Source organism: Eublepharis macularius, chromosome 2 (assembly GCF_028583425.1).
Source record: "Eublepharis macularius isolate TG4126 chromosome 2, MPM_Emac_v1.0, whole genome shotgun sequence".
Lineage (NCBI taxonomy): Eukaryota > Metazoa > Chordata > Lepidosauria > Squamata > Eublepharidae > Eublepharis > Eublepharis macularius.
This window is the reverse complement of record NC_072791.1, coordinates 124,047,058-124,191,236: the sequence shown is the minus strand read 5'-3', so window position 1 is coordinate 124,191,236 and position 144,179 is coordinate 124,047,058.

The window sequence follows — 144,179 nt, the reverse complement described above, 5'->3', positions numbered from 1 at the left end:
CCTGAGAACAGGGGTCCACGGGCGATCTAGCACCCCTCACAAACAGCGGCTCGGACAGCTCCGCTCTCAGAGGTGCGTCAGACCACCATGATCCCAAACCGGAAGTCCCTAAGATTTCTAGTTCTTCATTGAAAGATTCAGTGTACAGTTTCCAGCTTTCCTTTATTTTGTCCTGATCAGATATTGTATTTCCATTTTGATCTTTCAGCAACCCAAGTCATGGCTTGAATTTCCCTTTGATTTCCTGGATACTGTGGAACAGATCTCTTGTTCTTCGTTTTTTGTTGTTCTATTTTTTTGCACTGGCTATTATAATAAATTTCTTTCTCTGTGTGCAAGTTGCTGAAAAGCTGCATTTAGAATTCTGAGTCTATTTCTGTCACCTTTTGCTTTTACTTTTCTTCTATCTTCAATTTTAATTCAATTTTAAGAGTTTCCTCAGTTATCCATTTAGGCTTCTCCTTTCTTTTAGCTACAGAAATAGTCTTTGCACATTCTTCCTTGATAATATCTTTGGTCTCAGCTCACAGTTCTTCTGGTTAACAGTTAATTAAAATTAATATTGCAAATCTATTCTTTACATGGTCTTTAAATTCTTCAGGAATATTATTTAGATTGTATTTTGGCACGATGATTCTTTTAGTGTTTCTCTTTAGCTTTATTCTAATTTTTGATATTAGCAACTCCTGATCAGTATCACAATCAGCTCCTGGTCTTGTTTTAGCAGAGAGAATAGACTTCTCCATCTTCTGCTTCCAGTTATGTAATCTATTTTGTTCCTGTATTGGTCACTCAGTGATTTCTACATATACAATCGTCTTTTTGGTTGCCGATTGTATAAGGTAAGAGATTAGCAGAAGTTATTTACCACTGCCTTCTTCTGCACAGTATTAGCCAGCATTAGCTGAAGTGACACTCCCATTGTCTATGAAAGATCCTTCGCCAGTGTCACCTTCCACTACTGCTGCTGCCCACTAGCTAGCCTTCAGGAATTCCTCCATCCCCATACCATTGGAACAGTCAGTTCTGCTGATGTGACTGTTGATTTATGAAGTGGATGAATGCATCTTAGTCTAGTGTCTCAGCTTTGACCATTCTTCCTTGAGTAACTTTTCCAGGAGTTTAGACTCTGACCAAGCCTGTGCTCCTGATGGTGTTGCTCTCAGTTTCACTGACACACTCAGACCCCCTCACCATGTTAAGGTGTGTATCCAAGAGGAGGACTTATTGACACAAATGTACTTATATGAGGTGAGCTTTCTAAGGATAAGTCAGTGCCTCTCAAAGATAATTAGCAGCTGAAAAATGTCTTACTTTCTGTGTAGAATTGCTGTCAAGAAATGGAAGATTTATCTATGAAAATGAAACTATATTCTCTATTTGAAAGCATCACTGTAGGCACTCTTTGTCATGATGCCTTCTGACCAACTCAATGACTCCAACTTAGTCCTCTGGGGAGAGGCCAAGGAGCCAAAGTCAGTGGCTGAAGAGGTTACCATTTGCCTGGTTATGGCAGGCAAACTCCTGGAGGTTCTTCCCTTTTGCCTGCCACTACTTGAAGAAAAATAAAGAAAAGAGGCTCTGACATAGTTGCCAACACATCACTTCCAAGTATAAACTGGAAGTGACATTGTGATCTCTATGAATCACCTGAAACCACAGAGTTGTGGCGATTCTTAGAGCTACTGATGTCTCTTCTGGCTTTTACCTGGAAGTGACATAGCCAACATCATGTTCCTTCCCCCCACATCCCTGCCCCTACCCTCCCACTAATTGCAAGGCTTGGCCTAGCAACCCTACAACTGCCAATGCACTATCAGCACCAGAGACCACTCTGCCAGAGACAGCAAGGGATCCTTGCCACTGGCCCCTGAGTTAGCAACCAGGCCTCTGCCAGGCAAGACTCAAACCTGGGCTTGTAGCTCCCCAGGACCCTCCTTCACTCTGCTTGTAGCTCCCCAGGACCCTCCTTTACTCTGGTGATGGCAGAAGGCCTGAGCCAAAGTGTTATAGAGGATGTGAAGTGCCAGACTGGAGCAGGGTGCTGGCACAGGGTCCTAGAGCAGGATGCTGAAGGTAATTCTTCATTGCAGGATCCTGGCAAGCGCACAGCCTTGGGAACTCCAGCACCTGCGAGCAGTGCAGCTGGAGTGATTACCTCCCAGCCTACTTAAGTTGAGCACTGATGGATGAACTGATTCATTAAATGCAAGCCTAAAAGCTCCAGAGTCAAGGTCCTGATACCACTTTGAGGAAACCTGACTGGTCCTGACTGCACAGCTGAGGACACTCATAAACACCATGTAGAAGCAAAATTCATAATTTGAACTGGCCCACAATCCAACCAACAACAATCTTAAACATACTATTTCTAAATATATAATATTGAGACAAACAGTCCACTAACAAACTGCATAGTACAGGACAACCCACCATGAGCACTGTTCTTGATACAGTATAGTCATTGAGTGTAGCAGTGGCAGTATCTTTCTGCAAGGGAGACCAAATAGGTTACAATCACATATCAAAGGCACATACCATATAGGTTAGTTTCATGGTCAACTAACTAGCATAAGCAGAATGGCTATAATTGTAGACATTTCTGATAAAAAAACAGAATTTTGATAAAAAGTCAAAAAAAAAATGTGAACAGGCTGTTCCTGAGGCCCGATTCCAACTGAACAGGTGGTCATTGGAAGCCTCGTTCATTGCTGTTCGTTGCTGTTCGGGTAGCTCTTCATCAAGCCAGACAGTCTGGCACCTGCTGCAATCAATTCCCATGGCAACTGACGCAGAAATTGTCTGAACTCCTGCTGTTGCCCTGGAAATTGGGAATCAAAGAGGAATTTAAATGCCGCTTTCCGTACCACTGCTCAGCGGCACGGAAAGGGGCATTTAAACCCCTGAATCAGCTGCTCGTCGGGGGCTTCCCCGGACCAGTGACTGGCTGCCCCTCTCCTGGTGCGAGAGAGATGGGGAGAATCTCCCCACCCCTCTTAGCACCAGGAGAGCCGGCACCGCATGGCTTCTTCTGCCCAGTGCAAGAGGGCCAGGGAGAATCTCCCTCAACCGCTCGCAGGGGGCAGAAGCGGCCCCAGGGCGCCAGCCATGCTGGGTGTGAGTGGGCCAGGGAGAATCTCCCTGCCCAGCTCACACTGGGCAGAAGAAGCCCGACAGTGCTGGGGTGGGGCAGGGGTGTGTGGTTGTTTAAAGGGCCCTGCTGCTTGCAAGCGGCAGGACAGGGCCCTTTAAACTGTCAGCTGGCAGGCAGCCAGAGGGAATTCCCCCCTGCTGCCTGACAGCTGATAGTTTAAAGGGATCTTTAAAGGGCCAAGTAAGTGGATTAGAGGGGAGGGGGGCTAAGTGGGGGTGTGGGGGGTTGGGAGGGCTGCAGGCCCCCACAAACAATGGACATATTCGGCTCAGCATCATGTTCGGCATTATTCATTGTTCATGGGCAGCAATGAACGACGAACAGTGTGTTCAGGGTTTTTTGTTGTTCGTGCCCATGTCTAATTGTCACCAGCCAGGAGCTCAACACAGATCTCTTGTTTCTGCTGCCCCATATAGAGAGCAAAACCAGAAAGCATACATGGTGTTCATGAGTATCCTGTGTTGTGCAGTCAGGACAAGTCAGGTTTCCTTAGTCCTTCATCTTTCATAGCTACCATAGATGACAAGAAGGCTTAATTTGTCTTAGAAAGCTGCAAGTTGTATAGGCTGATGTTAAGGCAGGACATGGTGAAATAGTTATTTTAGATATTAACTTCTGAACTTCAGCTATTTCAAGAAATGACTACTTTCATAAAATGACTATGACAGATTCATGTAAGGAAGATTGTTCTTGCTTGTAATCTACAGCGGCAGAAAACTGATGTTTGCTATAAAACAAAAAAAATGAATCAGGTCAACTGCAGTAAAGTAGTAACAGCCAGAAATGTTAAGATGTGAGGGCTTAAAGGTAAACTAGGCCTAAAGGTACACTTGGACCTAGATTCTATGATAACCACTGACTGATTGTCCATTCAAAGCAGTATCTAATTAACAGTTTTTTAAATTTCACAACCTCATTGGTATCAATGGTTCATCCAGTGCAATCTTAAGCAGAGTTACACCCTTCAAAGTCCATGAAATCAAAGCAATTAGAAGGGTATAAATATATTTAGCACTGCACTGTAAGAGGCCTCTAAATAAAGGAATAACAATGAAGGAACTGATCCATTCTGATTTCCTGCTGAGCACTTGAGAAGAATTTAAGCTTTCAGTTAATGGGTGGGTATTTGGATTGCAGGGCCCAAGATGGACGTGGTACTAGACTGCAACATCCAACTATATGTTATTCACAATGTAAAATGCTATCGGCCCTCTCTAGGAACTTTATCTCATATTTTGTTAGGAATTTCTTCTAAATAGAGAAGTACTATACACAAACACCACACATTTAAGGCACCTAAAATGTAAAATGTAAAGTACTTAAAACTTATATTATGTACATGAACTGGAGTTGCCAGGTCCCCCTATTGTCCCAGCGGGAGGTGGGGGACCCAGCACCTACCTGCCCAGTCATCTTTCATGCACGTGCAAACTGTGCATGCTCCTGGGCCCATGTGATGATGTCATTTTCACTTCACAGCGGCCCAATCTGGACTGATTTGGGCCTGAATCGGCTGGATTGGGCTGCTGCCGAGTGCGGGAATGCTCCTGTGCCAAATCCAGGCTGATACAGCCAGATCTGGGCCAAGTTGGGCCCAAATTGACCTGTATTGGGCTGCTGCAGAATGTGGGAGTGCTCCCCCGCACCTCAGCAGCCCAATCTGGCCTGATTCAGGCCAGGATTGGGCCTGCGGGAGCATGCTGTGCCACCCAGAAGCATGCCCCCAGGAGGCCCATGCCTCCCCCACCAGCTAGGTAAGCAAGGGCAGGGGGGACTGGCAACCTTAACATGGACACTATAAAATTAGTAGATGCATTTTAAAATCTGCCTTTAAAAATAATATTTATTTGAAACACAACGATGCATAAAGTTGGTAATTTATAAAACTTTAAATTACAAAACAACTGCTCAAAACTTTAAAGAACAGAATGCCTCAAAATATACAGCCGAGAAACAAGTTCATTCTGGCTGATAACTAATTAAATGTCAGATGTAGCAGTTTCTTTAAGAACCAGATTTCATTGTATGACTATCTGTTCAATATCCCAAGCTTTCTGCAAAGCAGTTAACTTGAATAACGGAAAAACCTCCTTTGATCTACTTAACCAATCATATTTTTTAGAGACAAGTTGGATTTTCAACATTTAGCAAAGGTTAATCTTGCTGTAGTAATTAGATTCAGAGCAGTTTTCTGAAATTTTTTGGAATGCTTGCACTTTCCTGGCTACTTAAATCTGCTGGGGGGTGGGGTTGCTGGTGGACTGGGTGCAGGAGACAGTAAATACCTCCCGGAGAGAGGGGGTGGTTATTCCTGCCATGAAACAGGCAGTAGTGCTCCCAATCCTAAAAAAACCTGCTCTGGACACAGGAGATTTGAATAACTACTTCCAGGTCTCAAATGTACCATTCCTAATCAAGGTGATTGAATAAGTGTTTGCTGGGCAACTTCAAGGGTTCCTAAATGAAGTGGATTGTTTAGATCTATTCCAATCTGTTTTCTGGCCTGGTGATGGGACTGAAACAGCTTTGGCTGCCCTGCTGGATGACGTGTACCAGGAGATCAACAGGAGGAGTTGCAACCATGTGAATTCTTTCGGATTTCTCAGTGGCTTTTGACACCATCAATCAAGGTATACTTCTGGATTTCTTTTTATAGTTGGTACAGGGAGCCATTGTTTTGTGAAGGTTTCAGTCCTACCTTGAAGGTAAGTTTCAGAGTATAGTACTGGGGGACTGTTGCTCCATCCCTGGCCTCTTACCTATGGGGTTCCACAACATTCTTTCTTGTCCCTCCATACTTTTCAACATCTATTTAAAGCCACTGAGAGAGGTCATCTGGAGATTTGGGATGAATTGTCACCAATATGCAGACAATATTCAGCTCTATCTCGCACTTCCAGCAGATACCAGGGAGGCTATGGAAACAGGTACCTGGAGGCCATTTTGAAATGGATGAGGACTAACAAGCTGAAACTTAAACTAAATGGAAGTGCTACTGGGGGGGCCTTGACCCAAGACTGGGGATATCTTCTGCTCTGTAGGGAGTTGCACTCCCCCAAAGGAGCAGGTTCATTGCTTGTGGGTGCTGTTGAACCCAGACTTCCTGTTAGATAAACAGGTGCAGCGGTGGCCAAGGGTGCCTTTCACTAGCTTCTTCCAGCTGCAGCTCATCCTGGGAACAAAAGATCTTGCAACTCCATGATTACTTCTATCAATCTTCTATAAAAGTGGAGCTAGCTTATCAGAGGAAACTCCTCTCAATCTGGGTAATTGCCCTGAATGGCCTCCAGTATAGGCTAAGGAGGTAGCATTCCTGATCAAGCACCTGAAGCCAGGGAAGGACCCCGGGCCTGATGCAATTTTCTGTAGTGTAGGTTGCTAACTGTCCTGGAGGCAAATTTCCTCTCCCTAATAGAGATTTAGTGTGTTTAATTGGCAGGTAAAGCTCTTCATGGAATGGTGTGTTTGTGTAAATAACATCTCATTAAGGCTCAGTTAAAGGCACAGGATATGTTTCTCTGGGCAATCATAGTAGTGACAAATGGTAGGGCTTAAAGATTATGTGAACATTAACTGTCTTCACTTTTGTATCCCTAATCTCAGTTTAAGGGATAGGTTAGGACAGGAGTTTGACAGAGATTATTCATTGGTAAGTAGTAAGCATTTTACAGATCTTCAGAGGCATACATTTTTTCACAAAGGCAAGTTGCAGCAAGTTGGCTTGCTAGAAATAATTACAGAAACACTATGTTGCCTCCTTTCCCTAAATCAAAGCTTCTCCTTTTGAAGAAAATTCCCCACTGCAAATAGAAGGACAATCCTCAAATAGCATAGATCTCACTCAAATTTTCTGACCAATTGTGCCAGTTGGATAGAAAGGATAGGAAACAAACAAGAAAGAAGGGGCAAGTGGTCTGGGGAGCTGAGAATGTGTTTGGTCACAAAGGTGTTAATTGGCTTAGGTCAAGAGCCAGCTATTGTCTTGGGGAATCCCCTCATCCAGTGCTTAAAATTTGCTAAGCTCTTGGGTGCTTGAAATAAACTGCCTGCAGATTTCCCCTTGAATATCTACAAGGAGAAGGGCTGGAGATGTTTTTTAAAATGAATTCTTGAAATACAGAAAGGGAGCTTAGCAAATTTTGAAAGCGTCTATCTCCAGATTTATTTATTTAAAGAATTTATATGCTGCCTCTCCAGAGACCTCTTTGAGGTAACTGACAAAAGAAAAAACAATACAATAAAACCACAAAAACAGCAAGGTAATTATTAATATTAAAGCAAACTATTAAAACACGAACCCCTGAAGTTTCTGGATAACGATTAAAAAGCCATGACCCAAATAATCTCAGGGTTCATTTCTCTTATGCTATCATAATGAAATTTCCAATCACAGATTTTCCATAACAGTATTTACTAGATTGTTGAATGTTTTTAGTTAATTGTCTGACACTAGTAGCTACTAAATAGCTGTGCACTAGTAATTTGCATAGTTTCTCAGATCAGTTTGGCAGCTATTTTGTCAAAATCAAGGGCAGCAGCACCTGTAGCAGAGCTCATCTGTAGACCATGAATTCCAGAATGATCACTCCACACCTGACATGAAAAACGTTTTGTTTAATGTCTTTTCCTATCACTGAACAACTCATTGTCTTTTAATGCTAATGTACCCTTTCCTGTGAGAACCAGCTAATCATTAACACAAAATACATCATACTTTACTCATGCTTTAGTTTTGCAATAACTTAAATATTTTGTGCTTTTGCAAAGTAACACATGAATCTCATATTTATAGTATCAGGTTAATTTCCATGGTTTCAAAAGCTTTAAAGATATACTGGAATATAATTCATTTATTGTGAAAGGTAAATGCATTTCCACACAGAAAAGTATATCTATTTCAACTGTGCCATAGAGAGAGGATCCAAATTGTTGATATCTAGAAGACAACCTTTGGAAATATTGTAATTTTTGTGCAACTCAAATCAACCTTTTCCTTTTTTAGTATTTATGATTGTGATAATAATAATAGTCCATGGTCATCCCACTGCTGCAGTAGAAGGAAATGCTGCATCTGTTGTACTTCTTCCTACCCCACTATTAAAACCATGGGAGTCCCTTCTGGTCAGGAGCTGACCAGAAGTTGCTATCTTACTATAATAATAGGTTAGCCTCCTTGCTTTTTATTTCATATGGCACTGCTTCATAGTTACACAAAAGAACACATTGCATTTTTGCAGTAAATGCAGTAAATAACCCATGTCATCTATATATCTAAGCCCTTGCCAGGAGAAAAGTACGAGCCAATCTAAAAACAAATCTTAGAGTGCTATAATAATACTAGAATGACATGTCTCTTAAGCTGTTTACAGCTGACAGACTAAGTGAAGCGCCTTGACAATGAAGACTACAGTATATGTTGACAGCCATGCTCAGTTCATATCTAAAAGGCCAAATAAAAGTCATAATTTTTCAAGGTGCAGAATTCTGCCCTCCTGAAGGACATCCCGTTAAGAAAAGTACAGCATTTGAACTATTTGGCCAGCCTTCCGCTTTTTTGTCTCCAGGCCACTAAGTAATATACCTCAAAAAACAGTCCTCTGACTCTGTAGTTCCATAATTGCCTGTGAACACATATTATTTAGGAGGGACGCAAGGAAAGAGCACCAGTCAGTGTAAGTGTTCACTGTAAGTGTTCACTCTCCATAATTTAAGGACATATGGGCAGTGTGTGGTGGAGAGTTCTCTGTGGAAAGTACAAAGAGCAAACAATCAATACATCTATATTCTTGAAAGAGGATAATAATGCTTTTCAAAATATTGAGAATAAAAAGTAAATGCATTTTGTCAAGGAAAACAGATGATAAAAATAGAAATACAAATAAGGAACTAGTCTGTAGAAAAGGCCAAGTAATTGTAGAAGCACTCCACACATATCCTGTTACCAGCTTAAGAGAAAAGTGTGGTGAACTCACAGATAAAGGAATATGAGAAGACTCCTTCATCCTAAGACTCTTTCACGCTAAGACTTTGTGCTTTTTTTTTTTAAGGCACCCATTACATGGTTGTAAACATTCATAAGGTATAGGATGCTTGCAAGTCTCATCCATGATATACGTGCATTTGTTTGAATGTATGGAAATGGTTTATTTGCTTGGAGGTGTATACAGGTAAGCTCTGGCAGTGCAATCAAGAAGCCTGCTTTTTCAGGGTTCATCCTAACTGCACAGAGAGGGTGTTCTTGTAGAGTTCCTAACTGCTGTGTAGACATTCATGTGTACTTGCATAGGCTCAATACATACATGCAAATGAATGAATCCTGGAACTCACTGACATGAACTTATTTGTCCAACACATATTCATTCTAGCCCTTTTGAAGTCTACAAAAGGCAGCAGTTAAGTCCAAATGTGATGACTGTAGCCTGATATTGTACGATTTGGCATAGAGGTAGTTTATGTGCCAAAAATCATTTCACACAATGCATAACATCAAAAGGAAGCATTATCAGATGCAATGCAGAATTAATTTATGGAATTACCCTACAAGATGTGATGACGATCACTACCATGTATGTAGGTGGCTTTAAAAAACTGTTATCATTATAGCTCAATGAAAGCTCAAAGCTCTAGATGAACTTCATGCCATGCTTATCTGCTTTCCAGAGTTACCTGAAAATCCAGGGGTGAAAACACATGAGTAGGAGAGAGGAAATAAGCACAAATAAATATGAAGTCAAATCAATATATAATAGTTATAACAGAGCAATACACTCCCACAATTCAAATTGTCACAATGCAATGAACAATGCAATAAAGAATCCTTAATAGGAGGGCATCCAACAGGTGTTACAAGTTATAGAGGTGCAGTAATATATTTTTCAGGAAAACATCCCTCAGGTAAGCTTCCAATCCAATACATAAAGGTAAGTACAGTACAAGTAAAGGGTCAAATTTCTTTGTTTTCTAATTATAAGTGGAGCCAGGACACCTAGCAGCAAACCGACATCGCCCTGCTAGGCTATTCAATAGCAACCAACTCATGAAATCCAGTAAGGTTAGGTTTCCCATGCCATCCATTATTGTTGTTGTTATTTATTAAATTTATAGTCCACCCTCCCTGCAAAGGGGCTCAGGGCAAATTATAACATACAGATAAAAACACATTAATAAAACAGTACATTGAATAATAGTAAAAGCCAGATTTAGCAGCATAAAAACAAACTCTGCACCATGTTTCTAATATCCCAAGACGGGATTCACTCCACCCTTCCCTGCCAACTATAAGGGGAAGAGATGGGTGAAGATGTGAGTTGGGGCAGCTGACTCATATAGCCCCCACTAATAGGAGACAAGCAGGGAGGCCAATCGGTGGATCTGAATACTGGCTTCAACCAAATGTCTGGCAGAACATCTCTGTCTTACAGGCCCGCCGAAAGGACACAAGGTCCTGGAGAGCCCGAGTATCCTCCGACAGAGAGTTCCACCAGGTTGGGACCAAGACAGAAAACGTCCTGGCCCTAGTCGAGGCCAATTAAGCCTCCCTAGGGCCAGGGACCACCAGTAGATGTTTTTCTGCTGATCTAAGCACTCTCCGGGGTACATACGGGGAGAGGCAGTCCCTCAGGTATGCCAGTTCCAGTCCGTTTAGGGCCTTATAGGTTAAGACCAAAACCTTGGACCTGATCTGGAACTCCATGGGGAGCCAGTGCAGCGGCTGCAAGGTTGGAGTCACTTGTGCCCCATATGGTGAACCCGCCAGGACACGTGCAGCAGCATTCTGGACCCGCTGCAACTTCCGGGTCAGACCAAAGGGAAGACCTGTGTAGAACGAGTTACAGTAGTCAGGGGCAGTGCAAGGGTTTGCGGTGGTCGCGGCCGGCCGGGTGACCCCCCCCCGCGCACGCGCAAGCATGCACACACCAGCCTGTGTGATGATGTCACGCGTGATGTCATCATGGGAGCGTGCGTGCCACCACCAGCCCGATCGCTGCGGCGGACGGCCTCCGAGCTCTTCTGCTCGGTTGCCTGTGCCGCTGCAAATGCCTGCCCGCAGTGGCTGCGCCCAGCCAGGGGCTTGTGCTGGTGGCGGTGGCGGTGCGGGGCGGGAGGGATAGGAGGCTGCTGCTTTGTGGCACGCGCTCCTGCTCCCCGTGCCTGAGGCCACCACCTACCTGGCCTCAATGAGCACGCCAGCCCTGACAGTAGTCTCATCTGGAGGTGCATGGATCACCGTAGTTTGGTCATAGGTTGAAAGATAGGGGACAAGTTGCCTGGCCTGCCAAAGATGAAAAAAGGCAGACTGGGCAACTGCTGTGACATGGGCCTCCATTGATAAGGAGGAGTCGAGTGTCACACCAGGACTCCTGACCACTGGTATGGGCACAAGTGGCACCCCATTGAATGCTGGGAGCTGGATCCCCCTATCCACTGCAACATGGCCCAAGTACAGGACCTCCATCTTTGTAGGGTTTAACTTCAGTCTGCTCTGCCTCACCCACCCAGACACAGCCTCCAGGGCTCTATTTAGGGCACTAGAGGCAGAGCCAGGCCGGCCATCCATCAGCAGATACAACTGGGTGTCATCCGCATATTGGTGGCAACCCAGTTCAAAACTCCATACCAGCTGGGCAAGGGGGCGCATATAAAGATTGAATAACAGGGGAGAGTATCACCCCCTGCGAGACACCACAAACCAAGGGTTGGTGTACTGATAGCCTCCCCCCAAGCACCACCCTCTATCCCCGACCATGGAGGAAAGAGACAAACCACTGCAAGGCAGTCCCTCGAATCCCCACATCGGTGAGGTGGTGGGTCAACAGTTCATGGTTGACCATGTCGAATGCTGCTGAGAGATCAAACAACACCAGCAGCGCTGACCCGCCCCAATCCAGCTGCCTACGAAGATTATCTGTGAGGGCGACCAGCACTGTCTCAGTCCCATGACCCTGACGGAAGCTGGACTGGAATGGGTTCAGGACCGATGTGTCTTCCAGGAAGACCTGCAGCTGCTCCACCACTGCCCGTTCTATCACCTTACCCAGAAACGGGAGGTTCGAGACTGAACGATAACTGGATGGATCAGTGGTGTCTAAAGCCTGTTTTTTCAGAAGAGGCCTCATTATGGCAGGAGGCCTTCTGCCAGCAAGCTCCATTGCCTGCTGCCCCTTGGATCAGTGGTGAGAGAAAAATGACACACAAAAACAATGACTAGGTCACTTCCAAGTACAACCATGGAGTGACAAACGGTAGCTCTAGGAATCTCAGGAAACTCTGATTTTACCATAGAGTTTCTGGTGATTCATAGAATGACCCTTTGTCACTTCTGAGTTGTACCTAAAAATGACATTGCAATGCCAGCGACATCAACGGTATCACACACATGTCTCCTTGTCTTCATTCCCAACCCTCCCACAAGTTGGCAGCTTGGCAACCCTAAGCATGATTAATGATTAGCATTTCAGATTAGTATCTGGGAGACAAAGGTTCAAATCCCCACTCTGCCATGGGAGCTCACTGAATGACTTTGGGCCAATTGTGAGGATCAAATGGAGGAGAGGAGAATTCTTTAATCTGCTTTAGGGCCTCATTGTGGAGAAAGGCAGGATGAAAATGAAATAAATACTAAATATAGCTGAAAATCAGGGGCAGATAAATGTTAGGATGTTTTGTGGAAGCACTGAACGAGGCTGCCAGGAGGTGTGCTATCAGAATATGGGAGTTGCCAGGAGGAGTGCAAGAAAAGCCCATACAGGGAAAGTGAGGTGCACCTGCAAGTACAATAAAGCTGGGCTCAGCTTGGTTGGCAACATACAACTTGGCCAGAGATTTTCCATGGCATGGCTTCCAGGTAGAGAGAGGGAGGGAAAACTGAAGAAAAAGGAATAGATAAAGAAAGATAGGTTGACTGCTGAGTGGGAAGGAGAAAGGAAGCAAGAAAAGGTAAGAGGATATAGGGGCTTTCAGGAAACTGAAAGAAGCAAGGAAGGGGAAAATGAGATGCTCCCACATGTCTTTGCAGGTTCCCCATTTGTTTTATTACAATTTTAGTTACCTATGGAAATGAAATATGAAATGTTGACTGGGCATCTGCTCACATCTGTGGTTTATCATTCTTTTCAATTATCACAGCACTGATGTCCATAAATACCTTGACTCTTGTCATGCTAAGAATTTTAAAGCGATCTAAGTATTGCCAGTCCCCTGGCTTCTCATTGCCTGCTGCTTCCCAGAGCAGCAGCAGAAGAAAAGAAATGGCTATTCAGCTGATGGCATGATGTCACTTCCCAGGGAAAATCACAAGTGATATCACTCCTCTCTAGGAATTGCCAGAATGTATATGATTTTACCATAGAGTTTTCAGTGATTCCTAGAGAGAGATGTGACTTCAGTTCTGGGTTTTTCCTGTAAGTGAAATGCTGTCACCCACCCTCATGTCCCTCCTCCCCAGTCTCCCATTGCTTGCCAGGAGATTATCACCTAGTGATAGGTCTGCCAGGTATCCACTTTTCACCAGGACTGTCCGGTATTTTGGGAGACTGTCCAGGAGAAATATTCCCTAAGTACTGGACACCTGACCCAGCCCCCCCTTCCCTCTCCCTCCCCCATCGCCCAGTCCGGCTGCTCAGCCTCCTGCATCTGTGCAGTGGTGCCACCAGCTTGGGGAAGTGGCCAGCAACCCGGGCACCCAGGTGGCCTCCTACAGCTGTGCAGCCCTGTCCAGGATTGGCCAACAGCTTAGGTGCCTAGAAGTGGATCATCACAATGGCATCACATCTGTTAATGATGTCATCATGCTGGCTGAGAGTATGCACGCACTGTGTGCATGCACATTTGTCAAAAGAAAGGTTAGTTTACCCCCTTACTCTCCCCAGGGTCTGATATTATTCCTGATGTTATCTGGCAATCATACTTGGTGACCATAGGTGAACACAGTCTCCAGGCAGATATACTGTGGTCAGCTACCAGTTTACCCTGTTCTTTCTGTTGATCACTAGGCAATTTAGGTAGATATATTTCATTTTGCCATGTTTGTGCCTGTCCACTGAAAAAAACAACCTCTCTCCTCCAGTTATGATTGGATTAGGTCATTAAAGTTCAGAGACTACTCGGTTGACAGTATATAGTTTTAATATTGTAAAAAGATGTGTTTTTTTAATGCAGGGAGAAATAAATTATGATTTCCACTTCCATGAGGCTGTGCAAGGACACATATGTATGAACTGCTCTGGACTGGGATATTTCAGTAGCTATTAGTACACAAGGTGTCAGGTTCACACATAGTCAAACCCTAAACCAATAAGCATGTTGACTTTTTAATATGATTTTTTAAAATATGGTATAGTAACCATGTAGATTTTTTGTGCTTTTGATGGTGATAGTGGCAGTGATGGTGCAATGTAATCAGAATGCATTTCTGCTGGGGCACAGAGGTGTAATTTCTGTGACAGATATGTTTGATCTGTTTGCAAGTGGGATAAACAGCCTGTTGAATATTCATCTCCTATGATCACACAAGACACAATCATGTCACAAGCTGAACTGGTGAGTGCTCAGCCTCACCTATTTAATTCTTACTATTATTCCTGCTTGCCATATTTTTTCATTTCTTTAAATGTTGTGAATGTTTATCTTTATAGTGCCCTGACTCACAGGAGATATTTGGGTATTGTCAGGGGCGGCGGGCCTATTGAGGCCAGGTAGGCGGTGGCCGCAGGAGCGGGGTGCCGGAGGGAGCGCCGGAGGAGGCTCGGCGGGCGGGAGCGCGCGCCACAAAGCACCAGCCTCCTATCCCTCCCACCCCGCGCTGCTGCCACCGCCAGCACAAGCCCCTGGCCAGGCGCAGCCACCGTGGGCAGGTATCTGCGGCGGCGCAGGCAACCGAGCGGGAGAGCTCGGAGGCCGCCCGCCGCAGCAATCGGGCCGGCGGCGGTGCGTGCGCTCCCGTGATAACATCACGCATGACGTCATCACGCAGGCTGGTGCGTGCGCGCGTGGGGGTGCCCGGCCGGCCGGCCGGCCGCGAGCGAGGTAAACCCTTGCTCCGCCCCTGGGTATTGTCCATAGCCATCTCCTAAACACTTGATTGTCCTCGGTGACAAACAAACAAAAACAGTCTTTTGGCAAGGAGTCTAGATATTCTTCCACCATCTTTTATCATATGCACCCCTTCCAGGTACTCAGTCATAGGACCACAATGAAAAGTCCTCACCTGCTGTAGCCTTTTAAAGTCCCCTCACATGGCTCTGAACACACACACATTCACTGGGCTTATGATGCCAACTCAGTGAATAAATTGTACATAATATCCCAGTCATGTACAGAATACTGTTATCGTGTCCTTGGGGTTTTTAAAGCTTCACTTTGCATGATCTGGCACAATATTTTCTGATGCCATGCAAATCTTTCCATATGTTTGACAGCTCCTTCAGGAGTATTTCTTTGCACATCATTGGCAAATTTTACTCTGATCTAAGTTGCTTGTGCATTTTGGCTCCTGTTACATTTCTTCACGTTTCTTTTCTGCATAACATGTAAAATTGACAAATCATGTAGATCTTTATCTTCAGTACTGATCTTCTGCTATGCAGTGGAGTAATTTTAGCCTCTGGAATTAATCGTCTCTTTCCAGAGCCAGATCCTGTAAAGAATTGACTAAAGAATTATAGTCTACAAGCCTATGCACATTTACTTGGGGGTGATTCCAACTGAACTTATGAAAACTTGCTTACAAGTTAACATGCATAGAATTGCATGGACTAAGCCTGGAAATGGAGAAGGTTAGAAGATTCTAGCAAAATTTGAGTGGTAGAATGAGAAAAATAGATATTTGCTGTTCATAAAGTTAAACAACAGATGCCTTTTACATTTCCAAATATTTCTCTACCACTGTTGAGCTACCAGGGTGCAGCTCTGGACTGGAAATTCCACTCTTTATGGTGCCTTTGCTGATGTCTTGCAGTACATGAACTAGGGCCCTTTTTCTTCTGCTTCAAGCTACATGACAATTTTTATGTAGCTGTCTCTATAATTGTCATGTAGATAAGACAAATGTAAACTGCTTTAGGTCACCACTGCAGAGAAAAGTGGGATATAAATATCTAAATAAATAATAACAATTACATGCACAAAGATCCTTTTTTTAAAAAATATTAATGCCAAGTAATTGTATCTTTCCTTGCAATTCCCTTTATTGTTGACAATATATTTTACTAGGTGTAATTTTTATGCCTACAATTTCCAGTTTATTCAAGTTTGTTTTATAACTTGCTAAATCACCCTAAAGTCTAAACATTGATAACAGTTCAAAGATTGATTCTTTAATATGGGTAGCTATTATTGCAATATCATCTGTGTACCACATTGTTTTATATACTTATAATTCTTATATTCAGTTCTCTTAATCTTGGTGCAGTCCCTTATTACAATTGCAAGTGGATGTCTAAATATAGCTGAAGTGATAATAAGTAGTCCTATGGCATGCAATTTTATTTAAGGTGAATTTCCCTCAGAGAGGGCGGCACTTTACTTTTTGCTCACTACTTTCAGAAAAGCTACTATGACAAAGGGAATTGGTTGGGATCACTACTGAAGAAACCAATGAAAAGGGTGCGTGTCTATTTTCACACACTGGGTATAAAAGTATTATTCGTCTTTTTGTCAGATGGTTCTATGATGAAGTATTTCCTGTGTGACACAGAATTAATCCCTGAGTTCAGTGTAGCAAGTAACAGTTTCTTTTCCTCTCTGTCACCTGTACTGTTTAGATATTTATTTGTATAAGAAAAGCATCTGCAATCACATCAGCAGTATGACAAGAGGCTAATGGCAACCAATCAGTGTGCCTCAGGTCATAAGCATAGAAGATGAGTGACTGAAAAATTCCCTTCATAAAGAGGTAGAGTTCAAACTGCTGTAGCTCCTATGAATCACTCAGAAATGGCCACAGACAGAGATGAGATAATAAACTGCTGTAGATGGCTCTTTAATCTGTTCCAGCAAGTTAGTTCCCACATCCAGCCTCTTTGCATTAGGTCCACCTATCTGCCAGCTTCCAGATTTTCTATTTTGAAAGCTACAGAAGGATTCGGCAAGAGAGCACTAGAACAACTCTACTCACTGTGAGGCTTGTCAGGATAATTGAAACCCATGAATATATTGTTGCAAATGGCAAGAATCAGGAGGATTGCATGGAAATGTTTGATTTCCCCGCTTTTCAAGTTTCAAGTGGCTCCTGCCAACAAAGGCACAATTGATATATGTGTAAGAGAATGACAGTCACTGAAATGAAACCTATTTTTAGTAAAATTGCCAAAGTGGCTAGATAGATGGACAGTGATACAGACAAAACTTGGATATTTGGTGTATTCACAAAGCTATCAATGATAACTAGTATTTAAGAAAGAACAAGTGCCAGTTTCTGCAATGTGAGATTCATCCTACCACAGCATCAAGATTATATCAGTAATGAGAGTATGATGTAGTCTAAAAGGTGGTATGTATTTTTCTGATATTGTGCTTACACTTATTTTCCCTTTATAAGGCATGAGTTTGGCAGCTTACATGATGTAACATGGAAGAATCTTTTGGAATTTACAGGAGTTAGAACTAGCCATTTTGGTTAATTTCACTTCCCATTACAAAGCAAGTTCAACAACTCACAGCCACTCACAAGCAAGACCTGGCAATATACCTCAAGACACAAATAGGTTCAGCACTCGTCCTGTTTACATAATACAGTCAACACAGGCTCATCCTATGAGAGTACTTCTATTTGTAAGAAATAGCTAAGATACATTCACATTATAAATGGACACATCAACCAGTGCCTGAATAAATGTGAGACTGTACATGCTGAATTAACATGAGAATTACTCAACACACATATAAAGAAAAAGAAAGTGTACATTGTAACTTGTGAAGGGGACTAGAATGGCGTGCTGTGGTAGACACCTGCTGGTGAGATGGAACTCCAGTGCCTGTTATTTCCTCAGCAAATGTATCGCTTTGAATAGTCCTTCCCAACAACACTGGTTTGAGGTTGATTTATGAACCCATTTAAACTTGAACAGCTTATACTCTAGCAAAGAGAAATGTAACACCAGGGTGACCTGCCATCTTTTGAGGCAGGCAAGCATACAGATATTTAAAGGCTGAGTGTGCTTATTCCCTTCATAAACTATCTTCGATATAAACATCTGACGATGGCCCATCACTAAACTCTGTGGAAGAACTCCCTATGCCACTTGCACAGGAGAGCCTTGTAACTTCTCATTCCATCTTCCCACAGAGTGCAATACTAGGGTTTGGGAAAGAAAGTATTTTTATTTATTTTTTTTAATTTTTTAATTACTAGAACTACAAAACTACAAAAAGGAAAAAGTGGGAACAGGGAGAAGGGGAAGAAACAACACATAACAACACAAACACTACATCTACAAGTAATGCATTCCCTTCTTACTGGAATTATTTAACATTAGAACTTTGTAAAATGCTGTTAGATTGGTAGATCTTATAAAATACAAACTACAATCAGGGTTAGGTCTTCTTCCCCCCTCTGGGTCTCGGTCGCAATTCTCTCTGAACAGCTATAGTCACTGTGCTCGTTCCCTCCTCCCCTCCCCCTTCAGGCTTGAAATCCTCTTCTTCTTGCTGAAAATCTTGGTGTTTACACACAAAGTCCCTTAGCTGATCTTCTGATGTTATCTTGTGAGCTTGATCTTTATAGCTAAACCAAATACCTTCCGGAAATAACCATTTGTACTTTATTTCACGTTTCCTCAGAAGAGCTGCAAACCTTTTATATTTAAATCTTCTTTTCCGAGCTAAAAATGGAACATCCTTCAATATCTTGACCTTATTGCCCAGAAAGTCCAAGTCCGCATTGTATGAATTATATAGGATGGTTTCCCGGATCATCTTAGATGAAAAGTCAATAATAATCTCGCGAGGCAGCTGACGCTTCGTTGCATATTTTGAAGAAGCCCGACGGACTTCCAAAATGGCGCTTTTTAACTCTTCTTTAGTTGCCTTCGTGGGTATCGCCAAAAGTTCCGACACCAGATCCTTTAAATTCCCATTTTCCTCCTCCTTCACATTCTGGAGACGCAAAATTGTCTGAGCACGATCCACTTGCAACCCAATCAGTTGGTTCTCCAACAGCTTTAGGTCTTTGTTTGTTGCCCTCATGAGTGCTGCGTTTTCCCGAGCAGACTTTTCCGCCCCCCCCCCCCGCTGCTTCCTTAATGGTTTTCACTTTCAATTAAGCCAACCCTTTGATCGGTTTCGTTTAACTTGTCAACAAAGGGCTTTATGGCTTCGACGACTGACCGCTTTACTAGCTCCTCCAGAGACTCTCCTTTCCCCTGCAAAGCAGCCGAGATAGATTTGCCCATAGCGGGGCTCTGCTTTTTCGTTGCCATCTTAGGGGGGGGGGAATCCGCCAGCCAAGTGTCGATACTCAGTGAGGGGGAAAAAATCCGAGCCTTCTTAGCTTCAAATCCCACCAATCCTTCGCATACGCTTGTAGTAACAGAAGGGATTCGCTACTTACAGGTTTTCACCTTAGATCTGCTTTTTGCCATTCTCCATGGCCTGGCAGCACGCGAAGTGCTGCGCAAGTCTGCCGGCCTCCATAGGAGCAAATGGGCAATTTACCCCCCGCATCGATTTCGGGGAGTTCTTCCCGTCGCACTCCGGACCCTGACACCCTCACTTGGAGTCTTGGGGGCTAACCTTTGCAGGTCAGCCGCCCGGTCAGGCTGCTCGGGCGCTTCCTCCCGGACCTGCAGAGAGGAGCGTCCGACATGGCCGAGAAAACAAAACCGAATCCGGGAAAGAAAGTATTTAAGTAATTTCATGAAACCTCCTTCTAATATTATGTGAATGTCCCTGTTCTCTGAGGCAGCCATCCCACAGATGAAGAATGCTACAATGAGACAGAGTCATGAAGTCAATTGTCAGAGAATTATTGGAATTCAGAAAGAGAGCCTGTAGCCAAATAGGGATTTTTAAAAACTATATCCCACAGTAGCAAAAGGACCAGCTTTGTTACTGGAAAATTTTGTGTCTGCACTCATGATGACTTCAACTGGTTGTAACAACAGCTGATGAACAAAATTACAGGCAAATATCTTTTAAGATTGACATGAATTTCCAAGAGAAGCACCCAATAATTCAACTCCCACAGTGGCAGGCCTAAATAAATTAGGTAGTTCTCCACTGGGACAATCTTTCAGCTAAACTTTCTGTGCACATTCATCTGCTACTATAATGGCCCAGATCCAGCATGTAGCTACTGAGCTATGTGCATAGAGTTATCTTAGAAAAGCAGCAATTTAAAAGTTAAATTAGATTTTAATGATTAACTGTTTGCTGTGAGGAGGAAGCTGAATCCACTGCCTCTCCTCTCTAGATCAAGATTGGTGTTATCATTGACCTTCTCTCCCTTTTATTTAAGCAAGTTAAAACCCCACAGTCGGAGCAAGGGGAGATCAGGCCCATATGCCCTTATATTCCCAATACATGTAGGGATGTAGAAACATCATTTTTGTGGAAGGGATCTTCTTACTATAAAGCAGGAAGTGCTTTTAGAATTCATGACTATTGTAACATATACAAGCAGCCCTCTAGAGGACAGCTTTCTGCTTTGCATGGCCTTCAGTCTTGGTCCTTCAGGGCTCCTGTAGCTGCTGCTGAGAACTGAGCGAGAGGCTGACTAGAAATGCAGTCTAAGAGAGAGCTAGATAAAAACATGTTTATTGCATATAAAGCTGGCGTGTCATGGTGTTCAAGATACCACATATGGCAACAAGGATAAACTGAAGCCCCATATTCACAAACAACCAGCCTCAGAAAGAACTGTTTCACAATTTTTTTGGTTGACTTGTAAGTAATTCCACAAGATAGGAGAAAATGGCTGCCACTGTGGGGACTCTCACAATTTGATCCACGGCAACAAACTTGGGAAGAATACTGTGAAATTATTATGCACTTTTTCACTGCAAATTATGTAACAGATGAAGATAAAAAGAAAGCAATTCTGCTCGGTAGTGTGGGGCATTCCACTTACAGTTTAATGAGAAATCTGTCACTGCCTGAAAAACCCAGTGGTAAACTTTTGGAGAATTAGTAAATTTGTTGAAGAACCACTTTAATCCGGCTCCTAGGGAGATAGTGGAGTGTTTTGATTTAATTCATGATCCAGGAAGCCTGGGGAGTCCATAGGGGAGTCTGTGGCTAAACTGAGGAAGATCTTTCAAAACTGCAATTATGGTGCCACACTGACATATATGTTAAGTGATCGGTTAGTCTGTGGAGTAAAGGATGAGAAAATCCAGAGCTGACTACTCTCTGAATCCACCTTGACCTTTGATTCGGCATTGTCATTGGCCTTGGCTATGGAATCTATGACTGAAAATATGTAGGATTTGCAGACACATCCCTACACCAGGAGGAGAAGGATCCAATGCCAAGAATGAAGTCTTTTCCGTACTGAGCTTTCCCATCAGTTCTGGCCCCATATTGCATCGATTTCTCTCCATCCAGACTTCTGTGCACACAGTCAAAATATCCCAATTCAGTCTACAAACTTTCTCCCTGCATACATACTCCATTTTTTTTCTCACTAAAGTCAAACCAAGGCTTTTTTGAAGTGCAGACTGCTTTCTCGGGTGTGAGGCCTGGCCTGGCCCTGCCTTTCATCCTCCCATTTATCCTGATTGGTTAAACAGAAACCAATCAAGTTTTTTTCCTGAATTTTTAAAATAATTAAATGACAACTATGACAGATCACCCCCTCACTTTCCTCCTGTGGGGCAAATTTCCCTGCCAAAATTCAGTTTGCCTGCTTTGACTGAGCAGCCCCAAGTAGAGTGGTTTTGTGCTTTTGAAAGACTGTCCCACCTTGACAAGCAGATATATTTTTGGCTTTTTAGCCCAGTGCAGGAGTTTGATTGGGAAAAGCAGGTACCCTTTGGGCTGGAAACAGCACTGGAGACTGTATAACATTCAAAGAGAAATAACTTTATTTAATAGGCAGGGATTGAGTAGTTGTAATCAGGGGATGGAAGTGCTGAGGTCAAATTTGGTTGGTATTACAGAATACACTTTTTGTAACTGGCAAGATAGTATCTATGAAGCTTAGTTTCATATGTTCTTGCTTCTTAACAGTAAGAGGTACTTTAATTAGTACATTAGTTACACAATAATTTATCTATCAACGTTAAAGGGCAGCACACAATGCATCCTACATCTCAGAAACAGTGTTTCTTCAGAAAGTTCCATATGGCAGTTTTGGTTTCCTGGAGTTAGTTTAAAACTGTTTCCCCTTCACAACAGACCTGGGGTCCTCCTCAAAGCCAAACCTTCTTTAGAAATTGGGTAGGAATTAATCTTTTCCTCAGAAGATATAACCATTCTTCTTTTAGCTTGAAAGGGAGTCACAACCCACTACCCAATCACTCTTACCAAAACACATTCCCAGTTCTCTCATGTCAGTGTAAAGCGGGTTTCGGCTTATGCTGACACTTTTGCTTTGAATTATTAAACAGAATTCTTCCTTAGGACAGTAATGATAGAGTAAAGGCAACAGAGTCCTAATCCCTCACACCAAAGAGAACCTGTCTGACTATCCCTTCAGACTCACTCACACACCATGACCAATCCTGTCAGAAATCAACTGACTCACTTCAAACTGGTTCTTAACTGACCAGTCAGAGAGGAGGGAGCATTCTGTTACTCAAGCTCTCCATTCCAGGCAAGCATTAACTCTTTCCCTCCCAACAATCTGATTGTGCTGCACTTAGGAAACCTGCTTTAAGTGCAGTCCATCACAGCAATGTTGCAATGTTGCAACATTGGTGCCATTAAAAAAAAGCGAAAAAAATTGTAAGTTTCCTCAGCAATCAACATGTCCTCAGCTGAGCTATTGAGGAAACTGACAAGCCCTCAAAGCCCACAGCAGAATCAGGACATTTTTCTAGTACAGCAATAAACCGATACCACTTTGGTTCAACTTTCTCCAAGTATAGAATTAAAACTGAAGCTGTATAAGGCCAGAACCAATTAATAAGATCCATTCCTCATGGGTTGAATACACAGAAAGCCCAATGTAAAGTTTACCATGCAAAAGAGGCCTGAATGTATTTTGAAAGTTGTCAAAGAACCAGAAAAGAGAAATTTCAGCACAGCTGTTATCATTGTGCTGTATTCCATGCCTCCACAACCTGTAGATTTAAAAATGCAAAATGCTACATTTGTGGTCTCATTGGCCACATTAGAAGAATATTATAATAACAATAACAACAGCAGCAGCAGCAACAACATTAGATTTATATACCACCCTTCAGGACAACTTAATGCCAACTCAGAGTGGTTTACAAAGTATGTTATTATTATCCCCACAACAAACACCTGTGAGGTGGGTGGGGCTGAGAGATCTCCGGAGAGCTGTCACTAGCCCAAGGTCACCCAGCTGGCTTCAAGTGGAGGAGTGGGGAATCAAACCCAGCTCTCCAGATTAGAGTCCGGCTCTCTTAACCACTACACCAAACTGGCTCTCAGAGCTATGACACAAAGTGATATAAAACATCAATCCTTAACTCATAGGATGAATGCAATAGGGGCACAGAATTTTATCTGTTTTTGTAATTGATTTTAAGTTGTATTTTAATTAATGTTGTACCTCACCCTGAGCCCGCTTGCAGGGAGGGCGGGTTAAAAATAAAACAAACAAACAAATAAATAAGATTAAAGTCCTGAAAGTGTGGCTGAGGAATGTAGCCTATACCATTTACAGTCTGACTGAAACAAAAATGCTTAAGGTGAATCCTATTCACATTACATTGGATGTAAACAACAAAAAGGTATCCTGTGGACACAGGTTGCAGTGTGATTCTTATGAGTCAAACCTCATTTGAGGCATTACGGCAAGATAAGGAGGCACCTTTATTGCAACCTAGTACAATTAAATTAAGAATATATACAGGAGAAACACTTAAATTACTAGATGATGTTGAGGTCACTGTGTCCTATAAAGGTAAAGTAAAACTGTTATTACTGGTAGTAGTTTCAGGCAGTGGCCTCAACTTACTGGGAAGGGGATAGTTAGCTGATTTGGGTTTCAGCAATGATGAACAGTTTCAAGTTTTCAACCTGGAGAAGGAATTTTTCTTGGAAAATGTTTTATCTATGCACCAAGAAGTTTTCTAGGAAGAATTAGGTGCTATGAAAGTTAAGGTGGCAAGAATATACATAAAACCAAACAGTACGCCTCATTATTTTAAACCTAGATTGGTTCATTACTTTGTTTTTTAAACCTAGATTGTAGCTTACTTTTTGGAGTCTCTTCTGTCCCAGCAATCTTTCAAAAGACCATGGAAGGGTTACTTCAAGGGATTCCTCATGTTGTCATTTACTTGGATGACGTATTAATCATGGGGACCACAACACATGTACATTTACAAAATTTGGCATAAGTGGCAGGATCTACTATCTTTCTGCTGGGCCTGTAAGACAGAGTTGTTCCGCCAGGCTTATGGCTGAGGCTGGGCCTCCACTGGGTGGAGGATATAACATCTACTCCCCTCCCTATGAGAGCTGCCCACCACTGTTCTGAAGCTGCTGCCATGTTCAATTGCACTGTTGCACTTTCTGTACTCAACGATATTGCCGCCACCAAGAAAAGAGTACTGCTATTTTTAATCGTTATACAATGTTTTTAATGTTTAATGTTGTTATCCGCCCTGAGCCTGCTTGCGGGGAGGGCGGAATATAAATACAATAAAATAAATAAATAAATAAAACAGACTGAAGGGGGCAGGATTGCACCTTAAAAGAAGCAAATGTTCCTTTTTGAAGCTGGAGTTGATCTATTTAGGATGTAAAGTGGATGCTCAATGGCTACATCCTGTGATGGAGAAAACCCAAGCAATATTCCTGAGCTAAAAGCTTACTTAGGATCACTTAATTATTATAGCAAGTTTGTCCAGGGACAACAACTCGTCAACCTCCAGACTTACTTGGCTGGTCAGGAAGATCTCAGGAGGCCACAGGGGCAGCAGAGAAGCCCAGAGCAATGGTGCAGGCCTCAGTGGCAGTATAGGAGCCCTGAACAGCATCTGCAGTCCCGAGAAGGCTGCAGCAGCAGTGAGGAGGCCCGGAGCGCCAGCGCAGTCCTCCAAAAGCTCTGAGGAGGCTGTGGCAGCAGCACAGAGGCACAGCATGGCGGTGCAGCCCTTCACAGGCCCTGAGGAAACTGTGGCAGCTGTACAGAGACCCGGCATGATGGCGCAGCTTCCACAATCCCTGAAGAGGCCGTGGCAGCAGCAGAGAGGTCTAGCATGGTGGTGTGGCCCTCTGCAGGCCCCATGAAGACCGCAGAAGTGGCAGCAAGGCTAGGCCAGGAGGCACTGCCCTGGAGAGGGCAAGGAGATGCAGCAAGTTCCATGGGGGTGGGGCCACCCGAAGGGATGCTAGTGCCATGAGAGGATGGGTCTGAGAAACACATAAGAGTTGTGTCACAAACTTTGTCCCCTGCTGTGTACAATTATTCTCAGATGGATTGGGAAGGATTAGCTGTTATGTTTGGAGTTCAAAAGTTCCATAATATATTTAGGGGAGAAATTTTACAATTTGCACAGACCACAAACCTCTGATTTCCTTATTTAATGAGATGAAAGCAGTATCACAGATCGTTTTGCCAAAGATCCAGTGATAGGCTGTTACTTGGCAAGCCTATATAATATTGTGTATAGAGATGTAAAAGAATTGGGCCATGCAGATGCTTTGAGTTGTCTACCAAGTGCCTACAGTAAGTGATGATGATTGTGTCTCACTGATAGACTGCCTTGCCTCTCCTCCAGTGACAGCCAGACAGAAAAAGGCAAAGACTGATACAGATCCCATATTAGCTGAAGTCAGGGAATTTATTTTAAGGGGATAGTCACATATTTTGAAAGACAAAGAACTTGTATTATTCTATCAGCATTGGTGATTTGAGTGTCTATGATAGATGTGTAATTCCAAAACAGGGACGGGACACCATATTACAAGATCTATACCAGGCTCACCCTGGAATCACGAATATGAAAGTAGAAAAGAGCAAGACTCCAGTAGCACCTATAAGACTAATAAAATTTGTGATAGGATATGAGCTTTCATGAGCCACAGCTCACTTCTTCAGATACAGATGAAAGGTTTAGCTAGAAGTTATCTGTGGTGGCCAGGAATAGACCAAGAAATTGAGCATATGGTACAAGTGTGTGAATTATGCCTAGAAAGGTGTAAAATACCTACTGTAGCTCTCCTCCATCCTTGGGAATGGCCAGATCAGCATACAGACTATGCCCATTCATGGTAAGATGTTCATTGTATTTGTGTATGCACATTCTAAATGGGTGGAGATTTATCCAGCATCTACATCACTTAGCAAAGCTACCATTGAGCTACTATTGTGTTTCAGTTTACATGGCCTGCCTGAAATGCTTGTGACAGATAATGCAAGTTACTTTACTAGTCAACAATTCAAAAGATTTATGGAATAAAATGGCATTCAGCATGTTACATCTGCACCATATCACCCAGCATCAAATGGACTAGCAGAACGTGCAGTGCAGTCCTTTAAGAAAGGCATTTTCAGAATACTGGGTGAAAGTCTCAATATGAAGCTTGTTTTTTATTTGTTCAGTTACAGAATTACTCCACATTCTACTACAAATCTGTCTCCAGATGAAAAACTGATGGGACAGAAATTGAGGTCCAGGTTTGATTTATTACACCCATACCTAACAGGATGCATGCATCACAAACAACAACAGAAACAACAACATGACAGGCAAGTGAAGGGACTTCTTTCCTGACAGAAGATGCAGATTATGTTAAAAACTTTGGCTCGGGTCCATTGTGGATATCTGGTACGGAACAAAGAGTAACAGGCCTGGTGTCCTATTCTGTCACCTTAAGGGTATGACAGATTGTGCAGAGACATGTGAATCAATTGAGAAGGTGAGTTGTTTTGCCCTCAGCTGTCCCTAACATTGAATCCAAGGAGAAAGCCATGGGCCCAAATATCCAGTGTCCCTTTCAGACTTAGGAGGTCCAACTACATATCTCTCTGGGAGCCCGGTAAGTAATTCTGAGAATTTGGACAAAGCTGTGTCTCCTGTTGTGCAGAACGAGGAAGACTCTGATCATTCTGTTTCCACCTATTGCAGACCCATTGGAACACCATCACCTTTTCAGTGGGCAATGTGATGTTCTACATATCAGAGAGTTACTCCTACTTATTTAAAGGATTATGTAAAAAGTTCTTCATGTTCTTCTTAGTATTGTTGTTCGGCTATTCTGGTTTGGGAGTTCAGTAAAAACTTATGGGGGTAGAAATGTTGTAATGTATACAAGCACTCTCTAGAGGACACCTTTTTGCTTTGTGTGTCCTTCGGCCTTGGCCCTGCACGGCTCCTGTAGCCAATTGGTGGCTGCTGAGGGGTGACTGGGTCAGCCACCCAGTCACCCAGGCTGAGCCAGAGTGAGAGCTAAATATAAATCTGCTTATTTTATAAAAAGCTGGCATGTGCTGATGTTCAAGAAGATACTACAATGACAGACTCAAATTGCACTGAAATTAGGAATGGATATTAAATTTAGGACACTTCTGGAGACATTTGAAGATACCCTGAATACTACCTATTTATCATTCCATAAAGGTGAAATATTAGTATGTTATCAAATGCTAATTCTGAAAATTCACGCTTGGGCAAAAGTCACCAGGGAAAACACCCATCTCTGTGGTTGACTATTGAAAACCAAAATACTACAGACATAAGCTATTGACGTGACCACAAAAGGCTCATATATTCAATGCCTTTCAATGAATGAAGCCACAAGAATGGATGAGGCCAACCATCAAATCTTGATTAAAGTTTATTCTAACGTTTTTCCTACTGGAGCTGTCTGTGGATCTTCCAGAGCTGCCACCCAGGAGGTGTCCTCCAGGATCAGGGTTAATAGAACACCAAGGCCCACCCCTCTCTCTGTTCCACACAGGGTTCCTTCAGCACAACGTGCCCTGACTAATTAAGAGGAGAGCTCCCCCAAGGACAAGCAAAATGGGGGAGCTCTGTTTTCAAAGCAATCATCCTTCATTTCAGTGAAGATTTCTCTCACTCTCTTTCTAAAAAAAGTTTTAATATACACACTAAATTAAGCTTGGGAAAAAGAGGGGACATTTCATCTTTAATCTATTTACTTCTGAATATTTAACATACAATTCTGGCACCAATCACCAGATTTAACTGGAAAATTACTCACTAATCTGTTTGCTTATTTGGAATAATTGGGTAGGCTGCCAGGGAAGAGGATTTCCTACCCTGTTTAATATCTCAGTTAGTAGTCCAATTTCAGCTTGGCGGCATAATTACTCTGACAGAGCTGTAGCCACAGGGCCTGTGAGTGGGGCTGCTTTTTAAACCGTAAATTATGGAGGATTAGCATTTATGAATTTTAAATCAGGGCTGTGGTAGAAGACAGTAAAGCTGCTTAGAGATTGCAAACCACAGCATTCAGGCACAAGCTATTAACGCTTTCTTGCCCATACCTCTTCCCCCAATACAAATGATCAAGAAAAAAGTATTTCTAATTCAATTCTTGTTTGCGAGATATTTTCATATTGTACAATGCCATGTGTACTAGCATTGTACATTGTAGAAGAGGATAGGGCGTTACCCTATTCTCTCCCAATCATATGCAGCCCAGTCATATGCATATTTACTCAGAAGTAAAAGCCACTGTTTAATGATATTTATTCACAGGATTGCAGCATGACTGTGCCACGAGGCTGAGCTCTTTCAGACTTTCATGTGTTAGTTTTGGATCAACTCTCAGGTCAATATGCTGTAATCACAGGGTTCTCCAGCTTGTAGGTTCCACTGTGTGTGAGAGAGAGAGAGTGTGTGCATGCGTGTGCACATGCACACACACGCAAATGCCCCTGCAAGATGAGATGGATGTACCAGTTATTTGACATTGTGTTCTCTCTGGCATCTGATAATACTGTCTGCAAGGGGTATTTCCTCTGAACTTTCTCTGGCTTATCCTACTTAAAAAGAAAAACTGGCATTTGGTCACAGAACATCCTGTATTTAAATTCTGACTTATATGTACATGCACAGTGCTAAAAAAAAGTCCACTGTTGGTTTGAACTCTGCCCCACTCCTAGCTCAGGAGCCGTACTAGTGAGCATTCTGCCATTGTCTTTGCCTATCAGGGATCATAATGGGGTAAATCCTTCCTTTGATGTATGCATTAAACTTCTTTTAAGGCCAATGAGAGCAGTGTACATGCACAGAATGTGCTATGTCATGAAAAAAGAGACTTTAAAACTCTGCCAAATATCCCAACCCTTTGATGGCAGTGTTCTTCATGGGAAATACCACAGGTTTTGAATGTTACAGAATGTGCATCTCAGTAAGAACGGTGTACATTTTCTCTCTAGGCAATGATTCAACTTGATACTTATGCTTTGAGGAATTATATGGGTATATATATGTAAATCAATTGATAGATATATCAATTGATTGATATAGATATATATCAATCCATTATAGACAGACAGACAGACAGACAGACAGACAGACAGACAGACAGACAGACAGACAGACAGACAGACAGACAGACAGACAGACAGACAGACAGATAGATAGATAGATAGATAGATAGATAGATAGATAGATAGATAGATAGATAGATAGATAGATATTAATAGTAGGGATCACAGTTTGTGTTGCTAGATTCCATGAAGGCAACATAATTATCCTATAACTAGTGATACATGAACACAGCTCAGGCCTGCCAGGACCCTGTTGAGGATGGGGGATCTCCCACCCCAGCTTCCATTTTCAGAATGGTAATATGAAATAGAAATTTAATGGCCAACAGGCTGATACTGTGATGTCACTTCCAGGGAAAACCTAGGAGTAATGTTAGTCCTTTCTAGAAATGGCAGGAAATTCTATGGTGTGATGACCCTTCTAGGTTTTCCTGAAAGTGATGGCATACCTTTGCTAATGACCATTCCAATATCCTTATACCCCTGGTCTCCTGCTGGCATAGCCTGGCAATCAGAACACAGTCCCATGCTTGACCTAAAAGCATTCACATTTTACAAGCATCTCTACAAACATTTGAAATTTGTATTTGTAAGTATTTAAAGAGAGATGTTCACAAAATGTGTACAAGCACTGGTGCTCGCTCCCATGTCCTCTTTCATCCTGCCCTCTACCCGCCAGTTCACAAACCTTAACTTTCTGAAGAGGCGAGAGAAGTAACTGGCCACAGGGAGGGTGTTTGGTTTTATAAACAGAAGATAACTTTTGAGCATGGCCTATCACCCATCCTTCCTTCACTTAGAAAGTTTTCTCTTTAAGCCTCCTCTACTGGTCGAAGAGAAGCAGGACATTTTCATTCAGCTCCTTTCTACAGTATCCCATGTTATGTGGCATTTTGTCCATGAAGATTCACCAACTCCTACTATCACAATTTAGGGAGGCACTCAGAGGAGGCTGTTGGACAAAGAAGACAGGGAAGACTCACCTAGTGGCCACAGTTCATAGAATCCAATCTCATGTGTTTTAAAAATGTTTAAAATGGCAAATTCAGCTTCTCCTATCTCAGTGCTGCAGTGAAGACAGACATTTACCTTGAGTTTTTCTTCATCACATTAAATACTATGAAATGTATTCAGGGTCAGAAATTGGCAACCATACCATGCAACACAAAATCTTATAGGAAATGAAAGACGAGCTATTTATACACAACTCTGTTTAGCTTGCATGTTTTGAAATATTCATTCAATAATTATCACTGACACTTTGCTATGGTATAGTTCAGATGGGAAGTCAAAATCACCAGACTATTTTGTGGCAAATGCCAAAATATACCTTATTTGGGTTGTTATTTATTTATTTTTATTTATTTTTAAAAAATTATACCCAGCCTTTCTGATCCAGTCAGTGTGGCCAAGACAGCTAATAGATTAAAAATATATATAATAAAAACACATCTCAAAAACTACTAAACCAAAACCAAAACATCATTAAAACAAAACAAAGTTAAAATACATATACATAAAAACAATAATTAAAACATAAGGCAGGAAGGAGGGATCACTGAGGAAATACCAGATGAAACAAAAAAAAAGCCTTCACCCGCTGACAGAAGATGATAACAGAAGAGGACAAGTAAGTCTGTCTGAATAGAGAGATCCAGAGTTGTGGTGCCATGACTGAAAATGTCCTCTCCTAGGTTGCTACTCAGAAAACAAGGGCATCCAATGAAGGGCATTGGAAGATGATCATAGTGGTCATGTAGGTTCGTACGGGAGTAGGTGGTCCTTAAATTCCTTCATGCGATTGTTAAAAAAGCCATATTTGCAAACAAGAACTGAATCAAAGTGCCATCTTTTTCTGCAACACTGGTCAGCTGCTTCTGAATCCTGAACTAATGATTCCCCATTCAAATCCCTGGAGTAATTAGAATATATCCCTTTATTGTTATGACATCTCAAAACAGATGTTCCCAGGGACACAGTCTTGGAGGGAGGAGACAGCCATCAAAGAATTGTCTGGTGATAATGTGCAGACCCTCACTGCAGACTTAAGGCATTCCCTCATTAATTATATAAGGCTTAATTAGTAATGGATCCTTCTGTAGGTTGGTTAGATTACATTCTTTCAGACAAAAATGTGTTAGTGTTCACCTCCCCAAATAGTAGAAAATTCATTTTTAAGTGTTTTCCTGTCTTAGCAATTAGGCAGAATGAACACTTGTGTGTGTGTGCGTGCGTGCATGCACGCGTGTGCATGCACATGAACACAGGTGTGCATGTGTTGGTATATATGCATGTATGTATATGTGGGAGGTGAAGGGTAAGTGCAGAAACAGAAAAAAATGGAAAGTAATGGAACAGAAAAGGCTGAGCTACAGTAAATTGTCTAGCATAATAAATAGGGAGGCTTGGGGAAGTATGATAATCAAACAATCATTTTAAGGATTTCAGCTCAGAGATGTAATAGTGCCTGGATATGAACAAGAAAACAAAAACACTTTACATTGTTTCTATGGCCCTATATTCCACACAGTGTGTAAAATTCACATGCAGCAGTGCATGGGAGCATGCTTGGGGTCTACGTGTAGAATCTTTATCTGAATTAGGGCATACACACATTCTCCCAATAAAAAGGTGCATGGATCATGTCAGCAAAATGTTCTTACATGGACATTTATGTGCATAGTAGCAGAAACATGTTTGCTGGATATGGTATAGCCAAAGGAGTATGGCCAAAGGAGTTAAAAAGTGCACCAGAGGAACATAAAATACAAGAATTAACAGAGATTACAATTAAAACAGATTAAAACGAGATTTACTTTATTTTATTTTATTTTAATTATTTATAGATGCCCTTTCTCACTGAGATCCAAGGCAGATTACACAGTGCAAGAAAATAAGAACAACTGCCAGGACATTCAATGAAAAAATACAATATGATCAATAGCTAGAATGTCAGTAGAATCCAATAGGGTATGGGTTGCAGAAATTTGAAACGGGCATAAATCAGAAATACAAAGATGTAACATTACTGAAACAAAGCATAAGTAATTAAATATGACATCTTTAACAACACAAGAACTACCCAGTAGGACCATATCTACCTATCTACAGACACTACCCAGTAGCCTATAAACATTATAGGCATCTCCTTATCCTAGGCATCACTCTGAGCCAATTCTTACAGCACAGCCCTATTACCTGAATAAAAAAGCCCTCCTGGATAATTCAGTTTTGCATAGTTAGAGGAAAGCCAGGAGAGCGAGCTTTTCTGACCTACTCTGGCAGGCCATTCAATAAGGTAGGGTCTACCACAGAGAAAGCACTTATTGATGTTGCCTATGTGAAGAGTAGCATCCACAGAAGGCCTTGTTCGGATGAGTGAAGCTGCTGTGATGGCACATTGGGGGAGAGATTAAACTAAAAATTTTTTAAAACCCAAAGACCCAAACACATACGCCATATTACAGTGGGTTAATCCTCAAAAGTGGCTCTAACCCAAATTTTCATGCCAGCCAGAGTGTATGATTATACCTGGTAAATGATTAGAGATCTATGCACAGGACCTAGCAGGGCCGGATCAACGGGGGGGGGGGGGGTAGTCTGCCCCCGGCGCCACCAAAGAGGGGGTGCTGGGCACAGCTGCCAGCTGCCGGGAGCATGCGGGTGGCTGGGAGGCCGCCCGTGCCATTCGTCTGCCCCACAGGACAGGGGGCAGCCGGTTTGCTGCATGCCCCCTGTCCTGCAGGGCAGGCAAAAGGCAGTGCGGGGGCTGGGAAGCCGCCTGCGCCATTTGCCTGGCCTGCAGGACTGGGGGCGGCTGGCAAGCCGCGCGGGCAGCACGCTTCTCCCCACATGATGATGTCACGGAAGAGCCAGACTTGGATTGCCCTGGGCGCCGGCCCTGGGACCTATTTACATTCAGTTATACACGTGCAGTGGAAGAAGCTGCACAATTTATAGATTTTTGTGCTTTTCTATTCCCTTACCTGATTGCTGAGTGCCAGCCACCATCTAAGAAAGGCCAGCCTCAACTGGTAGGCTTTAATAGTTATGTACACGAAGGAATTTACAGACTTCTATAGCCTTATGACAAGACATCCTTTATCTGGTGACATTCCGTCTTGTATACAAGTATTAAAGAGATGGGTAAGGGCTTTGCCATGTCTTGTATAGCACAATGATATATTACCATCAGTGAAGGATTAGGCCAAATGTAAGGAAGGAACGTACAGGCATTTCTAATACATGTTATTTATTATATATATCTTGAAAAATATGTCCAGGTGAACTTTCATGCAGGGTGAACATATGCAATAGAAAATATCACTCCAGTACTCTTCAAACTTCACAAAAGAGGTGATTTCAGCAGGATCAGGCAACTGTGTTGTATAGAGCTACAATGATATGCTGCCCAAATCCCCAGTCCTCTCATTCATCTGCCCTATGCTCACACAGCATGCAGAACTGAGTCTTAGAAAGACTGTGGTAAAAAAAAATCTCTGAGACACCTGAGTAGAGAGCTTGGTCTCTTGCAAATATATTGGTCAAGATGACTGTATATCTGTTGGAATTTAGTCCAACAGGAGATCAATGAGTCTGAGGTCCGATTATTACAATCTGGAAGGCCCATGGGGGAAAGTATGTGCATTGTCATTGAAAGGATGAAGTGAAAAAATGTGTTTAGCTGTTCTCTACCCTTGCTTATTAGAGAGAGAAATGGGAAGGGAGGAAGTGATGTGAACTGGAGATAAAGGAGGTATAATAAAGAAACATTTCATTAAGTGTGTTTTGTAGAGATGGTCCCAAAAGTGCTGTTTCAGGTCCCTTTACTCCAGAATGGACGCACATATCATAGAATATATACCCTATTTCCCCCCATGCTTTTTCAATCAATGACCCCCCCCCCAAAAAAAAGTAGGGGGAAGGGACATTAGGAAATCCTGATCTTTGGAAACAGTGCTAGTGGCTGATATTAGAATTTTGTTCTCTACTATCAACAAAAGAGGCAGCTTTCAACAGCTGAGCCAAAACTAAACAATAATAATAAACCAGAAAATAAAACTGTGAATAGCTTAATGAAACTATAGCACAAATACTGCCACACAAAAAATTCATAAAGACCATTGTATCCAAAAACTAGCTTCCATCTTACTTCTTTAGAAAGGGCAGAAATTCCGGCCACTTAGGGTCTCTCTAGATGATGTTTCTGCATGAGCATGCACTGGTTTTAATGTGTGTCCTGCAGTTACATGTTAGCTGAAAGGAACTGCTTCTTTGGAAAAAGAGAGAGCTCAAACAAGTTCTGAATGGCACTCCAAACTGAGGGAGTGCTCCTGACTTCCCCCAAGCCATTTTCCTGCATGGGCGGGGGGGAGGTTAATTTGCCAGCTTTGCTGCCACACATATAGGGCTTTATGAAACTTGTGAAACTTGTAAAGATGTTTTGGTGTAAAAAGGATCATAACATTGTGAGGAAATAGTTAAGGAGATCCAAACTACATATGGAAGATCAATCGATGATCTCACAGAGATTAAATCTTAAAGTCTGCATGCTTCAGAACTAGGGATGTGTGCTTCGGGTTTCAGAAACCCGAAGTGCACCTGGATCAACCTCGATTCGGGTTGATCTGTGATGCCCAAATTGGCCCCAGCAGAGCTGGGCCAATTCAGGAAACCCAAAGCAGAGCTTCCCGAAGTGCTTCGGGTTGCTTCGGGGAACTCTGTGAAGCTCTGTGAAGCCGCAGCAAGAGGAAAAAAGCTTCAAAGAGCTCTTCCCTTCCCGCGGCTTTCATGTGATGGGAGGGGGAAGAGGGGAGTGAGAAAGGCAGGAGAGGGAGGGGGAGAGGGGGGTGATCAGGGAAGGGAGATTGGCTGAGAGAAAGAGCCAGTCGCTGCAGCAGCAAGAGGCTCTTCCCTTCCTGATTCTCTGGGAGGACAGTATTTTTTTAAAAAAAATGGTTTCAAGGTGGGACTGTGATTTGAATGTACTATTAATGCTGTTCCCAGAAATACAAGAACTGAAATTTAAAAAAAAAATATTTTTGTGTTGTGATTCTCTGGTGTGATGTTAGAATTTATTTCAAGGTGGGGGAGTATATGTTGTGATTTGACTGTGCTATTCCAAATCCAAATCCAAATCTGATTTATTACAGCAAAAGCCAGCAACATAAAACAATACGATTACAAGCAATAAATCAATATTATCAGTACAGGAAAACTAAAGGCATAAAAGGGATAAGAGTTAAAATGGAATACAGTGCTATTAATACTGTTCCCAGAAATCCAAGAAATAAAATTAAAAAAATATATATTTTTGGAGTGTTTTTGGTTCTGTTTTTGGAGTGTTTTTGATTCTCTGGTGTGATGGTGGGGGTTGATTTAATCTAGGACTGTACATTGTAATTGAACAGTGATGTGATGTTTTTAAATTATTGCTGTTATCAATAAATAAATTTTTAATTGATTTGTGTGTGTGTGTGTGTGTGTGTGTGTGTGTGTGTGTGTGTGTGTGTGTGTGAATCTCTGTTGCGACGGTTGGCCCCATAGGGAAGCATGGAGAGTGGCTGGCCAGCCAGCTCTAGGGGTGCTGTGGAATTTTGGGGAGTTTCTCTTTGGTTTTGTTGGACTGTTGGGGGGTTTATTGAGGGGTTTCTGCCTGTGGCCATGGATGCCACACTCCATGTGTTTCTATTGTGGGAGTCTGGATTTTCACACAATAGAAAGTGGGATGGCTGGGGTGGTGGTCAACCTTCTTTGGGGAACCATTACATGGCCCCTCGACGTCCAATCTCCCTGATGCTTGAGTGATCTCCAGAGGGCAGGTAGGAGTAGGTCCCCTGCAAGTTTGGTGTATTTTGCTTACAAAATGCCACCTCAGCCTTCTAGAACAGCCCACTAGTTTTCAACACATGGTTCAGTTTGGTTTGGGTTGAATTCCATGGATGATTCTCTGAACTGAAGTTGATCCCCTTTCATCAGTTTGACTGAGGGAGGTTTTTCATTAGTTCACTTCTAGTTGGTCACTCACTTGCTTCATATGGTTTTGCGTATTTTAATCAATTTTTTCTTATTGTGATTCTCTGGTGTTGGAATCCACAAGGATCTATGCTTTTCAGTGGGCAGATCATTTTAACTGCCCCTTTGTAGGGTGTCAGTGCCAAATTCACCCTTGCCTTCAGTAGATAATGGTTCAGGTTGAATCTCCAACCCTGGAAGAAGCTTCCTCTTCAAAGACGATGGAAAAGATTAATTCTAAAGTGTAGCCTCTTTAATGTACTGGGCCCATCATTATTTGAGAGAGGCCCAGAGACTATAAAATCCTGGGTATGAATATTGCCCCTGCAGAATCTCTGTCTACATGTCTCCAGCACTGGATTTGAGAGCACCTCTGTCACAAGAGGGTGCACTGCCCAATGAGGAACTAGATGGCCAATAAACGAGCAGAAGGCATAATCTATCCTTAGCCCCCAACAAAAGAAGCATACGGTCAATGCCACCTACAGTTTGTACCTGGAGTCTGCAGAAGTTGAAGGACTCAAGGAGGATAATGACAGCCCTTCCTGCCTAGCCACCTGTGTGGGGTTGGTGGAGGACTGCATACCCAGGCAGAGTTAGTTGGGACAGACGTACTACATCATTTTCTTCTAACCGTGTCTCTGTTATGCAAGCCAGATCAATTTCCTCTTTGTGTAACATCCGGGAGAGTCGTGCAGTTTTGTGCCTCACTGATCTGGTATAGAAAAAAGGTGAGGGAAAGAGGGGCCTTGGATTGTCCAGATGCTACAGAAATTAAATAGGCAGAGAGAATTCTTGCCAGGTACTGGCATCTTTGAAAAATCTCACCCCTGTCTCTCCCATGTCCACTGAAATAGCCCATTCATCAAACATCCTGCTGTGAGCCACAGGCCAGGAGCCCACCGTCCTTGTGTTTTCACCCTTCATAGGCACCAGGTTTTTCATTTCACTTCTAGTTGTTCACTCATTTGCTTCATATGGTTTTGTTGTGTATTTTTAATCAAATTTTTCTTATTGTGATTCTCTGGTGTATTTAAGCCAATTCGGGATTATTAGGGAAGATTCGGCCATTGTTTCCAATGGAAAACGCTGGTTCCAGCTATCCAGGGGCCTGAGGGGCATTTTATTCCCTAATAACACCAAATTTGCAGGTGCCCCTCTCCCAACCCTCCTCTCATGGCCACCAAAGTTTCAGGGAGATTGGACTTTCTCCCATACCCTTTCCCAGTATAAATCAATCCCCTGGTAGCAATATTTGCCCTCTTAAAAGAACGTATCTTCCTTATCAAGGAAAATAGTGTCTCTAGGGGCCAATTTACACTAAGAACAGGGCATGAAAGAAAAAAATTAATCCCTTCTCAATGGTCCCAATCCAAGTCAGGTCCCCACTACTCTCTTTTTCATGAGAATGAAGATGATGTCCAAAATCCAGATGCTAAAAATGCAGAGTTTAAAACAAACATTGCTGATAGTAGTTTTGTATTCTGTGTACATTGATGTTTCAATATTATTAACTATAGAAAAAATTCAAAGAAATCTTATTACAAATTTGTGTTCTTAGTTGCAGGGTCCTAATTTCCAATGAGTCTAGAAATGATATCTCAAATTTGGTTGTTGGTGTATTGTTTAGAGGAGATAGCTGCATTTGAAAGAGAACCCTTTCTTTTTTGAGACCATCTAATCAAAAGCACAAAAGGCATTAAAGAACCCTGAAATCTCAGCAAAATTAATGTGTCTGTTGAGGATTTTGCTCTCAGAACTGAACACAGCAACCTGCTATGTACATATTAAATTAACTGGGATAACTTTGGCTCAAATGTGCTCACATCAAAATGGTGTCTGCAGTTATCAGGCCTTTCTATCATGCATAAAAACCTTTGCAAATCTGATAAGCATTTTAATTGATAAAGACACATTCATATTTTAGCTAGTGACTCTTAAGGTATCTATATCCCGTTGGGCTTTTTTTCTGGAGAAAGAGGTGGTGGAACTCGGTTGCCAGCACCTGGGGCTACTCCCAGCAGGAGGTGGTGACTCTGTCACCATATGCATGCACGCATGCTTTGTGTGCGCCCGTGCTCCTGGAACCGTGTGATGTTGTCACTTCCAGGAAGTGACATCATCACAGAGGGCATGGCCCCTCCCAGTTCCTCCCTCCCAGCTGAAGCCCGGGGAAGCCCCAAAAAGGGCTCTTTAAACTTTAGCTGAGAGGGAAGATTCCCCCCCCCCCCAGCTGAAGCCCAAGGAAGCAAAATGGGTGCTTTAAACTTCAGCTGGGAGGGGGGATTTCCCCCTTCCCAGCTGAAGCATGGGGAAGCGCGGAATGCTTTAAACCCTGGCTTCAGCTGTCAGACAGGGACTATCTGCTGGGCAGGAAGTTTGTCAGTGTGGTCTGAATCTTTATGGAGCACACTAAAGGGGGTTAATAAGTCCTCCAGGGGAACTGATCTTTGTATGGAGATTGGTGGGCGGGGTGATCAGATACGTGATTAACTTCAAGAGGTGCTGGAACACTGTTCCACTGCATTCCGACTGAAAAAAAGCCCTGCCCATCCATAATTAGGTCAATGCCAAATGTTAAATTGCTGGGATGCTGAATCGTTGGCCTTGACAAACAAAGAAATGGGGATACCATGGAGATCTTTTAGTACTGGGTAAATACATTCTCTATGGCTAGCTGCAGTGAACAATCTGCCATATTGTGGACCAGCTATATTTTTTTTTCAAATGAAGCCCCACGTACAACACATCACAGTAATCACTGGTAGATCACTGTGTTACAATTATTTCTAACAATCGGTGGACATCGATGGTATTTCAAGAAATGGATGCTGCCTACTTTCCAAAGAATTTCCAAACCATGAGTCTGATCCTTAAAAAGGAATCCAACCCCATCCAGATTTTTTCTGGTAACTTTGTATGGATGTTGTTTCACTAAAATGAAAAGCCATCAGCTCAGGTAAGGAGACTGTTAGCAGCAAGGTGGGCAGTACACTAACAGAATCTGTCATCTGATGGTGGGCTCTACAGGTTGTGTTTCAATACATTTTTAATCTTTAAGATACGAAAGACTTTGTTTAATCTATCCCAAGTTCTCACCACTAGTTACAAAAATGAAACTCTGCTGTACTAAGGACCAGCAATTCTGATTGATCACTGTAGCTCCTTCTCCCAACCTGGTATTGCAAAGTGTACCCAGCTGGGCTTAACCAGGAAAGAGAATAACATTAGTTCCCAGCACACAGTAATGTACACCAGGACAACAATCTCTTCATATGAATCTTGTCATACCACCTTAAGTGCCGTGCTTTCCAACCAAGTCAGTTTACACATTGCTGTGCAAGTCATTACCTTCTGGGTCATCATCACATGGTGTATAAGAAGGTATGAATAGTCCTCCTGATCCTGCTGTGTCTTGTAAACAAGGTCTCAGTTTCTTAAGAGCAAAGATGTCATTTTATATGCAACAGGTGCAAACAATGGTGGGTTGGTTACTTTTGAATGGTGTTTTGGAATGCACCTAATCTTATTTCTCTTCACTGCATCTGTTCTGAAAAAGACACCGGTACTAGTAAATGAACCATTGCAGGCCCATAGGGCACTCCCCTATGTTTTTCCTATGTACGTATACATTCTAAACTACCTTGGAAATGCACAAAATGGGAGGATCTAAGTTGCAGTACTCAGCCAATAAAGTCATGAAAGCATTGATTACACTCTTAGGATGTTAAAACATCTCACTGTCACTTTTCTTCTTTTAATTTACAAAATAAAAGAATTGCTCCCATGAACACATCTCTGTATACTAGATTTCAGCCCAGAGGAGTTGTATATAGCTTAGCTATAAACTGCAGGGGCATAGACTGGAAATATAGCAAACCTACAAGAGAGCAAAGAGATGCCACCAAAATGGCTCAAAGCCTTTCATCTAGAGTTATATTTTAAATTTTGCTTTAAAGTGATTCACTCACATTACATTCATAAATTGAAATTTAGAAAAGCAAAAGAAATCAGAGTGCGCAATAAAAGAAAACTCATTTTCCTGCTTTTTTTAAAAAAGGATCATATTGGAGGTAATTATATAAATAAATTAACAGCCCCAGCTCCATACAATTTGTGAAAGTTGCACTGCATCAACAACTAAATTCCCCATCGTGCCTGCAAGATTTCTTGTGCTGTTCTTTTGGGAATATGCTAGAATGGGTGATAGATGGGAGAGTGCCCCTTCTAGAGTCCTTGCTGTGTTTTGTGATAACTCATTATATTTCTTCCTTTACAAATAGCCCCATTAACGCTCCAGAACTGAACAGAATCATAAAGCTTGAGCCTTTCCACTCCCATCTGAGAGGAGCTAGAGGTATTGTTTTATGAATTACAAGGCTGCCAAAACTGATTTATTCAAGCAAAACCTTCAGAGCTGAGTCACAGATCTCTTTGGATGTGCACTGACTGCAAACAAAAACATTTCCCCCCCCCTACAATAAGTGCAATATTGCTTAGCTATTGTTTTATTGAATTATATGGTATATATGGTTGATGGCTACAACACTCCTTTTTTCCTCTTAGCTGGATTGAAAAAAAACCAGCTAAACCATTTATAGGCAAATTTACAAAATAGAAGGGGAAGTTGAGCTCTTTCAAAGACTTTGCAGCCTCAATAAAACCTTCTCTATTCCAAAATTAAATGTCAGTCTTAGTCAGATGATTCTAAACAAGACTCCTATAATCCTCTCTGTTATGGGGCTATTTATTTTTGTCTGAAAAAAACTTCAAAGCAGTCCATGACAGATAATAAAATCAAAATTAGCATTCCAATGAGGATTTTTAATATATAAAGAATTACTTTTACAGTTCCTCTGCAAAGGGGAACTAAGCTCAGTTGCTTCAAGTATATTTTTAATCTTGCTCATTCATCATTTTTCAACCAACTTTTTCTTTTTACCACCATTGGGCAGAAACCAATTGTCATGAAAACCAATTTTCCTCTGTAAGGTTTTCCTTAAAGAACCATCAGACAGTCATTGAAATACTGTAAGCCTCCGGGCAAATGCTATCAACTCTCCTATTGACAAGGTATCCCTGATGGAGCTCTGCCGCATATGGTAGAGAAGACTCTGTGCACATGGAGCTCACCCATGAATGTGGTGTAGGGGAGGGTAAAAACAGAATAAGAATGAGAGGCCTGCACCAGCAAGGGGCAGGTAAAGGGTAGCAGCAGAGAAAAAATGTCCCATCCCCAGCCACTACACGTATTGCTCAGTACCACCACCCTGGCTTCTGATATTTCATTAGAAGTCTGACCTAAAATGGTTTATTTAGGGAAAAGGACTTCAGCATGCCCAGTTTATGCATGTCTCAGATATTCATAATAGATGATGCAGGCTATGGCTGATTTGTCCTGATCAACCTACAGAGTTCATGGGTAAGATGCAATTTGAATCGAGAACTTCCCAACTCACACATTTAGCTCCTTATAGTGGTTAGAGAGTCAGACCAGGGTCAGGGACCCAAATCTGCCATGATGCTCACTCTGTGACCTTGGGCTAACCATACAAGGTGATGAGTGGAAATACGTACACTGCCTTGGAGGAAAGCTAGCATAAAAATATCACTATCATTTTTATTTATTTATATTCAATTTATATTCTGCCCTCCCCACACCAGCAGGCTCAGGGCAGATTAGTCATCAATATGCCAAGTCTGCCTTGTATCACCACACATCGCATTCATTAGTGGATTCTTTACAAAATATTTTGCTGTTGTTGTTGCTGTTGTTTCTGTCTGCCTTTCTCACTGAGATCCACGGCAGATTACACAGTGCAAGTGAAAATATAATATAGTGCACAGCTAAGGCATTCAATGAGCAAAGTGGGTGGGTGGGAATGGTTATATTTTATGTGCACATTAAGGAGAAAGATCAGGAAGAGGAAAAAGGCTGTTATTGGGCATGATATAAAAAACCTGTAACTCACAATTTGTAATATGAAGTAGAGGAAATATAGGGAGCGATCCTAATGAGGTTGACTCAGAGTCCTATTCAAGTCTACACAATGGGTCTTACTCCCAGGACAATGTTCTCAGGATTGCACTGATACAGCCTCAATTTAGTTATCCAATAAAGAACAAAAAGAGATGGCACTAAAGGATACTTGAAATATAAATACCAGCAGTTATTTAGAATATTTATCTCTCTGTTTATTCAAATTGAGAACACTATTGCTTCTTGATAGCGGAATTTTTGTAATAGTACTCTGCTGCCAATTCGTAAGTCCCGTACTACCACTTACCCACACATATTTCAAGACACCAAACACAGTGATTACAGAAGAAAAATGGGTTTATTGTTTATAGAATAAGTTCATGACACATATTACCTTTTCAAGACTGAAATGTGTAAGGACCAGTCATATTAGAGAGCTTTATATACCTTTAGCACTAATTGTTTACAGAATAATTGCTATTTGTTTACAGAATAAAAGATCAAAGATTAGTATAAACACCCTGTCAGAATGACGCAAACAGAGTGATGCAAAAGGATGCATTTCTCAGAATACATGGCATCTGACAAGCTTGTGTGACAAATGAATTATACAAAAATTTGAAAAGCTGGAGCCATATAGCTGATATTTTCTTGGGAAGGAATGCATTCAAGGTTAAAATCTTAATTATCTTAACCAAAACAAGAAAATGTTTACACTTTGCCCAGTGACCTTCCTTACCTTCCCGAGACCTATCTGACAAGCAGGATATCTCAGAGGACGAATTTTGACACTGGAGCAAGGCTGTCTTAGGTGCTTATGCATTGTTCACTTGGATGAATGCTCACAAGATTTTATGAAAAGGGGTCTAAAAATCCTTTAACACTTCTTTCCAGCAGTGGCCTTTGGTGCAACTTTTTGCACCTAGCATAGTTCAACCTAATTAAATTTTCATAACACTTCCTTTGCTCCATTTTATAAACTTCAAATTAGTGTTTGTTTGTTTGTTTTTGATATCCCAGGTGAGCCTGATCTCATAAGATCTCAGAACCTAAGCAGGGTTGGCCTTGGTTAGTAATTGGATGGGAGACCTCCAGCAAATACCAGGGCTGCAGAGGCAGGCAATGTCAAACCGGTTCTCTTAGTCTCTTGCCATGAAAATCCCACCAGGGGTTTCCATAAGTCAGCTATGACTTGAGGGCACTCTCCACCTCCTAGTTAGTTAGACAAACATTCAATCAGAAGAAGAATCCTGGTAGACTCCAAATTTTGCTCCCCACTTTGTTGGTCCTAATAAAGTATTACTCTTTTGGTAATTGAATGGTGTGCTGTTTAGGATGTTCAAATATTGTCAAAAACAGCACATGTTCCTGGGAGGTGAGATGGGAGGACAATGGCGAACAGAGAATGAGAGAACAGAGGAAGATGAGAGGAGTCAGAGAGTGGTTTATGGTTCTGGCTTGGGTGGGGTGGGGGTGGAGGGAGGTTTTACCATTGGAATTTACTGGCTAGAATTCAGCACTAAGCCTGTAATTCGTGAAGAGGACAGCAGTAATCACCCTACGATGAGGAGAGGAATGGAGCTTTGTGGGTGGGCTGCCACCAGGCTGGCAGAAGTAGCTCTGAGGACAGTGAAGTTCAAAGGCCAGAAGGATTTCATTTCCAGGTCTGATGCTACTAACATATAGACTCTGAACAAAGATCAAAGCCTTTATTTATGGATTCCTTTGGGAAAATATTTGGGAACCACTCAAGCAGAGTACTGTAAGAGACAGTGGAGAACTGTTTCTGAAGAAAGTTAGTTAAGCTTCTAAAAACCATGAGTGATAGGAGTGGCATTGTCCAAACCAGAAAGGAGCATGCACAGAGTGAGTGATTTATTGTATGGCTCCTAAGCCAGCTATAAAGCTCCCTTACATCCCTGAAAGGATGTGTGACACATGTGTGGTATAAGGGCAAAGTATAGCTTTAGCACTTGATTTCCCAGTTGTCTATATAAGTCTGGAAAACAAAACACCCATCAAGCTTACAAATTTCCAGTGTCTGACTGTTCTTCATCCAGCAATTGTTTCAGGAGCCCATGGAGTCCATCTCGCTGTTGCATCCTAAGCAAAGCTGATTTTGTGATGCCTTTGTTATGCAAATAAGATTCTAAAATGGTCTGCAAATCCACAAAGGCAAAAGGCACAGGCCCATAGAATTGCCAGTGCTTACTTGTGTGTGGCAGGCATTTCTGATTCTCCATCCAATCCTTTTTTCTACTTGTTGGCTTTGCTGTTGTTGTTGTTGAACATTTTCTTCCCATGCTCCCATCCAGGCTCACTTGATTAATTCTATATATCATACATTCTTCACACTTTTCCCCTATTACTTAGTAATTATTTAATTAAAAGAAGTTCTCTAATAACATTGTGTCCATAAGCAAAAGAAGAAGAAAAAGAGCAAAGCTTTTCTTTTTAGCAGGCAACACTCTACATGCTACTTTGATATTCTGATCTCACCCCCTCTCAAGTACATTTCTTGAAAGCGAAGGGCAGTGAAGTTAAGTCAATCGCTTAAATGCTAGTTTTGCTCATTTAAAGACACAGTGACTGCTCTTGGCTATGTTCACTAAAATCTGTTTTGAAACAAATTAAGCTGTACACACAAAAAAATCCTTATCAGTCAGAAGGGACTCCTCTCAGTTGAACTCGAAGGGCTCTTTTTAAAAAAAGAAAAGAAATTCTAATGTTTAAATGCTTTGACAATTATTTTCCTGTGTATCCTTCAAGCAACCTTGCAAGACAAGCTGTTGTCTAACATTACTTGGAATAAGACTATAATGAGCAGATCTTGTTAAGAGTTTGGGAGTGCTTCTGACCCAGCCTTGTTATTTGAAAAACAGGTTGGACTATCTGCTAGGAGTTCTTTCTTTTATATATATTGCAGTTGTAAATTGCTTATAATCTCTAGGCTGGATTGCTACAACACAGCCTATATATTGCTGCCCTTGAAAACAGTCTTCAAGCCTATATATTGCTGCCCTTGAAAACAGTCTTCATCTAGTGCAAAATGCAGCTACTTTCCTTTTAATTAGGACAAGCAGATATGACCACATTATGCCCATTCTGAAGCAACTGCTTGGCCTCCTATATGCTTCTAGGTTTAATTCAAGGCGTTTCTTAGCTTTAAAGCCCCTCATGAATGGGGGTGGGGGAACATATCAGAAAGAGTGCCTCTTGATGTATGAATCTATAAGCTAATTACCCTTCTTATAGCAGAACTTCCTAGCCATGTCCCTCCCTAACTAGGATTGTACATACCTCTGCAGCTCCTTCTTAAGACTTGTCAGTTGTGTTGCCAACCCTCTGGAATTCTTTCTCTGAGGAGGTGCACTTCTTCGTAAGTCTTATGAAGGCTTATATATAGTGCACTCTGGCATGACTTCTTTAATTGTGGCTGTATTGGGATTTTTGAAGTGCTGTTTCAGATTATAATTGGTAGGCATCTGAAATGTTGTTTTTTGTGTCATGCCTTTCATTCTCATTTTGTATGTGAGAGTAAGATACGCATGTTTTATTGTATTTATAATACTTTATGTTCTTTTTATATTTTATGATGTTTATTTTAATGTTTGATTAATTGCCTCAGGCAGAATAAAAATGTTTTAAAATAAATAAATAAAACAATACACACCATGACTGTGTACATTCACAACAGCCCACTGTAACTGAAGACTTGATTCCCAAGCTTTAAGAGGCAACTAATCATCTTTTTATCTCAATATTTTATTTCTTTATATAGACATAGTCAAGACTAGCTTGCTGAGTGACCTTAGCCCAGTCACATTCTCTCAGCCTAATGTTCCTCACAGAGTTGTTGTGAGGATAAAACGGAGGAGAAGGGAACTATGTAAGCCGCTTTGAGTCCCCATTAGGGAGAAAACTAGATTATAAATGACATTTAAAAAAAGAGAGTTGAACTTGACTTTGTCAGATGTCTGATGAAGAGAGTTTTGACTGTTAAAGGCTTATACCTGGGAAATCCAGGTTACAGGGATCCCCAAAAAAGCTGGAATCCCTGAAATCCAGGTAAGATTTTCTGTTCCAGTTCAGCTAGATTAGAGTATCCAAAAAATATCCATCCTCTAAAAACCTGCCCTCATTTCGGGAGTCCAGTTCTACAGGTCCCTGAACAAGGTGCCCAGCTATTCTCCATTGTTTTGTAGGGCGGGAAACTTTCCAAGCTGGCTCCTGGACAGAAGCACTTAGGGGCAAGGCTGCCACTAGCCAGAGACACAATCCCAAATGCAAGTTCATCCTAGAGAAAGCTCAACAGAATGAAACTGAAGCAAGGGGACTCTCATCACACCATAAAATCATGCTAATTCCACCAAAACTAAACTGAAGCAAGGGACTGTTGCGACTGAACCTAATGGAACCAGTGTCACTCACAGAAGCCAGGCAGAACTCAGGGCCAGTGGGGGATCACCACAGAACCAAGCAGATACCCAGCTGCACAGCACTGCAGCAGAACCACCAACCACAAGGCAATGGCAAGCAAGCTGTAAGTAACTCAGCATAAAATGGATCCCTCTTGACCTCAGAATGAAAGTGAGGGGAGGGTAATTTTGGGACACCCAAGTCCTCTTCTCTCTGCAGTCTGCTCTGCAGCCTACACTGCCACTATCACTGGCTCAGAGAAGGCTCAAGGCACAGTTGCAGACTGCAGCATCCCCCATCACTGACCATCCCATTCCCTCCCTCCCCTGCAATGAAGAAAGTTAACATTTCACACAGGACTATACACAACAGCATTCTCTTTAGTTCACTTTGAGTGTTTCAGTGGGTTTGCCTTTCCTTGTTTGTGGCACTTGCATGGTATGTCAAAGTCTCTACTTTCCCTGACACCTCTCTCTGAATTTTGCTTTTCCAGTGACAAAACCAACAACATTGCTAATGCTGCTTTTCTTAATTTTTTGTATAGATTTGTGCCAAGGGTCCACTCCTGGCTGGGCTGATGTTTTTGAGGTGAGGGTTCCAAATTATAGCTTGCATTTTATGATGTGCCAATTGGATTAACTGTCCCTCCTGCTAGTTTTCTACCTAACTTTTAAGTCTTGGGAAGAGTGCTTTTGTCCACCTCCCCACCTGATAGAGGATGAAGGCAACAAGGCGGGCTCATTTCACTCACTCCAAAAGTCCAGAGCGGGGAAATTGAAAAGCAGCAAATTGACCCTCAGGAAGACCAACTGGTCAACTCTCCAGGGGGACAGGCAAGTGCAATGAGGCCTGACAATGTCATTGTATGGGAAAAAACACACTTGCTCTGTATGCTTGTTGGGCGGCATGAGAGGAGCCTCTGAGCTTCAAGAGAGAGTTCTCCAGACTGCCTCTTTCTTGGCACAGTAGCTCTGAGCACAGGTGAAAAGCAACAGGTAGGGCTCTGAAAGGCAGTCCCTGACTATTACCTCCAATGAATCCTGGTTCACATGTCTCATTTTCCCAGAGGGGCTGAGCACATACCAGATGACTTCCATCTCCAGGGGCTGTCTCAGGAGTGGCCAGGGAGGGAACCTGCTGAGAAGGAGTGGTGATGACAGGGTGCTCCTCCTGGCCTGCATATACCACACCATCCCAGAGAGCTCTTTTCTCAAGCTAGTGGGATTCCTGGCCTGCTTGGTGAAGGTGCTCTTGATGCATGGGTTGCACATGGTCACCAACATGTATGACTACCTCTTAGTAAGAGGTTGCAGCCAACACATGATGCCCTATTGCTGCCTTCTCACAAGAGCACATACTGATGGAACAAGGTCTGCACATCCTATATCTGAATCCAGGAAGGAGACCATTGTTGTCTGAAGTGGTTGGACCAGAAGAATGACTAGAATGTCAAACAAGGCCATGAAAATGAATTCTTTAAAGGGCCTAAGGACCTCCACTCTCTGGGAGATGGTTAGCCACTCCTCTTGGCTAAACTGAATCTCCCCCCCCCCCACACACACAAGTGCTGCTCTCTGAGACCCACATTGCAAAGAAGGCCTGCTGCTCCACCAAACTCTTGAGGATGGCATGGTTGGAGTTCCAGCGAGTGTTAATGTCATCGATTAGGCAACGCTCTGGCATGCCTGTCCTGACCTGCTTCTGGTGTGATGAATTGCTTTCACACTGCTCAAGCCCGTGAATCACTGGCATCTGTGGAGGAGACATAGGAACTCACAAGTTGAAGCATCCAGTCCAGGTTCCTCAGAAGAACTCAGACCAGAGTGTTCTCCACCATGAGTTGAAGTTTGTGGGTTGTGCAGGAAATGTGCTTGAGGCCCACTTGAGCTGCAGCTGCCTTGATGTTTGTGCCACCATCAGTCACCAAATATCCCCGGGTGATATCCCTGCCTACTCACCTGGCAATTGCCTCTGAGGGCAACAGTGATGTTGTTCAGTGTGTGCACCTTGTTAAGAACCTCCACTTGGCGCAAAGCATTACAGAAGCTGATCCGGCAGCCCCACATCTGACCTTGCCTGATGCTGATCATCCCACTCCACCCAGGAGGTCATTGGGTTGCCACCAGTGCACAATCAACAAGAGGTAAACATGCTGAGACTTAGGGCAGGTCTAGATGTCTAATGTGAAGTACAGTTATTCCAGCAGCATGAGACAACTTTGCCTGCCTGTACTCCTTGACAGCCCTGTAAAGGGAGGGCACCATGGTTTTGTTCAGCATAGTGTGAGCAAGGGGCATGCACTAAAGACGGAGATCTTGGTGCAGCCCTCAGAATACAAAACCCTCAGTCATGAAAAAGGGGCATCCATCTCTGGCGATCAACTCAGCAATTGTCTGAGTGACCTCACTTTGTTGCTTTCTAGAGCCCCCTTTTTGGCACACTAGTGCCAACCCCACCAAACCTCTCCATCAGAGATGCTTGGTGCCCCTTCCCTACAGGAGACTTGGGAGGGAGCACAAAAAGTGGTTATGGGATGACTCCCCTGCTGGCTTGCTGGCAGCTATACAATCCAAAGAACCAGGGGCGCCTATACCCACAGAACAAGCTAAAGTAACCAACCAAGAAGGGAAGGCAATATATACAAAGTAACACGTTAGTATCAAAGTATTTATAATATCAATTGTATATAAGGTGCAAAGTGCAAAGTGAACCAAACAATTCAATAGTACATTCAATACAATTTCCAAAGTCAGCTATAATAGCCACAAATAGACCAAATGATTAATAATCAGTCCAACTGGTGCTGGTAAGTTGTTATTTTGCATGTGTGCAGACCATCCTCCAAGCTGAAGGGAAATAGAGCCGTCCTTCCAAACAGCCTACGGGTCTACGCCAGCCTCCATATCAATCTCCATTTCATGAGAACCGCTTCCTCACGGGCATGATGTAATGACTAGAGATAGGCACGATCGGACTCACAATGTGAAAAAACCCCAATAATGGCGTTTGCGCCATCGTGACTCAGTTAATCGGTTCCGTCCACAGTGACCGATCCAGCATTCGGGGGGGGGGGGCTTGATCGGGGGGGGGCATCGTGATCTAATCGGAGAGCCAGACACTCAGGCGCCAATAATCTATTCCCCTAGCAACGGAGCCAGGGGAATGCCTGAGCTGTGTTTGCCCACCTTCTGTCACCCTAGAAAACCGAATGGAAGCCCAGCTTTCCTTAATTAGCAAGCTTCCTTCCAACAATGGAGCAGCAACCCAGGGGAGGGAGGGGGAAGGGGGTGTTCTGAAGCCATGGGCACAAAGGTTTTTTGCTTTTTTAAAAAAACGAGGCTTTGTAGGAGGAATGGGTGTTTTTCTGTCTGTCACTCTCTGTTTTTAACCTGCTTTTAAAACACTGTATTTTGTGGGAAAACCTCATTCACAGTTCTGTGTGTGTGTTTAAAGTATGCTTTTTGAAGACTGGCTACTTGCTTTTAAAATCGGTTGGGGAGAAATGGAGGATTCTGTCCCTGCTTTTTTTAAAAAGCTGGCTAAAACATGTTGACGGGATGTCTCTCTCTATTTGGAGAGGCAGGGATAGATCCCCCCCTCTGCTCTAAGTGTGTGTGTGTGTGTGTGTGTGTGTGTGTGTGTGAATCAGGGCCAGATCGACAGGGGGTAGTCTGCCCCCAGCGCCACCAAAGAGGGGGTGCTGGGTGCAGTTGCCAGCCCCAGGAGTGTGCCTGGGGAAAGTTGAATGGCGCGGGTGGCCTCCCAGCCACCCGTGCTGCCTTTTGCCTTTCCCACAGGACAAGGGGCGGCCAGCTTGCGGGAAAAGCAAAAGGCAGCGCAGGTGGCTGGGAGGCCGCCCGCGCCGTTCGTCTTTCCCCAAGACAAGGGGTGCGTGGGCAAGCCAGCCGCCCCTTGTTCTGGGGAAAGGCAAAAGGCAGCGCGGGTGGCTGGGAGGCCGCCTGCACCGTTCGTCTTTCCCCAGGACAATGGGCGCGCGGTCAAGCCAGCCGCCCCTTGTCCTGGGGAAAGGCAAAGGGCAGCGCGGGTGGCTGGGAGGCCACCCACGCCGTTCGTCTTTCCCCAGGACAAGGAGCGTGCGGGCAAGCCGGCCATCCCTTGTCCTGGGGAAAGGCAAAAGGCAGCGCGGGAGGCTGGGAGGCTGCCTGCGCTGTTCGCCTTTCCCCAGGACAAGGGGCGCATGGGCAAGCCGGCTGCCCCTTGTCTTACAGGGCAGGTGAATGGTGCGGGCAGCCTCCGAGCCACTCAAGCTGCCGCCAGATCCGCAGCACACTGGGATACCCGGCTTGCTGCATGGGTGGGGTGGGGGCATCCCAGGAGCATGTGCGCGCAAGAGCCTAACTACGGTTGCCCTGGGCGCTGGCAACCATAGATCCGGCCCTGGTGTGAAAGTCCCCACCCTGAGGCGAGGAGGCTTGTTGCTGGGTTAAAAACTTTTCCCCCGTCTGCTCTAAGTGTGTGTGTGTGTGTGTGAACGTCCCCTCCCACCCTGAGGGGAGGCAGCTCATCGCCGCATCCCCATGCCCGCTGAGCCTGGCAGCCGCTGCTGGAAACAGCGGGATGCCTCCTGCTTTGGCCTCCCCGATTCCCGATTCAAGATCGGAAACAGGACTTGATCGGTTAGAATCGGTGACCTGGGTTCGGTGGCGGCCCGGATCCACAAACGGCTTGATCAGTATTTTTGGGGGGATCGTGCCCACCTCTAGGAATGACTACAATAAAAATATATATTCAATCCTATGCTGTTACATTAATTACATTAGTTTACAAATGGTTACATTTCCCATACTCACTGGTCACACAGAACTCATTATTTCCAACCAGTCGTAGTGGTCAGACGGAACAATGCTGTGCCACTCCCCAATTAATGCATGCATTTATACCTAATTTTCTTAAAGGTACAATATCCCATACATACTTATTTACAGACTTGCAATACTTCTAAGAAGTCATAGTACATTATGAAAAATACAGAATTCATAGAAAACAGGAAAGATCCAACTCTTGATTCAAACCGTTAGGAATTTTACTTTTAAAGTTATAAATATACTCCATTTCCAATTGAAGCAACCTGTGTGTGCAATCTATATGCGGTTTCGATTCTAACACACGTAAAACGGACACTCTCATTTCTCTCGTCTTATGTTGAATTTCCATGAAGTGGGCCACCAATGGAGCTTCTAAAGCTCCAGTCCTAATACGCGAGAGATGTTCCTGCACCCTGGTCTTTAGGGAACGAGTCGTGCTACCTATGTAAATCAAAGCACGTTTGCATTGAATAACGTATATGACATTTGTGGTCTTGCAAGTAGAGAAACTGCAATGTTGGTTCCAGAATCTAATATTAGGATGAGATATCTCATTGATTTTAACCATCAGTCCACAAACATTGCAGTCACCACAGGGAAAATGTCCATGTGGTGATGTGCTAGATACGGTGTGTCCCTTGAACTCAGACCTCACTAGCATATCTCTAAGGTTCCTTGATCTACGATACCCAATTGCTGGTGGTTCCCCGCACCCAGGAATCCCTTCAACAAGGTGCCAATTCTTACGAATGATTCTTGTGATAGCTGGGGCCATGCCCGTATAATTAAGTGCCCACTTTATCCTAGTATCAGGCTCACATTTCTGTACAGAGAGAAGGTCCTGACGTGCTGTATCACATGCTCTTTGTCACGCTGTTTTAATGGTAGCCAGTGGGTATCCCCTTGATGAAAATGCACGATCCAAATACTTACAGTCTTGTGCAAAATCTGACATAACCATTGAATTGCGCCTCACTCGCAGGTATTGTCCCATGGGAATATTCTTCTTTAAATGGCCAGGGTGGAAGGAGTCAAAATGCAAGTACGAACTCCTATCGGTGGTGTTTCTATGTAGTCTCACCCCAAGGGAATGTTGATTATATTTGTACACTACCACGTCAAGGTAACTGACGCATCGCATACTGCCCTGCCAAGTAAATTTAATATTAGGATTGATATCATCCATCCAATTCAACAGAGCCTCTGCCCGTCTGTCAGTATTCAGGATCATGATGATGTCATCAATATACCACCGGTAAAATATAATGTCCTTGATGAACGGGTTAGTGTGGGGATGCAGAATGGAATCACACTCTAAGGATGACATAAATAGATTGGCTATGCTGGGGGGGGGGCGGCGCACCTCATAGCCACCCCCTTTACTTGGTAGTAGTACTGATCCTCATGCTTAAAATAATTATGCTCCAATATAATATCTAAGATGTTAAGCAAGAAGTGAGTCGAGGGTTGTTGCTTCTCCCTCGTGTATAAAGCCTTCTCAACCACCTCCCTTGCTTCCTGGTGTGGAATAGAAGTGTAGAGGCAGCATACATCAGCCGTCAATAAATATGCTGTCTCAGGGACCACCAGCTGTTCTATCAAATTGATTAGAGATGTAGTGTCCTTAAGGTATGCTTCAGTACGTTGAACAAGTGGCTGCAAATGATAATCTAGAAAAAACACCAAAGGTTCGAGGACCGAATTGGACCCAGAAACAATTGGCCTTCCGGGTGGGGGGGGGTACCTGGCTTGTGTATTTTAGGTAACAAATAAAATACAGGGGTGCAGGGGCTCTGATTTATAAGTGCATCATGCGTCTTCTGGTAAATTTCATATGATATGAGAGCTTCATCCAGGACAATCTTAATGACATTTTGAATTTGGGGGAGTGGATTAAAATGTGATACAGCACGTCGGGACCTTCTCTCTATTCAGAAACGTGAGCCTGATACTAGGATAAAGTGGGCACTTAATTATACGGGCATGGCCCCAGCTATCACAAGAATCATTCGTAAGAATTGGCACCTTGTTGAAGGGATTCCTGGGTGCGGGGAACCACTAGCAATTGGGTATCGTAGATCAAGGAACCTTAGAGATATGCTAGTGAGGTCTGAGTTCAAGGGACACACCGTATCTAGCACATCACCACATGGACATTTTCCCTGTGGTGACTGCAATGTTTGTGGACTGATGGTTAAAATCAATGAGATATCTCATCCTAATATTAGATTCTGGAACCAACATTGCAGTTTCTCTACTTGCAAGACCACAAATGTCGTATACGTTATTCAATGCAAATGTGCTTTGATTTACATAGGTAGCACGACTTGTTCCCTAAAGACCAGGGTGCAGGAACATCTCTCGCGTATTAGGACTGGAGCTTTAGAAGCCCCATTGGTGGCCCACTTCATGGAAATTCAACATATGATGAGAGATATGAGAGTGTCCGTTTTACACGTGTTAGAATCGAAACCGCATATAGATTGCACACACAGGTTGCTTCAATTGGAAATGGAGTGTATTTATAACTTTAAAAGTAAAATTCCTGATGGTTTGAATCAAGAGTTGGATCTTTCCTGTTTTCTATGAATTCTGTATTTTTCATAATGTACTATGACTTCTTAGAAGTATTGCAAGTCTGTAAATGTATGGGATATTGTACCTTTAAGATAATTAGGTATAAATGGGATATTTATGGGATATTGTACCTTTAAGATAATTAGGTATAAATGCACGTGTTAATTGGGGAGCGGCACGGCATTGTACCATCTGACCGCTACGACTGGTTGGAAATAATGAGTTCTGTGTGACCAGTGAGTATGGGAAATGTAACCATTTGTAAACTAATGTAATTAATGTAACAGCATAGGATTGAATATATATTTTTATTGTAGCCATTACATCATGCCCGTGAGGAAGCGGTTCTCGTGAAACGGGGATTTATATGGAGGCTGGCGTAGACCCGTAGGCTCTTTGGAAGGACGCCTCTAGTTCCCTTCAACTTGGAGGATGGTCTGCACACATGCAAAATAACAACTTACCAGCACCAGTTGGACTGATTATTAATCATTTGGTCTATTTGTGGCTATTATAGCTGACTTTGGAAATTTATTGAATGTACTATTGAATTGTTTGGTTCACTTTGCACCTTATATACAATTGATATTATAAATACTTTGACATTAACATGTTACTTTGTATATATTGCCTTCCCTACTTGGTTGGTTACTTTAGGCAGCCATACAATGCCAGCCTCTTTCTCCCCCTGAAGAAGCACTGACTGTTGGTGCTTCTTCAAGTGGTTCCTGAGGCTGGTCTTTGAGAATTGATGGAGGTCTTTCCCTTGACTGACCTGAACTCTATAGTGCATATTGAAGGTTCTCCATCTGCTACCTGCAGCTGTGGGCACCCCAAGAGCTACCTCTTGTGAGGCATTTGGGGCAAACATACTGTGTCAGTGGTGGAGGGGGGAGCAGAATGCCATCTCGTCCTCTTCTTCCACTATCATTTCCTCCTGCTTCTCTCTGAAAGGCCTGCTGCTGGCCTCAGAGGAAACTAGGGCAGACTAGCCAGGAGAAAGCCTTTCCTCCAGGTCCCTCGTGTGAACATGAGGAACAGAAGACTCTCATCCCACAAGTCTACACTATAGGACACCTCATGCTGTTTCTCATGCTGCTGCTGCTGGGCCTCAAGAGCTAGCGGAGGGGGAGCCTCAGCAGCAGCCCCTGCCCAGTGCCAATTCCTACCTCAACCACCTGTGGGGGTGGAGCTCCTGCAGCTGCCTCAGCAAAGAGGACCAACCCCCCAAAACACATAGCCAAAAATCAGAAGGGTTTTTTTTAAAGCTACTCTCTGACTAGTACCTCCTGTAAAGGCTTGCTAATGGTTTGGTCTCTAACCTGGTGATGGGAAAACCTTTTTAAAAGGTCTTGTTTAGGTATACTAGCAACTCCTCTTCAGGCATCAAGCAATTCCCCTGAACCCAGATTACAGGCCAGCCTATACGAACACTAGTTCTCAAGCACCTGGCCTGGCTTCAATGGTACCAAAAGAGCCTGAGCAAAAGTAGGCAGCATCCTAGTTAAATATGTCACTATGGGTGGCCTATTTTTCTACTTGACTAGAATACCCCCAAACCCTTAATTCCTACACAAGTCTGTTAAAGGGAAAACTCTCTTGGTCTATATAAGCTAAAAAATTATTTTTGCTTGTTTACAAAGTTTATAACTAGCTTACATTAAAAAGACTTTTGAAAAATTCACCTCTAGACTACCCAACAGGAGCACACCCAAACGCCACACACCGGGGAAAAAAAAACAGAACAAGAACTTAACAGTAATAGCAAGCAGTAAGTATGGCCTTTAAATCAGAAGACAGTGCACCAAATCAACAGCAAGAACTATTTCCCCTCACACACAAAAATGGCAAGCAGGAGGATCTACTCTCTTTTGCCTATAAACCACCATGCAAGGCAAAATGGTGGGCCAATAGCAGCTCAGCTCTGATCCATTTTTTTTTTATTTTCATGAGTTTTTGCCCATTGTGCACACATTGGCAGCGCATGACCAAACACATTGTTCTTTTCAAGGGGTAGGTTGGGGAAACAAGGCTTGGGGGCAGGTGTTTTCACACTTAACCAAAAAACTCATCAGCCATTAGTCCCTCTCCTAGTCTATCCTCAAGTACAATAACACAAACACATACACACACGCAACAGACCCGTAGAAAGTGAGTGTCTCGAGGCAAGGCAGCAGCAGTTGGGTGCTCCCAAACAGGAGAGTGCTCCAACCAGTGAAGTGCAGCAACACTAAAAACAATTCATGTTCACTTTTTTCCCTTTTCTACAGTGCCAAAATCTTATGACCTTTGCATTCTGCTGTAGTGTGTTGCTGCTATGTTTCCTTGTGCTTTGTAGTTTTGTTCCCACAACAAGAGGTGAGTCCAAATCCCTTCCTTTTGATGCTCTGAGTTCTCCTGCAAAACAGCATTCCTCGAGTCCCTATTACATGTTTTCTTTGAGTGTAAAATATATGATCATATTAGGGAAATATATATCAAACCTATAATTGATGGTCTTCCGGGGAAAGAGAGAAAAAACTATATTACAATCACGTTAGCAGACAGGAATAGGGAAATGACGCTCCAAGTGGCAAAATATGGCTGGATGGTCATTAATAGGAGGAAATCCTGGTTTAGTGTGCAGAATCCTAGATAAGTATTGTTATAATTTGATAATATAAGGTAATTTGAATTTTAGGTATTTATATTATGTAAATTATAGTAAGCTACAATTTTAATGATTGCCTGGATATTTTAAGTTTATATTGTTGCCAAATAATTATGTTTTTAGGACTGATCAATTTTGTAAAAGTGGTAATTGTTGAAATATGTACCTTTTAAATATTTATTTTAAAATGGCGTGTGTCTCGCTGATGTGCAATCATGTAATTTTGAATTGATTTCAAGAATGTGATGGCCTCTGGCTAATAAACTTTGTTGTTGTTGTTTAAAAAAACAGCATTCCCACTACCAATCGGGAGACAGGCAGGCAGAATGATTGTCTGAACCCTTCCCCCCAAAATACACCTATGTTTTCCCCGTAAGTTTTCCCTGCTCTGGGGGCAGGTGGGATTGTTTTCGAAAGGACGGAGCAGGTACATGTTTGCCATTTGACTCAGAAAAAGAGAAAGCCCTGAAAGACTATAGAAGCAATCTTAAACAGGATTTATGCAAATGTAAGCCCCATTTTATTCCGTAGTGCTTACTCCCAAGGGAATATCTTTCAAATTGCTGTCTCTAATTGAAGTCTCCCTTCCAAATGTTTCCAATGCTGATAGGAGGGGAGAGAAGAGGTCTCCCCTTGCAAGGACCCAATTGGCAGAGAGGGTGTGATGTTCCCTCATCCTTAAACAGCAGAAATGGCACCCAAGACATTTTAAAAGTTCAAAAATAACTAACTAGTTTGATAATTTTAGAGGGAAAAGGTCAGGTGAAATCAGGGGTTGAACATTGCTGAAGCAATTCAACATATATACATATATGAGGTAAAATTAGTACATGCACACACTAATTCTTATGTTCTTCACAGATACTGAAATGCTTATGTTTTGAGGCTTTTGTTCCCTTGGTTTTCCCCAAACACTGTAGTATACTTTCTTTTAGTATTCTCTTTCTCTTTTGGAGTTAGGAATGCTGGTACCCACTTTCTAGTATCCCAATCCCCTTCAAACTCCAGTGCTTTCTTTCAGCCATTAACTGACTCTGAATGTGTCCACAGGCAATTTCCAATCACACTCAACCAGGGATCTTTTCATTCTCCAGAGCTACCTCCCTGTTTGACTGGGTAGGGAGTATCTCCTCTCCTTAGAAGATCTATCCCCTTTCTTTGGCCCATTGGGGAGTCTGCACCAACTTCCCAAACCTCCTTGCCAACTTCCTCCAATTCTCCTGCCAGTGTTAAACTGCTCTCCATTAGGAGTCTGTCTCCCCCAACTCTTCATAACTGATTCCTCTCAGCTAGGACTGAAAACAGACCCTCCTTTTTCCAGTTCATGCTACCCAATCAGATGCCTAGGAGTAGCCTGTCGCTCAAAACTCTCTGTTTCTGTGAAAGATTAACCTTTAGCAGTCCTGTAGCTGTGTGTACAGCACTTGCAAGCTTTTTAAAATGTGCAGTCTGTCACAGAGGGACACAATGATATTTCTCAGGTAGTTAACGGGGGAGGGGGGGAGATCACTCATGTACATTGGTCTCATTTCCTCTTCCTGCCAACTGAGTTAATTAATAACTTAAGAGCTCCCCTTGGGATCTGATTGATATTTGGTGTAGTGGTTAAGAGCAGCAGGACTCTGGAGAACTGGGTTTGATTTCCCACTCCTCCACTTGAAGCCAGCTGGTGACCTTGGGTCAGTCACAGCTCTTCCAGAGCTCTCTCAGCCCCACCCACCTCACAAGGTGACTGTCATGTGAATAATAATAGCACACTTTGTAAACTGCTCTGAGTTGTCATTAATAGACATGGGCACGAACAGAAAAAAAAGGAACATGATGTTCGTTGTTCATTGCCATCAACAAACAACAAACAACGAACACTAGTGAACATGATCCTGTTCAATCCCCATGAACATGTTTGTTGTTTGTGGGGGCCAGCAGGCTCTCCTCCAGCCATCAAGATCCCTACTGCACCACTCCCAGAAACCCTACCTGAGCAGGCAGCAGGAAATGTTTCAATAATAAATAATAGCTTGGCCCCAGAGCCTGAGTTTTAAAAGTAATCAGAAGGCTTTGTCAATTTTCCCTCTCTATAGAGCCAGAGAGATCGCAGCTCAGAGGGTTTGTTAATTTCCTCTTTGCCTCTCAAAGACTCTATCAGTTTCACCTCCCCTTCTAAGAGGCCCGCCAAGATCTTATATCCTTTCAGTGGGCCTGTAAGACAGAGATATTCCACCAGGCATATGGTTGAGTCCAGTCCATCTAGTGAGCCTCCCTACCAGTCTCCTGTCGGTGTGGGGGGCTGTATAGTCACCCCCCCAAAAGAAGTCATAATATGACCAAAATGGCTGTTTTCTCCTTCCCTCCCTGCCAAGCATTATCGACAGGGCTGGTTGGTATGGACCACTATCTCGGGAATTGTATTTTACTATATTTTATACTTGCTATGATGATGTGGTTTTATCAGGGTTTTTTTCTGGGAAAAGAGATGGTGGAACTCTCAAGAGGGAAATGAGGAAGAAATACACCGGATTCTTTGAAATAATATTATTTTCAAGCACTATTGCCAAGTATTTTGAAGAGGTTCCGGAACTCCGTTCCACCGCATTCCCCCTGAAAAAAAGCCCTGGGGATTTTCGGTTTCGTTTTCTCGGCCATGTCGGACGCTCCTCTCTGCAGGTCCGAGAGGAAGCACCCGAGCAGCCTGACCGGGCGGCTGATCTGCGAAGATTAGCCCTCAGAACTCCCAGTGAGGGGGGTAGGGTCCGGAACGCGGCGGGAAGAGCCCCCTGAAATTGATGCAGGGGGTAAATTGCCCGTTTGTCCCTATGGAGGCCGGCAGACGTGCGCGGCACCTCGAGTGCTGCCGGGCCAAGGAAAGCGGCAAAGAGCAGAACTAGGCGGAAGCCTGTAAGTAAGCGAATCCCTTCTGTTATTACAAGCGCACGCGAAGGAGTGGTGGGATCTGAAGCTAAGAAGGCTTGTTCTTCCTCCTTGCTGAGTTTCAGAATTTGGTCGGCGGTCCCCCCCCCCCGAAAATGGCAGCGAAAAAGCAGAGTCCCGCTTTGGGCAAGTCAATCTCGGCTGCCCTGCAGGGGAAAGGAGAGTCGCTCGAGGACTTGGTGAAGAGGTCGGTTATCGAAGCCATAAAGCCCTTTGTTGACAAGCTGAATGAAACAGATCAAAGGGTGGGCTTAATTGAGAGCGAAGTGAAAACCATTAAGGAAGTAGCGGGGGGGGGCAGAGAAGTCCGCTTGGGAAAATGCATCACTCGTGAGGGCAACGAATAAAGAGTTAAAGCTGGTGGAGAACCAGCTGATCGGGCTACAAGTGGAACGAACACAGACAATTTTGCGCCTCCAGAATGTGAAAGAGGAGGAAAATGAGGATTTATGGGGTCTGGCCTCGGAACTATTGGCGACACCCACGAGGGCAACTAAAGAAGAGGTAAAAAGCGCCATTTTGGAAGTCCGTCGGGCTTCTTCAAAATATGCAACGAAGCGTCAGCTGCCTCGCGAGATCATCATCGATTTTTCATCTAAGAGGATCCGAGACACTATCCTATACAACTCATACAATGCGGATCTGGACTTTCTGGGTAATAAAGTTAAGATACTGAAGGACGTTCCATTTTTAGTTCGGAAAAGAAGATTTAAGTATAAAAAGTTTGCAGCCCTTCTGAGGGAACGTGGAATAAAGTATAAATGGCTATTTCCGGAAGGTATCTGGTTTAGTTACAAAGATCAAGCTTACAAGATAACATCAGAAGATCAACTAAGGGATTTTGAGGACAAAAATCAAGCATTTCAGCAAGACACCAAGCAAGAAGAAAAGGATTTGAAGTCTGAAGGGGGGGGGGGAACGAGCACTGCGGTTGCAGTTGCTCAGAGAGAACTGCGTCCGAGGCCCAGGGAGGGGAGAGGAAGACTTAATTTGGATTGTAATCTGTATTTTGCAAGGTCAACCACTCCATCAATATCTTACAAAGTTTTAATTTTTTAATAATGGCAGTATGAAGGGAAAGGATTATTTGTAGTGTAGTGTTGTTATATGTTGCTGTTTTTTTTTCTTTCCTTCCCCTGCCCCCCTTCTTTCCCTCTGTATTGTTAGTTGATGTAGGTAATAAAAAAATTTAAAAAACTTTCAAAAAAATGAAAAAAAACCCTGGGTTTTATTATAATTTTAAATGTATTTATACCCTGTAGTAATCTGCCCTGAGCTCACTTGTGGGGAGGGCAGGCTAGAAGTCAAATGAATGAATGAATGAACAAATGAATGAATGAAGGAAGGAAGGAAGGAAGGAAGGAAGGAAGGAAGGAAGGAAGGAAGGATCTGCCCTTTGAGGCCAAGGGGAAATGTCTGTAATGGGATGGTACTGGCAGTGAAAATACCTGCGTTGTCAGCCCCTCCCATTTGGTGTGTCAAAGGAACATGTGAAGGGACCATACAGAAGTCACAGCCTTGCCATCCTTGTAATATAATAACTGAACCTGAATTCCTGGTTAGACTGTATATTCCATGCAGACCTTGTAGCTAGGGAACCAGAATAGTTCTATTTCTCTGCATATCACTTTCTGTGTATTGGTATACTTTGTATTCTGTATACAGGGCCAGATCGCGGGGGGGCAGGGGGGTAGCCTGTCCCCAGCGCCACCAAAGAGGGGGCACTGGGCGCGGCTGCCAGCCACCTGGGAGGCTGAGCGCAGGGTTGGGAGACCCTCGCCAGCCCCGCTGATGGGGCGGCTGGCTTGCCGTGCGCGCAGGACCTCCCAGCCCTGCGCTCAGCCACCAGTGCTGCAAGCCAGCTGCCCCAGCACATGCCCTCACCGCCACCGCTGCCACCAGCTCCATGGCTCACCGGGCGTGGGCGGCACAGGGCAGCGGGGCACATGAACCGCGCGGAGGGCCTCCTAGCCCTGCACTCAGCCGGCCGCACGGCAAGCCGGCCGCCCCAGTTCCCAGTGAGCCACGGAGCTGGCAGTGTCGAGGGCATGCGCTGGGGCAGCTGGCTTGCTGCGCAGGTGGCTGAGCGCAGGGCTGGGAGGTCCTGCATGCGCAGCAAGCCAGCCAGCCACCCCAGCACACGCCCGTGCCGCCGCCATTTCCATGGCTTGCTGGGCGCTGGGGCGGCCGGCTTGCCACGTGGGTGGGCAGGCTTCCTGCCCTGCATGATGATGTCACGAGAGTGACGTCATCACACAGTGCCGGGAGCGTGCACGTGCTGTGTGTGCGCGCGGAGCACCCGGACAAGGTTTGCACCATGCGCCTGTGCACCTAGATTCGGCACTGTCTGTATACATTGTGTATTCTGAATACATTGGTACATTTATCCTGTATACCTAATCCCAACTGTGCACATCTACCAGAGGCCTCTTTGGTTTCCCTTCTTCAATACTGTAGGCATCAGTTGCAGAATCATCCTGAGATGGCCTCTTCTGTAAAGCAGATATCTATCTGCTAGGATGTGAAAAAAAACATTTTCCAGAGTTTTCCAGAGATTTAATTGGTTTTTATTTATTTAAAGCATTCCTACCCTGCATTCATAAATGGGCAAGCTACCTCACATATATGCACTAGAAGTCCTTGTTACATCCATAAATCATAAACATTTGTCTAACGATATAGGGTTATTTGAAACTAAACATTTGTTTTAGTAGAAGTCAAACACTTCTCACTACTAAAATGAGACATATTCTTTCAAAAACTCAACCCTGTGTTATCCCTAATCATTTAATATAACCTTTAGGAGAAAGACAATGAATCTGCCTATCTCCAGCCTTTTGATTTCTTCTTTAATACGGATGTAAGTTATAATGAGAACTAATTGGACATATATCATCTCAGAATGGATTCTTCCTTTTGTATATGATCTTCTCTAGTTTTAAAGCAATCTATTGGCTCTTTCAAGCATTGTCTTTCATTCCCAGGGCAATCAAAATAGTCAAAACTACTTGTGCAGTGGGTAAAAAAAAAAATCCTGCCACATTTTTCAGGGCTTAAAAGGAATTCATTTAGGAAGGTATACATACAGAACCCATTTGGCTTTCTGAACTTTGGAAAGAAGTTTGTTCTAAGGAGATTTAAAATATTTCAATAACAAAAGGCCAGGTCCTCAGTGCACTTGCCTGTCCTTACCAGGCTTTTTTCCCCTCCTTCAGACGCTTTTCTTCCTCCTCACTCTCAGTTGTTGCTGAACACAGGCATCTTTACATCTTAATTGCAACAGGCTAACATGTAGGTTGCTTAAAATCTGCCACAATGAAAGAAAGAAGACCTTTCTGCTATGGGATTATACTGTGTGTCTGTTGGGAACTGAGTCCCTGTGAAGAGAAGAAGCAAGCTAGGAAGTGACAAAGTAAGCTAGGAATAAGAAGACAATCCAGGGAGACAAAGAGCCAGCTTGACAAACCCTCCAGTGGCACCCCAGATAGTCTTACAGCTGTGCTTCCATTTCTAAGTAAAACTATTTCAAACACATGGAGGGGGGGAACAGTCATCAGAAACTTGCAGTTTGTCCCCCAAAAAGCTTGTCCCTTCATTGTATCCAAAATACTTTAATCCAATTTTATCAATAGCAATACATCAGTATGATTATGTGGTGCGGCGTTAATCTTTTTTTTCTAAAACTTTTAAAAAAAAATTGAGCATGGCCTTCCCAAATCAGTTAGGTCTTCTAAGACAGCATCAAACCTCCTTTTCCTTGCTTCCCATGTCAGCGAGAATCCCAATAGTTATGAAGCATAAAAAAGAGAGTTCAAAGTAAAATATAAATTACCATCCCCTTCAAACACAAGAAGAAGTCTTATTAAGTCTCCCGTGCTTGAATCACGTCCCATGCCTGTTCTTTAGACCTTTCTTCCTTTGTGAGGCATAAATGGACACATCTTATTGATTTTCTTTCAACCTGGATCACCTCGATTGCTGTGAATATGGCAGACAAATCCAACTCATTCTCCCACAGGGAATGATGAAGAATGCAGACAAGAAGCTGAGGGAAGACTTCTCACAGTGGGGTACCAAGAGTCATTACGCAAAAACCTAAGTCTAACTGCTTGTAATTCCAAGTCCTTTTTCTTTTCATCTTCTTCAAAAAAATGTTTTAACACTGAGAGTGCTTTCTTAAATTTTTTATGAATACCATTTTTGGCAAGGGGATCAACTGCTGAAAATGGTTTTGTTTAAAGCAAGTATCATGATTGGTCAAGGAGAGCTCCTAATCCCAATAAGCATATAAAAACCTTAATTAGCATATCTGTAAACATGATCTTGCTTAAATACAGGAGGATGTCAAGATCTCCACAAAACGTTGCTTGGAACTTTGCAAAAAGAGCTATTTTTAATTTCTTTCTAACCTGGAAACCATGTATAGAATTCCCCCCCCCCCTGAGAACCATTGGAAAAAGGAAAGGGAATATAAAAGCAAAAGGAATTTTTGTTCTTTTTTGCGAAAGTGAAAGAAAGAGGAATTCACTGCTCCAGTTCAGTTATGTGGTCTCTTTAAATGAATGATCTGACTAAAGTCTAAACAAGTGGCAAGAATATGGAGCACCATCAACATTGTTTTTTAAAGAAATAGAAATGACAATTGAAACTTGGAAGGACATCTAGAAATGAATTAGGCAGATTGCATTAAAGCCTATTCCACTGACAGTTTATTCTGGAAATAGATATATATAATTATTTATTTACTTCATTTATATCATTTCTTTCTTACTAATGGGGACTCAACACAGCTGACATCAGTCTCCTTTCCACCATTTTATTCTCACAACAACCCTTTGAGACAGGTTAGACTGAGAGTATGTGACTGGCCCAAGGTCATTCAGCGAGCTTCCATGGCAGAGGAGGGATTTGAATGCAGGTCTCCCATATTCTAGTACAGTGCTCTAACCACTGCAATATGCTGGCTACAGGTGACCTGCTCTGCAGCTATAAATTGAAAACATGATATGCAGGGACTAATATCAAACATTTTTCTTCATTAAATGAATTACCAAAGAAGACACATTTATATGACTTTATTGCTTGTTAAAGGATTTGAACTCACATATCAGCCAAAAGAACAGACAAAACAATGCCAATCTAATCACAGCTATGGCTTTCTTTCATGTCACCAGCTAACAGACTGCACATCCCACATTGGCAATGAAATGAGTTTCTCTGACAGCTCTCAATGTGGACGCAAAGCTTTTAGCCTGTCAGCACACACAACAAATTCCACATAAAATTAACACTCTTCAGTATTACCCTCAAAGGAAGGACAAACAATGGCCTTCTTTTACTTTAAACATTTTTAGAGATTGAAAGTGAATGCTCCAGGACCTTGAAGGTAATAAATGCATTTTCTTATACAGTTGGTTTTGTTGTACAAGGGTTTTTTGAGCTCCCCCTGCTGTACTCGTTCCTCTGTAGCAGCAAGAGAAATTGCTTCTGTAAATGTAAGAAGTGAAGACTGTGTCATCTCCCCCCTCCGATTTTTTCCTCTTCAACCAGCTCCACAGAGACTTTATATCTGTCTCTCCTATATGTCCACCAAGAAATCAGGAAACTGCTTAGACTCCACAGGGTTGTAGCTGCCTCTCTCCTTCCAGTCCCCATAGGGTAGATACTGGTTGCTGGCCAGGTATCCAGTGGCCTGAAGCCATACTGTTATTTTTCTTTGTGATTCTATGTTCTTGGCAGAAGACACAACACAGACATTCCTCTCCATAAGTTTTCCACCAAGGAAGAATTTAATGTACTTCAGATCTCATGGATGAGATATTGCGACTCACTGAGTGATTCTGCACATGAAGCATTTCCTGAAGATGCAGGTAGTGAGAAATGTCGAAATGGCTTGCCCAAGATACACAGGAAGTTAACCATGATGCAAGAATCCGCTTATAGATTTAAAAAGTAAGACTCATCAGCTTATAACTGAACCTTCCAAGTGCAGTTCTACCATCATATTCACACATTTAAGGTGACACAATTTAAAAGCCACCTACCCAGCCAGAAGTGCAAGCAAGTCAGGACTTTCATGTTACTTCCAGCACGACAAACAAACCAGAATGCTCTGCAAACTTTCCTATTACAGGGATTTTGGGGTACCCTCTTAGACTTCATGGACAATAGGCAAATGTTATTCAGAGTCCATCTAAGGCAGAAAAAAAAACTCAAACCTTGCAGCAGGCTGAGAATTGGACTAGGGCCAAGGGGACCCATGTTCAAATGCTCTCTCAGCCGACCAGCTTACTGGGTAACCCTGGGCCATGTACTCTCACTCAGCTCAACCTACCTTCTAAAACAGTTGTAAGAAAAAATAGAGTGGAGAACTATGTACACTATCCTGAGCTCTTTGGAAGAAAGGCAGGATCAAAAGGTAATAGATAATAACTCTAAACCCATGAAAGCAGTCACAACACATACAAACTGTGCAATCCCAAGCAGAATTAATCCAGTCTAAGACCATTGAAATCAGTGGGCTTAGACTGGAGTAACTCTGTTTAGGATTGCCCTGTAAGCCTTATTAAAGTAGTAAACACAACATTTAATGCAATGTTTTTCAATTTAAGTAGCATCAAATTTTCTGTATAAAAACACAAACCAGTATCTTTGAAGGTCATATTGAATGTGTGCATTAAAGAGTCTTTGACAATCATGGCCTCAGTCAACTGTAATATACTCCTGTCCTCTTCTGTGGTTGTCCACAGAAATGCGCCTCTCAACCTCTACGAGTCTCAAGACAGAGTAGAAAAAATGCTAATGGTCTTGGAATTGGAATCCATCCCTAAAGATATATCCAGAATTTTTTTCCTTAACAGGGGGTTTTGATGTGTGATGAACAAAGGTGCTATTATGCCCGTGCTTTTGTCATTTCTCTTGGCATCAGCTGACATACGAGTTTCAGGCTCCTCTTCCTGTATATCACCACACACACGGCATATGATTATCAAGGTGGGTTGATCCTTAACTTTTGATCTTCGTGATGCTATTGTGTTGCTTCTGACACTTGCTCTCTAACACTAAGATAATTATTTTGGACAACCACTTTCATTTAAAGCTGATCTATTTGGGCCAAAGGAAAGAAACTCTTCGAATGTCACCACCAGTATATAACACGGATGCTTCCAAAATTATTTTCTTCCCAGTTCCAGCTCCTCAAGACTTTCTGGTCCAAATTACTTGGTCACAGAATGGCATGCTAGGGGCCAGTGCACCTATGAGGTAATTATTCACCTTCTTTTGGCTTGAATTTCTGGACTCTGTAAAGATTGCTGCTACATATGCATTTGGGGCTTGTTACAATTTCCGTTCCTTCTTTTGTTTTAATTTTTTCCTTTTCCATGTATGAGAATAAGAAGAGCTCCATTGGATCAGAGTAGTGAACCCTCTAGTCTAGCATCCTGTCTCACACAGGGGCCAACCAGTTGCTATGGAGGGCCAATAACAGGGCATAGAGACTGAACTTCTCCTGAAATTGCTTCCTGGCTCTGGGTAGTTAGAAGTTTACTATACTCTGGTTTCTCTTCAGATCACATAAATCTCACCTTTTTAAAGAAGTTTACTGCCTCTGACTGTGGAGGTTCCCTTTGGTCACCATGGCTAATAACCACTAATAGACCTATCTTCTATGAATCTCTGTAATCCCCTTTTAAACCCTCTATGCCTGTGGCATAGCAGCCCTCATAGTTCAGAATATCCTGATTTTGTCAGAGCTCAGAAGTTAGCAAGGCTTCTACTGTGATAGGAGACTTTGGGTTTCTACTTGGGTAACTCAAATAGGAGGTCTCCTTAATTGGTTGGTGGAATTAGCATTAAGGAGGCAAGCAAGTGGAGGTAACTGTTTGGGGGGCATCTCCACTAATGTTTATGGGGATTATTCCCTTAGAGAGCTCTCAAATGAATCAGGCAGAGGTTCAACTGGAAAGTTTTTTAAAACTCTTTAAATAAAAGGGCAAACCTTTTAAATAAAAGGGCAAATGTACAGAAATCACACACATCACACATACAAGGCTAACTAAGAAAACCAAGGATGAAAATGGAAGAAAGCTGTTTCAGAGAGGGCGATACCAGTCCTGAACAGCAGAGGGTCCATGGAGGCAGCAAACAACCAATTTTTCATAGAGAAGAGAAGAAGCCTAAATAGATTTGGGGGCATGTGGATGGATCCAGAACACACACACACATACACACACACATGGCTAGGGAGCCCAATTATAGGGCAGAATTCTCCCTGGGACAAGCTGATATCTTGATGCCCCCCAAACAATGGCTTAATGGTTGTCTCCAGAGGTGGACCATTGGGAGAGACTTCCTAAGGTGGACTATAGATGTGAAAGATGCTTGATGACCCTTTTAGCACCAGGCAGGAATAACTACCAAGTTTGTTGAATAGTTTGGGTGTTGCTTGATTAGGGTGTATAGGTGAGGGGAAGCAAGGTTGGGTGCTGACCAGAGGAGCTTCCTGGTATTCTTATTGTTCTAAGTTATGCATCTCTGGGACATGGAGGGGGCTGTTGGTCAGCCAGCTGCTCTGACTCACCTCCTGGTAATTTTCCAGGCTCCTGTCCAGTTGGCATCCATTCTGTTTTGGGCCAGGCAGTGCCTTGTGCTTATGGAATATGAAGAAGGGGGTTTATGATATTTCATCTATAAAGTGTCCTCTCAGCATGAGGAGAGGGTCTGCCTGCTAACAATTGGATGGGAGGTTTATACTTCAATGGGGCTGCTGTGCAGATGAAGGTAATGGCAAACCACCTCTGCTTATCTCTTATTGCTCATGAGATGCAACTTTATGGTGTTGCTGTGAGTCAGTTGTGACTCGAGGACACACTTTACCTTTATTTATGCCTGTGACTATTACTACATCCTCTGACAGCAAGGATCCAGTTTTTCCTCCTTGAAATACATGTTGAAAAATCCTTACTTTAAATAACATCAACATAACATTGTCAAAACTGTATTTTTGGTAGAACAAAAATGCATATAAAATCCTCTCAGGTAAAAACATTGTATACTAATAAGTAAATGAGTGTGGTTTTTCTATATGGAGAGGAAAGATCTCAAGTAGTTGTTAGTCTACTTAGTTTCATGTTCTTAATAACAGAATTATGAATTTTAACTGCTAATGAAAAAGACTTGGGGAAACTCTGTCAAAGAATCTAAGCTTAGCCTCACAACCTTAATTGAATAAAATAAAGGAGCTACTAAGAAAGACTGGCCTTTGCAAGAAAGCTGAGATATTGTAACTTATAATAAATAGTGCGGCTGCAAATGTCTCTGTTTTGTGGAGAGAGGTTATAATCATCAATTGGGTCTAATAATTCCAAATCCTCATGTCCATATGGACAAATGGGGCTAGGAGCAGCAATATGTGATCATCCACCATTTTGGCTCGCTTGAGCATGATCAGGGATGTGTTTGTTTGCAGAATTAGACTGTTTCCTCACATTTTCAGTTGGTCGCATTCATCATAATGGTGCATGCTCAGAGCTTAATGAACCGAACAACAGTTCCTAGGTAGCACTGTGAGAACATACAAAATGGTTGCAACAATTTTGAACAGGGATGATTTGATGTTCATGAAATAGGTGTTTGAAAATTGAATGTACCTCGTTCTCAGTGCCTGGTCGCTGTCAAGTCCTGGACCTCATATGATCATTTTGATGATTTGTTCATAACTCAAAAAGAGCAACATTTTGAATAGAGATGTATTTGCACAGTGTCAGCATTCATCATGGAGACTGGCTAAGTAGCTGCTATTGATGCACGCTCACAATTTCTTGTTTGGATTACAAATGCCCAAGGGTCATGACAGGGCAGGTAATGCATCAAATAAAATCAGTTCCGTTAGAGCATAAGTGCTATCTTTATGTCTGGACAGTCCTCAGGCATCATCACAGCAATGCACATTCAAAAATTACTGGGCTGAACTCTGGCTTTGGAAATTGAGCAGGGAAGAAGATTAGGAACCTTTCCAATATTTCCTAATAGGTGATGATTTGGGTCAGATCTTAATTCATAAACAGGGTTGCCAGGAACCCCAGGGGATAAAGGGGGGTGCATGTGGCTGAGGCCCAGGGGCAGCAGGGTACTCACCTCCTGCCTGTGTGTGAAGCCTCCAAATGGATTATTTTTAATTAACTGGGCTTCAGTGCAACCCACAGATCCCCCATCATGCTAAAAAATGATGCCTTCTGGTGCTTTTCTCCCTGCCAACCAGGTAGAGTGGAACTGGGGGGCAGCAGATGGGGGCAGGGGCTCACATGCCTATTAAAAAAATTTCCAGCCTACTCACTTGTGCCCTCTTTTCACTTTCAATAATGTGTCATATATTTTTTAATTAATTATAATAAATTTATTCCACATTAACTTAAAACGTGTCATATTTAAGGAACTTTGCTTTATATTTAATTTATAATGTATGGGTGGGTGGACAGAGGCAAACACATTTGACAGCTAACATGAATGGATAGGTGTAAAGGAGTATGCAAATTAAACTGGTAGTAGTATCATTGGTCCCTTTTTACCCAGGTGCTTCCCTAGCTTCTCTATACCAGCAACGACTGATCAGGTCTCCTGCATTCCTTAGCACCTCTCATGCACATTAGAGCTTATTCAGAATAATGTGGATAATGTCAACATTGCTCCATCAGAAACAAAACTGATTTGGAATCCTCCAGACCACTGCTTGTTAGACCATTCTTCCATTATATTACAGTGTTATCATATGACAACTCCCAAGTGTTGACTAGTTAACATAAGAATTAAGATAATAAGAGAAAACATCTCAAGTCTCATTCAACCATGAAACTCTTCACTTTTAGAATGTCAATTTAGTGCCCCCCTCACATATTATTAATATATCCCAGTGCAAGTCCATCTTTCTTATGCTAAATGTTCCATTTAACCTTTACCTTGCCACTAGCACTTGAACAACACATTTATTTAAGCTTTCTATGCTACAACTTTGTCAAGCCAAAGTCCTTTCTTGCAGGAAATGTGTGTGTGTGTGTGGGGGGGGGGATGTTCTTGTAAAAATCAGTTCTAAATGGGATTTTTGTTTCTACATCAGGGGACATATGTTTCTAACAGTGTGATTTTATTCAGAATATTCCAGTATGCATAGAATTGTACAGTCACTCTACTTAAGGTTCCCATTAATTATAATATTCCAAATTGGAAATTAAAATGTTAGACAAAAACATGGAATAAAAGGTGCAGCATTTCTGACTGTAAAACACATACCTTACCTAAACAATAGCTTGAAAGTAAAGAAAAAACTAAGCTTATAATAAATGATGAAACTGCTTTCCTCAGAATCCAAAAAAGGAGAACTGTATAAATTATTTGTGTGAAAATAACAGTGTGACCAAATATATGGCTTAGAACCCTGCTAAAAAATTCTAAAAATTAAACAAAAGAAGCCATTTTTAAAGGTGATAGGGCTCAGAGGGATTTATTAATGCACATCTTTCAGAGATATTCTTCCTGGTACAATGCAAGTACTCTGTTAGCATGGACTTCCAAATTATATTTAATTGGACAATTATTCAAAGTGAAAAACCCTACATAGTAAACTAAGAAGGTCCTTAATAAACACCTTGTCTCTTCAAGAAAAACAGGGAAGTTGTTTGCTGACCCAAGAGGCACAATTTTGTCTTTGGTAAATTTATTTTAAAGTAATTGCCGACTTCGGGAGTAACAATTTTTAAAGAAAAACTTGGCTCTGTCTGGCAGAATAATAAATTGTCTTCTGCCCTGTATGAAGGCCTAATCACATTAGAAAGATGTACATTTACTTGGCTGAGGCAAACAGGGAATGTATTTCACCTGGTCCACAAGCCCAATAAAATTCATTAAGTGACATATTACTTTCTCCTCTGTCTACATCACAGCTGAATTAGAGAGGGAAGGCAAATGGTAATTTACAAGCTACTTTTACTTCTCTGTCTCCCTGTCCCTCCAAAGAAAAAAAAGAATTCTTTCCCATTTTGTTTAAGGTTATTGGTAACTTCCCAAATGAATGCTCAATGATTTTCCTTACTGGCAACCAATGGGCTCAGTTTATCTGGATCCACAAGACATTCCATAGGTAACTCAAAGTCTGGGCTCGGCCAGAAGCATGAAGGGGGGAAGATATGGGGAACATCTCCACCAACCTGAGCTCAGCATTTGCTGTTCACTTTTGCAGGCAACTTAAAGTGTGGATTTGGCCAATAGTGCTTGGTATGGATTGCAGCCTGTGATCCTGTGTGAAGAGTGTTAACAGATGATCTAGTACCAACCCAGGATGTTCTTATAGCTCATCTCCTGTTTTAAACTTGTACTGGATGCTTGTTAGGCTGTATGTTTAAATGTGTATTGTTTACATGTTTTTTACTTTGTAAGGTGCTGTGATTCCCTAGTGTTCAAGAAAAATGGGATAAAAGTATTTAAATAAATAGATAAATTCTAGGGAACCCACTAAAATTTATCTCTGAGCCTCATTCTCCACCTGTACTCCATTGGGTACTTGCCCTGGTAGCATCCCCATGATGGTGAGCGTGTGACCTCTTGACTATCTCCCTCACAGGAAGGTCTTCTTTTCACCAGAGGGGGGTCTTCTTTTCACCAGAGACACTGGGGGTCCAGACCAGTAGCTCCCCACCATTCCTCCATTCTGACTGTGACCATTAATCCAGGGAGTACCAAAAGAAAGAAACAGGTGGCCAGAGGATCAAGGGCTTCCCTGGATTGGCGCTTCCACATGGAATACTGGCTTGAGGAGGAGGGAGCACACATGTGGTGCTGCAGGCAAGCACCAGTTCCCTGGCAGCACTTCCAGGTTTCATAGTCCCAATCAGACTGGCCCCCCACTTACGACCACCCACCTACTGTATCTTGGGGGGGGGGCTCTTCTGGTGGCAGCGAGTGGCCCATCCACTCCAGCACAGGGGAGTTAGTCAGCAGTTGGGGGGGGGGCAGGTTGGCCATGGCAGCCACCGAAGTGCTGCACCCGCATGCACCTCCCTGGCGGGGTGCAACTAAAATTGATTCTTGTCTGGACAGACCCCTCATCTGCATATGGACACACCTCCATGGCAAAAGGAGGGGCAGGTGTCAGTGTGAGCAGTGATGCAGACCAGTCCTGAGGTCCACAGCCATGGGGTTGGGGTGCGGGTGAACCACCCGACCACAGCCCCTTGTGCCATGAAACGCCCCAACTGTTCAGAAGCCACCATGCCAAAGGCACTCATGCAGCTGCTCGTGATCCCCTTCGTCCTGTCAGTGTGCTCCATTGCTGACTTGGCAAAGCAGTGGCCAGGGCCCCATCCCAGGGCTCCTCTCCTGGTTTCCTGGTCCCTCCATTGGGGACACTGAAAGCTGTTGCCAGGTAGCAATGTTGTGGAGCATCATGGGCTGTATTGTCAAGCAGCTGATCATATGGTGCAAGTATCAGAACTGCATCTTCAGCTGGTCAAATGTTCTCTTGATGACTATATATGTCCTCTGGTGGGCTTGGTTGTAGTGGCATGTTCTGCTGGCTCGTCCGAGGGATATGGGGACAGGAGGTATGGGAAGATCCGGTAGGCCTGGTCACCTGTGTGAGTAGGGAAGCCATCAGCTGTCTGCCAGCTGGCAAGGAGTCGGTTCAGACTGCATGCAGAGAAGACATTGTGAACTTGGCCACCAGGTCTGTGAAGATGCCTTGCTGGTCACATGCCACCTGCACGTTGATGCTGTGGTAGCGCTGCCAATTCCAATACACCTGGTGATCCTCACAGGAGGTCAGAGGGTTATATGTGTGCAATCCATTGCAACCATGACATTTGGGAACCCCATGAGAGAGATAAACTCAACCCGGACGGTGGCCAGCACAGCTTCTTCTGTGAGGAAGCGGATGTGCTCCCAGAGGTGGCCCAGCATGGCATCCTGGAAGCCATGGAGACAGTGGCTTGTGGAAGACTGGGGAATCTCCAGGACCTCGGCCACTATATCCTGGAATGAGTCAATGGCCAGGTTGAGCAGCACCTTCTGTAGGACAGAAATGGCCCTAAGGGTTGGAACTTGTCTCTGGAGATGGATAAGGAGCTGGAGCACTGGCACCAGCTCCTTGTACAGGGCCTGGATGGCCACACTGTCCAGGTGGAAATAGTCCAGGATATGGAGGGAGCAGATGCACTTCCAGTATCACCTAGCACAGCACCTCTTCTGGCGCCGACATGCCACCCCAATGTACAGTGCCTGCAGGAGGCAGAGCAGGTGGACCTTCAGGACTGGAGGTGCCAGGAATGGGCCCCAGGTGAGGTCTTCTGATGCAGGAGATGTAGGGAAGGGCAGGGTAAGTTGGGGTGGAATCCAGGTCTCACTCAGCCCAGAGCCTGGCACCTACCCCCATCCCTCTGGTCCGTGACCAGAATCTCACAAGAAACCTCCAGCTGCACTGTGTCCATCCCATGGTTTGCCAGTCAGGAGCAGGAGTGTCTGTCTCACAGGGCTTTATCATGCCCACCTCTATCTGGGGGCAGCATGGCCGCAGAGTGCTATGGGAGGAGGGGCAGCCAACCACAGCCAAACTGGACCAAGGCCGAAAAGGTGCTCTTGTACAGCCTGGTGGTGGAGCATGCCAGCGTCACTCTCCCACAGCCAAAGGTATGTCAATGACCAGTCGCTGTTGGACCTTTGGACACAAGGCAACAGAGTGGATGTCAGCTCTGGAGCACACCACACAAATGGAGCTGTTCACTATGAAGTGCTTGAATGACTCCTTCGGGCCAGCTCGAACCCATGCAAGCAAGCAGCACAGTAGGATTTGTCTGAGGCAGGCACAGTCATGTGGGCAGTGATCCCTCCTGTTGTTGTGGGCTGCCTCAGCATCCAGTGAGCTCATGAGTGTGGGAAGTGGTGCAGGCCAGGGCAGCCAGGGCACCTGAGGATGGGCCCTGGCTCCCCTCTCAGACTGCTAGCTCTGTTACTTCTTTCTTGCAGGTAAACCTCTCAGCATGGGTGTTACTCCAGAGCTGTCAGGTGACACAGGTGAGGGGGCTACTGGGGAAGAGGCCATCCTACTGGGAGCCCTGGGCCTAGCCTTCCCCAGGCCAAGGGAAGAGCCAGGAGGAGATGGAGCAGGTTGATGCACTGAACGATCCCTCCACCAGGAGAGCAGACATGACAGGTGCCTGGAATGAAAGGCCAGGGTGAGAATGACCCAGTTTTTCCCCAGAGGGGCCTGCATGCTGGTGATCTCCACAGAAGTGGTGGTGCATCTTCGAGCCTTGACCCCTCATGATGGGCTGCGGTGGCAGGGATGGCTGTTTCCCTAACTCTCGACATTGGTAGGTCCCTGGAGCTGGTGACTGTGGGGAATCCCGTGCCGCAGGCACACTCCACATCTGCTGAGGAGGGCAAGGCAACACCAGCTAGCAGCACTGGGGGACCACGGGCTTAATAACATAATAATAATAACATTTGATTTATATATCACCCTTCAGGACAACTTAATGCCCACTCAGAGTGGTTTACAAAGTATGTTATTGTTATTCCCACAACCAAACACCCTGTGAGGTGGGTGGGGCTGAGAGAGCTCCAGAGAGCTGTGACTAGCCCAAGGTCACCCAGCTGGCTTCAAGTGGAGGAGTGGGGAATCAAACCTGGCTCTCCAGATTAGAGTCCCGCGCTCATAACCACTACACCAAACTGGCTTCCAGGACAAGAGGACCTGGGAGTGGTTGCCATGGGCTACAGCCTGGAGGGTGATGTGGGGTATGCAGGTCCTGTCACATGGATGACAATAGAGAAGGAGTGGCTGGAGATGCACTGCGAGAAGAAGAAAGCTGTATCCCAAGGCCACGTATTCATGGCTGGGCTGGCCACATCGGTGGCAGCTGCAAACTGCCTCATGGATCTACTGGTTGTCACACACAAGGGCAAGACACACATTGAGGGGCTGCTTGAGCAGCTCATGGCTGCAGCTTGTGCCCCCTGCTAGGACCTCTCCCATCCTGCCAGCTGCAGGGGTAGCCTGGAGCACATCATGGGGTCACCCCAGGCAACATGACCAGGCAGCCAGGAGGCCTCCCCATCGATGACCCCATCTCACGCCCCAGCAATCCACAGTCCCCTCCTCATCCCCTCAGGGGCCTCCAAGGGAGGCAGCCATCATGGGGTTGCTCTGTTAACTGGCCTTCTATAACCAAGTTAAGCCTGCCTGCGAGAGAGGATCTTTTTCTAGTTTGCTCTGGGAGAATACCTCCAAGGAGAAGCAAAGAAATCAAACAGCCAATTCATAAGGTTATAAAATTTATTGAGCCCAAGTCTCTTAAAATTATAACGCAGAGCTCTAAGAAAACAGATTGTAACATATGGAAAAATGTGAATTACATAAAGTAGAAACCTATGACTCAGTTTTATTTCTATTACTAAAAGGCCAGCAGAAGCAAATGTAGCAATACTTGAAAAGTATACTGAAATGTATACTGAAATGCATAGCAGGGTATCTCACCTATCCAAGTGGTCTGTGTTGAGGAGAGGAAGAGTTTCACCTTCGCCTTCTGGACAGCGTACCTGCAAAATAGAGGTGAGGTGGAGAGGAAAGTAATTTCCTCCCTAACCTAACCTCCATTAGGTTTCATGTCTACCTTTATACTCTTTTGGACACATCTGCCCACCTCTCTCAACCAATTAGATCTCTCGGATTCTAGCTCATCTCTGGCAGAAAAGTCCCATAATCAATTTTACAAAACAAAATTTTACAAAACAACTGTGACCTTTTCCGGACTTCCCCTGTTCTGGGATTTAGCTTGCCCTTGTGGCCATTTTGTTTTTCCTTTCCCAAGGCCATTTCTCTTCTTTGGGTCACTTTGACCTATCACGGAATTTGCTATTAGCGCCCAAATCATAACAACTTATCTTAAATACATCAATATAAACTCTCTGGGTTAATTTGACCCATTCCTCAAGCCAACTATGCTCTGTTGCATATAAACGTTGCAAAATCCTGAACATCTCTTCCTACATAAGTGTAACTGTGTAAATGTCACCCTATCACAGCCCCATTATATAACTATTATCTTAGTAACTTATTGGTAACCTTGAATATACCTCCATAGGTATGAATATACTTACATATGTGTAGGATAGATACATATATATGCGTAAATTAATGGTTGTGCTTATAACTTATATTAGTAGGCATGATTTCCTAGCTAACTGACTCTCCTAAACAAAGATTAGCATATAATTCGGGTTGAAGAACCGCTCTTTGTTTAAAGAAAGAACTTCAAACCTTTTCTGTCAAGGAAAAGATACCCTTTATGATTTGGGGTCTTTGCTAACATTAATTCCTTTCTTGTGTATGTGTGTGTCAGCAAGAAAACTGGGGATTTCCAAAGGAATAGATTCCATCAAGTGTACAACTTTGATAAGTATAAATCTTAAAAATTGCAGAGAGGAAAGAAGCAAACTATCAAGGCTGCCTCTCCCTTCTCTCAATACAGTCCTCTTCAGCCATTATTTTGGGGTCTTTCAACAACCCTATTAGAATAGAACCCTGTTTCTCAAAAAAGGGCCTGCTAGGGTAAAATTATGAACCCTTGTCCGGCATTTGAACTGCTAAAGTCTTCCAGGCCGCTCACCAACATATTCTAACCACATCACATTTCAATTGCAGCCAGAACTCTCTGCCAAGTCACTGCTAGATCAACCAAGACTCTTTTTGCTAGGTCACAGCAACTTTCTGGCTATGTCTTTTCTCCATAACATCCACCAGATGTTTGGTGTGGCTTGCTTCAGAGCAAAGTTCATTGTTTACACACAGAAGGAATCAGCTCTGTGAAGCAGCATATTAAGGATACATATTAAATCCATAGATTTGATTAGGTCTAATAGTTCTCTTCATCAGCGATAGTGGGGGTCTGAACAGGTGGCTGCCGTCATTCCCCCATTCTGACTAGAACCATTAACCTAGGGAGTACTGAAGAAAAGAAAGAGATTGAGGGGCATGTCACCCCTCCTGGATCAGTGCTTCCACGTGGAATGCCAATCCAGGGAGGACAGAGCACACATGTGGTGCTGCAGGCACGCCTCAGCTCCCTAGCAGTACTTTCAAGGTTAACAGTCCCAATCAGACTGGACTGGGTAGCTGGATGGCTACCCAAGCATGCTCACAACCACCCATCCACCATCTCTGGGGAGGGGCTTCAGGGTTGCTGTGGGTGGCCCATCCACTCCAGCATGAGAATACCCGCCAGCAGTGATGGGGAGGGGGCAGCAGGCCAGTCACGGCAGCTGCCAAAGCATGGTTCCTATGTGCACCTCCCCAACAGGGCACAACCAGAATTGATTCTCACCAGGACGGCCTCTTCATCTGCATATGGGCACCAGGAGGGGTGGGGGCAGCATGAGGGGTGGGGATGGTGAGCAAGACCACCCCCTTGTACTCACATGGGTGTGGTTGGGCAGGGATGGCCAGCCCTGTCCAGCAAGCTATGTAATGCTTGCACAGGAGGGTGGCACCAGACTGCAGGCACCATAGTGGGGGCAGGATGGAGGTGTCGGTGGGCAGCTGGGATCACAGCCTGTGCATTGGTTGAACCTTTTTTCTCCACTTGTGTGCCTGTCAGGCGGGTGGCGCAGCCATTGGGAGATGCTGACAGAGTTGCCAGGGGAATGGTGGGTTGGGCACTCTCACCAACTGCCTTGCCTGACTTGCTGGGTTCAGTCACCAATGCAGCTCTCCCGCCAAAGTCCTTTGAAAGTGGACTAGCAGCACCAGCAGCCCAACAGGTCTCATGATTGCACTGCCCATGAGGTTAATAGGTGAGTCTACTTTGTAAGGCATCTCCTGAGCAAAGTGGAATGTATTGTTATTGTCCTGCAAACATCATTTATTTATTTCAGCAGTGATGTAAAGGGATCACAGAACCAAAGAACAAAGCCTTGACCGCATATGTGATAGCCTTCCCATGGAAAATTGGTTGTTTGTTCAGATGATGTACCTTAATTGCATGTAGGCTTGATCATGTTTCACTGATTGATATGACATGAAGTCCCACTGTACTGCACAGGGCCTTGGGATCACAGGATTTCTTGGCCATTAGACGTTTGTGGGTAACAGCCCTCCAAACATTTTTATGAAGATAAGGATTGTGAGGCACAGTGCATAGTTTATGGATTTAAATGTTTGCATTTTATGTGTATATGTATGTTGTCAACCACCTTGAGCACCAGACTCGGTGGAGAGGCAGTATATTAGTTGAAGGAAGCAGGGAAGGAAGGAAGGAAGGATTCTTCTGTATTTCATGAATTTATTTATTGTTTTTCCTTGTTTTTCCTGTTTTCAAGTATAAGGCTCTTGGGGTGACTTACAAACAAAATCAGATTTAAAATGCAAAATAAATAAAACAACTATATCACTATAAACAGCAGTACCAGCAGTACCAAGAAAACAAGCAACAAAATCAGATGACAGAAAAGCACTGTTAAACTGGTAATAAAAGCAGCATAAAATACACATTTTGTCACCCACAATGGCTATTCTGTGTTATCTACAAGGCACCCCCGAACATCCTTAGTTACTTCACTAAGTATTCTAGAGTGTACCTCCTAAATTGCACACTTCTATATTAATGCTCCTAAAAATGTTGCTATCCTAAGCATCTGCTTGTGCAGTTAGGCCAGCAGTGACATCTACCCTTTTCTCTTCTTGAATCATGGGGGGATGATGGCACAACCTTGCACATGGTCACTGGGAGAAATTAGATGGATTGTGGTCCTTTCTCCTGCCTTCTGGCGGCTAGGTAACGGGGGGCAGAAATTAAATGCCCATCTTAAGGATAGAAAACCTTAATGTGAATGGTTGGTGAGGAGCCTAACATTGCTTAGTTCTTAGAGCAACTTGAGAAAGACTAAAGAGCCAAAATCTGCAGCTAGTTTCTGAGACATGTTCTCCCACACTACCATGTGTCCACAGGAATTCTACATGATCTTGTAGGCATTTGAGGAACAGAATACCAAAGAGTTCCTAAATTCAATTTGACTGAGCAGTCTGGAGGTTTCAAGCTATGAAGTATGTTGAAGGCAGTTTGATTTGCATTTCCTTCTAAAACTTGTGATCAGGAATGACAGGGTCAAGAGCAATAGCCTTTAGCTAGAAGTTTCCCTGGGGAGGTGGGGGGGGGCACTGCTTCCTATTGATTCTAGCTCTGAGTGGGAGTATTCCAGTTCATTTACTAAGAAAGTTTAGTATCTAATTACTACCTTTTATCAAGCTTTAAGGAGAAAATAATATGGCATGAGGAATACATGGTCAATTTCTCACTACGTTTCATGAGCTATAGACATGCAGAAGAGCAAATCCCAAGATCAGGAGAACATCAAGCCATAAGTGTTTTGACAGAAATTGGGCAAACTGGCTTTTGAAGTTTGCCACACACATTTATCATATTACAATGAAAAGTAGCAACTCATCGCCTTTTTCAGGTATGCTAACATATGCCAAGATCCATTTGGCCTATAAATTAAATATAATATATATCTAATCATCAGTGGATTTCGCAGAGTATGACTTTACTGCTTCTCTCTCCTGCTGCAACCCATTGAGCCCCTGAACTATTGTTCCTGTGGGAAGCAGGCAACAGGTTGCAAGCTGTTTTCTGAATTCATCTTCATTATATTGATGCTGATTTGGAGGGTTATATTTTAATTCCATTAGCAGCAGCCAGCATAGGCCAGTGATGTCATGGTCCATGACTACACTGGAATATTATGGCCACTCAGCAATCACATAACTACATGGCCCTGTGCTAGTAGCCACCATCTGCTGTTGCCACCTGGCTGGGTCCTTCAGTAAAAGCACTGAATCCTCCTCCATGTAGAAGTACTCAGCCATAGAAACTGGTATCCCTCTAGAAAAGCATCTCATGAGCTACTGCTGGTTTGGATATCCAGAGTACGGTGTGGTGTAATGCAATTATTTAGTTCATGGATTTAGCCTATTTCAAATTCATGAACAATTAAGAGCTAGCTTATTGTTTACTCCAAGAGTTTTTTGTCTCTTCATTCCTATATCTGTGTCCATTAGAGATGGGCATGAACTGGGAAAATGGCAGTTCATGGTTCGTCACAGTGCACAAATCCTGAACCACAAACTTTCACGAACTTGCCCCAGTTTGTGAACCGGTTCATTTGGTTTGTGGTTTGTCATTTTCAGAGGCTGTAAAATGGCTCCCTTGATAGTCAGAAATGCCAGACTCACAAGGAGTCTTCAGCAGGCTCTCCTTCTGCCACCCTTCAAGTTTGGCAAAGATTGGATTTCAGATGTCTGAATTATAGACCCGCCAAAGCGGGTGCCCCATGAAAGTTCCATTCAATATAATGGGAGCCATGGATGCCGATTGACTTGCATTTGGCTCCATTGGAATACATTGCAGCACCAAAAAATTGCAGGATGGAGTTAGAGAATCTTCCTCTGAGAATGGAATGATGGTCCCCAGATGGATCATTTGCTCTGGGCCTGGAATGGGAACTGAAGTACCCTTTGAGAGGACAGTCAAGGAGATGTTCTTGGGGAGACAGGAATACTCTTTGAAAGGACAGGAGGACAGAGACAATCTATGAGAGGAGGTTAATCTTGGGGGGGGGAGGAGATGATGTTCTTTGAGGAGACAGGTATTCTTGGACAGGAAAGGTCAGAGGCAATCCACGAGAGGAGGTTAATCCTGAGGGGATGGAGATCTTGGGGGAACAGCATTGCATTCCATAATGAGGACCTCTGCAAGGAAGTTTGGAGGCTGCAGGCCGAGTGCAGTGGGAAGAAGGAATGGGGGGGAGAGGAGGGAGGGGATGGGGAGCAGCAGCTCCCAGCACCTCAACCCCCAAGAGCCAAACCCTGCAGGACACCTACTGGTCCTTGGTCATGTCCTGGAAGGTCAGCAGTGTGAGTGTGATGGGCTCCTGGGGTGGGGGTGGCCCACAACACCCACCTGGTGCCTGAGAGACAGCCATGTGGGTGATATGAGTTCTTCTGATGGTGGCTGTCCCTTCCTCACGGTCTTGTGAGACAGTCAACTGCCCGCCTCCCTTCCTTCCACTGCTGATGTCCTCCAGGGTTTGTGGGTGGCCTGCAACACCCCTGGTGCCTAGGAGATGGCCACCTCTGTGACATGGGTTATGACAGTGGCTGTCCTTTCCTCACAAGCCCGGGAGGCAGTCAACTGCCCACCTCCCTTCCCCTGGCAACGGGCTCCTGGGGTGGCGTGCCACACTAACGTCTCATAGGCTTCAGCCTCTTCCCTATCCACCTCCACGTTGGGGACATGGATTCTAGGGGTTGCCTTCCATCCCTTGCAGTCCCAGGAGGCATTCAATGGACTGTCTCCCTTCCTTCCCCTGGGGGCCATGGGCTCCTGGGGTGGGGGGTGGCCCACAACACCCCCCTGGTTCCTGGAGGGCAGTCATGCCAGTGAAGGTGGGTCATGTTGGTAGCTACCCCTTCCTCACAGGCCTTTTAAGCTGGGACAGGTGCTCAAAAGAAGAAGGAGAAGAAAGAAGAAAATGAGCCCTCAGGCAAGGAACCCTCTAGGCATGGCCCCTGAGCCAGGCAGTGGCCCAGAGACTGGGGTGGGGTCAGAACCCTGAGCCACCACCCAGGCACCTTCCCAGCTGGGACAGGTGCTCAAAGCCTTGGCCCCTGATCCAGGCATTGGCCCAGGGATTGGGTGGGGTGAGAGCCCTGAGCCACCCAGGCACCTCCCCAGCTGGGACAGGTGCTCAAAATAGTAAAGAGTAAAACAGACTACTCAAACCCACTAAGCTTAGCCACAGAGCCTGGCTGTGGAACATAAGCAGGTGCTTCAGAGCCCTGAAGCAACAGAATCTCAACCACAAGGTTCAAATACCTCCCTCTGTGACTGAGAAGCCAACAGCAGTTCCTCAGTCTCCAACTGCCTGCTGGTAAGTGTAACCACATGGCTGAGAGCTGTGGGTTATATACTTCTTGCTCTAATTGAGAATAATGGGAGCTCTCCAGTTAGTAGCCAGAGCTACCTATCAAGCACTGGAGGGCTGACATCGGTGTTGCCAGGGTTGCAGAAGGTCTGTAGATGTCCATTTCTCTCCCCCCCCCCCCTCATTGCCTAGGGAATAGATTAAGTCACGCTGGGCTGTCTACAGTCATGAACTGGAATATGAACCAAATGAACCACCCTAAAAACATGGCGGTTTGTCGCAGGGAGTCAGAAATGGCACCCAACGAACCACCAGTTTGCGATCCAAAAAATGGTCTGGTTCATGATGAACTTTGGTTCGTATTTCAGTTTGTGCCCATGTCCGTTTCTCCCATAATTATGCACTGAAAGAATGGTAGGAAATCTGTCCTGAATACGTTTTAACAGCCATAATGTTGAATATGTCAGGATGGTTAAAGGCTTTAAGGTCCATTTAATTCACATGAAGTGATTTCAAGTATGTGATCTTAGTTATTGAACAACAAAACCTTTTGAGTTATTTCATATTCAGATCTGAGCATTGTAACTCTTGTCCCTGCCCTTATTAAATGCTCACTCTTTAGCTTATTATCTTTAGCATCTGTTCTTCTTATCTGGAGAAGACCATAAGGGAATACAAAGGTTAATTTCTCTGGAGCTCCTGATTCCCACTCTGCTTTTTCATTTTCTCCCAACATAAAAATATAGACGAAACTATTAGAAGGGCATTAACTTATGACCTATACTTACAATTTGTGAACACCTTCTGACCAGCTAGAGTATCAGGGAATACGCCACATAAAAAGTCTCATTGACTTTCAACAAAAGCCTACAAACCTTCAGTGAACAAGCTTCAAAAGTCAGCCTTGAGCTACAGTTTTAACATGCAACATTTCCCCAGGTAGGTTTCATTATCTTCCCTTCTCCAAGGACATCCCTGCCTGGGCAGTTGTATAGTATCTGTGCTTCAACCTAAAACAAACATTCATCAAGATGAAATCTCCATCCTCATTCCAAATATAATTTGGGCTCTTGCTCTGCAGGTTACGATAACTGTGGAAATGTTTTAATAAAAACCTTTCATTTTAGATGCTGTCGTTACAAAAACCCTGACAAGTCTTAAGGGTAAAGTGTACATACGAGTAATGAAGAGGTGAAAGTTTCTTCTGCACCACAGTGATTATCTCTCTTTCTCTCCCCCACCCCACTTTATTGCTATAGGACACGTGGCTTTCAAACTTCTGCCTTTGTTTAGCAGATCTCAAGACCAGCCTATACAATTATACATTCTCATAGGTTGTAATAAATCAACAACAGCTAAACTCTGACAAGGTGATGGCTGTTGACAGATAAAAATGATACATGTCTGTGGTTAACACTTTAAAAACAAACACAAGCTTTTATCAGATGTTTTTCTTTTAATCAAAAAATTGCCTCCTTCAACATAAGCTCACCTAATTTCACAAAGGACTCTTGCTATACAATGCCCCCTGCCTTATTAAACTTGAGAAGCATACAAAATTATCTTCCAGTACAGACTCTGGATCCATTGGTAGTAAACATGTCCATTCTCTTAACTGGCAGCAGACTCACCAATAAGAGAACGTGTAGCATTCAGATATGCTCAGTCACCCCGGTGGTTCACTCACAAGCTGTCCTCAACTTCTGATCAGAAGTTTGAAAAAATATCCATTAGCATATTAACAGTTTGCAAATGTTTTAAACAACAACAAAAAAGTTGTATATGTGCATTCCCAAATTGCTTCCCTATGGCTTCCCTCCCATCCACTACTGCCCCCTCCCCTCTCCATGTTCTGTTGCTCACATTCTTTAGGTGCATAAAACTTTTATATTCCATACAGTGCAATCTTAAACGAACTTACCCCTTAATTTGAGTATGCCAGTTCTTACAAATCTGCCCCCCCCCATTATCTTTTGTATTCCGCCTTTCTCCCCCATAAGGGGATTTAAACTAGCTTACAAAATATAGAGTAAATTAATCTGGGTACAGCCTACCATGCAATTCAAAAACATTACACACAAGTAAGAACATTTTTCAGAGTTGCCATAAATACCAAAAATTCAGATCCCTCTGTCCTTATTTACGTGTAGTGCTCTGAAGCAGTGATGTGTTCTACTTACTATTGCAATGTGTTTTCTGTTCACTTGAAATCTTCATTCTTTGAAAGACTGTTATGGCCAAGTTATGTTGTGCATATAGATTGTCCTGTATAAATATGACTTTTTGAGCGGCTATTTCTGTAATGATTAAAAGTATATAATGTTGGAATATTAAAACCAATTGTTCAGAAGTTGTTCACATGAATTCCAGAAGACTCTGTTTCCAAGTAAGTGGTTTTAGAACTGCAACCTTAAAACATCTCTCTTTTTTACAGATAAATTTTTGATGGAAGAAAGAAACTTGGAACTGTGCAACATGGTCAATATTATGCATGGTATTTTTAAAAACACTATTTTAAAATTTTAATTGAGAGGGTTGAGTCCTAGCTACCCATGCAAGTTATCTGAAAGTTCATGTGTGAGTCATTAAAATAATTAAAATGCTAAAATAAATGTGCCAATTACAGTCAGATTTGAATTCTTTTACCTGAGATCCAGAGTGATGGAGTTGGTAAACAGTGCAATCCTAAACAGAGTCATCCCAGTCTAAGCTCATTGAAATCAATGGACTCATATTGGAGTAATTCTGCATAATTATAGTTGTATTGTTGCAGTCAGATTCAGAATAGGGATGCTGAAAATTTTTGGACAACAACAACAACATTTGATTTATATACTACCCTCCAGGACAAGTTAATGCTCACTCAGAGTGGTTTACAAAGTATGTTGTTATTATCCCCACAACGATCACCCTGTGGGTGGGGCTGAGAGTAGGTGGGGCTGAGAGAGCTCCAAGAGAACTTTGACTAACCCAAAGTCATCCAGCTGGCTTCAAGTGTGCTCAACTGTCACATTTACCCGATTCTTTTTTTTTTTGGTAATTTTTTTTTATTTTTAATATCTAACATAAAAAACTACAAAAGACTACAAAAGTACAAAGGGAGAAAAAAGGGAAGGGGGGACTGGGAAAAAGGGAAGAGCAACATACAAACAACAAACGCTACACTACAGCTGCTTCCACACCCATTGGATAATCCACTTTCAATACTCTTTAGTGAACATTTGAAACTGATTTTCCATGTGTGGAACAAAAAATCCACTTCAAAAGGATTGCGAAAGTGCATTGAAAGTGCATTATTCAACGTGTGTGGAAATGGCCACTATGTCTTGTATTCCCTTCATGCTGCAATTTTTCTTAAAAGTTAACTTTCTAATATGCTATCAGATTGGTAGATCTTATACAATAGAGACTAAATTCAGGATCAGGTTTTCCTCCCCCCCGCCCTACGTCTCGGTCTCAGTTCTCTCTGCTCAGCTGGAGCAGCTGCACCCGCTCTCTCCTCCCCCCCACTTTCCCCTTCAGACTTTGGACTTTCTTCCTGCTGGAACTCCTGATGGTTGAACAAAAAGTCTGTCAGCTGCGCTTCCGATATAAACTTATAGGTTTGATCCTTATATCTAAACCAGACGCCTTCTGGAAACAACCATTTATATTTTACATCACATTTCCTCAAGAAAGCCGCAAGTCCTTTATACTTAAATCTTCTTTTATGAGCCAAAAATGGAACATCCTTCAATATTTTAACCTTATTGCCCAAATAATCCAAGTCCACATTGTACGAATTATATAAAATGGTGTCCCGAGTCTTCTTAGATGAAAAGTCAATAATAATCTCGCGAGGCAGCTGACGCTTCATTACATACATTTGAAGATGTCCGCCGGACTTTCAAAATATCGCTTTTTAACTCTTCTTTAGTTGCCTTTGCGAATGGCGCCAAAAGTCCAGACACCAAATCTTTTAAATTTTCACTTTGCTCCTCTTTTACATTCTGAAGACGCAGTACCGTTTGGGCACGGTCCACTTGCAATCCTATTATTTGATTCTCCAAAAGCTTCACTTCCTTACTTGTTGCTTTCATGAGTACTGCGTTCTCGTGTGCAGACTGCTCTGCTCCGGTCACTGTTTCTTTAATGGTTTTCACTTCGCTTTCCACTGAATCAACCTTTTGCCCCATTTCATTCAGTTTCGCTACAAAGGGCTGCACAGCATCAAAGACTGCTCATCTCACCATCTCTTCCAAAGTTTCCCCCTTCCCCTGTAACGTCGCCATCACCAATTTACTCATTGCTGGGCTCTGCTTTTTCGTCGCCATCTTAGGGGGGGGGCACCAGCTAAGTTCCGAAACTCCGTGAAGGGGAAGAAATCCGCACCTTCTTAGCTTCAACTCCCACCAATCCTTCGCATACGCTTAGAAATCAGAAGGGATTCGCTTACTTACAGGTTTTCACCTTAAATCTGCTTATTGCCATTCTCCATGGCCCGGCTGCACGCAATGTGCAGCGCAAGTCTGCCGGCCTCTGTTGGAGCAAACGGGCAATTTACCCCCTGCATTGCTTTCAGGGGGTTCTTCCCGCCGCGCTCCGGACCCCGTCTCCCTCACTGGGAGTCCTGGGGGTTAACCCTCGCAGGTCAACCGCCCGGTCAGGCTGCTCGGACGTTTCCTCACGGACCTGCGGAGAGGAGCGTCAGACATGGCCGGGAAAACGAAATCGAATCCCACATTTATTGTTGAATCCCCGATTCAACAGCTTCAGTCAGGGTGAGCTAATTCCCAGTTTGTTTGGTTTGCTATCAAAGAACTTGAATGCCTTCTGAACAGATTTGTAGTCATGTACTAGCTGTGCTTACTGGCTTTTAGTTGCTTGAGCATGCAAAAGCAGTCAATCAGAGCAGTCCTTGTTCATGGAGCAACTGGTTGCCTAGCAGGAAGTGCAAGGAAGGGCTTTTCCAGATCAGCCCTTCCATCCTTTGAGGGAGGTTATTTTTTGCACAGCTTCATCGGGAGGGGGGGGTACTTGCTTTTCAAAGCTTCTTCCATCTTTTTGGAGCACTTCTCACTGTGCTACACAATTTTATTTTTAATTTTTTAACCTAATTTTTAAGAAGCAAAAAAAAAAAGTCATGAGATAGGAGATTACAATGACCATATATAAAATTATAATAATCCATACTGGGAATTCTGCCAGAGCTGCCCTAGACTCATGGGGGCTACCATGAATAAAAGCACCTTTATAATTACTCACATATTAATAGAAAGAAGGAATGAATGAAGTTTAAATCATCTCAGCTTCCAAGAAGGTAGTAATCCTACAGGTTGCCATACCAAGTCCTGATAGTATTGGCATAGATTAATAGAAGCAATGAGCAGATAACTAGTATGGGTAGTTAAGACTCAACTCTGTAATGAAGCCTGGGGCTGAGGCTTTTGGAATCTTTCCTTATGTTAAAAACTCCCTGAAAATAGAGAACTGGCACAGCAAAGTAAGGGGAGATTTTCCCCTCCTGTTGTTACTGTTATCTATTTGCAGGAAAGGAATATTGACAGCTAAAAGCAAACAGCTGCATTGTGTAATGGTATAGACCAGTCTGTCACCACAAAGCTTTACTATTTCATTACCTCATAGGCTTTACTCTAGTTTCTAGAGGTACTAACCTAACAACCATTGTCCCATGTGCTTGGTGCTGCAACATGCTATTCTATGTCCATCACAATTTTAAGAGGGCAGTTTTGGCATTAGACACAAATCCTCTTGGGAGGAGAAACAGGCTCACGACCCCAGTTTCTCCATACTTGGGGATCCTCTTAATCTTGGGGGTGAGTAATTGCTGGGATAAGCCCTGTCAGTGGCTGTTAGGACATGCTCACTCCCAGGTGGCAAGAGGACCCACACAGAGGTTTGCCCCCATGTGGAATCTCACGGCTGGTCATCCCACAGTTTCCCCCTTCAGCAGGGGGGCTGAAGGGGTGAGGGGGTCATTGGCTGGCAGGCGGGTCAGTCGATGCTTGGCTCCATGTTCTATGCAGCATCAAGGCTCCATAAGCTAGAACCAATAAAGTTGTGACCTTTTTAATTCCAACAAGTTGGCCATGCCTTCTGTCACCTTTCTCTTACCCCTCGCCCCCTTGTCACCCGGCCCTCAATACAATTCTCTATTATTCTTCACCTATGGTCTGAAGAGGAGTAGTCCATTTGACCAGGTCAACATTCTATTATATCATCCTCATTTGTGAACCAAGTCTCAGAGGCAGAATGTGCAGGACCAAGGAGGATTCCAGGAAAACATAGAATTTAGAACATTCCTCCAAGGAGCTCAGGACAGTGTAAATCATTCTCCATTCTCCCATTTTATTCTCATGACAACTTGGTTATGTAAGTTAGGCAGAGACAGAGTGACTGGCCTACGGTGACGGCAGAGTAGGAATTCCAATCTGGCTCTCCCAGTTCTTTAATATCCTAATAACTACTCCAATATTGATGTGTGTTTCTGAATTATGGGGAAGCTGGGTCTTGTGTTCTGGTACAAGCCCAATGCCTGCTTGAGTTCTGTTCCTGCAATGAAGGCTGCTTTGCTCTTAGGACATTAAAAATGTCTCATTATGGGAGGAGGCCTAACACTCTATAACAGGAAGCAATATAGTAGGCATGGGAGGAAGAAAGGAGATATATTGTTACATGTTTTAAATGCTGTTTGTTTTAAAGGGTTGTGAGTCTTTTTGAAGACTTTACAGCTGAAGAGTGGGCTACACATATAGCATATACATAAATCATTGTAAAGGGCAAATAGCTTAAAGTATTGTGATTTGACACTGTTAAGTTATCACTTGTTGTGCTTTCTGACCTTTCATATGAGGGCTTACAAGTGAACAAATGGTCATGGGAAGTTAAGGAGCTGGTGCAGAGGGGTTTGAATTGCCAGTCGTGCCCTCTTCTTCAGGGGGCGGGTAGGCTATCGCTTGTTCTCCATTGGGCTATGTTTCTGGTTTAGTGATTGTGGGACACTCCTCACAGAGGTACTGGTGTTGTTTGCTGGCTAGATTACAATGCATGATCTGGTTCATTTGTTACCTTTGGATTTATAGTTAAATATGGCTGTCAATAATCAAAAAAGTATTTGCAGTGCTTTTTGCACTAGGATAGGTTTGGCTACAAATATAAGCAAATGGGGTGGGGGGGAGCCTCCTTTACCTTGAGCAAACTATTGCGCTAGTAAAACCATCCTGTCTGCTTAATCCTTTCAGCTCCTTCCAATTAGCTTTGTAATCTTCTCCATTACTTGACTGGCTGCTATTTGAAATGTACTTAGGGATGCTTTGGCAGGAACGAGGCTATACAAATGTGTAGCAGTCACCATTATGGTAGTTACAAATGTCTTTGCAAGAAATTAACATTTCCAGAGTATTCCCCATAATAAGCATCCAAGGGAAGAATTTATGCTAAGTGTTCCTTTAGATAGTCTTGGGAATATGGAGAGTACTCTGGTGATGTTAGATACTTCCAAAGGAAAAAAATGTGCAGATTAACACAGCTGTTCGTCATCATTATCATTTCACTGCTTCCATAGTTTATTCAAGCCTTTAATCCTACTATTTTAAATGAGCACACATGTATACATGAAGCTGCCTGCACAGATTTCTGTGGGCACAAGGCAAGATGTGTGTGTGTGATTTTCCTCAGTCTCCTCTTCCATGCGAGACCACTCCTCTGTTCCTAAGCTGTTCTTGGGGGGGGGCATCTTTCAGATGAAGTATTCCAGGGGGCAATTGGACTGCCATGGGCAGGGGAATCCATGAAAATTGCTTGCACCTGCAGAAGACTAATGCAACCTGTTAGTCTATCGTGGTCAGCATTGTCTATGCAGATTAATAGTGGCTCTTCAGAGATCTTTCACATCTCTCTTTTTAACTAGAGTTTCCAGAAACTGAACCTGGGACTTTTTCTTGCAAAGCAGATGATCTACTGAGCCATGGTCCCACCCCGGTGTGACAGGATGCAGTTTGAAAAAAGATTAGAAGAGAAGAAACTGTATGGTCTGAATAAGAAACAAGTGGCTTTCTTGCACATGTATTTTGCTATTAGGCACAGCAAAAAGAAATCAAGTGAAAAACACCCAGATTAGTGAACTTGAGGACTCAGAGGCTTTTATACCATGATTTTAAAAAAAAACTATTTAAAAGATTGATTATGCCAGCACAGTGATTTGAGATCATCGTGTTTGTTCATCTCAGTTTTTTGATATGCCTCACCGAAGATGCTTGAGATCATATAATCATTTTCTGACAATACCATGCTTTTTTAGAGTTTATTTTCTTGCCAGATTAAATGCCAATCCTTTTATGGTCATGAAAAGCTGATATATTAAGTTATCTTACTCAGAAAGGACCTGTTTGTGATCTTCTGATTGATTCTTTAACACATTGTCCCTTTTATGAGAATCTTTGTTTCATATTACTCCTCTTTTAAATGACTGGCCTGGACTATCTGTGTCTGAGGTAATACCTTTTTTGTTGAGTTATAGGGCTCCTAAAGTTACATACATGGAGACTTCAAGGATGCAACAGGGGCATCTGCAAAATCTTCTACAGGGAGAAAAACATTGTTTTCATTTCTTACACAGTCAGGGTTCTCGATATAGGTTAAAAACAAAATTATGAACGCCCAATTCCCATTTAATTTTCATCACAACTACCTTCCTTATTGATCAGTTGATTCCTCTGCTCCATGAATAGATCCAATTCTTGAGATAATAGCCAATATTACATCAAACACTGGTTTTGTAATGGGAACCACTGCAATCTTAAAATAATCCACTCCATAGCTCAAAAACCATTACACTAGAGGTAAATAACATAATTCAATAGCAACTCACCTGTTACTGTTATTCTGTTAACAGATCACGTATCATACAAGGGATCCAGTAGGAGGAATCATGTTTGAATTTCATTAGCTTACATGAAATACAAAAGAATCCAATGAACATGGACCACCTCAGTGGAGCACAAGGTTCAAGTAGCAAGGTCAAATGATGACCACATGAAAATCTCACAGAGCTGACAATCACAGACAATAGTAAGTAGTATTAAAGGCAGGCAACAGAAGAGTACAACCACTCAGCCAACCAAGGATGATTATTCTTGTCAGAGAACAGAACTTTATGAAACCTTGCCATTCATAGTCCGTAGTACCATCTAAATCTTTAAAGAAGACAACAGTTCACAAAAGCATTAAGCAAACACAGGGCCTTTGTGACTGTCATCCTTTCCTAGGGAGGATTTGCTATGGAGATGAAACAGAAATAACAACACAATGCACATAAGTGTACTGCTCTGTAGTAGGGATGTGCGTTTCGGCATTCAGAATGCCGAAAGAATGCCGAAACAAAAGTGTTTCGGCTTCTTTCAGGGAATGCCGAAACGTTTCGGGGAATCCCGAAACGTTTCGGGTAGCCGAAAGAAAAAAGCCGAAACGTTTCGGGATTCTTTCGTCTTTCATTCGGCTTTTCAATGGGAAAATGCCTCCGTCTTCCCGGACGTCTGGGGGAGGCATCTTCCCACCGAATAAGCCCAAAATTGGTGGGGACCTTCCTCTAACCCTTCTCTAACAACCACCCAAGTTTCAGACAGATTGGACTTTGGGGGGCCATGTTATGGCCCCCCAAAGAAGGTCCCCCCATCCTCCCATAAAGGAGCATCTTCTTCATTATTTCCTATGGGGAAAAAATGAAGAAGCAGGCTTCCTTTGCCAGGGGTGGCATTTTGCATGCAAAATGCCCCCTTACCCTCAGGGGCCCTTCTCCCACCCCTCCTCCCACCCCCCACCAAGGCTCAGCCTGCTCCCACTTGGGGGGGCCATTTCATGGCCTCCCCAAGTAGGTGCTCTAATCTCTACCACTGACAGCTGGGGGAGGCTTGTGTTGCCAGGGGTGGCATTTTGCATGCAAAATGCCCCCCAACCCTCTGGGGCCCTTCTCCCACCCCTCCTCCCACCCCCCACCAAGGCTCAGCCTGCTCCCACTTGGGGGGGCCATTTCATGGCCTCCCCAAGTAGGTCCTCCCAGCCCCTAAATTCCACCCCTTACAGCTCCACACAAACCCAATTCCCCCCAGCTGCCACACACAGACCCAAATCCCCACATTAGCCCCTCACAGACCCAAATCCACCCCCACCTGCCCCACACCCATAACCCCAGGAACAGGCTGGCAAAGGCCAGCCCTCTCCCTTTGTTCCCTATGCTGGGAACTTCTAAACTCTCTTTCCCTGGGCAATTCTGCACAGCCCAGGGGTGCCACAATGGTGGGCACACTTCTGAGTGCCAGCTGGTCCCTGTGAAAGAGCACCTGAACCACAGACACCCTCCCTCAAATTCCCCCACCACCTACAGAGATGGCTGGCCAGCCAGCCCCATTGTTCCCTATGATGGGAACCAACTGCACAACAAAGAATAAAACAAGAACAACACAAAATAAAGTTTTTTAAAAATTATTTTCTCCCTTCCAAAGTACAAGTAGGCAAAGCATTATGACACATAACACCAGCAGTCCCCCACACAGAAAAATAACACAACTCACTTAACATCAGAGAATCACAAAGCACGATTCCTGTCAAAAACACTTTATTTCTTGAACAGCTTTAGGCTACACAGCAGGGGGGGAACACCAAAGGGCATGGCAGCAGTATCTTACACAAAAATAACACAACTCACTTAACATCAGAGAATCACAAAAGCACAATTCCTGTCAAAAACACTTTATTTCTTGAACAGCTTTAGGCTACACAGCAGGGGGGGAACACCAAAGGGCATGGAAGCAGTATCTTACACAAAAATAACACAACTCACTTAACATCAGAGAATCACAAAAACACAATTCCTGGCAAAAACACTTTATTTCTTGAACAGCTTTAGGCTACACAGCAGGGGGGGAACACCAAAGGGCATGGAAGCAGTATCTTACACAAAAATAACACAACTCACTTAACATCAGAGAATCACAAAAACACAATTCCTGGCAAAAACACTTTATTTCTTGAACAGCTTTAGGTTACACAGTAGGAGGGCACAAAAGGGCATGATAGCAATGTACTACAAAAAATAATACAACCCACTTCACCGTTTTTGACAGCAATTGTGTTTGTGTGATTCTCTGATGTGAAGTGAGTTGTGTTATTTTTGTGTAGTACACTGCTTTCCTGCTCTGTGGTGCCTTCCTACTGTGTAACCTAAAGCAGTTACAGAAATAAAGTGCTTTTGACAGCAATTTTTTGGGGTGATTCTTTAATGTGAAGTGAGTTGTGTTATTTTTGTGTAAGATACTGCTTCCATGCCCTTTGGTGTCCCCCCCCTGCTGTGTAGCCTAAAGCTGTTCAAGAAATAAAGTGTTTTTGACAGGAATTGTGCTTTTGTGATTCTCTGATGTTAAGTGAGTTGTGTTATTTTTGTGTAAGATACTGCTGCCATGCCCTTTGGTGTTCCCCCCCTGCTGTGTAGCCTAAAGCTGTTCAAGAAATAAAGTGTTTTTGACAGGAATCGTGCTTTGTGATTCTCTGATGTTAAGTGAGTTGTGTTATTTTTCTGTGTGGGGGACTGCTGGTGTAATGTGTCATAATGCTTTGCCTACTTGTACTTTGGAAGGGAGAATATAATTTTTTTAAAACTTTATTTTGTGTTGTTCTTGTTTTATTCTTTGTTGTGCAGTTGGTTCCCATCATAGGGAACAATGGGGCTGGCTGGCCAGCTATCTCTGTAGGTGGTGGGGGAATTTGAGGGAGGGTGTCTGTGGTTCAGGTGTTCTTTCACAGGGACCAGCTGGCACTCAGAAGTGTGCCCACCATTGTGGCACCCCTGGGCTGTGCAGAATTGCCCAGGGAAAGAGAGTTTAGAAGTTCCCAGCATAGGGAACAAAGGGAGAGGGCTGGCCTTTGCCAGCCTGTTCCTGGGGTTATGGGTGTGGGGCAGGTGGGGGTGGATTTGGGTCTGTGAGGGGCTAATGTGGGGATTTGGGTCTGTGTGCGGCAGCTGGGGGGGAATTGGGTTTGTGTGGGGCTGTAAGGGGTGGACTTTAGGGGCTGAGAGGACCTACTTGGGGAGGCCATGAAATGGCCCCCCCAAGTGGGAGCAGTCTGAGCCTTGGTGTGGGGTGGGAGGAAGGGTGGGAGAAGGGCCCCAGAGGGCTGGGGGGCATTTTGCATGCAAAATGCCACCCCTGGCAACGCAAGCCTCCCCCAGCTGTCAGTGGTAGAGATTAGAGCACCTACTTGGGGAGGCCATGAAATGGCCCCCCCAAGTGGGAGCAGTCTGAGCCTTGGTGGGGGGTGGGAGGAAGGGTGGGAGAAGGGCCCCAGAGGGTTGGGGGGCATTTTGCATGCAAAATGCCACCCCTGGCAACACAAGCCTCCCCCAGCTGTCAGTGGTAGAGATTAGAGCACCTACTTGGGGAGGCCATGAAATGGCCCCCCCAAGTGGGAGCAGGCTGAGCCTTGGTGGGGGGTGGGAGGAGGGGTGGGAGAAGGGCCCCTGAGGGTAAGGGGGCATTTTGCATGCAAAATGCCACCCCTGGCAAAGGAAGCCTGCTTCTTCATTTTTTCCCCATAGGAAATAATGAAGAAGATGCTCCTTTATGGGAGGATGGGGGGACCTGCTTTGGGGGGCCATAACATGGCCCCCCAAAGTCCAATCTGTCTGAAACTTGGGTGGTTGTTAGAGAAGGGTTAGAGGAAGGTCCCCACCAATTTTGGGCTTATTCGGTGGGAAAATGCCTCCTCCAGGCGTCCTGGAAGACGGAGGCATTTTCCCATAGAAAAAAGCCGAAAGAATGCCGAAATAATGCCGAAAGAATCCCGAATCCCGAATCCCGAAAGAGATTCTTGTTTCGGCTTTCAGCTTTAACGATAGAGAATTTTCTTTCGGCTTTCTACTTTCGGCTATAGCCGAAAATTTTTGGCTTGCACACCCCTACTCTGTAGGTAAGCAATACATTATAAAAAGTAATGTTGAGAATTACTGCAAGGTGCCAAGGGAAGCAGAAAAGTGGTGGAAATTATGGTAAAGTGAGGTAGGTCCTCCTGTGTATTCCTCATCTCTTATGGCTGCCTTATTGTATTAGCGCTGAAGGGGTTCTTGATACAGAAGCAATATAAAAATCTGTGTAGCATTTCAATTCAAAGGAGATTATTCTGACTCAGGACACTGGACACCATCATGTGATAAAATATTTTTCTTTTGGGTCTGCTTTTCTTTCATATTTTGGATAAACCAAAGCACAGATTAGGCAAAAATGTAGCAGCAGTGGTTGCACTTCATAAACAAGAGCCAGCATGATCCATGGCACAGTGCATTGGATCGGGCTCCAAGAGAACTGCTAATGCCGTGTTTTTGCCATGTTCTCATTGCATGGCCTTCGACAAGCTGTTCTTTTCAAGCTTCAGCTATACAACCCTAAATGTGATTGTCTCATGTATGTACATCATAATTTCTATACTCTTTAAAAATGGAAGGTATACATGTAAATTGATGTGACTCTTGTGAGAAACTATGAAAGCTCTGTCTGTTCTATCTATGATTTTCTGTCTATGACAGACATGCCAATCATCCCTTGATTTGCAGTCACCAAGGGGCAAACTACATGTTCATTTTTAAAAAGAGTTTAAAGAGCACAGCAGCTGCAGGGTATGGCTTTTTAAACAATAAAAGAGCACCAAAATAGTTTAGAATACTGCTGTAGGGGGGGCTCTTGCCTCCCCCCAAGCCATTTCCCCCATTTACAAATGCTGCTGGGGGTGGTAATTTCCCCATTTTTGCTGATCCAGGTGCACAGAATGTTCCATGTGGAGCAGCAAAAATGGGGAAATAACTCCCCTCCAAGCTGTTTTGGCACAGCAAAATAGGGGGGGGGGCAGGAGCCCTCCCTCCCTCTGGGGCAGTGTTCCAAGTCTGTTTGGGCTCTCCTTCATTTGTTTAAAACTATTCCCCACTGCTGCTGTGTGGCTGTGGAGAACTCACATTGGTTTCTTGTTACCCAGACCCAACTCTTTAAAAACGTGAACATGTAGTTTAGCCCCAAGTGAAAAGCATGCATGTGTGAACTAATGAAGTTACTTTAACTGAGTTGTTTAGGCTTTGCAACAGAAAAAAGAAAAAGAACTAAGCAAATTAAACAGTATTATGCAAAAAGATAAATAATAGCATACGTTTGAAAGCATTTGAGTTCAGGCTGTATCCAAAGAGGTATTTATTTCCTTAATTTTACTTATGTCATTTATAGCATGCCAACTTTGCCTTTCTTGCCAAGACGAAAGGCATATTGTACAGTATAAGTCAATACAGTCATCAGGATTGGGGCATCCAATAAACAAAGCAATAGGATCTGGATTGCAAAAATCTATTTAATAGCATTAAGCACTGGATCTGGGTGAGCTCTGGATTTTTATGTTGACCAAGTATGCCAAGACTACACAATAATTCATTTTAATCTGAGACTGAATTTACACCACAGCTGCATAAAATAAGATTCAAACTGTGGAGTATTATCTCCTTGAGATGGGATACTTTACAAATGGTATATCAGCACAGGCCAAAAAAATGCCTTGTGAGGACCACATTATCATAACAGAATGTATTTAAACTATGTAGAATAACCAAGGGAAAAGGTAGAGGTCCTCCATTCAAGTCTAAAGTGAGAACAAAAAAGGAAACATTGTTGCACACAGGTATAGTCCTTTATAAATAGTGGCCCAGTTTGCAGTCTATGTTTATTCTAACAATATAAATCACAGCTTTGCATAATTTCACCACATTCCTAATGGGAGAGAACAAACATTAAAAGAAATATGAAGAGCTAACCAGTTAAATATCTCAAAGGAAGTAAAACATCTGAAGCCATCTTATTACTATGATGGATGAATTCCAAGTTATCACTGAGATTTTACACCTTTGTATCCCCTGCAACTTCCTTTCATGATCGTTTCCAAAGCTATGATTAGTTTATCTTGATTACCTGATTTCATTACATTGGTGGGGAACATTGATCTAATTATCTGGTTATTTATGCTGTCCTGTTTCATGAATGATGGTTAACCAACAAGTTTGCAAAAAAGAAAGGAATGCTTAAGACCTGACTTCTTGTAGCATGGGGAAAAGATTGCCTATATTCTGTGAAAATGTCTTATTGAGGATCTCACTTTCATTGGAAATTTTGTCTCTCGAGGGCTGTAGTTGTACAGAAAGTTTGCAAGTCTGCAGGCAGCTCAAGCTCAAGTTCCTTAATATGGTATTTCTTCTGTAGTAAGGATTTTCCTATTCATTTTGGGGACAATATCATGTGAGCACTGAGGACATGTGGGCAGATTGTTCTAGGTATTGACATTCTAGCTGCCACTATAGCTCCTTTTCATATGAATTTTACTACACGTTAGAATCAGAAGCTGCAAGGTATCTCTTTAAGTGACAGTGAAGAAGAGAGGAAAGTGGAAAATGGGAGTCCTATGCTGAGAAAAAGATTTGCTATAATTTCACATACAGGATTGGGGAGGGGGACCTTTACCATGCATGATTGCTGACATTGGGTTTCAGGATTTTTAACATAATCTTACAGCGACTGACAGACAGTTTAAAAAATTACCTGTCTGCTGAAAACCTTGTGTTTACCATCCCTCCTTGTTGTGGGCCATTTTTTTCTTTCACAAAGTAAAGAAGGCATCCTTTGCAAACACCTTCCCCTTCCCAGGCTATCCTGTTCTGCCCTGTTCCTCCAACCTTTGAAAATTCTTCACATTAAAATGAATCATCCAATTGTTCTGGGAGTCTCTCTACATGAGGCATCTGACACGTGAAGAACACATGTTGAGAGATGCAATGTTAGCTGGGAAGGGTACTTTAAAAAGACAGAGACGGTGGCAAGGCAAAGGCTTTGCTATACACTGGAGCTGTGTGAAGGGCCTGTGAAATGGCAGAAGGAAAACTTCAGCCTATTATAACATCTCTAGTCCAAGCCCAGGTCTGGAAGGCAGCTCCAGCCCATTTCCATTCCTGGCTGCCCTTAGGTTGTGATCCCACACAGTTTTAGATTGGAGACATGAAATTGACAGAGCCTTCCAAGAGGCGGAGATGAAATTAACAAACCCTCTGAGAAGCAATTTCTGCCAACTCTGTCTTTTTAAACTACCCTTCCCAACTAACATTACTTCTCCTTATACTTACAAACACATGCTGAGGCATCTTGTGCAGAGACTCTGAGACATGTCTTCATGCTGGGCATCCACTGTAAGGGTATTTTAATTAGTAATTAGTACAATTACTATTTAAGTAATTTCTCAAGAAGGAAGAGATGGAGGCAGAGTTGTAGGAAAGTCTGAGGGCTAAGCTACATGGTATATTGTCTTTGTATCCACCACTTCAATCAGATTCTTTTTTTTAAAAAAAAAATTTTTTTAATAACTACAATAACAGTAACTACAAAAGACTACAATAACACAAGGGAAGGGAAAGAAGGGAGAAAAAAAAGAAAAAGGGAGGGGGGGTGGAGAAAAGGGGAAGGTAACCTACAAACACTAAATGCTACATTTCAATGCTTTCCCTTCATACTGCCATAATAAAAAAAATAGCTTAATAAAGTAATGACGGAGTGGTTGATCATACAAATTACAAATTACAGTTCAAATTAAATCTTTTTCCCTCCCCTGGGCCTCGGACGCAATTCTCTCTGCGCAGCTACCGCCGGAGCGCTCATTGCCTCCCCCCTCCCTTCAGGCTTCGGATCCTCTTCTTTTTGCTTGGTGTCTGGTCCAAATTCTGGATTTTTATCCACAAAATCCCTTAGCTGATCTTCCGAATTAATCTTGTAAGCTTGATCTTTATAACTAAACCCGATTCCTTCCGGGAGTAGCCATTTGTACTTTATGTCACATTCCCTCAAAAGAGCAGCCAATTTCTTGTACTTAAATCTTCTCTTTCGAACTAAAAATGGAACGTCCTTCAATATCTTGACTTTATTTCCCAGAAAGTCCAATTCCGTATTGTATGAGTTATATAGGATACTGTCCCGGACCCTCCTAGATGAAAACTCGATAACAATCTTGCAAGGCAGCTGCCGCTTTATTGCATATTTTGAAGATGCCCGACGGGCTCCCAAAATGGCGCTTTTCACTTCTTCTTTAGTTGCCCTCGCGGGTGTCGCTAAAAGTTCCGAGGCGAGATCCCACAAATCTTCGTTTTCCTCCTCTTTAACATTCTGGAGACGCAAAATGGTTTGTGTTCGCTCCACTTGCAGTCTGATCAGCTGGTTTTCCCTGTTCGTTGCTCTCGTAAGTGACGCACTTTCCCGGGCAGACTTTTCTGCCCCCCCCCGCTGCTTCTTTAATGGCTTTCACATCGCTTTCAATTAAGCCCACCCTTTGATCTGTTTCATTCAGCTTGTCAACAAAGGGTTTTATGGCTTCCATAACCGCTCTTTTAACCAGTTCCTCAAGCGTCTCGCCCCTCTGCAAGGCCGCCGTAACTGACTTGCCAAGCGCAGGACTCTGCTTTTTCGTTGCCATTTTAGGGGGGGGGGAAACTGCCAATCTTCCAAGACTTTATGAGGGGGGGGGGGAAATCCGAGTCTTCTAACCTTCAGACCCCACCACTCCTCATATACGCTTGTAGTAACAGAAGGGAATCGCTTACTTGCAGGCTTTCGCCTAATCCTGTTCCTTGCCGTTTTCCATAGCCCGGCAGCACACTAGGTGCCGTGCTCGTCTGCCGGCCTCCATAGGGACAAACGGGCGATTTACCCCCTGCCTCGATCTGTCAGAGTGCTCTTCCCGCCGTGCCCCGGACTCAGACTCCCTGCCTGAGAGTCTGGGGGCTAACCTTTGCAGATCAGCCACCCGGCCAGGCGGCTCGGCTGCTTCTTCTCGGACCTGCCGAGAGGAGCATCCGACATGGCTGCGAAAACGAAACTGAATCCACTTCAATCAGATTCATACATCAGCTCCAAGCACGTTTTTTAAAAGCCATAGAAGCTGATTTTGCTGACAAGGACTGGGACAGGGACAGGGGGCCTCTTGCTTCCCCACACCACCTTTTCCTTGATGTTAAAGAAGTCCCAGTGAGAAATTATTCACATAAATTTGGAGCTGTACTTAGAGTAGTTTGAGCATTCACAGAAGCTCTGCACAGACGCCTGTATGGAAATTCCTTCTCTGGGGCTTGTCTCTAAGGGTGATTGGTTGGAGCCTGGGAGCATTCACCTCCTACTGATCTTTAGCAAGGATCTGATCAAATGGGAGAAATGCCACTGTCTGGGAAATTTGGAGAATCAAAGAAAAAGAACATGAAAAAGAACATGAAAAGCATCATGGCTTTTTCAGGGGTGTTTTTTCATAATGGCTATGAATCCCAGATTTGTGTTACCATCCCAGAAAGTCATGGTATTGACTCAAAGTAGTGATTTTCTTGTATATTTTTGGCATAGGAATTTCAGAATGTGCACTTCTAATTTTGAGATAAAACCATTCTGCAATAAAGTGGTTGGTCTGAGACTCCAATCTCATGCTAGTGTTGCAGTGCCAGATCCACAAAAGCATAGATGCAGCCCGCAGTGCTCAGGTCACCTGAGAAGCACTACTTGGACATCCTGAATTTGGGATGATGTTGACATGTGAAAAGGTTACTGTATGGGGTCTTCCTACATCACCTGGAACTTCTCATATTATCCAAGCAGTATTAGAAAGAACTATACTGCAGCAGCTCCCACACTGTAAAACTGACATAATAAGGGTCCAGGTGCACAGCAGAATTAGATGGCAGGATCATGGGATAATCATGGGACTGTACCACACAAGACTTGGGCAGGAGCTGCCATTTTTAATGCAGTCACATTTTTAATGCTCTGCCATGAATGCTCTTTGCCAATAAGGAAAACCTGGACCACCAGAGACAAAGTTTGCATTTTACTATGTCAGATTGCATAAGGATCTGCCAAGCAACTCTCAAAAAGTCTTCACTGTGAGCAGTAAAAGCACCTTATCAAAAAGCTGCCAGTTTTAGGATCTTACTCCATCTTTGCCAGGAATGACATCCACATGCAATCATCAAACATATATAGGTTTCTAGAGCATGGGCAAATTCTAAGATCTCCGCCCCCCCCCAGTCTAAACAGTCAACTCAGAGGGAAAACATGTAAGCAAGAAAACAGCAGAACTGAGGTATGGGATTGTCAAGGTCATGGCATTTGGGCAGGCACCTCTTCCCAGGCTAAGGAGAGATGCCCTAGTACAGTTCAAAGTTTCATAAAGATAACAGCAGAAACAAATGCCTCCCTTGCATACTTTCACATTGCTGGTTTGAAGGACAAGATGAGTAACATTTGCAGGCCACTAAAAGGATAGCATAACCATAACATGAAGCATTAGACTACAATTAAGGCAGCAGGGTGTTGCTGAGTATGACAGGTGATACTGAGCACCTGACAGATTTCTATTTTCAGGGGGTTCTTTTTAGTATGAGTGTTCAAAAATATGATCTCTCATCCACCCAGCAGTCTGAAACAGTACAAACCATTCTTTCACCCCAGGGCTCCTTTACTTCATGGCTGTGTCAGTCTTTAGCAAGTAAATCTCCAAGTTCTCCACAGCAATCACGTAGGTGCTTTGGTTGAAGTAACTTTTATTAGAGATCTATCAGGTTCAAGATGCTCAGACAGTAGAACTGGCAGAAGTGACATGTTGAGGGAAAGCCTGGTTAGTTATAGAGTAATGTCCCGCCCCAGGTTAGTAGCCTGTTGAAATTCTGGCGTGAACGCCAGAGACAAAAAGTATCAGAGCTTAGACTACAATGGGCAACAATAGCAAATTGGGAATGAAATAATCCCTGTTCTCAGGGAAGATACAATTCAGAGTAGCTGCATTTGGCCTCAAGGCCATTGGCTACAGAAGTGAAAGTGTTTAACTTCAAAGGAGAGATAACACACTGAACTTGCAAATAACAGGCATTGAACGGTACTCTGAATTCTCCATAGTGTCAGAGGATCAATAGGTTGCACATAACATACTCATGGCATGTACTGCAGGCAGACATACATGACATACTGTCCCCTCCAAAATCAACTCCCCCCCTTACATGGGACCTGGTTTCTGAGGGTAAGCTCTATGAAATTTGCAAATCATTTTTAGGGCTTTTACCCACTCCCTCTGTCCTTCATCAAAATGCATCCAACGTGTTAAGTAAAACAATACTCCTTGTTTTAGCTTTGAGTCCAGGATTTCTTTGACTTCATAGTGCTGCTGTCCATCCATGATGAGAGGGTAAGGAATCCCATGGTCAGGATACCATTTGTCAGGAGGGGGAGCTTTTGTCAGGAGGCTGAAAATGGAAAATCGGGTGGATATTCTTTAAGTTCTTGGGTAGTTTTACCTCTACTGTTACTTCATTTATGATCCTTGCGATCTGAAATGGGCCCAAGAACGTCCAGCCTAGCTTCTTGCTTGGCTGCTCTCCCCTTAAGTGTTTAGTAGAGATGTATACATAGTCTCCCACCTGTAACTCCCAAGGAGTTGATCTCTTTTTATCAGCATATTTTTGTAATCCTCTTTGGCTTTTTCAAGAGTCTTTTTAATTATGTCCTATCGTTTTGTCAGTTTAGTCCACCATTCCCCCAAGTCACCTGGTTGCTTAGTTTCTGGGATCCGGGTAAAGGGCATCGCTGTGCCTTTATATCCTTGAGCCGCCATGAAAGGATGTGTGGACTATGTTGTTATAACAGTATTCGGCAAAAACTAAAAATTCGGTCCAATTATCCTGTTGGTGACTGATGTAACATCTTAACAACTGTTCTAGTACTTCATTAACTCTTTCGGTTTGGCCATCTGTCTTGGGATAATAGGTGAAACTGAACCCCTGCTCAATCCCTGCTACTTTCAATAGCTCCCGCCAGAAGTTGGCAACGAATTGTACTCCCTGACCTGAAATTACCTTATCAGGAAATGAGTGCAGCCTTACCATGTGCTGCATGAATAGACTGGCCAGTCTTTTTGCAGTGGGGATTTTAGAGCAAGGAATGAAATGAGTTTGTTTCAAAAATAAGTCCACCACCACCAAAATCACAGTTTTTCCCTTAGAGGGGAGCATGTCGGTGATAAAATCCAAGGAAACCACTGCCCATGGTTGGGAGGGGGTCTCTAGAGGTCATAGCAGTCCAGGCAACTTGCCCCCCCTCATTTTCCCCGTTAAGCATACTTGGCAGGCAGAAACGTATTGAGAAATATCTTTTCTCATGCCAGGCCACCAAAGCTGTCTCTGTATTAGGTGTCGTGTTTTTAAATATCCAAAATGCCTGGCTAATTTGGAGTCGTGACATTGCTTCAACACTTCCCCCCTCAAGCTGGCTGGAATGTACAACTTCCCTTGTTTGTACCAGCCTCCCGATTCGCCTCTTTGCAGCACGTCTTTATGCAGGACGTCCCCCTCCTTCCCGGTCTCCTTGGAGACTCTCTCCACCCAGCCTGTGGGAATGGCATCAGGTTTCACTTGTGGGGATTGGCTTCTGGTGATTACAGCCCCTCCTAACTGAGTCGGTGAAAACTTAGTGTTTATTACTTCCTCCCTTTGGCTTTCGTGTTGGGGCATGTGTGATAAAGCATCCGCCAGGAAGTTAGATTTGCCGAGGGGATGCTTCAGTGTGAAACTGAATTTTGAGAAGAACTCCGCCCACCTTAAATGCTTGGCGCCAAGCTTGCACTGCGTTTTTACGTTTCTAGGTTTTTATGGTCAGTCCATACCTCAAAAAGTACTTTGCCCTCCTCTAGCCAATGTCTCCAGGTAGTCAGCAAGAATTTAACTGCACTGGCTTCTTTGTCCCAGATCACCCAGTTTCAGAGAATTTTTTGGACACATATGCACAAGGGTGCAGGTTTCCCTTATCATCGGCTTGCAACAGGACCCCTCTCATGGCAACATCACTAGCATCCACCTGTACAATAAATTTATGGTTTTCATCTGGATGTTGTAGTGCTGGCTCTGAGGTGAACAGTTTTTTTAACTGCTTGAATGCCTCTTGGGATTCTTGAATCCAAGCTAATCTTGCACTTGGCTTAGTTTCTTGTGGCCCTTTTCCTTTAGTTTTTAACAGGTCAGTGAGGGGTAACGATATTTGAGCAAAGTTTTTTATGAAGGGTCTGTAAAAATTGGCAAAGCCCAGGAATGATTGTAACTGCCTCCAGGTCTTGGGGGAGTCCCACCCCACTACTGTTTGTATTTTTTCATGGTTCATTCTCAATCCCTGCCCTGAAACTCTACAGCCCAGAAAATCCAGCTCCTCCTTGTGACATGCGCACTTGGACAGTTTTACAGGTAGGTGGTTATTATGCAGGGCTTTCAGTACCTGTTGGACCAACTGTACATAATCTTTTGAGTAAATCAAAATGTCATCTAAATAAACAACCACACCTTTGTACAGGTACTCATGTAAGATTTTGTTGATTAAGTTCATGAACACCCCAGGGGCCCCTTGTAATCCAAAAGGCACCACCATGTATTCAAATTGTCCCGAAGGGGTGGTAAATGCTGTCTTCCATTCATCCCCCTCCCTTATTCATATCCTGTAGTAAGCATCTTTCAAGTCTAATTTTGAAAAGATTTCCCCTGTGACACCATGTTCAATAAGCCTCTGATGAGAAGGGAGGGGGTAGGCGTTTGACACTGACACTGCATTAATACCCCGATAGTCAGTACAGTCTTAAACCCCCATCTTCCTTCTTACGAAACAACATTGGTGCCACATTGGGGGAGCTGGCAGGTCTGATGAATCCTCGCGCCAGATTTTTGTCAATGAACTATCTCAGTTCTTCCCGCCCCCCCCCGGTTCATAGAGTATAATTTCCCTTTCAGCAGCTTTTACCCAGGGATCAATTTGATAGCACAGTCCATATAGGCCTTTGGTGGGGGAGTTCATCCACCTCCTTTTTATCAAACACTTGACTTAAGTCCTGATATTCGGGGGGGATCTGTTCTAATTCCTCTTTCATAAGCCGCATCTAGGAGGGGGGTGCTTTCTTACTCCACTCCAATCTCCACACATGGTCAGGGCAGTTTTCTATGTTAAACTGCAGGACGTGCGTCTTATATACAGGTTGTGGTCCCAGAGCCACCATGATCCCAACACTAAAGGGAATTTAGTGGCTGTGCTGACAACAAAAGTCCTGGATTCCCAATGGTTCCCCATCTCTAGCTGGACCCGTTCCATTACATAAGTAGCGGGGGGGCCTTTCATCCGGGATCCATCCATCTGTTCCAACAGTATGGGGTGGTCTAATTTGCACATGTCCAACCCCAGCCCCGTGACTAGCATGGGGGTAATTAAGTCCCAAGTGCATCCTGAGTCTACCAATGCCCGCACTCGTATATGAGTCCCCCTTTTGGGATTTACTAAAGTCACTGGTATGTAAAGTAGGTCTCACCTCATCAGGTGTTAGTCCTTTCTGGACCTGCCACTGGGACTGCTTCATGGCAGGTTGGTGGCATTTCCCACCGGCTGGATAGGGTGATCCTCCTCTTCCGATGGGTCTTCATTCGATCCCTCTGAGCTGGTTGGATAATTGATTTGGGCGTTCCCATGCACATGACTTGTAATTCTGAGTTCTTCAAAGAACTGAATGAAACCTCATCAGAGGATGTCATAATTGCAAATGGCAATAAAATAGCTGTTCAAGAAAAAGGAGAAGGCTTGCTTAAATGTGTAGCAGGAAGAAGAATTGTTTACAATGAGGTGAAAAATGTGCTTTATTTGCCAGAATTAACAGACAGTTTGTTAAGTGTATCTGCTTTGACCAAGCATGGTTTTAATATAAATTTTAATTGAAACAGATATACAATCACTAGAAATGGTGTTTCTATGTGCTCAAGGTTTTGAAAATAATGGAGTTTTTGTTCTAGATACAGGTCAAGAGAGAGTGAATTTGGTCAAACAGAGTTCAAGTGCAAGATGTATTCATTTGTGGCATAAAAGGCTTGGTCACAGAGACTACAAAGTAATAGAAGAAATGCAAAGGAAAGGTTTGGTAAGAGGAATAGAAATTAAACCTTGTAAAATTGACTTGAACAGGGAAAAATGTGAAAATTGTCTGTTGGGGAAGGAAGGGAACAAGACCTTCTATCCCTAAACAAAGTCAGAGAAGTTCAACAAAACATTTGCAGCTTATTCATACAGATATTTGTGGGCCAATTCAACCAATGTCATGTGGACAAAATAGATATATATATTAACATTTATTGATGATTTTCCCAGATACTGTGTAACTTATCTTTTGAAGGAAAAGTCAGAAGCTGCAGAAAAGTTGAAGAACTACATTGCAAGTGTTGAGAATCTATTTGGGAGAAACCCGTAAGTGATTCTTTCAGACAATGCTGGTGAGTTTATGTCACACTACATTAAGTCTTATTTGAATAAAAATGGAATAGAGCACTTGCACACTGTACCACTTTACCCCAGAACAAAATTGAGCAGCAGAAAGAAAGAATCCCTATCTGATGGAAATGGTTAGATGTATGTTGACAGAATCTAACTTGCCACATAAATATTAGGGTGAAGCTGTGATGACTGCAACATATTTACAGAATAGACTGCCAACAAAGGCTACTAATGAGACAGCATTTGAACTTTGGTTTGGAAGAGTGCCAAACATAAGTCACATTAGAATGTTTGGGTCAAAAGTTTTTGCATATGTGCCAGTGCAGAAACGTTCCAAACTTAACAATGGAACTGAACTGGGAACACTGGTCGGATATGAAAAAGGATGTAAAGGTTATAGAATTCTTAACAAAGAAACAGGAGAAGTGAAAGTATGAAGAGCAGTTTATTTTAACGAAGAAGAGCTGTCTTGTATGTATGTTCCTAATCAGAATTTTTTTAAAGAGGAACAGATCAATATTAATTGGCCAGCTGAAGAGGATGGAGTAAGAATATTCTTAGAAGAAGAGAAAACAGAGACTGACAAAGAAACTGAATGTGAAAATTTGGAAGAGCAAGCAAAACCTTCTATGAGATGTTCATCTAGAATCAATAAAGGAGTGCCAGCAGAACGGCTGTCATACACAGCAAAGGCAGGAAAGAATAGTGAACTGGCAACATGGAAAGAAATAGACAAATTACCTGTGGAAGAAGCAGCCAAATGGATGGCAGCAGCCAAGGAAGAAATTGAAGCATTGAATAAAAATAATACTTGGACAGTTACTAAGCTGCCAAGATAAAAAAGGCTATTGGTTGTAAGTGGGTGTTTAAGAAAAAGTTAGATCAGGATGGTAATGTACAATGATATAAAGTAAGGTTAGTGGCAAAAGGGTATACACAAAAATATGGAGAAGATTATGGCGAAACTTTTGCTCTTATAGTAAAGAACAGTACCATTAGAGCTTTGCTTAGTGTCGCTGCATTTAAACAACTTTATGTAAAACTACTAGATATAAAGTCAGCTTTCTTAAATGGAGAAATTGAAGAAGAACTGTATATGCAACAACCAGAAAGGTTTGAAATAGGTCAAGGACTAGTTTGTAAGTTACAAAAAGGAATATATGGTTTAAAATAGGCTGCTAGAGCATGGAATGATAAATTAAACAAATTGTTTTTACAACAGGGTTTTATACCAAGTAAAGCTGATCCATGTCTTTTTAGAAAACAGCAAAATGGAAAAATAACTTATGTACTTATTTATGCAGATGATATGATATTGTGTAGTGAAAACAAACAAGAATGTAAAAAAATGTTGAATGTGTAAATAAGGAAGTAGAAGTTAAGATACTTGGTAATTTATCTTATTTTTTGAGTATGCAAGTAGAAAGAGAAGATGATAGTTTTCTTCTCAATCAAAAGCAGAAAATTGTTGACTTGATAGAGTTTATAGGTTTAAAGGAAGCAAATGTTGTGACAACTCCAATGTGTACTAATTTCATTTCAGAAAAAGATGAAAGTGAACCTTTCCCTGATAATGAATTGTACAGAAACGGTTATAGGGAAATTGTTTTTAGCTAACACGTGCAGACCTGATATTGCATCTGCAGTGGGTATACTGTGTAGGAAAGTGAGTTCACCCACTAATCAGGACTGGAATGCACTAAAAAGGTTAACGAGGTATTTGAAAGGCACTATTGTTCTTAAGCTAAAGTTAACCATGACAACAGATCCTAAGTTACTAGGGTATACAGATGCAGACTGGGCTGGAGATAGAACAGATTGTAAGTCTACAAGTGGTTTTGTATTTTTATTTGGAAATGGAGCCATAAGTTGGGCAAGCTGGAAACAAAACTCAGTAGCTTATTCTACGACTGAGGCAAAATATGTTGCTGCAGCAGAGGCATGCAAGGAGCACAATGGCTTAGCCAGATTCTAGAAGATCTGGGAGTGCCAAATTCAGAGCCTATTAAAATTATGGAAGATAATAAGATTTGTTTGAAATTACTGCAATCAGAGAAAATAAATGCATGTACTAAACACATAGATATAAGATATCATGCAATAAAAGACTTGTGTTGGAAAGGGTTTATTGAAATGGAGTATTGTCCAACATTACAAATGATTGCTGATGTCTTAACAAAGTCTCTAAATAAAGACAATTTTGAAATACTGCATAATAAATTAAATTTGGTCAATTCAAATGAGGCACAGTGAGAAAGGGATTGTTGGAATAAGACACTGTGGCCTAATTTAAATTGAAAGAGTAAAGAGTGCTTGCAGGTGAAGAAGGGGCTTGATATTTTGTATAGTTTCTGTATAGTGTCTGCTTATCTGTTGCTATGGAACTGGCCCCTCTCTGCAGAGTGAAGATTCCTTCTGTTTCCATTAAGATGTCTGTTCGTCTGTAACTGCCTCTCTCTCCTGTGTACAAGTCATGAATATGTGTCTCTCACAGTTTGTTCTTTATTTTTCTGTAAATAGTTATTGAATGAAGTTTCTATTTATCATCTTATCGTCTTACATGATTTTACTTCGCACTGGATTCTTCTGTTGACTCTGCTATATGGTGGTATATCCTGCACTTGGAGAGTGACGGGATATTGCCCCATCATGAGGGTTGTCAGGGATATTTAATTATATCTCCCCCCCTCTCACAGGAATTAATCTTCTTCACCTAAGAAGATATAACCCTTCTTCACTTGGTTTGAATGGGAGTCTCCACTTACTACCCACTCACTCTTTGCCAAAAACACGCACCCAATTCTATCATGGCAGTGTAAACGGGTTTTAGTTTGTGCTGGCTTTTATACTTGAAATTCTTAACTAGAATTCTCCCTCAAGACAATGAAGTTACAGTTAGGCCAAAAGATTTATTTTTCCTCTCTCTAGGGGAGAACCTGTTTGACCTTCCCTGTCAGACTCTCCCACACATTATTCCCAAAATCCTGTCAGCAACCAACTGTCATCCTGCAGGAATGGCCAGCTAGATGTTTCTGGGAATTCCACCATCAGGGAATAAAGACAACAGCCCCCAATAACTGGCATTCAGATGTATACTGTCTCTGAACTTGGAGGTTCTATTTAGCCATTATAGCTAATGGTCACTTATAGACCTGTCCATCTCCATGAATCTGTTTAATCCACTTTTAAGTTTTCTAAACTAGTGGATGCGCCCTCTTATAGCAGTTTATCCAATCAATCAATTATGCAATGTATTCAATTAATCGATTATGTGATGTAGTACTTCCTTTTGGTTCATCTAAACCTACTGCCAAGCAAGTTCACTATTGATAAACTGTAGTAGTGAGGCAGGAAAAAAAACCCAGATCCATAGGAGTTAGCCGTGTTAGTTTGCAGTAGCAAAATAGAAGAGTCCAGTAGCACCTTTAAGACTAACCAACTTTACTGTAGCATAAGCTTTCAAAAACCAGTTCTCTTCATCAGATGCATCAAACCCAGAAAAAAAATCTCATTCTTCATTTTCTTCAGATCATTTGTTAGTTCATAAATATAGATACTACATGTTAGCCAAAAGGCCAACGTTACATTTTTTCCAGGTATGCCCCAAGTCAAATCTATGGGTCCTGTCAAATCAGATGTGCACAGGAAGTTCCATGTTTGGAATTCCCAGAGATTTCTGCACCTTAATCCTCAGGTGTGCGGGGATTTGAATTGGGACCATGGCACAGGGGAAAGGAGGGAATGGGCTATACATAAATTCCCTAATAGGGCAAATAGCAGCTCCCCAGGGCCATACCAGGCCAGGAAATTGGTATGGAGAAGAAAGTTTGAGCCCTTCTCCCAGGACGCTGAGGTCCCAAATGAAATTGGGTCCCCAAGCACCTAAGACTTAACTTTCAAAAATCACTGGGACATGATCAGCTGATCAGACCCAGAGCAAACCCAGAAATACTAGCATGTATCTAACCACATACAGACTTTGAATAATGGGATTTTCCTGCTGCCTCCTCCTACTGCTGCCTACTGCCCCTTCACATAATCATTTGTTCATTTGTATTAATGTATCCTTAGAAACAGCATGGAGGACAAAATGAGGCTTTGAAGTGGAAAGGGAAATCAGTGGAAATCATAGAGGAACTATGTGTTTAGATGCGTGCTGATGTAACATGGTTGGGTCTTAACTCTTGAGGCATCTCTATTGAAGGATCTCAGTTAGTTGGTGCTGGAAAAGATCCTTTTCTGGACCCAGAGGGCTGCTGCCAATCAGCATAGATAATGCTGAGCTAGATGGATCTATTATCTGCCTGGGTAAGACAGTTTCATATATTCACACCTTCATCATATAAAGCTGAATATAGCATACAGATTTCCCTGTTAAAGAATGTCACATTTACATTATTATATGAAAGAAACCTCAATATGCACATTCAGCAACATAATTCTACATTTCAGATTTCAAAAGCCCGTTTTTCAGGGACAAGAAAAGGTGTTAAATGTACTCATGGCAATCAATCAAAACTGTTCTACTTGCTGAAGATATACATAATATGTATTATGTTTGGGGAAGGCTCTCTAATGTTGCTGCTTGCAGAATCTATTTTCCATTTCTGCAGAACTGTTTGAATTCATGGACCTACTCATAAGATGTAACCATGCTATGCTGAGATGTGTGATAGCATTAAAACACTAGAAAAAATGTAGCCAATAACATTATAGTGACAGATGAGGCAAAAAAACGGAAATATTAATTTACACATCTGCCAAAGAATTAGTAAGTCTAAACCCTGTGGCAAGCATTCATTCTGACTTGTAAAGGATGGTTCAAGTTGAAGCATTATAATAGAGGCACAGTGCTAATTCTACTTTGACATTGAGCCATATCAAATTACATGAGAGAAACACATCTAATTAAGACATCCAGAGAATCATAACTGCTATTTTGTGATTTATCACTGAATTTTAAAAGTTAACTTTGTCTTACTGTGACTTTTATAATATTAAAATTCAGAAACATCTGCACAGATTTTCTGTGTGCACATTTCAAACTCTGGGAAAGCTCAAGTTTGAATTAGTGCGGACATTGTTCATTATTAAGACATGCTATGTGTGCCCTGAAGAAAGGTCAAGAGATCCTGAAATATGGAAACATCCATATTGACACCTGCTCCAGAATAATGATATGATCCCATATCATATTTTGAAACTAGGTTGAGATTTGCGGTGCCAACATAAGTAGAGTTAAACTCTCCTAAGTCCATTGGTTATAGGAGAGTGTGACTCTGCTTAGGATGATATTTTAGTATTTCAAGTCTAGCCAAAGCATTCCAATGTGGAAAGACAAGGAATGATGTAAATATTAACAAACTATTGATATGTAAATCAGGTTATCCCAGTTAGTAATGTGGCAAGTGTATTACAGTTCTAGCTTGGTGTGATACGTAGTGGTTTTATTTCATCCTTGTTAGAGATACCATGGGGTATCAATGATCACACATTAGGTCATTTAAATGATGCAATTTTAAAGACAGATGCCTCTAAAGAAAAGACATGTTAAAGATATGGCACAGGACTAGACTTCCATGGTTGCTCGTATTTTTTGCTGGTCAGAGTCTCAGCTCTAGAAAAATATGATGCCTGTCTGCCTCTCCAACAGTGAAATCATAAGCAGATTTTTAACCTTCTAAGTCCATAGAATGGTGTATTTCTGCTTTGAATTGCCCTGCAAGTCTCTAATATTCATCCTCAGGCGAGTGCCTTGTGGCACAATTCTGTTCCCTTCCTGGCTCTGTCTACTAACATCACTTAGTAGATTGACATTGATCATCAACAGAGTTGCTTGTCAAGATCAGCAGTTGTATTATTAATTGACATCTGTACAATACAGGTCTCTGATAGGAAAGCATTTAATTGGCTTGGATTTCCTATGGCTCCCTGGCTGGATCTTTTAAAGTTAAAGATATTTAAAATAACAATGTGTATACATATAAATAAATAATAATTGACATATCCTTCAATGATTCAATATGTGAAAATTATGCGATCCCAACTTACTTTTTCTTTTAAGAAGGTGACAAGGAACACTAGTGAGATGGTGAGTCACCTCTCTCTATTTATTGAAGCACAGAAAATGATGACATCATTGTGGCAAAACCAAACCTCTGAAGAATGATTGATGAGTGCCACAGGCACCGATGAACTATATAACAACAACAAAACCTGCTTCCTTTCAAAAGCTACCCTTCAACAAAAGTGCAGCTGTTCTTTCAAAACTATAAAGTTCTCACTTTTTATCTGCGGGGACAAGAGTTAAAAATCAGAGGGAAAAGTAGACTTGAGGTCACAGTGGTGATTCCCTGAACAATGCTCTTCCATAGCTTCCACATCTGGCAGCCATGTAAAAGATCTCTGTTCTTGCAGGTTTGCTATTTAATTGGTCACCAATCAAAAGCATTCTGCTGTGTTCTAATCTCCTGAAACAGAGCCATGGAGTGGGGAATCACGTTTGATGTTCTACCTTTATCTGACAGTCAAGAAACAGTGATTAGATTAATCTCAGGTCTTTACAAATTTGTGCTTATGGATGGTAAACTGAGAGGTGGATATATGGAATAATGAATAATGAGTTTCATTTGGACTAGAAAGATTATGTTCAAACAAACAGGCCTGCAACAAAATGTTGTGGATTGTGTGGGGGTGACATGGGGAAGGAAGGAGCCATGGTGGGTCTGGCAGTGTTGAGAGTCATGGCAGTCCTGACGGGTGGTGGTGGTGGCGGTGGTGGTGACATTGGGGGCGGGGTGGTGGTGGTAAGGCAGCTGCAGGGAGGGAGAATTCCATTTTCCCACCTTTGTGTCCACCTCCCAAAGATCCTTCCCTGTTTCTTCCCCCACATTTCCCAATGATTATTCCCTGTTTCTTTACCCTACAGATGCTTCTTTGTTACTCCCCCCCACACACACACACCATTCCATGTTAGTCTCCCCATCCACCTTGGCACCGTTCCACCCCCACTTTCCTTTCGCTCATCACTGCCTCTTTCTTTGTTTTTGTTGCTTCCCAGCCCCACTGCCCCAAGTCAGTGCTGCAAAGATGGGCCCACCGCAGTTCTGGCTGGGCAGACCCAGGCTTGGAGCACTGCTGCACTGGCCTGGGCCAGCAGGACATTACAGGGCTGCCAGCCTTCTCCACCCACATTCTTCCGTCTGTTGTAGAGTGGCGGCAGGGGGGAGTGGGACACACCCTGCCTTTCTACCAGTGTTCTGACACTTCCCCTGGCTCCAGTGTATTCTTCTCCAAAAGACATAACCCTGATAACTTGGCTGAAGAGGAGTCTCCTTTCACTACCCACTTCCTCTGCCACCAACACACCCCCAGTTCTATCTTTTTTGCATAAATTAGTGCCAGCTTTAAGTACTGTAACTAAAACTCTTCTTTAAACCTAAAGCTGTCCCAGTTAGGACAAACTTTTCTTTTTTCCTCACATAGAGGGTTGCTAGTCAGACCTTCTTTGTCAGACTCCAAACTTCAATGTGTCCAACAATTTTGTCAGCACCAATTGTTACCTTCTCACTGGCCAATCACAAAGAAGTGGGAGAAACCTGTCAATTATTCCCCATTCAGGCAGTTTTTTAATCCTTGCCCTTCTACACTCTGGATGCTGCACTTAGGAGACCTTTCATTTAAAACCCTATTCCGTCACACACCTCAATGTATGTGTCTAACTTATAAGATTTTTCTGCAACCCTGGATGGTTCCTCAAGGTTGCAGAAGCCCGTGGTTTGTTCTGTCCTTGAATTTAAGGATTTGCAAAGTTGGAGCAACTTCAGAATTAGATATACGAAACTTTCTCAGCCAATGGGCTTATCCTGGAGTAACTCTGCATAGCACTGTCCCAGCCACTCTCTCCAGCCTAAACTCACAAGATTATCATAAGGCTAAAAGGCAAATCTCATCCTGAGCTATTTATAGGGTTCCCAGGTGCCTGTCAGTGGCAAGCAAACTCCCAGGGGTTTACCTCCTTGCCCGCCATTTCACCAGTGATCAGCGGGAGGGTGCAAGCTCCCATAGGTTGCCCACCACTGGCAGGCACCACAGGAATGCTCGCTGCACACGCACTCCCAACAGGCACAACATCAGTCCCAGAAGTAACATCATCGTGCCAGCTGCGGAAGCGCTCCCGCACTTCATTTGAAGCTGATTTTGTCCCCAAACTGGCAGAATCGGACCTGCATGGAGCATGGAACAGCTCATGCAGCCGGCGCAATGACATCACTTCTGGGAGTGACATCATCATGCACAAATGAACACCAGACTGCTGGCATGAGGTAAATGCCAGCCCCCCCCCTCAAGCGGGAGGGTATAGGGACCTGGCAACCCTAGCTATTTGGTAGAAAGGCATAAAAATGGTACCAGAGGAAAAGTAATAATAATGTGATCTACAACCCACAATCAGGGGCTGGTGCATCAAGGCAGTGACCTAGTGATATCAGGAGGACTCACCACCATGGCAGGAATGGAGGCAAGAATAAACCCTTAAAGGGATTGGACCTGCATCTTTTGCTTGGCCCTCCTCTTTCAGCCTTCTCAGTCAGGGTTTCATTCTACCATAGCTTCTCTGCTTCTTGCCCTCACTTAATCTCTGGCAAATCTCCCTGCTATTTTCTTGGCTTTCTGGGGAAAGGCAGGCAGCAAACAGTAGCAAGTCCTAAGTACCACTGCCACTTGCTTGTTTTTTTCTGGATTCACTATTGGATGGATGAGTGACCAAGCAACAACGGCAACTAGGGTAATCACTCTTGCTCAATTACTCCACTCTCTTGGAGAAGCAGCAACAGTAAGAACAACAGCAACACTATGGGCTAGGCCCTTCCCCCTGCATTGGCTTGAGTGACTTCTTCCCTTCTACTCCCTACTTCTCTACTGGACTGCAGAGAGGAAGGTAGTGGCTTTTTCATTCACTTCACCTCACCAACCAAATTAAGTAGAAAGTGAAGCAGGTGACCAAACAATTGCTGCTTTTCATGAAAAGCCACTGTGGCTGTTCAGGCAATGGGTAGTGACTAGACATGGGCATGAACAGGGGAAAAAAAACCTGAACAGGCTGTTTGGTGTTTGTTCCCAACGACGAACACGAGCAGCCGACTGGACCTGAACATGTCCCGTTCCCGAATGTGTTCACTGTTCGGTGTTCATCAGTGCCAGGGCAGCCCCCTTAGCACGTAGAGAGCCCATATTCACAGGGAATGTGCAACAGGCTCTTCTCCAGCAACCACCAAAGTTTGGTCAGGATTGCAGTATGGATCTCAGAGTTATACATTCCCAAATTCGATGCCCGCAGGAAACTCCCAATCAACACAAATGGAGGCACCCTCCCCAGTTCACTTGTGCCCCGTGCGGTGATTCTGAAGGCATGCTGCCTCCCCTCTTGGGGACAGGGGGTCTAACCAATTGTCAGAGGAACCCCCCATGTGCCTACCCGCCAGGCCTCCGGGTTGGAGGTAGACAACACATCCGCTGGTACAGCAAGGTGGGAGAAGACTGAGGCGGCCGGGCCTGGTGGGCATGGGGAGGTGGTGGTGTGCTGCCTCCCCCCAGGGGGCAGGGGGTCTAGCAGTGGGCTGGCAGCATCCCCCATGTGCCTTCCTGCCAGGCCTCCGGGTGGGAGGCGGAAAACGCATCTGCTTGTGCAGCAAGGTGGACGAAGACTGCAGCCGCTGGGCCTGGTGGGTACGGGGAGGTGTTGGCGTGCCACCTCCCCTCAGGGAGTGGGAGGTCTGGCTGCTCACCGGCAGCACCCCCCATGTGCCCGCCCACCAAGCCTCCAGGTGGGAGGCGGACAACGCATCTGCTTGTGCAGCAAGCTGGGCGAAGACTGCGGTTGCCGGGCCTGGCGGGCATGGGGAGGTGTTGGCATGCTGCCTCCCCTCAAGGGGCAGTGGGTCCAGTAGGGTTGCCAGGTCCCCAGGTGCCCACCCACCGGGTTGGAGGTGGACAACGCATCCGCTGGTGCAGCAAGGTGGGTGAAGACTGAGGCCGCCAGGCCTGGCGGGCATGGGGAGGCGTTGGCTTGCTTCCTCCCCACAGGGGGCAGGGGGTCTGGCCACTCACCGGTGGCACCCCCATGTGCCTGCCCACCAGGACTCCATGTCAGAGGCAGACAATGTATCCGCTTGTGCAGCAAGGTGGGTGAAGACTGCGGCCGACGGGCCTGGCGGACACGGGGAGGTGTTGGCATGCTGCCTCCCTCAGGGGGTGGGGGGTCTGGCTGCTCACCGGCAGCACCCCCCATGTGCCTGCCCACCAGGCCTCCAGGTGGGAGGCGTACAACGCATCCACTGGTGCAGCAAGGTGGGTCAAGACTGCGGCAGCTGGGCCTGGCGGGCATGGGGAGGTGGTGGCATGCCACCTCCCCTCAGAGGGCAGGGGGTCTGGCCGGTCGCCGGCAGCACCCCCCATGTGCCCGCCCACCAGGCCTCTGGGTTGGAGGCGGACAACGCATCCACTGGTGCAGCAAGGTGGGTCAAGACTGTGGCTGCTGGGTGGTCAGGGAGAGGAGGAACCAGGGGTTCCAGCCACGGTGACGAGCTGCACCTGGAAGATCCTGCGAGGGAAATGGGAAGACCCCGATCCATCAGCGGCTGCTGGCTTCACCCACCTCCTTGCCATCACGGAAATGAGGGGAAGGGGCTGTGCAAGTGTTGGGGAAGGGCAGTACTCGAGAGGGAGAGGAAGAAAGAGGAAATAGAAAGTGGTCAGGGTGGAAGAGGAGGAATCATGGACTCTGGCCACAGTGACAAGCCGCACCTGGAAGATCCTGTGAGGGGGATGGGAAGACCCCGATCCCTCAGCGGCTGCTGGCTTCACCCACCTACCTGCCATCATGGAAATGAGGGGACGGAGTGGTGCAAGTGGTGGGGATGGGACTCATGGCAGTACCTGGGAGGGAGAGGTATGGATTGGGAACTGGAACACTCCCAAGCAAGAGGTAGTTGGGCGGGGTCAGAGTGGTCCCAGAGAGGGAGAGGAAGAAATAGGGCAGCGGCAGCGGCAGCAGCTGCCACTGGCCACCTTCCTGCCTTTGCGGAAAGGATGGGAGTTGCAGGACACATTCCCACCCAGCTCAAATGGGTCCAGTCAGTCCCGTTGACAGGGGAGCCACCATGCTGTGCAACCAACAGTATCCCTAAATGATACAATCGGCTGCACGATCGCAACCGAGCTGTGTAACCAAGGAGGGAGCAGAAACAGGATAGTCCCAGTCGTAAAGCAGCGGCTGACTTGACCCGCCCTCCTGACTTTGCAGAAAGGACGGGATGGACGGGACAAGAGACATTGCTTGGACGGGTCAGAGTGGTTCCAGAGAGGGAGAGACAGAAACAGGACAGCAGCAGCAGCAGCAGCTGACATCGGCCACCTTCTTGCCTTTGTGGGAAGGACATGAGTCGAGGGACCCATTCCCCCCTGCTCAGAGGGCACAGTGTTTGCAATGGATAGGGGCACCGTGTGCCTCAACTATCTGTGCAATAGCTCCTGAGCTGTTGCGCAAGTGCCCAAAGGAGGCTGCTGCCAGCATCACCCACTTTCCTGCCTTCGCAGAAAGGAGGTGTCATGATGATCTGGCTGTGCCAAGAAGGCCTATCAAGGTCTCAGAAGCCTGTTAGCAGTGGGAGTGGGCCTGGCTAAACCTGACCCAAATGTGCCTGCCCTCATTCGAGATACCCGTAGGACTTGACGGGCAAGGGTGCGCAGTGACGGTGTGGAGAACCAAGGGGCAAAATGTTTTAGTAGCCTGCAGAACCCCACACACTCCATGATGGCTATGAGCAAGCTATGTAGGGCAATCGTCTCTGCCAAGACATGAAGGCCCACCTCCTGAGCCCTCAACCTCGACATTCTAAGCGGCGCTGTCCCAGATCCCAAGGGGACAATCTCCGCGAGCGTGGCCTGCCGGAGCACTCCACTCTGACCTGTGTCACCCTCAGGGCAAGGTGACCATCCCACTGATCACCACTCAGAAGAGCCGGTCGTCCCCTTTCTCCCCTCAATGGATGTTTTGCTGGGTGAGGACTGAGACAGGCTCGGGTGGTGCGTCTTCAGGTGCCGAGTCAGGACCGTCGAAGACAGGTGCTTCTGGTTTTTACCCCTGCGCAGCAGGACATCACAGGCACAGCACCGAATGGGTCATTAGGAAGGGCCCGAAAGTGCCTCCATATGGATGCATTGAAACGTGGACCGCTAACTATCCCCGGGGAAGGAGGACGAATGGTTACAGACTTCACTGTATAGCTGGTCACGGACGACGGGGTGAGGGATGGACTGCAGGCGGGGACACCACCGAGAGTTTGGGATGGGGACCGGAGGGATCTTTCATAAAACACAAACCATTCCTCCAGGGATCCGTCACCCACCCCCTCCTCAAAATGTTGAGAGAGATCCTCTCCCCCAGCAGAAAAACCTCTTTGGACTCCTCTACAGCCCCCACAGGTGAATTGGGGGGGGGGAGTGGGAGGACTCTCTGCTGTCCCTGAGCCATACTCATTACTGCTTTCCACAAGTAAACCAGGAGGACTGCCTTTGCACTTCACCCCATGACCACCCTTGGCGACCAACACAACAGGAAGACTCATTGTGCCACCAAACTAGAATTAAGGAGGACAGAAAAGGGGATAACACTGTGAGACCTCAGCCGAGGTGCCCACTGAGCTTGGCCCCAGGGCCTGGCAGCTGCCCTGGAACCAGGGGGAGGGAGTAGAGCACTAGCCCACCACTTCCACAGACCTGACCAGATCAGGCAGTGATAATAATGTGAGCTGTTAGCCGAGGTGCCCACTGAGCTTGGCCCCAGGGCCTGGCAGCAGCCCTGGAACCAGAGGCTGGGGCTAGAGCCCTAGCCCAGCAGCACTCCCAGAAGCCTGATCAGATCAGGCACTGATAGTAATGTGAGCCCTCAGCTGAGGTGTCCACTGAGTTTGGCCCCAGGGCCTGGCAGCAGCCTTGGAACCAGATGGGATAGCTCCCTATCTCATCCACCACACACAGAAAAAAGCCCAGCTCCAATGCACTCTCCCACTCTCTCCTCCCAAACACTACTGAGAGCTCTATCCCACTCCACTGCTTGCTGAAAGTGAAACCAGAACTGGGAGCGCAGTGTCCTTTTATAAGCTGAGGACTCATGGAGAAACTCAGGGGGCCTGTGGTTGGCAGTCAGAACTGCCTATCAGGGTTTTCAGGGATGAGATTGGAGTTACTAATTGTTACCCACGTTACTAATTGTCACCATTTTGCAGCTCCGTGCTTGGAAGGAAGACCTGACCATCAAGCTAAGTTGGGCTTTGATTGGGGGTCCAGGGCAACAGAGGGAGTGCAGACAGAGTTCAGGCACTCTCCCCCCTCCATTGCCGAGGCTATTGATTGAAGGCGCCTGCCTAGCTTCCTGAACAGTGGCCAAGCGCAAAGAACAAGGCTTGCGCCGACCGCCAGTTTGGCTGGAGTGGCGCATCATGAACAACCCATTTGCAAGCAACCGAGCAGCCTGTTCGTGGGCTTTTTTTGTTCGTAATGCTGTTCGTTCCCATGTCTAGTAGTGACAAGAGCTACCACTTGCTCCTTGTGCATGGGTTGGATGAGAATAGGTGGGTGAAAGGATGGCACATCAAACCCTCTATTCCCCTTGCTTGTGGTGGAGCTGGTTCTGAGAGGATTGTATTTATCAACACATACAGAAAAGGTATGACCATCTTTATCTGCTATGACATGGAACTCTTCAGCTGTTCCAAGAGCAACGAACATCTTTTCCCCATGTTTAGAATAGTAACATTTTAAAAGTTGGATTGACCTAAGTTCTTATAATGGAGATGAGGTAAAATCAAATACTCTTGTTGTCTCAAAGAAGAAAAAAAAGTATATGAGCACTGTAAAAATATATATAGTCTGTCTGAATTGTAATGACATAGAAATTAGCAATATTGCCATGTCCCCTCTTAAATCCTACGAGCCTCCCGAGATAGGCTTTTTGGCTAGGCATTCAGAAACTCAAGCAGTTTAAAAAGCTGGGGAGTATTTCAAGTGATAGCAGGGTCAATTTCTTCAGTTATTTCTCCCCAACTTCCTACTAAAACTAACAAGGGCAGTTTCAGAATCCTGAAACCTGACTCACTGAGTGACTTTTACTAAACTGACGGAAAATCCCATTCAGCATAAGCAAGTCAGCAAGGAAAGAAGGTTACTGAGTTTTAAAGTAATAAATCTGTCTCCTGCTTTCAGAAGAAAAGGTATATGGGGGTGCTATATGGCAAGTCATTGGGCAGTTAATATTGGCACTGCATCAGTACAAAGATTCAGCCAGAAAGAAGAGTTCTTCTAAAAAGAGGTCATTTCATTACCCCCGTTAAAAGTCCTTGGGGAAAAGGCCTATAAAATATTATTTTTCATTTGCATTTGTCATCATTGAGATTTTATAAGGTCCAATTACAAAAGCCTTTTTTAATATGGCAAATTTATCAAGCATTCAAATACTCTGATGCATTTTTCCTGCATAAAGTGGTCATGAATAAACATAATCCCGTTTCTCCAAAAAACGATCCAGTGCTCCCTCCTTCCTCCTTTATCCTCTGCATTCTCTAGTCAAAAAGAAGTTGTTTGACCAAGTTTATAGACTGAAACACAAATCATAAACGTATTTGCCAGACAAATGTGTTTCTTTTATGAAACAATTGCTCCTAAAATGTTCATTTTAATAAATTTCCTTTTATGGGGGGGGGGGGAATGGAACACTCACTTCTTAGCCCTTAGAAACCCCTGGTAATCTGCACGTGCAGTCAGATGCATACATATTTTCAAGGGCTGTTATAGAAACCTGAGAGGTGCTAACAAGATGCAGGAGGATGGTATCCCATTTGACAGTAAATGATTTTTGTAATCACTGCTGGGTGTGTGTGTGTTAGAAACTGATGTGTTTCCAAATATTGGCTCTGTCCAAGACAAGATATGAACTATAAAAAGAAAACTTTTGCATGTGATGTGTGCTGTGAGGGGAAACTGTCAAAGGTGTTTGCTCTGTGGGAGATCTGACTTTTTATTTTCAACAGAACAGGGCCGTTTCCACACAGCTTACCTGAAGTCGGGCCATGGCGCAACATTGCGGATCATGCCAGGGAAAACGCGAAATATCGCGATTTCTTGTGTGAGTTTTGCGCGACGTCGCGCGAGAAAACGTGATATTTTGCATTTTCCCCAGCATGATCTGCAACATTGCGCCATGGCCCAGCTTCAGGTAAGCCGTGTGGAAACGGCCCAGGACAAAATTGCAAAGAATACATAAGACATACAGGTGACCTAGTACAGTGAGAATATCTCAGTTACAGTGCTTTAATAAGGAGAGTTACACCCTTCTAGCTCATTGATGTCAATGGCATTTGAAGGATATAACTCCTTAGGATTGCATATATAATTTGCATAGAATTCTCCCTTCTTTAAAGCAAAGCAAACCATAACTGATCAGATCTCTGTGAGGACTAATCACAGTTATGGTACACAGGGCCATCGAGAGGGGAGGACTAGGGAGACAATTCCTGGAGCTCTGGCCTCTCTTGAAGGGATGTACTAAAACGAATGACAGGATTGCCCATTGGAAATAATGGGAGAGGCTTGAATGCCCATAGGAAATAATGGGAAACTGGAACGCCCATTGACTTGCATGGGCTCCATTGAAACACATTAGAGCAAAAAAAGAGGTGCAAAGAAAACGTGGAATGGATTTTGAAGGAAAGTGTCTGGGCTCAGATAACCTGTTCTGGGACTGGATTGACAGGCCCCATGCTGGAATGACGGCCCCTGGGTGTGCCAGAAGGGCTCTGGGACTGGAATGACAGGCCCCTGACTGGAATAACGGCCTCTGGGTGTGCCACAAGGGCTCTGGGACTGGAATGACAGGCCCCTGACTGGAATGACGGGCCCTGGGTGTGCCAGAAGGGCTCTGGGACTGGAATGACAGGCCCCATGCTGGAATGACGACCCCTGGGTGTGCCAGAAGGGCTCTGGGACTGGAACGACAGGCTCTGTGCTGGAATGACGGCCCCTGGGTGTGACAGAAGGGCTCAGGGACTGGAATGACAGGCCCCTGACAGGAATGACAGGCCCTGGATGTGCCAGAAGGGCTCGGGGACTGGAATGACAGGCCCCTGACTGGAATGACGGCCCCTGGGTGGGCCAGAAGGGCTCTGGGACTGGAATGACAGGCCCCTGACTGGAATAACGACCCCTGGGTGTGCCAGAAGGGCTCTGGGACTGGAACGACAGGCTCTGTGCTGGAATGACGGCCCCTGGGTGTGACAGAAGGGCTCAAAGACTGGAATGACAGGACCCTGACAGGAATGACGGGCCCTGGGTGTGACAGAAGGGCTCGGGGACTGGAATGACAGGCCCCTGACTGGAATAACAGCCCCTGGGTGTGCCAGAAGGGCTCTGGGACTGGAAGGACAGGCCCCTGACTGGAATGACGGGCCCTGGGTGTGCCAGAAGGGCTCGGGGACTGGAATGACAGGCCCCTGACTGGAATGACGGGCCCTGGGTGTGCCAGAAGGGCTCGGGGACTGGAATGACAGGCTCTATGCTGGAATGACGGCCCCTGGGTGTGACAGAAGGGCTCTGGGACTGACATGACAGGCCCCTGACTGGAATGACAGGCCCTGGGTGGGCCAGAAGGGCTCTGGGACTGGAATGACAGGCCCCTGACTGGAATGACGACCCCTGGGTGCGCCAGATGGGCTCTGGGACTGGAATGACAGGCCCCAGACTGGAATGAGGGCTCCTGGGTGTGCCAAAAGGGCTCGGGGACTGCAATGACAGACCCCTGACTGGAATGACAGGCCCTGGGTGTGCCAGAAGGGCTCGGGGACTCGATTGACAGGCCCCTGACTGGAATGACGGGCCCTGGGTGTGACAGAAGGGCTCAGGGACTGGAATGACAGGCCCCTGACAGGAATGATGGGCCCTGGGTGTGCCAGAAGGGCTTGGGGACTGGAATGACAGGCCCCTGACTGGAATAACGGCCCCTGGGTGTGCCAGAAGGGCTCTGGGACTGGAATGACAGGCCCCAGACTGGAATGAGGGCCCCTGGGTGTGCCAAAAGGGTTCGGGGACTGCAATGACAGACCCCTGACTGGAATGACGGGCCCTGGGTGTGCCAGAAGGGCTCGGGGACTCGATTGACAGGCCCCTGACTGGAATGACGGGCCCTGGGTGTGACAGAAGGGCTCAGGGACTGGAATGACAGGCCCCTGACAGGAATGACGGGCCCTGCGTGTGCCAGAAGGGCTCGGGGACTGGAATGACAGGCCCCTGACTGGAATAACGGCCCCTGGGTGTGCCAGATGGGCTCTGGGACTGGAATGACAGGCCCCTGACTGGAATGATGGTCCCTGGGTGTGACAGGGCTCGGGGACTGGAAAGACAGGCCCCTGACTGGAATGATGGGCCCTGGGTGTGCCAGAAGGGCTCGGGGACTGGAATGACAGGCCCCTGAATGGAATGACAGGCCCCGGGTGTGCCAGAAGGGCTCGGGGACTGGAATGACAGGCCCCTGACAGGAATGACAGGCCCCTGGGTGTGCCACAAGGGCTCTGGGACTGGAATGACAGGCCCCATGCTGGAATGATGGCCCCTGGGTGGGCCAGAAGGGCTCTGGGACTGGAATGACAGGCCCCTGACTGGAATAACGACCCTTGGGTGTGACAGATGGGCTCTGGGACTGGAATGACAGGCTCTATGCTGGAATGACGGACCCTGGGTGTGACAGAAGGGCTCTGGGACTGGAATGACGCCCCAGACTGGAATGACGGCCCCTGGGTGTGCCAGAAGGGCTCGGGTACTGAAATGACAGGCCCCTGACTGGAATGACGACCCCTGGGTGTGCCAGAAGGGCTCTGGGACTGGAACGACAGGCTCTGTGCTGGAATGACGGCCCCTGGGTGTGACAGAAGGGCTCAGGGACTGGAAGGACAGGCCCCTGGCTGGAATGATGGTCCCTGGGTGTGCCAGAAGGGCTCGGGGACTGGAATGACAGGCCCCTGACTGGAATGACGGGCCCTGGGTGTGCCAGAAGGGCTCGGGGATTGGAATGACAGGCCCCTGACTGGAATGACGGGCCCTGGGTGTGCCAGAAGGGCTCGGGGACTGGAATGACAGGCCCCATGCTGGAATGACGGCCCCTGGGTGTGGCAGAAAAGCTTTGAGACCAGAACGACAGGCCCCTGACTGGAATGATGTCCCCTGGGTGTGGCAGAAGGTATCTGGGACTGGAATGACAGGTCCCTGACTGGTTTGACGGCTCCTGGGTGTGCCAGAAGGGCTCGGGGACTGGAATGACAGGCCCCTGACTGGAATGATGTCCCCTGGGTGTGCCAGAAGGGCTCTAGGACTGGAATGACAGGTCCCTGACTGGAATGACGGCCCCTGGGTGTGCCAGAAGGGCTCTAGGACTGGATTGACAGGCCCCATGCCGGAATGACGGCCTCTGGGTGTGCCAGAAGGGCTCGGGGACTGGAATAACAGGCCCCTGACTGGACTGATGGCTGCTAGGTGTGCCAGAAGGGCTCTGGGACTGGATTGACAGACCCTCGACTGGAATAGTGGTCTATGGGGGAGAACACCTGGCCCCTGCATGTCCGAAGGCCAGGTCTACTCTCCATGGCATTGCAGAGCTGTCGGCGCCACCCTCACCAGACACGATTGGGTCAAGGAGGCCTGGGGCATGCCTGGCTTGACTGCGCTCCGCCTCCCAAGGATCCTGCCCAAGCCTCGGTCTGCTGTGGGGAAGAGGGCACAGGTGTGGAGAGTGTTGCTTGCTTTCTATCTCCATAGCTCCACCTCCGTTTCCCACCTCCAAGCCTCGATCTGCTGCATGGAGAGGTTGTGTGTGCAGTTGGTAACGCAGCTTGCATGCCAGATGTGCAGAACCAAGGTCTACTTGCCATGATATTGCACAGTAAGTGGACCTGGCCTCTGGATCAACCTGCTACAGGTTTGCCGGGCAGATAGACCTGGCCAACACACATATCCGAAGGTTGGGTCTACTCACCATGGCTTTGTTTGGTGGGTAGACCTGACCTCTACTCATCTGAAGGCCAGGTCTAATTGCTATGGCATTGAACAGCCCGGGGGGGGGGGCAGACCTAGCTTCTACATGTCTGAAGGACAGGTCTATTCGCCATGGCATTGCAAAGCAGGAAGATCTGATCGCGCTTCCGAAGGCCGGATCTATTTGCCATGGCTACTTGGCCCCTGCATGTCTCAAGGCCACGTCTACTTGCCATTGCTTTGCATAGTGAGTTGACCTGCCCTCCAGACCCATACAGCTCAGGTCTATCTGCCATACACTTGCAGGGCCAGGCCAATTGGGGGAAGCACGGGGAATGCCGCTCCCTTGGCACACTCTCTGATGGTTCAGCATGCTCCTGTGCACCACAGTAGGGCGATTTCAGACCAAAGCAGTCCCAATTCGACGCACTGTGGAGCACCGGAGTACTCCAGGGCCATTTCTGCCCCCCACACAGATAGAACTCCAAGTTTCCACAGCTGCCCGATTCAGCTCGAATCAGGGCTAAATAAGCCTGCTGCAGGGCTTAGGAGTGCTCCTGGGCCCTTTCTGCCTGCCCAGAAGCTCTCCTGGTCTCCACAGTGGCCCAATTCTGGGCAGAATCGGGTGGCTGCAGTGCACAGGAGCACTCCAGGGCCCTTCTCTCCCCCCCCCTCCGGGATGCTCCTGGCTCTGCGGTGTCCAAATCAGGCCTGGGATTGGCTGGTGGAGGGAAGGGTCCACCTACCAAACCCTCTGCAGCCCAGTTGGGGTGAGGAGGTGGCAGGATGGACGGTCCCGCCTCCCAGCCCTTTCCCAACATGATTGGTCAGCACTGGAGAGGGAGAAATGACCAGATCATGTTGCGGTGGAAGAGGAAATGCCTGCCCCACCTGCCCTGCCCTTTCTAGAGCCTGTTGGTTTTTTCCCCCCACAACGGGCTTTGTTGTTAGTCCTACTTTATAATTCCCTTAGTGGGTTTCCGATGCACCAGTAAGTGCACCAGGCAGGCCGCTTCTGGAGAGTGCCGTTCGATGCCGCAGGTTTCGCAGCCCGTTCGGAGGGCGGTGGCAGCGGCATGGGAAGGGCGGCGCATCGGTAAGCCCTGGGGGAGCAATGGCGGGAGAGAAGCCCGCCACCCTCTGATCCATGCTGGAGCCAAGCCGCACCGATTTCGGAAGGGACGGGGTGACAGGGCGAGAGCGAAGTGCTCGCTGCCGCGTCAGCCCTGCCGGAGCCAGGTGTGCCACTCTGCAAAGATCTGGGGCTTTGCACGGCAGCAGCACTCCGCTCAGCCCTTGCACCACAGCGGTGCCCCTCTCAGCCCTTCCCGCGGTGGCACAGGAAGGGCAGCAAGGGCGGCGTGTCAGAAAGCCTCAGGGGAGCCGTGGCAGGAGAGAAGCCTGCTGCCCTCTGACCCCTGCCAGAACTGCGCCGCACTGCTTTCGGCAGGGACAGGATGAGGGCAAAGCACCCGCTGCCATGTCAGCCCTGCTGTAGCCGGGCACGCCACTCTGCAAAGACCCGGGGCCTTGCATGGCAGCGGTGCTCCTCTTGCGGCGTCTCAAACCGGAGGCGGGGTGGGGGGCGTCGGGGGGAGCGGCGCAGCCGCGACCCCCGGGGGCCCCCGGCCCGCCGGAGGCGGGGTGGGGGGCGTCGGGGGGAGCGGCGCAGCCGCGACCCCCGGGGGCCCCCGGCCCGCCGGAGGCGGGGCGGGGGGCGTCGGGGGGAGCGGCGCAGCCGCGACCCCCGGGGGCCCCCGGCCCGCCGGAGGCGGGGCGGGGGGCGTCGGGGGGAGCGGCGCAGCCGCGACCCCCGGGGGCCCCCGGCCCGCCGGAGGCGGGGCGGGGGGCGTCGGGGGGAGCGGCGCAGCCGCGACCCCCGGGGGCCCCCGGCCCGCCGGAGGCGGGGCGGGGGGCGTCGGGGGGAGCGGCGCAGCCGCGACCCCCGGGGGCCCCCGGCCCGCCGGAGGCGGGGCGGGGGGCGTCGGGGGGAGCGGCGCAGCCGCGACCCCCGGGGGCCCCCGGCCCGCCGGAGGCGGGGCGGGGGGCGTCGGGGGGAGCGGCGCAGCCGCGACCCCCGGGGGCCCGGCTGTCTTTGTCTTTGTCTTTGTCTTTGTCTTTGTCTTTGTCTTTGTCTTTGTCTTTGTCTTTGTCTTTGTCTTTGTCTTTGTCTTTGTCTTTGTCTTTGTCTTTGTCTTTGTCTTTGTCTTTGTCTTTGTCTTTGTCTTTGTCTTTGTCTTTGTCTTTGTCTTTGTCTTTGTCTTTGTCTTTGTCTTTGTCTTTGTCTTTGTCTTTGTCTTTGTCTTTGTCTTTGTCTTTGTCTTTGTCTTTGTCTTTGTCTTTGTCTTTGTCTTTGTCTTTGTCTTTGTCTTTGTCTTTGTCTTTGTCTTTGTCTTTGTCTTTGTCTTTGTCTTTGTCTTTGTCTTTGTCTTTGTCTTTGTCTTTGTCTTTGTCTTTGTCTTTGTCTTTGTCTTTGTCTTTGTCTTTGTCTTTGTCTTTGTCTTTGTCTTTGTCTTTGTCTTTGTCTTTGTCTTTGTCTTTGTCTTTGTCTTTGTCTTTGTCTTTGTCTTTGTCTTTGTCTTTGTCTTTGTCTTTGTCTTTGTCTTTGTCTTTGTCTTTGTCTTTGTCTTTGTCTTTGTCTTTGTCTTTGTCTTTGTCTTTGTCTTTGTCTTTGTCTTTGTCTTTGTCTTTGTCTTTGTCTTTGTCTTTGTCTTTGTCTTTGTCTTTGTCTTTGTCTTTGTCTTTGTCTTTGTCTTTGTCTTTGTCTTTGTCTTTGTCTTTGTCTTTGTCTTTGTCTTTGTCTTTGTCTTTGTCTTTGTCTTTGTCTTTGTCTTTGTCTTTGTCTTTGTCTTTGTCTTTGTCTTTGTCTTTGTCTTTGTCTTTGTCTTTGTCTTTGTCTTTGTCTTTGTCTTTGTCTTTGTCTTTGTCTTTGTCTTTGTCTTTGTCTTTGTCTTCGTCTTCGTCTTCGTCTTCGTCTTCGTCTTCGTCTTCGTCTTCGTCTTCGTCTTCGTCTTCGTCTTCGTCTTCGTCTTCGTCTTCGTCTTCGTCTTCGTCTTCGTCTTCGTCTTCGTCTTCGTCTTCGTCTTCGTCTTCGTCTTCGTCTTCGTCTTCGTCTTCGTCTTCGTCTTCGTCTTCGTCTTCGTCTTCGTCTTCGTCTTCGTCTTCGTCTTCGTCTTCGTCTTCGTCTTCGTCTTCGTCTTCGTCTTCGTCTTCGTCTTCGTCTTCGTCTTCGTCTTCGTCTTCGTCTTCGCCCCTCGCCCCTCGCCCCTCGCCCCTCGCCCCTCGCCCCTCGCCCCTCGCCCCTCGCCCCTCGCCCCTCGCCCCTCGCCCCTCGCCCCTCGCCCCTCGCCCCTCGCCCCTCGCCCCTCGCCCCTCGCCCCTCGCCCCTCGCCCCTCGCCCCTCGCCCCTCGCCCCTCGCCCCTCGCCCCTCGCCCCTCGCCCCTCGCCCCTCGCCCCTCGCCCCTCCGCCGAGGGGATGGGGGATTTTATTTTTGACAACCTCTTCTACAAGCAAAACTTTTGTAGTACAAAGTTGTGATGTTATAAAATGGTAGAAATTTCATAAAATTGTAAATTTACTAACAATCCATCTCAAATAAGTATATAGGTAATTCAAACAGTATTGCTTCTATAATCATATTAGGCATAAATATTAAACATAACTTTTAAACTTTAAGTAAAAAGTATTAAATACTCGGTAGAGATGGGTTGAAGGTTTTATCTTAAATCCTGAGCAGCTTGAAACCTTCAAGTGAGAACTGAAAACACGTTTCTCTGTTTTAGAGAAACTGTTTTTCAGTACAAAATAAATGGGATGTATGTTTTTGTTGCACTCTCCCAACCAGGAGACAGACTCCTCCTAAGAGTTTAATGGCTTCTTTCATTAACAAACACTAGTTGTTTTCTTTAAGTGAGGTATCAAAATATAAATGTTCATTTAAATGAATCAGAAAAATAGAACAGATGAAGACAACAAGAATTAAGTTTCCTAACATTCCTTAATGAAATCTAACTCAGTCAGATTAACGATGAAATGCATTCAAGTTACCGTAGCACATATTACAAGGGTAAGTATCCTGCCTAGATCTTCATGAGATTTCTTTTGGCCAAAACCCTGATCTGCTATTTGGATTACCATTTTTATATATTATCTTATGCAGAAATCTAACATCTTTTCATATGATAACATAGATAAATATCAAACCACATTTTACTATTTCCAATCATGTGACATTCTACCTAGCCAAAAGTACCACTATACCCAGCTGCAGGATAAGAGATATGGATAGTAAAAATGACTGGAAAAGTTACATGACCAGATCATCCTTGGTCTCTGCTAACAATTAAAGAACATGTATTTGATACTGTTCACTATTTTTAATTGGCTGTCAAAGATAAAGAAGCACCAGTTATACACCATACTAGAAAAAGAACTACAGTGAAGTTCATACAGCGTTATTTAGAATGCATATGTTTCACTAAGTATGTGTTCTAAACCATGATCAGCAGTCTACTGGTTTGAATCCCACTACTGACATGAGCTCAGTAGGTGGCCTTGGGTCAGCCACTCCTCTCAGCCCCAGCTCCATTGTGGGGATAAGAATAACACTAACTTGTTCACTGCTCTGAGTGAGGCGCTAATATGTTTAAAAGAGCGGTATATAACCACAGTTATTATTATTATTTATATTTCCATGACACCATCCCTTGACCTGTGAAATTAAGTATTTTGATAAATATGAAAGTGATACAAAATATAAATGCATTGCATATTGTGTGAGTGTACATATACAAACTTTAAAAATTGTATTGGATAATACTGCAAAGCATGATTACTGAGAAAGCTGCTTTCACTGCTTTCAGTGTGGAGAGCTGCTTGTAGATCAAAACAACCTGGCGAGCTGTCTTCATGTAGAGTGCGCTTGATTCTCTTGGCTTTCAATTCTTCTTTCGTTCAGCATGGGTAAATCAATGTGTCAGCAGTAAACATTTGTATCACTCCTCTCTGAATGACCTTTTAAATTTTACTGCCTATCGTGTCAAAGCAATTAAAATTAACAATACAGTTACTAAGCTGCTAAGATCAATTAATGGCTCTTAAGCTTTATCTATTGATCTAGTGACATCTTCAAAACCCACTGGTAACAGACTATACATACTTCTCTTCTATCCACAATATATACACAAGGATTGACAAACTCTTACATCAAGGATTGGTGACAAGTTGTGGACAGACTATGCTTGGACAGAATGTACACTGAGAATAAATGACATCAAACAAATTGGAAACTAAATAAATCACTTTTATTTAACAAATAAATTTCTTCTGAAGTCTCTTTAGAAATTAAACAATAGAAACAAACTATGTGGCATTCCTCAAATCCACGTGTAGGATGCTATGGAAGGGGTACTTAGAGGGAAATTAATCTCCATTGCCTCCTGTCATGAAGAGCAAAAAGAAAACATTAGACATGAAATGATATCTAGAATAAGAAAACTAGAAGATGAACACAAAAACAGGCCACCCAATCTATAAACTTACTTGCATAAAATTAGAGGGAAAAACCTCCTCACATTCTATACAAGCTATTAAAGGCACCCAGGAAATACTCAAACTAATTCTGTAAAATTAGCCGATGTATTTGCTGAATACTACCAAACCATTTGTACATCAGACAATCCTGACACTAATTATATTTTAATTTTTTTATCATCACAGGAAATTTGGAAAAAAACTCACAAGAACATAAACAATATCTGGACCAGCCAGTCACAACAGAAGATGTTACAGTCACTATCAAATCCTTGAAAAAAATAACAAAGCTTCAGACAGGGATGGATTCCCTGCCAAATTTTTACAAAAAAATACGTTCACCTACTTTCAACTTCACTAACTGCCACATGCAGCTCTGTTATGATAGGAGGTAGCATCCCTCTATCTTGGTCAGAGGCTGAAATAGTAGTTACTCCAAAAAAGGACAACCATATTACAAATACTAAATCTTCTCAACCAATACCCTTCCTGAATGAAGACCAAAAGATCTTTACAAGCATATTTGCCAAAACATTGTCTAAATTTAAATAACCAACTACATTCACCTTGACCAGACTGCTTTATGCCAATAAGGAATCTTTTTGACAATACACGTAACACTTTAACTATAATTAATTTCTGTGTAGCATACAAAACCCCTGCATTACTTCTGACCTTTGATATAAAGAAGGCATTTGATTAAGTGGAAATACCATATCTAAAACTTTTACTTCAAAAAATGGGTTTTGGTGACCAATTCTAAAATGCCATTAATGGCACTTTATCTTTCTCCAAAAGCTACAGTTAGGACTAACAATGTACATTCGATAGATATCCATATAGCAAGGGGAACTAGACAAGGCTGTCCCCTTTCCCCATTTCTGTTTGCCATAACTATAGACAGGGCCGGTGCTACCATTAGACCAACTAGGCAGCCGCCTTAGGCACAGACCTCAAGAGGGGCATAGTTTTATACAGATTACTTTCTTGAAAAAAATGCAACTGAGAAAATCTATTGAGCACCCCCTAAATGGTCCTGTCCACAGACATCAAGCAGCTCAAAAGCTCACCGTAACTTTTTTATTTTATTTATTTGATGTATACCCTGCCCTCCCCACAGATGGGCTAAGGGTTGCTAACAACATTAAAAAATACTTTAAAATCACAGAAACATAAAACCAATAATATATTTTTTGAAATGATTAAAATAGCCCAGGAGCAGGCTATTTAAACAAATATTGGGAGTCTGTATACAGGCATGGCAGATGGCTGAGGGCAGCTCCGGAAGAAATGGTGGTCTTAGATGGAAGAAGAAGGACACTCACTGGCACTCAGCCAAAGGCCCAGCAGAATATCTCTGTTTTACAAGCCCTGCAAAACTGTAACAGGTCCCACAGGGTCCAGATCTCCAGTGGGAGAGCATTCCACCAGGCCAGGGCCAGGACAGAAAAAGCACTCGCCCTGGTTGAGGCCAGATGGATGTCCTTTGGGCCAGGGACCACCAGGAGTTGCTTGTCTGCAGAGCGCAACACCCTGCAGGGGACGTAATGGAAGAGGCGGTCTGGCAGGTATGGAGGTCCCAGTCCATGAAGGGCTTTAAATACCAAGGTTAACACCTTGAACCAGATCTGGAACTCCACTGGAAGCCAGTGCAGCTGGCACAGCACATGATGAATGTGCGCTTGGATGGGCGTTCCGGTAAGGATGCGTGCCGCTGCATTCTGGATCAGCTGTAACTTCCAGGTCAGGCCGAAGGGCAGTCCAGGATAGAGTGAGTTGCAGTAGTCTAGCCTGGAGGTGACCGTTGCATGGATTACTGTGGCCAGGTCCTGTGGTGAAAGATAGGGCACCAGTTGCCTGCCCTATCGAAGATGGAAAAAGGCAGACCTGGCAACAGTCGTGACCTGGGCCTCCATTGAAAGTGTAGCATCCAAGGTCACACCCAGACTCCTCACCATCAGGGAAGGTTTCAATTGTACCCCATCAACAGCTGGGAGCCGGTTCCCAGCTCGATTGCCCCATGATCCAGACACAAAACCTCTGTCTTCAGGGGATTCAATTTCAGGTGACTCTGATGTAACCATACCGTCACAGCCTCAAGACCCTTGACCAAGGAATCCAAAGCAAGATCGGACTGGCCATCTGTAATGATTCCAAGTAAATGTGTGCATGTATCTTTAAATGCTTGATGAGATAGGTGAAGAGTGGGGGGGGTGAAGGAGATGGATGAGTGAGTGATATGTGTCAGGCTATGGCATTCCAGACTTGATAGTCTGTTTCACTCCCTTCTGCAAGAAGACGAGGTCTTTTGATTTCGAAAGGTTTATTGTGAAAGACAGCATTCAAGGCCAGATGTGCATATTCCAGGATTAGAGATCCTTGCCGAGCAAAGCGTTGCTAGGAATGAATCATAGAGTAAAGGTTGTTACATTTCACACTCCCGGAGCCCAGCCTCCCCCCCCCCCCCGAGTTCATACAGCAAAACTTCTCAGAGGTGCGCTGAGCTGGCCAAGGTCGAAACAGCAGATAAGACAGGATCCTTTCCCATGGAATTGGCTCCTTGCAGGTATTGCCTGGAATAGCAGATAAGACAGGATCCTTTCCCATGGAATTGGCTCCTTGCAGGTGTTGCCTGGAGGGAAAGAAGTCTAAACACTACACAATTAAATATGGCGTTACTTAGGTTAAAACAGTTTCTGACAATATGATTGGTTGAGGACTGAGAGGGTGGGTGGAGTGAATGCAGTTTGAGACTGAGAGTAGAGAGAAAATTTTTAGTCAGAAGAAAGCAGGCTTGCTGTGTGCTGCCTGAATATGTTGAAGTGTTTATGAGAGAAATATAACCTGTGTGGAACCTGAACTGAGCATGTTTGTGAAAGGACACTCAGTCAGGGAAAGAGAGGCCAGCTGTGTGAATGAGAGTAAATGAAGTAACTTTAAGAACCGAGAACTACGATGGTTGTTGTGGGTTTTCCGGGCTGTATTGCCGTGGTCTTGGCATTGTAGTTCCTGACGTTTCGCCAGCAGCTGTGGCTGGCATCTTCAGAGGTGTAGCACCAAAAGATCGTTCTCCGGCCGTGAAAGCCTTCGACAATACATCGAACAACCGAGAACTACGTTTATGAAACCGATACGCTTCTCGACTAAATAAAAGTTTATTTTTGTTTTGCTATATCCCAGTGTAGCTGTCATTGCTATATCCCATTCCTATCTTCAGGGCCACATAGAACCACGAAGGAGCCTGATGCTTAGGAACGTTACCAAAGGGAAAATTTAAATAAAATATCTTGGAATAAAATATTCTTGGTGGCAGCAGACTACCCAGAGAGTTAAGGGATAGATTAAAAAAAAATCTACCCTAAAGAAAGTAAAGGTCATAACACCATCCATCAGCAGATAGAGCTGAGTGTCATCCGCATACTGGTGACAACCTTGCCCAAAGCTGCGGGCTAACCGGGCAAGGGGGCACATATAGATGTTAAATAGCATCGGAGAAAGAATCACCCCCTGAGGGATGCCACATACCAAAGAATGGTATGCAGACATCTGTTCCTCGAGTGCCATCCTCTGTCCTAGACTGTGAAGGAAGGAGTTCAGCCATTGCAGGGCTGTTCCACGAATCCCCACATCGGCAAGGCAGTGGGTCAGAAGATTATGACTGACCATATCAAATGCTGCTGTAAGATCTAAAAGTATCAGCAGTGCCGAACCATTCCGGTCCAGGTGTCGCCGCAGATCATCTGTGAGGGCAACCAGAACCGTCTCTGTACCATGGCCAGGCCTGAAGCTGGACTGGAATAGATCCAGGATAGAGGCATCACCCAGGTATACCTGCAGCTGTTCCGCTACCGCCCTCTCAATTACCTTACCCAGGAACGGAATATTCAAAACTGGGTGATAATTGGCTGGATCAGCAGGATCCAGTAATGGTTTCTTTAATAAGGACCGCACCACTGCCTCTTTCAGTGAGTCTGGAAAAAACCCAGAACTCAGAGAAAGATTAATGATGTCAGCTAATGGTGCCCAAATCCCATCACCACCACTTTTCACCAGCCATGATGGGCACGGGTCCAGTGGGCACGTGGTAGGTTTCACAGCATGCAGGACCCTGCCCACCTCCTCCTGGGAGAGTGGCCTGAATTGATCTAATGTCAACCCTGAGGACGACCAAGGGGCCTCCAGTACACATACTGCATCAACTGTGGTGGACAGATCCTGGCGGAGTGACAAGATATTATCCGCAAAATAGTCTCCAAAAGCCTCACAGCTTATTACCGAATTTACATTTTTATCTGTCCCATGCATGAGGGACGTTAAAGACCAAATCACTCTGGAAAGTTGTGCTGGGCGAGAACTAGTGGACGCAGTGGAAGCTGCATAGTAGTCTCTTCAGCTTTCAGTGCCATCTCATAGGCCTTCATAAACGTCCTATAAGATGTTCTTGTCATTTCATCATGGAGTCGCCGCCACACTCGCTCTAGCCGTCTCAGCTTCCATTTGATTTGTCGTAGCTCATCAGTATACCAAGGAGCTACTCTAGTTCGGGGGCGGAGAGAGCAATCTCATCAATAGCTTCAGAGAAACGGGCATTCCAGTCCTCTATCAGCTCATCCAATGAGCCACCAGGGGGCATCGGATCCTGCAGAGCGTTCTGCAATTCAATTGGATCCATTTGACTCCATGGGCGAGCATAAATCAGCTCATCGCCCAAGCAGGAGGGGGTCATGGTGCTCAGACAAGCCCTCAAGATGAGGTGGTCTGACCATGGCACTGCTATAGCTTCATCCAGATCCACCTGTATCCTGAACCCAAAGATCAAATCCTGTGTGTGTCCTGCTCGATGTGTGGGCATTGATACAAACTGGGATAGTCCTAATGCTGCCATGGAGGCTATCATGTCCATGGCCTGTGAGGAGGTAGCATCATCGGCATGGACATTGATGTCCCCTAAGACCAGAAGCCTGGGGTACTCCAAGGCCCAGCCAGCCACCGCCTCTAACAGGCCAGGCACAGCATCTGCTGGTGCGCTGGGCGATCGGTACACCAGACAGATGGCTATACTCTCCTCGGCATCCCACACCAGGCCCAGACAATCAATGCCAGCAATCTTTGGCAAGGGGAGCAGCCTGATGGAGAAAGACTCTCGAATGAGCACCACTACCCCAACAAGACATTTCCCAATATGTAAAACAAATAGGAGAAACCTGTACCATAAATGTGTTGGAATATATGTGTGTTGCAAGGTCTGAGATTCAGTCATTATGTGTGTTTACCTACCTAATGTGTTTACCTACCATGCTATTGTTTAGATTGACCTGGAAGGGGAACCTGGCTCAAAGCCAATAATCTGCGAGCCCAGGAAACTTGAGAGTGTTTGTAAACTGTTATTGGTCAACAGGTCAGGTGATTTTCTTTCAGGGTCAAGAAGACAGAGGAAGAAGAAGATTCTCCATTCAATGGTTGTTGTGGGTTTTCCGGGCTGTATTGCCGTGGTCTTGCCAAGACCACAGCAATACAGCCCGGAAAACCCACAACAACCATCGTTCTCCGGCTGTGAAAGCCTTCGACAATACATTCTCCATTCAGTTATCACAGCTCTTTGTTTGTAACCAGTAGTGAGAATGTAGCTCCAGGCATTTGTTATTTTGTAGGCAATCCTGTTAACCTTTTTTCCTTTAGAAGTAAATGATTTTAAAAGCTAAACTCGTGTGGTGACTCTCTATTGATTCAAGATCCATTGCACCTCTGAAGAAAAGCTATTTTTTACCCTTTTCCCCCAACAAAGTGGACCAGTTGAAGTAATTATTAAGGTGAAAAAGATGCTAGCGATTCGTGTATATTGTTCTTTGAATAACAGCAGTATGGTATGGCTTTGGATAGGCAATATGAGATCATTAACTCTCAAAAAAGGCAAACCTTATGAGTTATATCATCCTGCTTTCAGATAACACTGCCAGTCATTGCTGCATCTCAAAATAGTCTAGGAGACTCAAAATTATCTCAGAAGTCTCAGTCAACTTGAGAGGAACAATCCTTACTGAAACTACTCCTTTTTAGCTCTCCAGAGAGCCAGCTAAAAAGAAGAAAGCAAACAAACAAAGTAACTGCAGACAAAAGTATCTCCTTTTCAAGTACAACATAATTCTCTCTCTCATTGTCTCACAGCAAACATGAGAAGGGGGTGGGAGTAGAAGACAGTCTGTTGTGCCAGCCAGGAAAAAGGTGGGGAAATAGCTTCCAATGTAGCTGAAGGAAATACCAATTGTTTAATTACTAATAGATTGCAAATGCTGAGTGCCATTAATACTGAATGATTATAATGAAAAATAAACTTGGTTCTCACATTTTACAGTAGCCTGCATTCAAAGTGAAAGAGGAAGCTATGTAGACATGCTTATCTAAAATAGCCTGCATTCAAAGTAAAAGCGGAAGCAATGTAGACATGTTTGTCTAAAATGTCAGTTGAAGTGCCTCGCTGTTAGATGGGAAAACAGATACATTCTAGCTAAAATGAGCTTAGCTTACCTGACACCAACACCATGTGATGTGTCTATATGCTGTATGTATAAAATGAGGAACTGTGAATGAATCGGGAGCTCAGTTCTTTGTGGCACTAGTCACGCTGAGCTCTGCCGGCAATAAACATCATTCCTTCCTGAAGATTCTGTCTAGTCTCAATTCTTGGGAACACTGAACCCTGCTACATTTTGGGGGGCTCGTTCTTCTGGGATTGAGGGGACCCTTGGGGTACTCCCTTGACCCCCAGTCCGTGGCCGCTGGTTCTAGACTGGTAGTGGACCTGTGGGCGCCCCCTGAGATTTTCAGGAGCAGGCCCTGCCTTCCTCGGGTGTCAGCGGTGCGCCACTGGGGCGTCAACAACCCGGTGACGGAATCAGGAACGAGTGATCCAGGAAAGTCCCAGGACATGTGAGTATGGAGTAATTGGGGTTACCGTTCCACTTTGGAGCGAAGAGGGGCTTGATCACCCCCTAGCACAGCCCAAGTAAGTGAGTCAGAGGGACTCAACTGAACCCGCTGGTGCTTGTAGGAACTGGGATGGAAACTTGTCATGTGAATGACATGAATGGAACGCCTAGGGCGATTTGTGTGTGAATCTCTGAGACGCATTTCCTGGCTGGGCGACTTCGTCAGGTCGTCAAAGACGAGAAGCGAGTGCGTAGGGCCTCGTGAGAAGCAGACCCCTTACTGCTTTCTCACTGTTATTAATCCCTAGACTGTCTTGTCTGGGCTCTGTGTTGATAATGGGTGGTTCATGCTCATCCCCAGAAACAACCCCCTTGAAATTGATGTCGAAACATTTCCAGGAGGTGTATGGAGGATGGGTCCAGTCAGGGGAGAATCCAACCCCTGAGCTGTTGGAAATTTTCTGGCCTACATTTGATTTAGGCTGGCCAAAGGAAGGGACTTTTGACGAAACAACTGCCCTAAATGTTTATCACTTTACTCTTAAGTAACATGATGATCAGATTATATATGCACAGTCATGGTTTGATACTTGTTTGAATCCCCCTCCCTGGGTTAAGAACTGGCTGGGGTACCGGGCTAGGAAGAAGGAGGTGCAGCTTATGGCCCATGGGAAAGGAAGGAGGATGAATCCATAGTCAAGAAGGCGACCACCAAAGGGAGGCATCTACCCGGTGGTGCCAGTAAAGCGAGATACTGCCTGCCCCACTGCCCCTCTAGAAGCTAGGCTCCAGCTGAAGTCTAAGCCTGTTCAACAAACCCATGAAGAAGAGGTGCCCCCACCACCATATGCTCCCTCACTGCCTAGAGGAGGAGAGAGTGGAAGGGCCTGTAGAAGAGCAAGTAAGGGGAACTGGGGGTGGACCAAGAAACCCCTCCAATGCTACCCCTGCCAAAACTAGATCTTAGACACGGAAAGAAAATGTAGAGGCAGAAGATGAGTATAAAGATATCCCAGAGCTAGAAAAAGAAGGGGAAGAGAGCAATGTCTATCCCTTGAAGAAAACTAAAGCCTGTCCCTTAAGAGAGACAGTGGACCCTCGCTCAGGGACCTCGCATTTAATATATATACCCTTTCCAACTACTGATCTGTACAATTGGAAGACTCACACACCTCCATTCTCAGATCAGCCAGAACCGGTGACTACTTTGTTTCAGTCCATAATTAATAGCCATAAACCAACTTGGCAGGACTGTAACCAGCTCCTAATCACGTTCTTCAATACAGAGGAACGCAAATGTATTATACAAGGAGCTAGGAAATACCTAGCAAAGCTAGTGAAAGAAGGGGAGGATGCAGAAACAAAAGGTGAAAGAGGCATTTCCTATGGCAGATCCGAACTGGGATGCCAATGAAGAGGGAGGCATGGCTAAACTAACCGAGTACCAGCAGGCCCTGATGCAAGGGATAAAGGCTGCAGGAAAAAGGGCAACCGATATGAGAAAAATACAAGAGTGTCAACAAGGACCAAATGAGCCTCCTGGTGCTTTCCTAGAAAGGGTCTACCAGACCTACCGACAATACACTCCCTATGACCCAGAAGCAGAAGAAAATAGGAGAATGGTTTTGAACACTTTTGTCACCCAAGCAGCAGGGGACATTAGAAGGAAAATACAGAAGCAAGAAAGGTTCCTGGGAATGAATATAGAGCAGCTGCTTGAAATTGCCCATAAAGTTTTTTCTAATTGTGAACAGGAAGTACAAAGAGAGACCAATAGAAAAATGAAAAAGAAGGCAGAATTGCTGGCTGTAGCACTGGCCCAGCAGCCCCAACAGGGACAGTACCCCCCTGGAAGGGGACGTATGGGGGGCACCCTTAGAGAGAGGAGGCAGGCAGCCCCTAGATTTTGAAATATGTGCGTGGTGTTTTAAAAGCGGGCATTAGAAAGATGAGTGCAAAGAGAGGCTACAGAGTATCAGGGGATGTGGAAGAGGATGAGATGATAGAAGAAGGAAAAGATGGGACCCCCAGAGCCAAGGGGAAGTCCGAGATGGAACGTATAAAAGATGAGGACCAGCCATGGAAGCAGCATTGAGAGAGGACAAATATGGATGGCAAATAGACTCTGAATGGGACGAAGAATGGGAGGCATAAGCCAGACTGAGCACCTTCAATCTTGGCCCCCAGGAGCCCATGGTTGAAATTTGCATGAGGAGCCAAAATATTTCTTTCTTAGTGGACACTAGAGCTGAACGTTCAGTAGTAACTCAGCCAGTAGTCCCCATGACAGATAAAACAATCATTGTAAGGGGATTTGTTATGAGGCTACCCAGAAGTTGCTAAAGGTGCTATACAAAGCTGGCTACAAAGTGTCACAGAAGAAAGCACAGCTCTGTCAGCCCCAAGTAAAATATTTGGGACTTGATATATCAGAAGGAATCAGGTCCCTGGGCCATGAATGTAAAGAAGCAGTCTGCTCCATTCCAGAGCCCTCCTCCAGGAGGCGAGTGCGAGAATTTCTGGGATCTGCAGGGTATTGCCAAATTTGGATTCCCAACTTTGCAAAAACAGCAAAGCCCCTTTATGAAGTTACAAAGGGGGGAGAACGGGATCCTTTTTCTGTGGGGAAAAGAGCAGAAGCAAGCATTCCAGACTCTTAAAGGACAGTTGCTGGAAGCCCCTGCCCTGGGTCTGCCAGACCTTATAAAGCCTTTTTGCTCTTCTGTGCATAAGAGGAATGGCACAGCAGCTGGAGTATTAACCCAGCATCTGGGAAATTAGGAAAGGCCAGTAGCATACCTGTCTAAGCAGTTGGATGCTGTAGCAAAAGGCTGGCCAGCCTGTCTCCGTGCTGTGAAAAAGAAAAGTATGGCCGTTTCTGCAACCGCAGTAGAGACAAGGGAGGGGTTACCCACAGAAACGTCTGCACTCTATGTGCACGCCACCACAATAATGAATGATTATACAATTTTCAAAGTGCAAGTGCCTCTTGTTCATTGAGCCAATATTGCAATTCATACAAAGACCATTGCTCATAGAGGCCTTCATAGAGAACAAGCATACCTACTAACCAGGCGATGAGAGAAATGTGGTGGTGACATTCTACTGGGGAGTGTTTATGGCACGCTCCTGAAGAAGGTGGCACGAAATCTGCGTTCGTAGCCGGCCCCAGATTGAGCGTGGCGGTCTCCACTCCCTCCTTTGGAATTTATTTGGGCTTTACACCACCTTTGGGAAGAACTAGTTGAAGGAGAGGAAGGAGTGAATCTGTATAAAATTCATTGTATTACTGATATACCTGGTATTGTAGAGTTGTACTGCACCAGAAATGAAATTGCACATGTATGATTTTGCACTTGTACGATTTGCACATGTATGAATTGTCCTATGAGCAATGGTCTTTGTATGAATTGCAATATTGGCTCAATGAACAAGAGGCACTTGCACTTTGAAAATTGTATAATCATTCATTATTGTGGTGGCGTGCACATAGAGTGCAGACGTTTCTGTGGGTAACCCCTCCCTTGTCTCCGTGCTGTAGCAGCCACAGCAGAGCTAGTCAAAGATTCGCAGAAGCTGACTTTGGGACAGAAGGTCTGTGTTAAAGTCCCACATTCTATGCTCGCCCTGATGGACTATAGGGAAGAGATTCGTTCACAAATGTATGCATGACCACGTATCAGGGATTGCTGAAAACCCACAAGTGAAGCTAACTGTAATTAGTGCTCTCAACTCAGCATCCTTACTGCCAGTAGATGAGGAGAGCCCAATCCTTGATTGTCTCCGAACCATCGATGAAGTTTACTCTAGCCGAAAGGACCTGACTGATGTCCCCATGCCAAACCCAGACATTATTTTACTGACGGCAGCAGCTTTGTCGAAAATGGGGTTAGAAACGCAAGGTATGCAGTAGTAACTTGGACAAAGAATATAAAAGCTAAACCCTTGCCACCCAATACCTCTGCTCAGAAAGCTGAACTTACTGCTTTAGCCAGAGTTCTTCAGTTAGCAGAAGGATTAAAAGGTTAACATTTGGACAGATTCTAAATATGCATTTCTTACTCTGCATGCTCATGGAGTTTTATACAAAGAGAAAGGTCTCATCACTGCTTCATGAAAACGAATTAAAAATGGACCTGAGATTTTGCAATTGCTCCAAGGCTTTAAAAAGTAACTGTCATGCATTGCAGTGGCCAGAGAAGAATTTTTGCAGCCATCCCATTTTCAATGTCCTTTTCCAAGTCCAGATGTCTGATTGGACTCCAAAGTATTCCCATGAGGAGGAGGACTAGGCTAGTCCTCAGAATACCCAGAGACGTGATGGCTGGCTTCAGTTTCCAGATAGAAGACTCTTTGGGCCAGAATCAATTGCTCATGCAGTAGTAAAAGCTGCCCATGAAGCCACTCATTATGGAAAGTCAGCACTAGCAGAGTTACTAAACAAGGACTTGTACATTGCTAAACTACATGGACTGTGTGCAGCTGTTTCCAGAAGCTGTGTCGTGTGTGCCAGAAACAAACCCCAACAAGGACCAGGTCCACCTCCTGGGTTCCAACCCCCGGGGTCTCTGCCATTTCAGTCACTAGTTGTAGATTTTACTGAATTGCCACGGTACCAAGTATTCCGATACTTGTTAGTGTTTGTTAACTCATATTCTGGGTGAGTTGAAGCGTTTCCTTGTAAAACTGAAAAGGCCAGAGAGGTAGTTCGGTGTCTCTTAAAGGAAATTGTAGGACGGTGGGGTCTGCCAGCAGTTATTTTAAGTGAAAATGTCCCCATTTGAGTTAATGTTTGGTAGGCCACCTCCTATTTTACAAGGTGTTACAGGAAACCCTTGTCAGTTGGGAGATCTGAGACTCAGGGAACAAGTTGTGGCCCTGGGCAAGACTTTGCAGAAAATTCAAAAGTATGTAGGAGAACAATAGCCTTTGCCAGTGTTTAATCTAGTCCATAAGTTTCAGCCAGGAGCTGAGATTTGGGTAAAGGACTGGCAAGTAATTCTGCTAGGACCTAAATAGAAGGGCCCATACACTGTCCTGTTAGCAACTCCTACTGCTGTGAAGGTAAAAGGCATTGCAGATTCAGAGATCTGTCCAGACGATCCCCTCCGTTTCTGACTGAAGAAGCTACCCTCTGGATCTCAGCCTACCGGAAA